This window comes from Mixophyes fleayi, chromosome 3 (assembly GCF_038048845.1).
Source record: "Mixophyes fleayi isolate aMixFle1 chromosome 3, aMixFle1.hap1, whole genome shotgun sequence".
NCBI lineage: Eukaryota > Metazoa > Chordata > Amphibia > Anura > Limnodynastidae > Mixophyes > Mixophyes fleayi.
Genome location: NC_134404.1, coordinates 105,510,090 through 105,631,985, shown reverse-complemented (window position 1 = coordinate 105,631,985; position 121,896 = coordinate 105,510,090). Strand labels below are relative to the sequence as shown.

General features: G+C 40.3%; 4 protein-coding genes and 1 non-coding gene across 5 annotated transcripts; 2 read left to right on the top strand and 3 right to left on the bottom strand.

Moving 5' to 3' along the window:
- Positions 1 to 566: 566 nt before the first annotated feature.
- Positions 567 to 17,828, bottom strand: LRRIQ4 (leucine rich repeats and IQ motif containing 4). Its single transcript, XM_075202096.1, has 6 exons — positions 17,732 to 17,828; positions 15,453 to 16,578; positions 13,833 to 14,006; positions 12,510 to 12,648; positions 2,056 to 2,252; positions 567 to 1,146 (listed from the first exon to the last, which is right to left on the bottom strand). Exons 2-6 carry the CDS (start codon positions 16,545 to 16,547, stop codon positions 994 to 996), a joined length of 1,758 nt encoding a protein of 585 aa, XP_075058197.1. The 5' UTR covers positions 16,548 to 16,578; positions 17,732 to 17,828; the 3' UTR covers positions 567 to 993.
- LRRC34 (leucine rich repeat containing 34) lies at positions 17,637 to 44,616 on the top strand. Its single transcript, XM_075202099.1, has 11 exons — positions 17,637 to 17,924; positions 19,749 to 19,854; positions 21,475 to 21,593; positions 26,437 to 26,501; positions 26,598 to 26,681; positions 27,805 to 27,933; positions 38,798 to 38,893; positions 38,994 to 39,148; positions 40,157 to 40,312; positions 40,583 to 40,709; positions 44,222 to 44,616. Exons 2-11 carry the CDS (start codon positions 19,751 to 19,753, stop codon positions 44,420 to 44,422), a joined length of 1,236 nt encoding a protein of 411 aa, XP_075058200.1. The 5' UTR covers positions 17,637 to 17,924; positions 19,749 to 19,750; the 3' UTR covers positions 44,423 to 44,616.
- A 1,250-nt stretch (positions 44,617 to 45,866) lies between these two features.
- Positions 45,867 to 61,564, bottom strand: MYNN (myoneurin). The gene is made up of 8 exons (XM_075202095.1): positions 61,470 to 61,564; positions 58,210 to 58,500; positions 55,230 to 56,005; positions 53,990 to 54,149; positions 53,233 to 53,411; positions 52,600 to 52,683; positions 51,670 to 51,756; positions 45,867 to 47,884 (listed from the first exon to the last, which is right to left on the bottom strand). The coding sequence occupies exons 2-8, from the start codon at positions 58,473 to 58,475 to the stop codon at positions 47,622 to 47,624; spliced, it is 1,815 nt and encodes a 604-aa protein (XP_075058196.1). The 5' UTR covers positions 58,476 to 58,500; positions 61,470 to 61,564; the 3' UTR covers positions 45,867 to 47,621.
- Positions 61,565 to 61,835: 271 nt separating this feature from the next.
- Positions 61,836 to 61,908, bottom strand: TRNAV-AAC (transfer RNA valine (anticodon AAC)). The gene has a single exon. It is a non-coding gene; the product is annotated as a tRNA-Val (tRNA).
- A 29,957-nt stretch (positions 61,909 to 91,865) lies between these two features.
- Positions 91,866 to 93,108, top strand: ACTRT3 (actin related protein T3). Its single transcript, XM_075200571.1, has one exon. The coding sequence runs from the start codon at positions 91,937 to 91,939 to the stop codon at positions 93,056 to 93,058; it is 1,122 nt and encodes a 373-aa protein (XP_075056672.1). The 5' UTR covers positions 91,866 to 91,936; the 3' UTR covers positions 93,059 to 93,108.
- Positions 93,109 to 121,896: the final 28,788 nt, after the last annotated feature.

The following is a 121,896-nucleotide window of genomic DNA, read 5'->3' as shown; positions in this document are numbered from 1 at the left end:
TCTCACTGCTTACTGAATGTCTTGCACTCTTTTTATTTGTTACTTTATAGTGTCATAAAAAAATATTAGCATAGTAACTTCATACATGACACATGGGAGTATATTTACTAAACTGTGGGTTTGAAAAAGTGGAGATGTTGCCTATAGCAACCAATCAGATTCTAGCTGTCATTTTGTAGAATGAACTAAATAAATGATAACAAGAATCTGATTGGTTGCTATAGGCAACATCTCCACTTTTTCAAACCCGCAGTTTAGTAAATCTAGCCCATGGTATACTAATGGCATATTTGTCATGACTTTCAGAGTATGTTTCACCTAGGAGTAAAAGGCCATTGCTTTCATAACACAATAACATAGGTAGATAACAAGTGATATTAGCTACCTCCTTATAAATTATATATTACTGATAGACTAAAGTGATGTCTTATTGATTTGGTGATTGAAAGTAATATGTGTAATCCTTTCTATGCCTGTGATTGGACATATAATTGAAATAGTTTGGACCTTTTTATTTTACTGACACTTCCATTTAAGACACATGAAAGATCTACTTGTTAGACCAGTTGGATCCTATATGTTATTCTTCATACACAGATATTGCACATATACACGTTATAACCATGTTCAAATAGTACTTTGTAATACAAATGACATACTTCAGCGCTGTTTATACTTAGTAAAGGTTTGAGGGGTGTCCACCGTGAAAGGATAACTTTCTGCAATCTGCTCTGAACATAAATGGAGAGTTGGTTACTATACTATGGAATATATTACATTATAACTATGGTTACTGACAAGACAAAGTTGCCCAAACACAAACTTCAGTTGTAGCTGAGTAAAACACGTTTATATTTACAGAGTATCTGTGACAGTGGGTAGAAGAGTTATTATTAAGCTGCTGCTCATAGATTTAGTGATATACGTAGAAGTGTATTAACTCATGTCATTCACTTAACATGTGCTGTCATCTCTTTTCTAATCAGATGATGACTACTTCTTCTTTCCTTTTATCCCTCCCTTCATGGCTTTGCTCTTTCCTTTCTTATCTGTTTTTGTTTTCCTTCCTTTTTTTCCAATCTGAAGTAGATAAGCAAAGGGTCCAAGTCCTTTGCGTACCATGACGCCACGCCACCATGCCTGGATCTGAAACAAAGAACGGGAACGCAAAAAAGTCAGCAACATACAGTATGAAGTTTTGTATAAAAGTGTCACTGTACCAGCTGCCCTCTTGTCTTTATCACTTTATTACTATAGAGGCACTGCAGAAGTTACATAAGCATAGAATGAGCTAAAGCACACTTTATAGGGCAGCACAGCGGCTTAGTGGTTAGCACTTCTGCCTCACAGCACTGGGGTCATGAGTTCAATTCCCGACCATGGCCTTATCTGTGTGGAGTTTGTATGTTCTCCCCATGCTTGCGTGGGTTTCCCCCAAGTGCTCCGGTTTCCTCCCATACTCCAAAAACATACTAGTAGGTTAATTAGCTGCTATTTCGTTGACCTTAGTCTCTCTTGATCTGTGTATGTGTATGTTAGGGAATTTAGACTGTAAGCTCCAATGGGGCAGGGACTGATGTGAGTGAGTTCTTTGTACAGCGCAGAATTAGTGGCGCTATATAAATAGCTGATGATGATGATTATAGTATAATGTGAGGAGGGAGCTGTAATTATCCCAGAATGGAACAGGACATAAATTCCTAAACAGCTCTTGCTGGGCAGAGACCTCTGATTATTGCTCATGGCCCATGCATGATCTGAAATGCAGGGAAATGGCACAAGGAATAAAGATGGGGCTTATGACGCTTGGGGGCTTATGCAATTAGACACAGAGTTGCTGTACTATATTACCGGCTATTTGAATATGCCCCTTGATGTCTTGAAAACCCACCTATATAGATCCATGTAAAATGTGATAGAGCACATTGGTAAAGATAAAAACAGCTATTATGTCAAACAAATACTATCAATAGAGTTGCAATATGTGCAACAGGTCTAGGCACTGCAGGTCTATTAAAAGTCTGTAAAGTACAGCAAGCAGTAAGTAGTTATTACCTTTGTTGCCATCGTATTTCTGTTCCTCTTTTCTTTTAAATATTCCCAAACAGCAGTTTTCCCTCTGCTGCACACCTCCAACACCGGATCTTGCATTGGATTCCCATCTAGTAAGAGCAGGTCAAGCTTGTGTAGCATGTCCAGGTTGTCCGGTAGACTGGACAACTGATTGTTCTGAAGAAGCAATTGTTGCAAACCTGTACACCCGACAGGGAACATTTCTGCTTAATGCCTTCTGGTACATTTGTAAGACAATTAACTTATCTTATGCTGGTTATTTACTGACTTCAAATAATTAAATGTTAACAATATTTAACGTATAACACATTTTAAGAAATAAGTTGATAAGCCCCAACTTAATTGTCTATTGCTGCTCTTCTTTCCTCTTTAAGCTACTTTCATGACTTCCAATTCAAACTACACACATGCGGTAGATTTACTAACACTTCTAAAAAGAAAACGAGGAGGTGTTTTCCATAAAACCAAGCAATCCTGGCTACCATTTTCTAGAATGTACCAGATAAATGACAGCTAAAATCAGATTGGTGGCTATGGGCAACACCTCCACTTGTCCTTTTTAGAAATTTTAGTGTCACAACTATATGCGTACCTGCTGTTGTTGGCGCAACTCAGAGGAAGGTGCGGAATCTAACGTGCCCCTGGTATTCACCAGGGACCCCCGCAAGGAAGTATGGATTCCGCTGCAGGGACACGCAGGTCGCGGTCCTCCCACGAGTCAACAGCGAAATACAAGAGGTGTCAGACAGGCCGGCTCTGTACCGTTCTGGTAGTATGAAGTACACAAGGATATCCAGAAGAATGGTGAGACAAGCCGGGTCGATAGCGTTCAAGTAGCGCAGTACAAGGGAGAATCCAAATAGAGGTGGTCAAAACGGTCTGGATCAAAAGGTCACAAGCAGCACGGGGATAGTCAGGAACAATGCAGAAGACTAGAATACACACTAACACGCTGGAGACAGGAAGACCTGATACTCTGGCACTGGTAGGAGGGCCAGAGGAAGTTTAAATACAGGAGTGCATCAATCAACATCATCGCTGCAGCGCTGTCATATTCAGCGCCAGGAATCCACTATAGCGTCCCGTTGCCTAGCAACGGGGCGCGCTGTCTTGCAGAGGTCGGGCAGCCGAGAATCCGGAAGTTATGCGTCTGGTTGCTAAGCAACCAGAGGCGCTGGGCGGAAGGACAGGCGGCCGTGCGGGACGGCGTCTGACAGTATACCCTCCTCTTCTTCCTCCTCCTCCTGTTTGAAGGAATCTTCTAAGAACTCTGGGAGCGTGAACGTCCTGCTTGTCCACCCATGATCACTCCTCAGGGCCATACCCTTTCCAATGGACAAGATATTGCTGTTTGCCATGAAGAATGCGGGAGGCCAAGATCCGATTGACCTTGAATTCTGTTCCAGAAGAGGTTTGTATTGGTGGGGGACGACAGGGAGGATGAAAGAATTTGTTGAGTACCAATGGTCGTAGTAATGAGACATGAAAAGTATTATGACATCTCAGAGAAGGAGAAAGTTTCAATTTAAAGCACACAGGATTGATTACTTGCAGGATGGTGTAAGGGCCAATAAATCGAGGAGCCATCTTCATAGAAGGAACTTTTAGTTTCAGGTCCCGGGTGGATAGCCATACTCGGTCTCCCACTTTTAGGAGGGGAGTGGCCCTACGATGACGGTCTGCAAAGATCTTGTGATGCTGAGTAGCCTTGAGTAAAGCCGTCTTAGTTTTGGCCTAAATGAGAGCAAACTCCCGATAGAGGGTATCTACGGCTGGAACCGGTGAGGAGGACACTGGAAAAGGATCCGGAAAAACAGGATGACTTCCATATACAATAAAGAATGGGGAGAATCCCGTGGACTCATGAATGTGTTGGTTATGAGAGAACTCCGCCCAAGGAAGGTATTGAGACCATTTACTCTGATTGTCAGCGGTAAAACAGCGAAGAAACGTTTCAAGATCCTGATTGATTCGCTCCGTCTGTCCGTTAGTTTGGGGATGATACCCCAAAGAGAATTTTAATTCTATGTTCAATTTACCGCAAAAGGTTCTCCAGAACCGGGAAGTGAATTGGACTCCACGGTCCGAAACGATCTCCTTAGGGCAGCCGTGTAACCTGAATATCTCCTTGATAAAGATATCTGCAAGACGACCGGCCGTGGGCAATCCAGTTAGAGGAATAAAGTGTGCCATTTTTGAAAAGCGATCAATAACCACCCAGATAGTGGTAAACCCTGCACTGTGGGGTAGATCTGTAATAAAATCCATGGCCACACTTTCCCAAGGAGCATTGGGAATAGGGAGTGGACGAAGGAGCCCTGCCGGAGCTATTCCTCAAGTCTTGTGTTGAGCACAAGTAGTGCAGGAGGCAATGAATTTGCAAATATCTGCATGCACAGTAGGCCACCAGAAGCGACGGCAAAGCAATGCTGTGGTCTTCTTTATTCCAGCATGGCCGGCAATGCGGGATGAATGAGCCTACTGTAGAATCTTGAGCCTGAGATGGGGTTTCACAAATGACCGGCCTGGAGGAGGAGAGGAAGGCTTGGCGCTAGTGAGAGCTACAATTTTAGAAGGATCAATAATATGCTGAGGAACCAACGGTCTTAGGTGATCAGAATCGTCAAATGAGTGAGATAATGCATCTGCACGTCCGTTCCGATGATCGGTAAAAATAGTTACAGGAAATATAGCCCCCTCCAACAAATGTCGCCATTCCTCCAGGGCAGCCTTGATGACCAGTAACTGCTTATCCCCAATACCATAATTACATTCACTCGGAAGGAATCGTCTGGAGAAAAAAACCACACGGATAGTGTGAGCCAGCAGGGGATTCTTGAAAAAGCACTGCACCAATGCCTACAGAGGATGCATCTACCTCTAAGAAGAAGGGTCGTTCTTGGTCCGGCTGGGACAGAACTGGAGCTGAAGAGAATGCTTTCTTTAATGTTGTGAAGGCAGACATGGCCTCCGAGGACCAAACCCTAGGATTGGCAGTCTTCCTGGTTAACTCTGTAATGGGAGCTATGATGGAGGAGAATCCCTGAATAAATTGGCAATAATAGTTTGCGAAGCCGATGAACCTTTGAATCGCTTTAAGGCCTTGTGGCTGTGGCCAATCTAGGATAGCTATCACCTTGGTGGGATCCATACATAGACCTTGACCTGACACAATGAAACCGAAAAAAGGTACCTGAGTGACTTCAAACATGCATTTCTCCAACTTGCAGTAGAGGTGGTGTTTCCGAAGTCTATGTAGGACCTCCTTTACTTGTTCCCGATGAGATTTCAAATCTTTAGAAAATATTAAAATATCATCTAAATACACTACCACTGAAGTGTATAACAGGTCATGAAAGATATCATTAACAAAAGTTTGGAAGATAGCTGGGGCATTGCAGAGGCCGAAGGGCATCACCAGGTACTCGAAATGCCCATCTCTGGTGTTAAAGGCCGTCTTCCATTCAGTTCCCTTTCTTGATGCGAATCAAATTATAGGCCCCACGGAGGTCCAATTTAGAAAAAATTTGAGATCCACTGAGCCTGTCAAACAGGTCCGAGATGAGAGGCAGTGGATATCGATTTTTGACAGTGATGCGATTGAGAGGACGATAATCGATACAAGGCCGAAGAGACCCATCCTTCTTCTTGATGAAAAAGAAACCTGCGCCAGCTGGAGAAGTGGACCTATGGATAAATCCCCGTTTCAGGTTCTCAGTGATGTATTGAGACATGGCTGACGTCTCTGGACGAGATAACGGATAGGTCCGCCCTTTGGGGATCGGTTGGTCAGGAGATAAAACGATCCCAGGGACGATGAGGAGGCAGGGTCTCTGCTTCAACCTTGCTGAATACATCTTGGAATTCCATATAGGCCACAGGAAGATTGGTTAACTCGGAATGGGCCATAACTTGAAATCTTGGAGGCAAGACTTTGGACAAACATTTAAGACTACATCCTGAACCCCACGAATTAACTTGAGCGCGGCCCCAATCCATTTGGGGAGAATGCATCCTTAGCCACGGAAGCCCCAAGATGAGGGGATTAATGGACTTAGGTAAAACCAAAAGTTGGATCATCTCGCTATGAAGTGCTCCTACCATCAACCGCACAGGAGAAGTCACGGAGGAGATGGAGCCGTGAGTGACATGACTACCGTCGACTGCCGTCGGGGATAACGGTTGAGGCAATTGGTTTTAGGGGTATTTGGAGCTGCGAAGCCAGATCCGCCGAAATGAAGTTCCCGGAGGAGCCGGAGTCCACAAAGGCCGTAGTGGAGAAGGTACCTTTAGGGGTGCTCAGAATGACAGCCATCAGAAATTCTGGGGAATTCTTGGAGTAGGGAGCAACAGTGGACTCTCCTAAAGCGGCCTCCCCGCCACCGTTTAGGAGGAAGAGTTTCCCGGTCTCTTAGGGCAAACTCTCAGCAGATGTCCCGGATCTCCACAATAAAGACACAGACGTTGTTTGAAGCGTCTCTCTTTTTCCTCAGAGGACAATTTAGAACGTCCTACTTGCATGGGTTCGTCCACTGGCAAGATGGGGTTTTGGAACTGAGGTGCTAGTCGTGATACGAACCGTTTGCCAGGAGAGCGTTCTTGTGTGCGCTCTTGGTAGCGCAAATCCACCTTGATGCACATTGAGATGAGAGAATCGAGGTCAGCCGGGAGTTCTCTGGAAATTAATTCATCTTTAATCCGATCAACCAGACCCTGCCAGAAGTTTTCCACCCGTGCTTCATTGTTCCATTTTAACTCGGAAGCTAGAGTCCGGAACTGAACCGCGTATTGTCCCACGGACAGGTCACCTTGACGGAGGTTCAACAAACTAGTAGCTGCAGAAGCAACTCTCCCGGGATCATCAAAGACTCTTCTAAAAGCCTCGATGAAAGAGTTTGAGCTGTTGAGAATGGGATCCCCTCGTTCCCATAAAGGTGAGGCCCAGGCGAGAGCTTGTCCACTGAGGAGGGAGATGAGAAAGGCCACTTTGGTGCGTTCTGATGGAAAGGCCCCGGGGTTACACTCAAACTGAATAGCACATTGGTTCAAGAAGCCCCTGCACTTCTTGGGGTCTTCGTCAAATTTTTCGGGTGTCGGGATGCGTAGACAGGAGGCCGCTGTAGAGACCGTAACCACACTGGATGATGCAGACGCAGAAGAGGTTATGGCTGGTGTAGCAGATAAAGCACCCTGAAATGTATCGAAATGGGTAGTAATCCCTTGGACACATTGTAGGAGATGCGCCTAGGCTGCTTCCTGATGTTCCACTCGCTGAGCCAGGTGCAGGAGTAGATCTCGAGCCGACGGTTCACCAGACCCTTCAGTTGTCATGGCCAGAGTATACTGTCACAACTATATGCGTACCTGCTGTTGTTGGCGCAACTCAGAGGAAGGTGCGGAATCTAACGTGCCCCTAGTATTCACCAGGGACCCCCGCAAGGAAGTATGGACTCCTCTGCAGGGTTCTGGTAGCAGAGGTATACAAGGATATCCAGAAGAATGGTAAGACAAGCCGGGTCGATAGCGTTCAAGTAGCGCAGTACAAGGGAGAATCCAAATAGAGGTGGTCAAAACGGTCCGGGTCAAAAGGTCATAAGCAGCACGGGGATAGTCAGGAACAATGCAGAAGACTGGAATATACACTAACACGCTGGAGACAGAAATACCTGATACTCTGGGACTGGTAGGAGGGCCAGAGGAAGTTTAAATACAGGAGTGCATCAATCAACATCAGCGCTGCAGCGCTGTCATATTCAGCACTGGGAATACACTATAGCATCCCGTTGCCTAGCAACGGGGCGCGCTGTCTTGCAGAGGTCGGGCAGCCGAGAATCCGGAAGTTATGCGTCTGGTTGCTAAGCAACCAGACGCGCTGGGCAGAAGGACAGGCGGCCGTGCGGGACGGCGCCTGACATTTAGTAAATCTACCCTAGGTGTGGTTAACCAACCGTTGTACTGTGTGTGTAGGCTCACCATACACAATTAAAATATGATCTGATTAAATTGGATTTGATCTGGTCCTGTATGGTTGGAAAAATACATACATACATACAAAAAGTAATGACTAAGAACATACCTATTGTTACTTCGGGCGTATACCTGGCACACATGCTAATGATGTACAGCTAGACTCATCTTGACAAGCAAAGATCAAAGGTCAATAATATACTAGTAGTTTAATTGACTGCTATTAAATTGACCTTAGTCTCTCTCGGTCTATGTGTGTGTATTAGGGAATTTAATCTGTAAGCTCCAATGGGGCAGGGACTGATGTGAGTGAGTTCTCTGTACAGCGCTGCGGAATTAGTGGCGCTATATAAATAGCTGATGATAATAATAATAATAATGATTTAGTATTTTTCTGGATTAACAGTAGACAAAATTGTGTGTTCACATTTCCACCATCTTTACGTGTATTGTTGCCAACAGTGCAAAACTGGCACTGCACTTGCCTGTTGTAAATGACAACCAATGTAATTTATTATGCTAATGGCAGTGACTAAATCATGGGTGAGAAAATGGAAAAAAGGCTCAACAAAATAGCTGCGGTTCTGACAGCCAGAGCTTTTAGTTTATATTGTCACTCACTTTAACAATGCATAAAGGCGCTAGTGGTTCCGAGATATAATCCCAAATAAATTCCCAAAAGTATAAGGCGTAGTTGCCGCCTTCTGTGGGGAGCTCTGCAACTCCACAAAGACTGAATAAGATAATAATAGATCCATTGTAAAAAACACACTTTAAACAAGAAAAAATGGTTTAAATCATGAGGTTAACGAACTCATTACAAAAACATTTTAAATCACATTAAATAAAAAATGCATTAAAATGAGTTATCTAGTATTGGTGTTTTATAAAATGCAGCTCAATATATGATATATAAGGAAGTTCTCTCATTAAGGGTTTGATTCATCACGGAAGGTAAGTCCTGCTGTCTGCTGTGTTTTGCGACAAATTGCTCTGCGCATGCTCAGAAACTAACTTTACGCCAGTGAATGTAAGTACATGCAATTCAAGGCCAAACGCAAATGACACTTTCTACAGCCTATGACTAGGCTAGAACGGGGGGAGGGAAGGGGCATATGGATGTAGGCACTGTACAGTAAGGGCGTGCTGAGGTCGGGCGCATGCATATTTCAGCTCTAGGCATCTCTCAGGTAAGTGCTTTTAGCCGTATCACTAGCAACAGCTACAGGGGAGGTGTAAGTCCCGACTGCAGGGCCGTTACTATGGCCGTGCCATTGACAAGGGCACAAGACCAAGCGGGCACAGTGGGCCGCCCGCTACTGGCCTCCATTGCAGTGCATGCCACGAGTGACATGGCAGCACCGCAGAATACATTACTGGAGATCCTAAGATAATGCCCAGCACCCAGCTCCTGGCTGTCTGATCTTTCTGCTCCCAGCAGAGTCGTACTGGACTGAGAAGAGCCAGGAGCTGCAGGACAGTGGCAGCGACACGAGGCAGAGAAAGCTGACAGGAAGATTACAGAAGATGAACACGGAAGAATAGAAGAGAAGCGGAGAAGGTAATTAAATAACTCAATTATTAATTAATAACTCCATAAAGAACAGAGGGGAGGAGGGTGGGTAAAGGTGCTTATCCCAATAAACTCTTGGATTGATTCCTGTAGCAGGATTATTCTAGTGTACTCCATCTTTTTGCCATAATTGGTAATATGAGAGGAGGTGGCCATCTCAGGAACAAAAGGTCTTAGGATAATCGGGATAGTGTTAAACTGTGATCAAGACAACATGTGTTATATATTTGGATACTTTGAGGGTGTTTAAGAGAGCATTTTACGTGTTACTTTTTTTTCTTTAAAGGCCAATTAAACAAAATTTGCCTTCTGAAATAATGTAAGTTATGGGACCTGTACACGCACACTTTTTCGTTTTGTGTCAATTTTAGCATTGTCTGCATTGAACACAACACTCTACAATATAGTGGAGCTCTAAGAGGCTTTGAGAACATACCACTAGCCACACCCCCACAGTACATTGGCCACACCCACTCAAAAATGTCAACTTCCACAAAAACAGGGAGTGCACTAAAATGTCTGGTTATGGCACTGCATGACTGATAGTGATTTTATGTACAGTACGCATAAAAAACATCCGAATACATGTATTTTGTGTAAAAAAAAAATGTATTTTTATTAATGATTATATTATTAAGAGGTGTTAATGTATTTTTTTTTTTTTTAGATATATTTCTCACATTTCTCACATACATCTTGCGTATCCAGCAGTGTGTGTTCTGTCTCTGTGCATACGGCAAGTGCCGTATAGCCAGAGCCCACCTATACAGATGGGAACGTTTCTTCAGATCCTCTTGTACTGGAATACGAGCATATGTGCATGCAATCTCCATCCACTTTTAAAAAACAAAAATTGCATTCACTTTGCATTCCATGATGAATCAGGCCCTAAATGTCCATCAAAAGCTGTTTAGCTTACATAACGTATGCATATGTATGGCTGAAACAGAGAGAGCTGCAGTCATATCTCATATAAGATTGGAGTCTTTAAAATATATAATGCTTATATCAAGTAACAAACTAGCAGGACAGAAGAATCGCACATGGGGCAATAAAGCAGAAATATCAAGTCTTACCACTCAACGCAATACACCTGGAGGAATAATTATATAGTGTATCAGAAAAATTCTCCTTACCGCTCAACGCTGCTCATGTCCCAGCAAGGAAACAAGTCGGTGTTTGAAATGGTTCCAGTATGAGCAAATGTCATCACATATGCTCCTTGTTAAAATATATAACTCAATCACCCGATACAGCCTTAGGTGCAACATCTTGCTACATTAGTTACCAACAAAACTTTGCCTAGTTGTATATTCTAACAAGGAGCATTTGTGAATGATTACTGAACAACCATCAGAGACGGGAGCTGTTAATTACAGCCTGGCAATACTGGCAATGAACCTGCAAACCATCAGTTCATGATCATGTAAAGCAAATCAGCTTTTGATGGGCATTTAATGAGAAAACTTGTTTTTCATTTTCCATATTTATTGTATAGTACAGCTGCATTTTATGTAACACATTGACAACATATGTGTGCATATATGTTGCTAGCATTTTATGTGATGGGACTTTAAATATTTTTTTTTAATGATTTAGACGATTTTCTCTAATTGAGATCTGGTTTTTTTTGGGATGTAGTTAATGCCTCTCTAGTATTATATTGTCACCCCACAGCAGTAATGCCATGGAGATTGTTAGTTCTTTCTTTATAGCTAAATATCCAAGTAAATGTCTCAATATGACATAACTTGCAGGAAGTAATTTCTGAAGAACAATATGTTCCATTATGCATAGAGCAAAACCAGGTTTGCACCCCTGTGCACCTTAATTTGCCCAAGTGAGCCCAGATTTCCACCAATACACATAGACCTGATTCATTATGGAGAGGAAAGCCAAAAAAAGGAGTAACTTTGAACCTTGGCAAAACCATGTTGCATTGGAGGGGGAGGTAAATTTAAAATGTGTTGGCAGATTTATAGTTGGCATAGGGCATGTCCAATATCAACTATAAATTCCAGTGTAAACATAAAGCTGTCAAGTATTTGTGTGCTACATGAAAAAACTGCCAGTATTTAACTTATGTGCAAAATAATAAACTAATTTACAACCCTTGCATTGTAACATGGTTTTGTCCAGGTGCAAACTTACTCCTTTTTATTTGCCTTGCTCTCGTTAATGAATCAGGCCCACAGATTGCAGAGCAAGATGGCAGAGCTTGTGGAGAAGCAGAACTTTGCATGGACTGAGCTGGGCTTTCCTAGTAAAATACAGAGTAGGCACATTGGTGCTCCTAGTTTTACAGAACAGTGTAGAAATTAGTTTTTTGTGGAGCAACATTGAAATAAAGGGGGCATCTTTCAGGGCAATCTGTGTTCCTGTCTCACTCCCATTTCCACTCTTCTTCAGGCATCATCGTATACTTCTAATGCTACCCGTTTTGTGCATCCATATTGCACTTAAGCGGAAAAGTGCATTTCTACGCACACTCCAAGCAATGTAATAAAAGACTTCACACACACAAATGACAAATGTAATAAAAGCAGTACCAATGTCTCCTTATTCTCAGTCATAAATGAGGCTAAACGGAGTAGTACTTAGAAGAAAAATGGAAAATTGTATTTAATTGGGGTAGTAAAGGGGTAGGAGGTTGGATTTTGATGTACGTTTAAAATAGTAACTGTAAACCTTGTCAAATTATGTTAGATTCTGCAGCTCATTTTAATGTCGCTGAGGAATCTCCCAGCAGATGGTAGTCATACACCTACCAGGTGGACTATACAACGTCTCATATAACGCAGTGACATGTTACATTCTAGCTTAATCAGTGCCAGTCAGGTTCTCAATGTGTTGCAAGAATATATCACCATAGAGCACAAGGCAGTAGGGAAAATACCTTGTATTTGGCAGATGGAATCTGGCAGTTGCTTTAGAAGGTTATTGTGGAAATCCAGAACAACAAGATTTTGCATCAGACTCAATGTGGATGGGAGAAATTCCAGATTATTGTTTTCAATGTACAATTCTTTCAGATTCTAGAGTGAACAAGAATAGATAACTCCAGTGTTCATCCTCAAAAGCATACATACTGCATATATCTAATACAGTGAAAAGGATTGAATTTATTACACATTTTAGCCAAAACATGTCACATATCCCCTATTATACCTAAATACAACATTTACTCAAAGTGGAGCTGTGCCCTTCACATAAAGATATATTAAAGTACTATTAAAAAACTAAAATATAAACTGTCTGATATTGATAGAGCAAACAAGACAATTCAGATACACACATATATATGTAAAAGCTTCAGGAGGTTGTCAAATCTCAACATAATTTAGATAAAGTAAATTGTGATCATAAGGGGAGGTATTTTCCTATACACAGCGCTGTGACATCACATGGAGAAGCAGGGTAGGAAGTATGCAGGCCATGCTCAAGCTAATTTAAATAATTAAACATAGCTCATCTTCTCCTATTTTCATAGGAGGGGGGGAAGGTTTTCATTATGTCACTCATTCAGTTTTTTAAACTCCCCCGAAATGTTGGTGGTCTGGGGAACTGCCTTAGTTCACCTAATGCTAGCACAGACTACAGCCTATTTCACAGCATGGTACCTCTTAAGGTGCCCATAACCACTGTAATTTTGACCGCCAAGTAGATAATTTTATACCTAATTTGCCACAAATAGTGTGTTTGGGCACTTACAGAACACTGATTCAGATTAAAGTCTGACCAGCTGCTGGGCTTTTTAAACAAGCATTATTCCGCAATGTGTCTCCTCCATGTCCTATATTGACAATAGTGCAAAGTTGCCACCTTTGTGGACCTGACCTCCATGAGATGCAGGAGAGAGGTCTACAAAGTCAGGGTGGGCAGGTTGAGAGATGTGATTCATATCATTGCACATGGGTTGGTGGGAGAGTAATGACATGATACGTATCACAATGTACACATGTACGCTTGCCCCAACCCAATCTTCCCACCGTCCTGGAGATGGGCAGACATTCATGGGAGTCCAGGAAGACTCACAGATATCCAGGAGCTTCCGGGACATTCAAGGACAGTTCATGTGTATTAGGGAGGGGTTTCTACAAAAGATACTTAGAACGTTCCTTAAGTCTCCACTATGCACCATTTTTCTATTATTACATAATGCACAAAGGAAATGTGTTCAGTGTTTAGAAAGCTAATTTTAAATGTGCCAGAACGTTACCTTGAGCATACAGATGTGTTCTGGTAAGCTTGCAAGTGGCATACCCTGGTCCTGTCCAATATAGAGCTTTTCCAAGGACTCCAGCAGGAAGACTTCTTCTGGGAAAGAAGAGAATTTGTTCCCAGTAATCCCCAAGTAGGTAAGTGTTTTTAACGACTTCACCTCTGGCGTAATCTAGATTAAGAAAAGGTGAAGAGATATTAAATTAAAGAAAAAATATAGCAAATCTATTTACTGTAAATTTAATGCGTACATATGTCTTATTCATGTTACCTTTTGTTCACTTATTCCAATTCAATATATGGTCGAAAAAAAGCCAAAACAAAGACGGACACACTCACCGTCCAGAAAAATAGAGATTTATTTATTTATTTAATATGTGTAGAGGTTTTGATCAGGAATATCCCAGCTTCCAGATGAATTCCTGTAATCAGCTGCTTCATGGATCTTGGGTGCTTTCTAAAGATCAAATGAGTAGGCCTTCCAGAAACAGAATGATGCTGATTCTCACTGTACTTTAGTTCAAATGCACCTGACTTATGTGTATACATAAAAGCATGCTCTCTGTCTGCTTTTTGGAGGTGCCACTATTTGTGGTTCTAAATAGGAACCCAAATTAAAAAAAAAAGTCACTTCATAGTCTACTTACTATTACTTTTAGGTCACATTTCCTATGTTCTACAGTTCATGAGAGGATAGTCTTTATTTTATTTGCAATATTTCTGCAGTTTAATGTTTCTAGTACATTGGTATTTATGATAAATGTACTTTCCCATATAACATGTACTTGAATGGTACCAAATGCTTTCCATAGAAAGTATCAACCAAAGCCTGATCCCTGTCACCTCCAAGGAACAGTAAAACCTCTGCAGCCACTTAGTTAACTGGGTTAGCCCACCTAAATGCGTAATCCCTACCCCATGAAGCTCATTTAAATATGTCTTCTCACAACACAAATCTTGCTTTTGATATGAAAGCACCCCCAGTAAAACCTGGATTATTGGGTGCATGAGAGCGTTGACATACTTTTGACCCATGGGTCATCAGCATCATCATCAGCTATTCATATAGCGCCACTAATTCTGCAGCGCTGTACAGAGAACTCACTCACATCAGTCCCTGCCCCATTGGAACTTACAGTCTAAATTCCCTAACACCACACACAGACAGACAGAAACACAGTCTAGGGTCAATTTGAAAACAGCCACTTAACCTACTAGTCAATTTATTTTATAGAATATTTTTTTTGCATGTGTTCTTTTAGGGCTTTATCTTGCACATATACATATGCGTATACTTCACTCTGTTAACATCCAGCAAGTAAAGTTTAGGCAAAGTGCACTTACATGCAGGTTCTAATAGAAATGTATCTTGAGATCTGCTTGGATCTTAAATTGCTCGGAACTATACTCAAGTTCTGTGCTCGTTTTTCAAAAGCAAGTTGTATCCAAATATGATTCAGCCCCAATATCTGGTGGGATACATGGTGACTTTGGAATACTGGTTGACTGGGTAACACAGACACAAGTACTACAACATCACTTCCAACCACATCAATTATTCCTCACCTAAGACAATGTTACTTTTTTCCTTTTAGTAAATTAGATGCTGTTTTCTTACCGTGCATATTAAATTATCATCCAAGGATAGTACTTGAAGTTGCTTGAGTCCACAAATCACATGAGGAAAATCAGTGAAATAGTTTTGGCTAAGATCTAGTATCTTAATAGATTCCAGTTTAGAAAATGCAGCAGGTAACACGGACAGCCCAGTGTTTTTCAGGTAGAGAACACAGAGAGAATGCAACTTACACATTCTAGAGGGGAATGTTCTCAACTCATTATTTGACAATCCAAGTTCATTTAGTTCCTTCAATTCATTCAGAGCATGGGGAAGTTTGTGAAGGTGATTGCCAGATGCATCCAGAACAGCTAACTTTGTGCACTGAAAGTTTTTATTTGGAATGAACAACAGCTTATTGGAATTTATGAATAACTTAACAAGACTGGATAGAGATCCAATTTCAACAGGTAGAGATTTCAGCTTATTTTTTTCAAGATTAACAACTTCTAGGGCGTGAAGAGCACATATTTGTATTGGAAATAACTCAAATTTATTATTCTGCAAATACATTTCTTTGAGTTGTATTAAATTAACTATTTCTGATGGGAGAGACTTTAGATTGTTGTTGGACAGGCCCAATAAATTCAAATGATGGAGCGTTTTGCATATCTGAACTGGGAATACTTCCATGTTTACATTACATAGTCTAAGCTCGCGGAGCTGATGTACTTTGCTTATGACATCCAAAGAGTTGTGTGCGAGTGGATTGCTGCTGAGGTCTAAACTGCGGAGATTCTTTAGCTCTCCCAGCTCATCACAAATGTGAGTAATATTATTGTCATTCAAGTACAGAACTTTAATATTACGAAAATGACAGATCTCTTTTGGGAGGGCATTAATCTGGTTCTTCTCTAAGTGCAATTCTTCAAGGTCTTCCAGATCGAGAACAGGAGCAGGGATTTCTGTATACTGTTGTTGAGCTGAATCCATGAAGAGGACACGATATTTCAGAGGCTTGGGTAACTCAGACTCTTGTTTCACTTGAACTGTCTCCCATGTCTGCTCATTGGTGTCCAAGAAAACAGATGTCACAGTTTTTGAAAAGCGAACACTGCCCATATTACCAAGCTTGTCTTGGCTAAATTCAGTCATGTCTGCAACCTTGTTTTACATATGTTCTGATCTACAAATAGAAAATACAGAAATATAATTAAAGTGCATGTAGAATGGACCTGGATATTATGCTGCTGGAGGGGACCCTCCTCTTACACAAATCAAGATTGACATTTGTACAATTGTAATGTACATTAAGCATGCTGTAACATATGTATAGTATGAATTACATGATTATTAGACCTAAGAATAAAGAGAAAAGAGGGATGATTATCTAGGGGAAAACTGAGATGCTTGAAAATAGATAAAATATCCAAACTTTATTGTTTATCTTAGTTAAAAATATATATAACCCCCGATTATCAGCGATTCCCCAGGTTTAACTGATACCTAATCAACAGCTTGCAACAACAACCTCCCTTAAACACAGTATTATATGGGCAGGGCCATAACTAGGGCGGTGCGACAGGGGCGACCGCCCAGGGCGCAACGATGAAGGGGGGCGCAATTTAGAAATATTTTAGGTTAATTTGGTTAAAATTGAGGGCTAGGGGTGCGGCATTTGTCTTTCTCGCCCCAGGCGCTAGAATTCTAAGTTACGACTCTGAATATGGGAGACAATCTTAATAATACGTAAGGGTGGATATACTCCTCTGTATTTGATGTAATTATAAAAACATATCTATACTATTATATATCAAAACTGTAGCTTTACAATATAATTATAACTATTGAATACAATAAAGGTCATATCACAGAGATATTGTAGTTTAATCTACAATTTTTAATCACTTGATATAATTTTCAACACAGATTGAGCACCCTAACAGGATTGTATTTATATTATTTCACTCTTCTTAATATTTCGCTGGTAATCAGGGGTTATACATACTTTTAACTAAGATACACAATAAAGTTTGAATAGTTTATTTATTTTCAAGCATCTCAGTGTGCCCCTAGATAAACATACTCCTTTTCTAGTTATACTTGGGATTGTATCACAGGTATGGAAGGGAGTTGTGTACATCCCAGCAGATACTCAATTTAACGTGAAGAGCGTGGTGTCCCTGTCCCTGGCAAGTACCACACACAGTGTAATAATAAGTGAAGTTTCTATATACATAAAAGCCTAAGAGCAGTTTACCATCTGTAATATTGGAAGCTGTTTAATAATGTTCATTGACACTAGACTGTGCTTGGTGTAGCTGGGATACTTATCCTACCCGTCGTAGTCGGCTCCCCGGCCTCCAGCACCGGGTATAAGTGAGAGTGAAGCGGCGGCGGCTCCGGTGACTGATCCGGCAGCACCAGATGGAGAGAGTCGGGCGGCGGCTGTGAGGCGTCATGACAACCCGGAGACAACAACACAGTCCCAGCCGGAGACACAACCAGAGACACCATCTCCCTTAACTACAGGTAATATCGATATGAAATGGAGACGCAGATGTTTGTCATTGTACGGTATTTACCATGCAGTCGTGTGCAGATAGTGACTGGAATAGTCTTAGACATGTGTCTTTGCTTTTATTTATATGTGGCAGCCCTGTTTTTAGCATGTATGTCATTGGGGCTTGTGCTAAAACCTTTGTGTCCTGTGGTATTCATTGGTCTATGCATATGTTTTACGTATCGATTTATACTTATATAGTTCACATTTAAGATTATGCACACATATCCATATGGCCGTGGTCCAGCTTGGAGGCAGTGTGTGTGGACAGTACTTTTCACTACATTGTAAACTTGGATGTGTGTAAAATCACAGGTAAAATAGATTTCATATAGATTGAAGATATTTTTGTTACTGCCCTATGATGATCATTGAATGCATCAGAGCTTTGCCTGACAGATGGGTGCTTGAGTGTCCCCTGTCATAGTATAACACCACCCCAGTCTGTTCAGCACAGCACTGATTTCTCTAGGGGAATTGGGCCTGCAAATGCAGTCACTCCTAGGAAATAACAGCCACAATATGTGCCGTTACTGGCCCCAGCAAGCCCATGCAGCCATAAGCTGTTTTGATATGTTGTAGTGTCACCAGCATGCCCTTGCATCCAGTGCCCATTGGGACCTGTATTGACACATAGTAAAAAATACATGTACACACAATAGTAAAAGTCCTTTCATTTAACTCATAAAATCCTTCTCCACTTTATCATACTGATAAATCCAAAGGAATGTTCTTCTTTCTTGTTTTTTTCTGGCACTCCAAAAGTTAAAAAACCCTCAAAAAACTATTAGACGAGGATAACCTGCTCCTTGCGGAGCTAAAACATGAGTGCCAGGCTTCAGTTTGCTTCTCTCTGATTGGTTAAAGTGTGACAATAAAGTTCATCGAGACTCTACATGAGGTCTATATGCAAATACCCATTCACTGCGAACCTGTCTGAACTGGATGTGTGTGAACAGACCCCTGGCTTGTCCTATAAATATATGCTTTTCTATCCTGCGCAAGCATACCAAAATGAGTCCGTATGTAGATTTGTGCGTGTCATAGACTTGCGGTCCTTTATGCCAGAAGAGGCGGATTGGGGACAGGCAGCATACATTGAGAACAATATGGACGTGTACACATAACTGCAGCATGCCCTGTGGAGATGAGAACTAATGAGACTTCAGCACATCCCCAGATATGCTTCTTAAGGGGTCTATCTTTTGTGGTTACTGGACGGCTGGTGTAAAGATATATAATGATCATTATGACACCAGCAGCTATCTAGCCCATTTTGATTGGCTGCTTGTGTATTGAGTTGCGGCCTTCTATGCTGATTACTTATTAGTCATTATCGTTTGGAGTTCTGCAGGAAAGAATGTCCCATTAGTTTAAACAGATGCGGGGTGTTTGTATTTTATAAGAAAAATGCGAATTTTACATTTATTAATAACACTGTTAAGCACTATTCTCTCTTCAGTATTTTGCATGCATAATATTGTGTACGAATAGGGTAATACAATTTTTCCATTTCTCTACGTAATTGTGGGGTGTAAGTATACGCACTTGTATACCTGGCGCAGAAATACTGCTGTTTTTGAGTTGTATGTATCCTGAGATAGGTGTGATTCAGCATACACACAAAGTGCACGTTTCTGTCTCAAAATTTTACACAAAATTCGCAGTGCAAAATACGTCAAACGCTGAATGAGACCTCTTGTTTCTTGTTGTCTTTCCATGTAAAATGCAGGATTTTTATTTTGTACTAATGAATTGAATTCAAATAATAATGCCAGTAATCTGTTGTTTAGCCATGCCAACAGGTCTGAGCCAGCAGTATAATGTGACGTGTACTGAATTAAACCAACCTGTTAATCCTTTCATTGTGGAAATGCTTCTACAAGTAGAGAAGCCTGGGTAAGTATTGTATGATTAAGTCACATACATTTATATTACCAGGATACTTCTGCAACACTGAATGTTTCATGTGGGGGCAGCACGGTGGCCTAGTAGTTAGCACTTCTGCCTCACAGCACTGGGGTCATGAGTTCTATTCCTGACCACGGCCTAATCTGTGTGGAGTCTGTATGTTCTCCCCATGTTTGCGTGGGTTTCCTCCAGGTGCTCCGGTTTCCTCCCACACTCCAAAAACATACTAGTAGGTTAATTGGCTGCTATCAAAAAAATGACCCTAGTCTCTCCCTCTCTCTCTGTCTGTCTGTGTGTGTATATGCTAGGGAATTTAGACTCTAAGCTCTAATGGGGCAGGGACTGATGTGAGTGAGTTCTCTGTACAGCACTGCAGATTCAGTGGCGCTATATAATTAAATGGTGGTCATGATGATGATGATGAAGTCCAGCTTCTCCCACTTTCTGTAAATTGCACACTACTCCTGTCCTTCATCTATAGCAAGCCCTTTTCCCTTAGAACTATATATGCTCACTGTCCTCTGCACAGAGTTTTAGATGTTGACCAATCAGGATTAGTGTTTAGTCAAATGACAGAGGAGGAAATGTCAGATGACAGAGGAGGTAGTGTCAGAGATATTCCAGGGTCAGGGAGCAGATCAATAGTACATAAGGCACAGTAAGAGAGGTCTATTTCTTACCCAGACTTAGGTATTGAGACAAATATCAGAATACAAAATCAGCAGAAAAAATATTGAAATGCAGTCCTAAAGCTAAGATTGCCCATTTATAACCATTATGAAACATTATGGCATCATTGCGAGGCGTTTGGGCTATAGAATGGGCGATTCTGTGCAGTACACAGGCATTATTATCCATGTGCATGTTTTTCCAAAGGGGCAGCACAAATATTTAAACCTAATAATGTGAATATATATGTTTTATATGTAAATTAGGAGGGGTTGACATTATAGTGGACTTTTAGTGAGAACCTGTTTATACACCCATGTGCATGCATTCAAAATAAACCTCAGTTGTGCCCAATGATCAAATATTACATTAACAGTTTATTACTTAAATAACTGACATGTGATTCAATAATCCACATTACCCCACTTTCCCTGAATACTTTAATATAAAGGTATAATCAAGCAGTGAAATGATGTACCAAGCTAATGGTGGGCTAATGGGATGTAGGTAATTAGTGCATGATTGTTGTAAATGACCTTACTATGATTGGATAATCATTACTGTTATTTGGCAAGTTACAGCGTTACAATAATTTCCCTTTAAAAAGAAAATATTTCTTTACATTTGCAATGTATAAAACATGTCCTACCTTAAATGTATTTTTGAATTAGTGCTATTATTAAAATATTCAATAACTGTATATTCCTGTAGTGTAAAATAGCGTTAAGATATACAAAATTAATAATCCACAGTAGGAAAATGTATTAATTCAGTAATGTTGTGCCAATAGTTTACATAGTGCGGTACAGTGTGTGATACATGATAAATCCTGGCAGTAAACTAGTATGTATGTTATCCATGTGATATAGATATGTTTCTATTTTTACATATAAAAGTGCCTGTACTGGTTAATGAATTGTGTTTTGTCTGTTTTTCTAGACAATATACTTCTACCTTAAATATCTGTGGAAATAATCATCTGCTGGCAGGCAAGCGAATTACAGATGAAGATTTCCTAGTTATTGCTCACGTATTGAGACAAAATAGTCTTATAACAAGTAGGTTTTTTATGGTTTATGTAAAATGATTAGAAAATCTTGGAAAATGGCTAATGGTGATATTATACGTAGAAGGCCTGATTCATTAAGGAATGTAAATCCAGACATGTGCCATATTGTGCATAAAATGATTCTGCTTTACTCCAATGAACATGCAATTCATCTTCAAACACAAAGGATCTTCCGAACGATTTCAATGGCGGAACTGGGGAGGGAAGGGGCGGATGCACTCTACAGTCTGTACAGAGTCACAGTAATTTCTGCAGATGGTTATGAGAGATGAAGAACACAGGATACCTGTGTCGGACTGGGGCATGAAGGGCCCACAGGGGGAATACAATGGTAGAGGCCCACTAGAGGGGGTGTGGCCAGCCATTAGAGAGGTCTAACCTAGCTACTAGAGGGGGTGTGGTAAGCCCACGAATGACAGCTAGCATCATAGTGTAGAATATAAAGAATGCAGTGTGTATATAAAGTGTTGGCCTGCCCCTTAGATTGGGCAGAACAGTCACCAAAAATCGGGATTGTCCCACTATAATCAGAACAGTTGGCAGACTGTCCTGGTCTCTCCTACCTGTTCTTGTCACTTTCACCACCTGTGGCTGCTGGTTTCTTTAGTTGTGGCTTTTCTGGATCCTGGAATGCTTGGGGCCCTATTTGGAAAAAATGGGCATATTTGGCAAATGCCAACCAACCCTGGCATTAAATCAATAAGATTAATACTTAGGCCTTCTTCCAGTCCCAACATTAAAATAATAGTATTTCCATTTAATAAATAGATCTATATATCTCCCTATAAACAGCCCCAGCAATAAATTCATAGTATTTACATTTAATAAATATACCTATTTCCTGCAACCATCGCTTGTCATTAAATAATTCATATTCACATTTAATAAATATACCTCATTCTCCCCAGACTCACCCCCACATTCAATTAATAGCCCCCAAACCACCCCATCTTAAATTAAAAATCACCACTATTAAATTAAATTGATCCACCATCACCCCACAAACAAAAGAACACCCATTAATTAGCCACCACCTACCACATACACATTACATTGTCACAAGCCCCCTGCCCTCACAGAGACACACCACACATTACATTTCCACAAGCCATCTGTGCCATCACACACACACTACATTGCCACAGCCCTCTGTGCCATCACACACACACACACACACACACACACACACACTACATTCCCACAACTCCCTGTGCCATCACACACACACACTACATTCCCACAACCCCCTGTGCCATCATACACACACACTACATTTCCACAAGCCCACTGTGCTATCACACACACACTACATTGCCAAAAGCCCCCTGTGCCATCACACACATTACTGTGCCCCTTTATCACCACGCTGTCCCCTCTTATGTTCACACTGCATCCTCCATGCTGCTTTCCCCCCCCCTTCACCTGGACCCCAACCCCCTTTATCATTCTTTGCCATGCTGCCCACCCCCTTCATCACTCTCTGCCTTGCTGCTCTGCCCCACCGCTTCATCACTATGTGCCATGCTGCCCCCCTCTTAACCACACTGTGCAATGCTGCTTCCCCCCCTTCATCACACTGTTCCATGCTGCCCCCCCTTCATCACACTGTTCCATGCTGCCCCCCCCCCTTTATCACACTGTGCCATGCTGCCTCCCCTTCATCACTCTATGCCTTTTTGCTCCCCCCTTTCTTCATCACTCTGTGCCTTTCTACCCCCACCCTGCTTCATCACTCTGTGCCTTTCTACCCCCACCCTGCTTCATCACTCTGTGCCTTTCTATCCCCACCCTGCTTCATCACTCTATGCCTTTCTACCCCCACCCTGCTTCATCACTCTGTGCCTTTCTATCCCCACCCTGCTTCATCACTCTGTGCCTCTCTACCCCCACCCTGCTACATCACTCTGTGCCTTTCTATCCCCACCCTGCTTCATCACTCTGTGCCTTTCTATCCCCACCCTGCTTCATCACTCTGTGCCTTACTACCCCCACCCTGCTTCATCACTCTGTGCCTTTCTATCCCCACCCTGCTTCATCACTCTGTGCCTTTCTATCCCCACCCTGCTTCATCACTCTGTGCCTTTCTACCCCCACCCTGCTTCATCACTCTGTGCCTTTCTACCCCCACCCTGCTTCATCTCTCTGTGCCTTTTTGCTCCCCACCCCTTCTTCATCACTCTGTGCCTTTTTGCTCCCCACCCCTTCTTCATCACTCTGTCTCATCCTGCTTTCTTCCCCTTGTTTCTGTTCCTTTACTTACCTTCCTATTGGCTTCTTTCATTTCTTTTCTTCTCTTCTGTCTTCTTTCTTGTATGCTGGCTCCTCTCTGCGCCGCTCCTCACTTAATGTCGAGCATAACTTGATGACGTCACTCCCAACATTCAGTATGAACAGAATAGGGAGGAGGAAGGAGGGGCGCCGACGCCGTAATGAGGTAAGTATTTTTTTTTAAAGTACCCTGCTCCCCCCACCAACAAAAGGGGCGGAGCTATCAGGCGTCAGGGCCCACTGGGGAATACCCGGCTCCCCGGTAGGCCAGTCCTACCCTGCACAGGTCTGAAGGTAAATTGTGTAGGTGGGTACGCATGAATCAGTATGCTCATTGGGACTTTAAGTTGTTAGAGAAATTGCTTCTGATGTAAGATTGCATAGGTGTGTACCCAGGTTATGGGAGTGCCAAGGTTGAGCTCACACGCACATCAGCTCTATTCAGGTTCTGCTCATCTCTAAGGTAAGTGTTTTTTAGTCGTATCACTTGCACCAGCTACAGGTCAGGTGTAAGTGCAGACTGCTAATGATGACGGCTGTGTATGCACGCTAGAACATGTGTTAGCACTTAAGAGCAATTGTAAAATGCAGTTTATGTACAGCAGGTACTAATATCCTGATAAATGTACTTAACGTTAAAAAAAAGAAAAAAAATGTTTTTTTATGAACGATTATATTCTTAACAGCACATATGCATTTTAATTGCATATATTTTTCATATCCTGCTGTGTGTTTTGTCTGTCTGCATACAGCAAGTACTGTATAGGCAGAGAGTACTTATATCTGTATTCAACTAGAAACCTTTCTTCAGATCCACTTGTACATGTATACGGGTGTACTTGCGTGCAATTTCTGTCCAATTTAAAAAAAAAAAAAAAATTGCATTCACTTTGTGTTGCTTGATGAATCCGGCTCAGAATGAGATGAGTTGTACTACTATTAAGACTTTTTTTTATAAGGCTGTGGATGGATTATTGTTACTATTACTCTTTATTTGTAGGACATCAAATACTATGCAGAGCTCTGCAAAAATAACAATGTAAGGCTAAGCCTACTTTTTAATTTAACTTTGTGGATGAATTTTTGGGTGTGTGTCTGACAAAATGGCCACAAACCATTCTGAAGGATTTCATACATAAAGACTTGCTATTGTGTCTTAGGCTGGGTACACACTGCAGGGTTTTTACTGTTCGGCCCGATATTTTGTTTCGTTAGTGTGTACAATGCAACGATATTCCAATTCTGCAGTGTGCATGCACTCACGATCAGGGTCTCCATAGAGTTTACAGAGTTATGATCTTTTCAGCCGATGGTTATGAGAGATGAAGAGCACAGAACTGAGGGAAAATTTTGTAAACTATATATAGTGTGTACACATAAATCAGCATGCTGCTCGGGACTTTTTTTTTTTTTTTTTTTTTTTTTTTTATCAGTCGTTGGTAACATCGTTATATATGACACATTGGGAGAAAATTTCTGTAGTGTGTATCCAGCCTTACTAAACACACGCTAAGGATAGCTAATGTGTATTATTGGTATTTTTAGATTCATACTGTTTTTTGATGATTTGTTTTATTGTACAAATTAAACAAACATCTACAATGTTAGCTCTTGTGCTAGTTCTTGACCACCATTGCTACCATTCAGTCTCTACTAATAAAACAGTATGTACTAACATAAGTTCATTTGTGAAGGCTGTGAATGTTACAGAATCCATCTGTCAAAGCAGATGACGTCATGTGCCTTTATATTATAATATGTGAAAGCACAAAAAAGATGGATAAGTGTGAATGAGCCCGTGGGGTGGAGTCTTCATTATATTGCCTCTTAATTTTCTGGATTGCTCAGCATAGAGGAAATGTTATTATGAACTATGGGAGCAACTACACATGGGGCGAGTTTGGCTGTGAAACAGAGTCCTGGGTATTTAAAGATTCTAGCATTTTCTTGGGTATGCTAATACGGATGGGCATAGTAACACAACAAATATAAAAAAGTTCATCAATATTAAAGCGGCAATCGCGAAAAAATTAGATATTTTTTTCCGTAATATAAACTGTGTCGGGCTATATGAATAGTGTTGGTATTTACCATTTGATTCTTCAGGCTGCTATTAATGATTTATAATTATGTGCACACTACCATGTCAACCATAGTCACATTGCATGTGAAGTAGTGAGCAGAGAGGCTTCGGAATGGTCCTCTGAGCTCTGTCTGATATGTGTAAAGTAAAATCCTCCCCTCCCCCCTTTCACTTGACATACTGTGTGTCTAGGTCTGTTTAACTTGCAGAGATATTTTGCAAACTTTGGAGAGATTTTGAAAAAGAGAGAATGATTTATAGAAGGACAGTTAAGAAAGATAATGCAGGATTTAAAGGTAAAACTCAGCTTGCTATTTAAAGGGGGAAAAAATCTATGTGGGGATTGCTGCTTTAAATGTTAAAATATACTTCATCATCTTGTATGGTGCTTCCCTATAATGCAATCTAGTATTATAAATGTGTGTATTTATATTGTGATCTTACAATCTTAATCAACATGATATAAAAAAATATTTTTCAGATCTTGATTTGAGGTTCAACAATTTGACGGATAATGGTGCAGTACACATTGCAAAATTTCTAAAGGTATGCTGTGAGAAGTATATGTCTGCTGCTCTGTTACTGGAACATGTTACTGTCATTGTCAAAGTAAGAAAAAAACACCTTGTTTATTTTTATCAGGATGGTTCCTCTCTGTGTCATTTAAATCTTATGGGAAATGACATTGAAACAGATGGCGCTGAACACATCGCTAAAGCTTTACATGTAAGTAAGTTATATTTTTGATGTTTTTTAACATCCTAACATATTTTCAATATCCTACTGTCTTTATTTTATCAAATCTACTTTATACACTTCTAGTTTCCTTACCTTACCTTATCAACGTCATAGTATAGTTTTAGCTGAAATCTAAACTCACGTTCCCTTTCCTGCTTAAATAAAAGTGATATGATACTACTATACAGAAGCAGACAACATTATTCTGCATATAGGCTACAGCAGATGCTTGAAAGGGTGGGGTTATCCTGAAAGGAACAAACACACAGAGAGATCCCCCAGCACACTGCGGATGGGTGGCTTTAACATACATTTGCAAATGTTTGCAACTAAGACTTTTGCATTTTTATCTACAGTAGAAATGGCAGACATGTTGTTGGCTATAGCAGTGTGCTGGGGGATCTCTCTGTGTGTTTGTTCCTTTCAGGATAACCCCACACCCTTTCAAGCACCTGCTATAGCCTATGAATTGATTGAGCAACTTCCACTTCTTTATTTGTCTGAGAGGCATGTTGGTGTCAGTAGCTAAGGGGGAGTGCTGACATTGGATTGCTATTTGGAGGCTTCTGGGATACCTCTTGGTAAATTAGCTCTCAATTTAAAAACACATTTGTATGGCCCAAATATATGGGACTCTCATTGTTTAGAGTTAGGACCACCCTATTAGCAAAAGCGCCGTGGAGTGGCGGGTGGCTTTAACATACATTTGCAAATGTGTGCAACTAAGCATTTTTATCTACAGTAGAAATGGCAGATCTGTTGTTGGCTATAGCAGTGTGCTGGGGGATCTCTCTGTGTGTTTGTTCCTAACATTATTCTGAATGTAGGTGTCTGTTAGATCTCGCTACACTCAGTGGGCGAAGTGGAGATTACAAGTGGTGGTATGGCGAATGGAAGTGAATGGAATTTGCTAGTTTTACAATCAAAGCAATAGGAGAAGTAGTGGTACGGTATATCTCTATATACTTGCCCACTTCCACCACTGTCTGTAACCCAGTCGATGTTTTAAGAACTAAAAAAATTAAAGTCCCAATTAAAGTCTAAACATGCTATAATAGTATTAAATAGGTATTGTTTGTTTCTTTTTTATGTGATATTTGTTTTCTTTCAGAGGAATGACACTCTTAGAAGCCTAAGGATGACGGGTAACAAAATTGGAAACAAGGGTGGGATGTCCTTTGCTGCTATGCTGCAAATTAATTCCTCTCTTGAAGAACTGGACCTCGGAGACTGCGACTTGGTATGTCCAAACTCTGTCACAGATCTTTGTTATATACTATGAGCAACTCAGTTAGTATCAATTATTCATAGACTGCAGCTCAAAGCATGGTTGCTTTAGAGTCATATTTACCGTGGCATGCTCCTTAATTTCCAACATGCAAATTTACAGTTCATTCAAATATAGAAGAACTATAGGCAAGACCGATGCATTAGCTGCATCCACTGGAGATACAACTTACATTCAGGTCAAAAATCTTTAACAACAAAGTAAACTCTTAGGGCAAGAATGGGTAGGGGGACAGAAACTACTGCACGGGGTCTGCCTCCCCGTCACATCAACTGATACAAACAAGAAAAAAATGCAGTAGATTTACTTAGTCCTCCATAAATCGATGAATGCAATGTGGATAGTCTAGATTTTTAATAAACTACATAAAATGTTTAAAATACATAAAACTCATAAATACATGCAGCTATAAGTTCTTACTTCAGATACAAGGAAACTCATACATTAGGTGCACCTATGTAGATTTATCAGTTCCCAATTAGTATCATTAATATATGGTCATGGACCAAAAATGTTGAAAAAATTGTTCATATGGGCTCCCAGAAGCTTTCAATCATGCTCAAGATGTAATGAGCTCGGATTAGAAGTATGCTGGATATACACAGGTTTAATAAAGCTTCTATAATCACAAACTTAAAGTCCTCAATACGGATATGGACTGTCTTTATCCAATTTAATTGGTCTTCCGTATATTTATCAAAGGAATGTATCTTCACTCGATATATCGATTTATAAGTTACAATAAAGACCACTATCCTCCGTAATGTATAGAGTGTGAGCTTACCCAGTCTCGAGCTCGCAGTCACTCGCTCCGTCCACGCTGACTCTGCCGTAAAACAGCGTGTCGCTGGTGTGTTTCAGACGAGTTCTCCCCTCGTTCTATAGACCAGGATCCTGGTTCCTACACATAGACATGTAGCGGGGGAATTTTGATGTTTCGTTCCTTAGATGAATGTATAATCAATAATGATTAAGGTCTCTTGCGGTGTCTTAGGCATAAGCAGTCCCGGCTCCAAGATCCCTCAGAGGGTTTTGTTTGTGCAAAGTAAGAAATCCAGGTACTATTTCAAAAACTGTTGAGCTCCATATGTCCGTTCTGCATGTAAAAAGCGGTCACTCCAAATCCTGAGTATCTTATCTTACGCGTTTCGTTGTATAGATACAACTTCCTCAGAGACATATGGAGCTCAACAGTTTTTTGTAGGAACCAGGATCCTGGTCTATAGAACGAGGGGAGAACTCCGTCTGAAACACACCAGCGACACGCTGTTTTACGGCAGAGTCAGCGTGGACGGAGCGAGTGACTGCGAGCTCGAGACTGGGTAAGCTCACACTCTATACATTACGGAGGATAGTGGTCTTTATTGTAACTTATAAATCGATATATCGAGTGAAGATACATTCCTTTGATAAATATACGGAAGACCAATTAAATTGGATAAAGACAGTCCATATCCGTATTGAGGACTTTAAGTTTGTGATTATAGAAGCTTTATTAAACCTGTGTATATCCAGCATACTTCTAATCCGAGCTCATTACATCTTGAGCATGATTGAAAGCTTCTGGGAGCCCATATGAACAATTTTTTCAACATTTTTGGTCCATGACCATATATTAATGATACTAATTGGGAACTGACAAATCTACATAGGTGCACCTAATGTATGAGTTTCCTTGTATCTGAAGTAAGAACTTATAGCTGCATGTATTTATGAGTTTTATGTATTTTAAACATTTTATGTAGTTTATTAAAAATCTAGACTATCCACATTGCATTCATCGATTTATGGAGGACTAAGTAAATCTACTGCATTTTTTTCTTGTTAGGTCAAAAATCTTACAGGCACCAACCGGAGAAATCAGAATGTGGGGTACTTATTATAAATAAGTCTGAGAGTGAGCCAAGGCTGGACCACATCAGTTGTATTGTTCTGGCATGTGTATTACATGTATGTATTAATATAACTCTTTACTTGTCCTTCAACAATGCTATAATAATGATATGTATGAGATAACAATTCTGTAATACCATCTTTATTTTTTAATTACATGACAAGGATACTAGTATCTAAATTGCAACTCTTTTATATAGACATATATTTGAAAATGGTATTTTTCTTCCTAAGTCTAAGGGCTAGATTTACTAAACAGCGGGTTTGAAAAAAAATGGAGATGTTGCCTATAGCAACCAATCAGATTCTAGCTGTCATCTTGTAGAATGTACTAAATAAATGATAGCTAGAATCTGATTGGTTGCTATAGGCAACACCTCCACTTTTTCAAACCCGCAATTTAGTAAATCTAGCCCTAAGTCTCTATAGATAACATTTACATAAACGTTTGCTGGCTTATTGTTGGAGTAAATACCACCTCATGTGACAGTTTAGTTGTTATTAGTGTAGTTTTTCTCCCTCCGCCTCCCTTACCATCACTTATTGCTCCGATGTACAACAATATTTTATATAATCAGTAATGAGCAGATAGTGTGCTTTGCAGGACAGTTGGCCGGCACACACAATATCAGTAACATGGAGAAAACATTTATTTATTGTATAATTTATTATAGGGCATTGCCTCATATTTATAAGCAGAGAACACAACTTACCCCCATAATAATGCCCCCAGAGTTACTTTAAGACATCACTAGCACCCAGTGCCCTTTGCAAAGCACAAAGGGAAACCTGCGTCTGCTTTCAGAGCAAAAACATTTCCAGTGGTAGAAATGAGTCTGCGTGAGGGGTTATTACAACATCAGATATCTTTAAAGCCTCATGATAGCTTAGAGCGAGTCTGGACAAGCTGTGTCTCTCCAGGTGTTGTGAAACTACAAGCCCCAGCATGCTCTGAAATAGTATGGCAGGGTATGCTGGGACTTGCAGTTTTTCAGCACCATGAGAGCCAGAGGTTGTTTAGGCCTGGCTTAGAGCAGGTTTATGGTTAGCCTTTGGTTTGGGGTTGGGCTGGATCTAGGTACAGATTTAGGTCTAGTAATAGGGAAATCTAAGTGTCATTATTATTATTATTTTAATCCATTTAAGACATACTTGCCAACTTTTGGGACCTGTCCTATGGAAAGATCCCTGAGGTGAGGTCCAAAGCGTGGGGGTGTGATAACGTGATTCACGTCACCATGGCCTTACCCTACCGCACAACAACATGATCGCAACATCGCGCAGCAATGATGCGGCAATTCCCTCCTAGAAGAAGATTAGGTGGACAATGGGGCAATGGACAACATTCCTTTGTACGTGTTAACCACATTTCTTTGCTACCCTGAGACTGAAAGCAACATTTAAACATAGAGGCTTTTCTGCAGCGCTGAGGATGACTTATTTTCCAAAGTGTTGCAACAATAGCTAAACATATTAAAAGGAATAAGGATATACATAAAGAACTAAAGATCCCGCCACCACCCAATAAGGGGCGGATCTAGAATGTTTTTTTAGGGTAGGAAGATTTAGGCCCTGCCCCCTTTTTTTAATTTCTCACCATGGGCTCCCGGCGGCTGCTCTCTATGTGCAGGTCAGTGTCTCTGTTGGCACATACAAGCAGTCAGAGTATGCTGAGCGGCTGCTCTCAGGACTGCCAAGAATAATTCAGGGCCCGGGTACAACAAATTCATGGGGCCCCCCTCATAGTCAAGTAAGCCCCAAAAAATTTTTGCGACGCCTTACGGCGATGCAAAAAAATGTAGGTCTATGGTCATACATTCAGGGGCGTGGCTAGCCAAACGGCGGTGCAAAAATTTTGGGAGGTGTGGTCATGCATTTGGGGGCGTGGCAAACGTGCCATTGGGGCCTGGCTAACATAAAAACCACTAGGCTCTCAATTCGCCGGAGCGTCACATATGTTCAAGCACTCCTGACTTTCAGGACATCTACCACCACAGGGTAGTATACAAACAATGCAGTGTGTACACAAACAGTTCAGTCTTGGCCTACACCTTACATTGGGCACAACATTCACCAAAAATTGGTATTGTCCCTACTAGAATCACAACATTTCACACACTGTGCTGCTCTCTCCTACCTGTTTTTCTCACTTTCTCCACCTGTGGCTGCTGGTTTCTTTAGTTGTGGCTTGTCCGGATCCAGAAATGTTGAAGGACCTATTTTGAAAAAAAAATGGCTACATTTAGAAAATTACAGCCAGCCCCGGCGTTAAATCAATAGCACCCACGATTAATAATTAGGCCTTCCTCCAGCCCCAACATTTAAAATAATACTATTCACATTTAATAAATAAACCTATTTCCCTTCCTGCAAACAGCCCCAGCAATACCTATTTCCCGCAACCATCACTGCCATTAAATAATTCATAGTCACATTTAATAAATAGACCTCATTCTCCCTAAACTCACCCCACGATTCAATAGCCCCCAAACCACCCCATCTTAAATTAATAGTCCCCACTATTAAATTGCCTCACCATCACCCTACAAACAAAATAGCGCCCATTAATTAGCCGCCACCTACCTCACACACACTACATTGCAACAAGCCCCCTGTGCCATCACACACACAATACTGTGCCCCTTCATCACAACTACACTGTACCCCCTTATGCTCACACTGCGACCTCCATGCTGCTTTTCCCCCTTCTTTTTTACTTTGTGCCTCTCTCCCACTTTTTTTATTCCTCTGTTCCTCTCTCCCACTTTTTTTCCTCCTGTTCCTCTCTCCCACTTTTTTTCCTCCTCTGTTCCTCTCTCCCCAATTTTTTTTTATTCCTCTGTGGCTCTCTCCTTTTATTCCTCCTCTGTTCCTCTCGCCCACTTTTTTTTCCTCCTCTGTTTCTCTGTCCCCTTTCTTTATAGTACTGTCCCTCTCTGTTTTCCTCCCCTTGCCTTTCTTTACTTACCTTTTGTCAACTTCTTTCTTTTCATTTCTGCTCTTCTGTCTTCTTTCTTCGTGCTGGCTGCGGCGCTCCTCACTGACTGACAGGCGTGACTTGATGACGTCACGCCCGGCAGTCAGTGTGAATGGAGGAGAGGAGGGACACGGCGCCGTGCGATCACGTGAGTATTTTTTATTTTTATTTATTCTTTCTTCCAGCTCCCAAGAAACCCAAGACCCCCCCCCCCCGGGAAAAAAAAAAAAAGTTTAAAAAAAATAGCGCACGAGAGAAAAATAAAATAATAAAAAAAAAAATTGAATTAGCAGCGAGGGCCCGGCCCGGGCCCCCTGACATGGCCGGGCCCGGGTAAACTGTACCCGCTCCCCCCCCCCCTCTCGGCGGCCCTGGCTGCTCTGACTGTATTTAAAACACAATCAGAGAAGCCGGGCAGGGATCTCTGTCAACTTGTATGTGCCGATAGCAACACTGACCTGCAGCCTCCGGGAGCATGCCCCTGCTAGAGGGGTGATTGCCCCGATCACCCCACCATCTCCCGGATCTGCCACTGCACTCAATGCACAAGATTGATTTTTTAATTAAAGAATTAATAATTTGATTAAGGAAAGGATTTTTTTGTTCTTTAAAAGAATAACTCCATCTGAACAATTTCTGTTTTGCGGTTGTTTAGTCACTTAATTCAACTCAAACTAATCTCATTGAGAATTATTGTGAAGATAAAAATAAAGTGTTTTTAATTGTGGAGCAATGAAATTGTTAAAATTGTACCATCCACCAGCAATTATATTGTTTGTTAAATGTGTGTAAAGCCAAGTATAGCAGTGACTGTTGCTACTACAGTACTGTGGGAAGGGAGGGTGGTAGGAAACCAACGCTAGTACCTTTTCAAACTTGCTTGATACAAGTTGGCGTAATTCTCTGGCATACAGATGTAATTCCACACATTCATCCGGAAGGAAACAGAGGAAAACAATAGCATTAATTTGCAAATCTTTTTACTGTCATTTTGTAGTTGTGATTTAATAAAATAGCATGGAATTACCATTTCAGAAGCCTGACACTAGAGCACTAAACACCTGTTTGTTAACTTCTGTCATAAATTATTTAGAAAGTGTTTGTTAACCTCTGACATACAAAGTGTTACGAGCTTCTGCAAACAAAACAATTTTTTTCTGTAAAATGTCGCATAGGTGGTTGTTTTGCTCTTTTCCTAGTGGTCATTAGATTGGTCTGTACCGTGTAAAACAAAAACTGGTTTGAAAGCTTCTTGAAGAACTCTAAAAACACACATGAGCTGTGCAAAACAATTGCAGCTTACAAGCCACACTTATTGTTTTCAGTTCTATTCCGGTTTTATGAAATAAAATGTGGCCCTTTGGTGGCTAAAAGAGACCTCTGTGAGCAGTTAGGGTGGTGAGAGGGATAAGGCTATATAATAGTGATACACAGGTATAACTGCCCTTCTGTGGCCTGTATGGCGAGAACACATGGACAAGTGATAATATGTGGTAAGTACAAATACACAATGTGAGTTTCATGTCAAAATCAAGTGATGTCACAGAATTTTCCAGAATAACCTCCTATAATCTGCATTGAAATAAAACCACCTCTTGCACTTTTTAGTCATATAACACAACAAAATAAAAACTAGTATAGCTTTCAATCTAAAGCATCTGCCTTTTATATTCAGCATCAGCATCCTTAATTTATATAGCGCCACCAATTCCGCAGCTCTGTACAGAGAATATTTGTCATTCACATCAGTCCCTGCCCCATGTGACCTTACAGCCTAAATTCCCACACACACATGTTCATTTTAATAATGTTTTTGGAGTTGTTATACATTATTCCTCAAATTGATGAGCAACAGACTATCATTAGTACAAAAACTCACTAAAGTAATAGTTGGTCCAATATGGAATTTTAGATAATTTGCAAATATTTATGTAGACATTCTCATACTGTGACCTACGTTCTATCACTTTGATATTTGTATCACTACAAACTACTGTTCTCTCACTTTTGGTCCATATTGCTAATTTTTTAAATCCATACCCCCAATCAATAAGACATTGCTTTGCAATTTGCAGCATTAAAAGTTTACCGTTTGTAGACAACTAATATCTTATGATATCTAATACTTACTTGATAGGCCAGCTGAACTCACCAGAATGCAGCAGAAATGTTAAGAACAATCATTAGTAAATTATCTTATCATTTCATATACGTGAAGAAAAATTGTGGATGTTTCTTTTAAAGCTGCATTGCCACCAAATTGCAATTTTTTACTTATCTGCTCCATCCCTTCATGCAGCTGTTTTATCCAGGGCTCCTCCAATTCTGTAACATAGAACCAGTGAAACCTTCTAAGTTGGCCAATTTAAAATGGTTGCAGAGGGGGGTTCTGAATGGGAGAACCAATCACAACCAGCAATCTCTGTGATTTAGGCCTCTCATTGGTCCTTATGCTCACAACTTCCCTCCATAGAGCCACACAGTCCTGAAAATCAGCTCACGTAAAAGTGGCTGCAAGGGAGCAGTCCCATGGGCTCCAGACAATGGCCGTCTGGGCTGGGTGAATTGTTCCCCCTACCTGGGTGTGCGGCCTAAGTATTCCTTATTGGGACCACTGATACTTCTATGACCCTCTTATGTCTATCCACTGTCCTGGGCAAAATTCCATCTTTCACCTAGAAAATCCATCCTAATTGACTACAAGTAGAATCAGTTACGTGATGTTCTGAAAAGACCGATCTTATTTGTTGGACTAATATTTGGAGAGCCTTAGTCGATTGTGGAATTTAAATCCCTTTTCCTTTCAGATGCAGACGCTGTTCTTATTTAATCCTCTATAAATAACGGGGCATGAATGAAGTTGATGATACAGTAGGCAGTAGTGGAAGGAAAAGTTCCTACCATGATGCAATAATGGGAGATGGTGGGAACGGAGTTCAGCTTTTGCAGAAAATAATTCCTCTCTCTAATATGCCCAATATACAATCCATGAAAAAAAATCTAATATGGTCTCATGACAGGTGTGTTTGAGGAAAAGATGCCCAATATATACTTATCGCACATATATAACATATTGCAAAATAGTATGAAAAGTACAGAGACTTTAAAGTTCTAAGTGATTACAATACAACTCGCATGCCCTTTGCCCCTAACAGCTTTCACATCTTGTTTGTGCAACTTGATCTCCTCCCCTGGGCTGTCCTCTGTCCTCTGTGATACCTGTACTTAACCAACAGTTCATTCACAACACATCAGACTCTGTTCTAGAGCTCACTGGACAAAGGCTACAATGGACAGGAAAATACAAGAGCAGAAGGTACTGCATTATTCTTTATTTGTCTTCCAGGGAGAGTCACAGAACAACAGAAAATTATGTAGCGCTTTCCAATTGGGTATCTATTGAAGCCTCTGTCCATCTACTGATATCTGATTGTTACTGTCTCTTTACTCTCCATGATGCATGCTGTGTAATGTTCCAAATTTAGTATGCACGCAGTATTTCAACATTTTTATCTCTTACACTAAAATGTTTTGTTGATTAGTTTATCTAATGGGTTTGCTTCAGTTGGTGGCATGACAGATGACATTTTTTTTTGCAGCCACTGAATGTCAAAAATGACCAGAAAAAAACTCACAGGGGCGGGGGTCTCATATTACTTATCTACCATTATTATTGTATCCTCATGCTCATAATGTGATTTAATATTTCTAACACTGGCCATACCCACTGTGTGATGCTACAGCCAATACATAGCCCAATATCAAAGAGCATAGCCCCAATGTCCAATGATGGTCTTATGGACTAATGGTATTGAATCTGCTCTGAGATCCTATTATGAAAAAATCACATCTAAGCATTATCTATCTGTATACCTTTGTCTCACCTCCTTCTTAATCACCTTAATCCAGACATTTTCCTGCAGGTTTTAGGTTTTTCCTGAAACATTTATTTTATTTTTAAGTGTTCTCAAAAGTACATCTGCAAAACATCAGTAAATATTGCACATGGATGGGCAAACAGGGCTCCCAGATTAATGACACCTCCTTACTGGCCGAAGGGGGAAAGGGCTACAAAATACATCCACGTTTACCCAGCCAGTGCCCTTTATAGTTTATTTAAAGGGATTACTATGAGCAGCTCACCAGACCAATCATACTCCACCCTCTATGGCACTGAAAGCCTCCCTCTCCTTTCCAAACTTCTGTGTCCAATCCCAGTCAAAGCGGGGGTCGAAGTTTACAGAAGGTAAATTGTAAGATTCAGCTGCATATCTGGGTCATCAAGCTGCCAATGTGCAAGTCAGTCAGAAATAGTCCTTATACCAGAAAATCATGCTCACAGGGACTGGCAGCTGTTCAGACCAGAGGTTGCAGTAATACTGTGGCTTTTCTCAAAAACTGTTTGAATAATCCATGAATCAAAGACGTACTGTAGGAAATAGTAACCCTAGACATTGAGTTTATTTTCATTTTCTTTTTTTTTTGGAAAGCAAAATAATACTCATAAATTATTATTTTTTTATTAATTTTTAAAAATCTTTAGCAGTAGCTAATGTTGGTCACACAAATACTCATGTTGTTGGTAAATTTAGTCATTTAAAAAAAAGTCCTGAAATAACAGCATAGTTGGTGTTCTCTCTAAAAATCTGAACCCATTGGATTGCTTATGTGAATGTTCACATATCCTAGCTGCTGGTGACCTTGTTGATATGTATGTGTGGACCCGCACTCAGTGGTGGAAGTGGTAATGTAGACCTGGCGGTATAGGAATAGGAGTGAATGGAATTTGGTAGTTTTACAATGAAGTATGACAGTATGATTTGTAGACCTTTCTAGATCTGGATATATTATACAGAGAATATAAACATTTTGTGAGAGGCAACTGTGTCCCACTCCCTTTGTGGAAATCAAAGGCTTTTTCCTGATCTTCCTATGTTTAAATCTTTATCTAATGCAAACAAATACCTGATCTCTGTGTGTAGACATGATGCTTAGCCTCTACAGTAGGCATGTGGGAGGGTTATCTGCCCATAGAGGGGGTTATCTGCCCATAGAATCTCTCTATTGACTTGCTGATTATCCCCAGTCCCACAAAGACTGCAATGGGTTTAGTTTGGAGGCTGTGCAGTCAGGGATAGAGACACAATGGTTCTGAGGGTCAGCAAATTGTAGGAAACATTTTTTTTAGCAAGCTACTTTCCTTGCTGCAGAGGTCTAAATGCATGATTTCTACCTTATTGATAGATTTAATAATACTATTCTGCTAGTAAATAAATACTTCTGTTAGTTTGAGTAAAACGGTTAATCAAACAACTGTTATGTATCCTACAAATGGTTTATTCTGTTTGCATCTTTATAAACTACAGTCTTACAGCTTGAGTGACATTTGTATCTCTCTCATTCAACAGCCTATCACAAGTTATAGTAACAAAAATACAAAAAATACCCATGGCCTCAGACAGCAGCAAGTTACTATGTTACATACCACATCCATAAATACATGTTTGTGCACATAGGAAAATAATTACTAATTTTTAAACTCTTCAAAGGGTTTAAAATACACACATTTAAAAACATAACAAAAAAAACAATCAAATGCTTTAAGTAAAACAAAAGCACACTCCAAAAAATAACAATAACCTGCTCTCCCGTTCTAGCAGAGTAGGAAAGTATGATTAAAGACTAGTATGCATTTATTTTTTTTAACTTGGAGTCTCCCCTCTTTTAACTAAAAGATTTCTGGTCTTCCTAGGAAATGTGGGAACTAAGCTAGAATCACAATTCAGACTCCCTTACTAAGAAGTGTAATGGTGGCCACATAGCAATTACCCCTTTATTAAAATTTTCCTGTGTCCCCTAAATGATGTTGACATTGGTGTGATAGTGCCGGATTTTACAATAGAATATTATGTGTATATAATATATTTATTGTGTGTGTCCTTACAGGGTATTCAAAGTTTAATAGCATTTGCCACAGTTCTACAACACTGCAAATCAATAAAGTCTATAAATCTAAACCGCCCTATATTCTATGTGCAACAGGTATGTACCGCAGGCATGAATGCATTTAAAACACTTTAAAAGATTTAGGAATTGTTACACTTTTGAAAACTACATTTTAACAGGGATATTTTTCCTTTAGGGAGATACTGCCATTCACATGTCTTTGATGTTGAAGGTGAATAATACTCTGAAGGAGCTCCATCTAGCCAAACATGAGATGACAGATTCTGGAGTTGAGCGTCTGTGTGAAGGCTTATATGAGAACAGCTCTCTGAAATATCTTGATTTAAGCTGGTAATGATATGTTCAATGTTTGCAAATAATGAAACCAAAGTATCTAGGTGTAGCTCGAATGCCCATTATGGTATATACACCCCCTAGGTCACCGGATATGATATTCCCAGAGCAATGGTGGAATATGCTTTTGGCCGACTGTCTTGAGTATTTTGAATTACGTCGGCTAAAACGACCCTCTTCTTTCTAATACTTTCACAACAAATACTCTTTAAACAAATATACTTATCCAAAATAACCAGAGCTCTCATGATTTCTACACTAATAAAAAGATTAAATAAAAAAAAAAAAATATTGCATAAACTTTCAGAGCAAACTATTTATAAAACACACTTCTTTAATTTTCACTGCTTCTACTCCACTGCATTACTTGATGCATTCACTAAGTTACGTTCACCTATCATCATCAGCAGCAGCGATTTATATAATGCCACTGCACAGAGAACTCGCTCACATCAGTCCCTGCCCCATTGGAGCTTACAGTCTAAATTCCCTAATATAGACACAGAGAGACAGACTAGGGTCAATTTGATAGCAGCCAATTAACCTACCAGTATGTTTTTGGAGTGTGGGAGGAAACCCACACAAACACGGAGAGAACATACAAACGTCACACTGATAAGGCCATCTACATATAGCTAGATAGGCTGTTAGATTATCTAATATAAAGTATACAAGTTGAGCAAACAGTCACCTGCAGTTCAACATCTTCTCCAGTTTACATTCGGATATCCCAGGCAACCTCAAACAGGCATCTTCCACTTTCACACAGAGGATGTGAAAACCTGTGATGTCACCATAATGAAGGGAGATGCAGTGGTTAGTGAGGCATTCTAATGTGTACTGGAAAAGACTTTGATTTGCAGGTAACCATTAGATACACTCTAATACAAACAGCATTCATATGCTCCAGTGTGACATAACTGAAGTACAAAGGCTTGTAATGAGTGCCTGTTATTTTACACGCCGAGTAACACTAGTAAATATGTTTCTATGTTACCCATTCAGCAATAAAATAACTCGTGATGGCGTTAAGCGTTTGGCAGAACTGCTGAAGACAAATACAACACTGGAGATCTTAGACCTGGCATCAAACAGGATGGAGGATGATGGTGCAATCTACCTTGCTGAAGCTATTCATTCATACAACAGCAGCCTCAAAGCGTTAGTATTACACTCCACACAGTATGGCAATGTAATGGAACAAAATGTAAATCATATAGCAGTTCCTAATTTTTACAGACTGACATAGATCTTCCTAATCAAACTATTTTTAGTATACTTACAGAATATAAACTTGTGAATGGGCTTTATCAACAAGAAGTGTTAATGAAAATATATACTAATTATGTAATGTTCCAGAACAGATATTGCTGATGTTAGTGAAATGTTATATAATATTTATCATTATTCCTACTTTGTTCCCTCTATTAGATTATCAATTGTAAGCAACAATATCACTGGAAAAGGTCTAAAAGTCCTAGCAGATTCCATAAGGACAAATAATAGTGTAGAATACATCTACATTTGGGGGAATGTACTCGATGAACATGCTTGCACGGTATGTATACTGTTGCTCTTTAGTATATTTTGAACATTTACAATTATAATAAATTGTCAAATAAAATCTCCTTGCAAAATTAAAAATCTGTTTTTTTACAATAAATTTTTATTGAGTTTTTCAAAATTAAATGGGGTACAGAAAAAAGAAAGGGGGACAAGTACAATTGAAGGAACAAACAAAAGGGAAGAAAGGGGAAAAAAGCCCATGCAGGGGAAGGGGGGGGAAGTCACTCAATTGAAACAACGATCTTATAACATGCACATTACTTTGAACAGCAGAAATAAGATATACACATTGGTCTTTCTTGTAGTACACCAAATGGGGACACATTAAAACCTAGGTAGCTCAAATAACACACAGGCAGAACCTATTCATTAAGCTGGGGTTCCTCTATGAGGGCTGCTGGAGAGGGAGAGGGTGAAAGATTTGAGGCTACCCGTGCTCTACCGGAGCCCTCTGTGACATACTCGTGCCAGCTAAATCATTTGAAAATTGGATTGGAGGCGGGTGACGTATAGGGCACATCTGTTGTCTCCATCTCAAAACTTTTACTGGATTTTAGACACGACCTTAGTGATGCTGGGGGGAGCAGGGGACTTCCAGTTCTGAGCTATTGCTGCTCTAGCGGCTATTAGTATGTGTCCCAATAGATAGCGCTTATAGCTAGGGATCACAGGTTGGTATATGTGTAGGAGGGCTACCTCCGGGTCAAGAGTGATAGAAACTCGCAGGACCTCTGAGATCAAAGCGGATACCTCGCCCCAGAACGCCTGAATCACCAGGCATGTCCAAAAGACATGATAAACATCTGCTATCTGACCACATTGACGCCAGCAGAATTTAGACTGACTTGGCCATATCTTATGAAGGCGATCTGGGGTGAGATAGAGCCGATTGAGGAGCTTAACATGCATTTTGGTGTGATTAATGCATCTAGACATGCGGTGTAAGGATATGAAGATCTTTTCCCACTGCTGGGGAGTGAGAATCAGGCCAATATCTGCCTCCCAACGTGCTTGGGTTGGAGGCTGGGACCAGGGACTGGAAATAGCGGTACCAGAATGTTATTCCTCCCCTACTACCCGCCTTTGTTAGTCTATCTAGAACCTGAGCTGGTAATGTGGACAGAGCATGGGGGATCCTGGAGGCTGCCCCCACCCAGTGTCTAATTTGCATATATTTAAACATCTCGGACTGAGGCAGATTGTATTCGTCCCTAAGCACGTCGAAGGGGAGGAAAAGGGACTGCGCAAACATATCCGCCAGAGAGACTATCCCTCTATTTTTCCATATAGTAATATTGATATCTGGGATGAGTTTCGACAGTGCTTGAAGGGAAAGATTACGGGAGGGGAGTACAAAGTCCTTGTGTGAGCTAATAAGTTTATCCCATACCCGTAAGGCATCCGAGATGGAGAGTAGTTTACGGGCACCCGATGGGCGGTCCGACCTAGGAATCCAAAGTAGGTCCAGCAAGGGGTATCCTACGTATAAAGCCGAAAAATCTGGTTTTGAGTATATTTGAAGGCGTTAATTTAGAAAACCAAAGCGTACTTACATTTACTGGGGGTGATGTCACAGTCCTACACCAAACACCTCTCCAAGCTTAACAGTTAGACTCTATGAAACAAGCCAACAGGGTGTCTATACCCTCTGTAATCTTCCCTGTCTAGAATTATAATTATATAAAATATAGCTAGTGCTTTCACACTAAACCTTCATACAAACATTTGCTACCAAAATGAGGGTAAATAAGTATAATGTGAAAAGCTAAATCTTTATTACACAATAGTAGTCAGACCTTGATGCCCTTGATCAATCAAGGATGCTCTCGAACAGATGTAGAATTACTGAAGTTCAGCAATGGCTGGAGAGCTACAGATCAACTCTGAATTAAAATATCAAGAATAGAAGTCTAAAAGCTCTTGTATAGAGTACACAAGTAAACTGACACCTAGTCCGGAGCAATTATATATGGATGGATATATATATATATATATATATATATATATATATATATATTGTAGGTGCAAAGTTGTTGTAGCCATTATATGGACCAGGAGTTATGTTTGTTTTAAACAATCTCTATCGTTACAACTAAATACGATGCAGACCTACAATTCTAACATGTCTACGTCAGTGCAGACATCTGGGCACTAATACATAATAGTTTGGACACCAGAACTGAAAACTCCATGTCTTCTATAAAAAAACGTTCCCTCTGGACAGCTTCAGTATCTGTAGCAGTTAGAGTGTAATGGGCTTATCCCCCCAAATGTGCTTAGAGTATTTTATAACCAGCGTTAGGGTTGAGCAGTTATTTTCTATTTATACTACATTAGATGGAGCAACTCTTTCTATTTAGCTTGGATAGTTTTTGCCAATTGTGCATTTATTAGAAAAATCACAGAATGCAAGATTAAATTATATTGCCTTTGAGGGGTTAAAGTTATAATACTTCTGCATATAGTGAGATTATGGGAAACCAGAATATGTATAGTAATATCAAAGCAATTAGGAACAGGACAGAAATCCAAATTAATTTAATGTTGCAAATATGGTATAAATACTTATAGATAGTTATTATTTATGGAGGTAAACACTTGTCTGGTCTTCATGACACTCTTTGCAAGTTAGTAATCTATGTCATATTGCAGGGCTGGACAAAGTTTTCTAAAAATTAGGAGGCAACACTTTTATAAAAAAAAAACTTGCGGCAGTGCAGGATATATATAAATGAATGGGGTGACTTTGCACAACACGTGCCAACAGTGCCCAGCATATGCAAGCCACACCCACAACATATTCTCAGCAAGTAGCAACGCTACATGACACAATAATGCCCAAAATTGTAACAGGGTTACCCAGCACAAAGTCTGTGTTATTGTTTGCTGAATGGTGCTTTTCCGTCATTTCAACAAAGTATTATTTAATTGCAGATTTGCCTCTGCAATGAGATTTCTCTCTGTCCAATGTCTAATGTTAGGCGTTACGGAATCTGTGGCGCCTTATAAAGAAATAATAATGCTAGAGAAAGAAGACAGGGTTGGCAGCTGGTCACCAAAGCCCAAATTCTAGGTGCCTGGACGTTTTCCACCGCTTTATTGTAGATTTTCATGGCGCCACAGTGCTCTGCGTTGTTGTACAGTAGGGAAAACCATACTAATATAAAACAGGGACAGACAAAATAAATGCAGACATGCAAAGAAAGGGTATGGAGGACCCTGCTCATTAGAGAGCTTACATTTTAAGTGGAAGAGGGCGAGTGTGGCTCAGAGTGGAGATTGGATTTTCAGAGAGCGTAGAAAAATTTGAAGGCTGTGGGAAAGTCTGATTGGACGTGGTAGGGAATTCCGTAAGTGAGAGCAACACGGGAGAAGTCTTGTAGGCGGGAGTGAGAGGTGGTTACCAGAGACGAGACAAGGCGCAGGTCAACTAATCCGTTTTATTTATTTTGGTCAACTTGGCATAAACAGAGAAATAAATAACCTGATTTCTCCCTACTTCAGGCATTTTCAAACCTTCTTTCCATTGGTCGTCTGACTGCCTCCTCAACAGACGTGCGACCATACATTGTAGATGGACGTACCTATCTTGCAGAGCTTTTTCATGGACTCAAGAAGCATTATTACTGGACTCCAAGTAAAGGTACTGCAGATGACCCTGTCTGCAATTCCAGCCACAAATTAACAAGTGATCAGACAATGTAAAGGCCATTATTAAAATACATTTGTAAAGTTATACAATTCACATATTTGTAAACATTCTTTTAAACCCATAAAAACTAATAAAATCTTTGTAACACATTTTCCTTTAGTGTTTGATATTTAATTAAAAATGTTTTATTTATTGTGTAAATGCAATTCATGTATATACTTTAGTAGGGTCCTGCTGTTCTCTTGTGCATTCTACATAAATACAAGGTGTTCATACTGTATTTATTACATGAATGTTTTCTTAGTACATTGTGCTCCAAGAATTGTCCTTTCCCAAATAAAGTCCACCTGGGTGCAAAAGCATACCTCCCAATGGTTCTGATTTTTGAGGGACATCCCAACCGCAAAGAGGCTGGGGCTTAACAGCAAAGTGGGTGCAGTTTGTGGGCAGAATGGGGACAAGGATTATTTTTTCCTGCTTTCAGGATTCTAAATGTTTGGCGATAGGCAGAAGGCATCCTACTGAAAGCCTAGGCCAGAGTCTGGTTTCCATCAGGTCTGAGTAGGTGGAAAATTCAAGTCCTTTTGCAGGCAGAAAAATGCCTGGCAGCACCTCTGTACACCACCGATAAACAGGGAATCCCCTTCTAAATGTGCTTTCTTTACCGCCTCAGACTCATTTAAATAGGTTGCAATACAAAATCGAATTATTACATAACTGGGCGCATTCATGGCCCTAGATCAACTCCCATCAAATTGTGCACTCCACTGGACACCGCCGCCTTGGCTGGTATAGCCCAGCGCTTTCACATAAAGAAAGGTGCATTTGGGCAAATATTGGAGTAAATATCATATGAACTGTAAGACACGCATGATCGTAAGGAGTCCTGCAGCTACTTAGGGGGGAATTCAAGTAGCCGCGAAGTGTCTCCGGAACGTCCGTGAGAGACTTACCAGCAAAGGTTACACAGAAATCTATGCTCATTTTTTCCTCGCACCCCATAGAAGTGTGAGGAAACATGAGCAGAGATTGCTACTGTAATTGCCAGCACTGTGCGCGGCACAATGTCTGCGTGCCACATCGCCCTTCGTGTCTTTTTATTGGGCAGGAGATCTGCCAGATAAGCGTACATAGAACTTTGGCACAATACGCTTTGAAAGAAGCGCCAGTCGGAGGAAATGTGCAGCCATATGAAGACATGAACCTGGATAGGTGGAAACTTGATCTAAGCGGTGTAAAACATAGCAATACACTACATGTTACACCAGCAGGTGTGTGTTTGTATGCAGCACCCATGCTCACATGTTCTGAGACTACACTGGCAAGATATATACAATAGTAAGATAAAGCAACCAAAGACACTATATGTACGGGGGAGTCGCACATGGAATATTCATTTCTGCTGTATAATCAGCCTCATCTGCCAGCTTCAGAACTGTTTCCACATCAGACATTCCTCAGTTATTTGTAGGGTAACACATGAGCACACATACAGGATAGGAAGGAAAAATGCACCTTTATTTAAAACAATAAAAATGCATCTCACACAAGCAAATGTACATGTCTAGAAATACTCAGGGAACACAGAAAAAAAAAACTTGCTTTTTCTAACATTTCTAAGTTATTCTTTAAAACTCTGAACCACTTTTAAATTACACAACATGTAAAAAACAAAACAAAAGAAACCACCATAAAAAAAACCTCAGGTTATGTTTTTTGCTTATAATCCACACAACCAAACAGTATTTGTATGTAGTGTATTGATCCCCTACTGGCATTAATAAATATAATCACAGACAGATACATTATTCTACCACCATCTGAATGATATGCTGTAAGGAACCTAGAATATCCAGGATAAATAGTGTGGTAGCCTTTATTTATGGAGAAATGTATGTCTGTCACTAAGGGTTCTTTATGAATGTGTATGCGGGCAATGCAAATGATTTTTTTGTGACATCAAATGTACCTGTGCTGGTGGGTATTGGTCTGAACCTTCTGATTGGAAGATCATGGTTGTGCCATGCTAAGAGCAGATTGGGTGCATTAGTGCACTGAAGTGGAAAGCAAAATGTAATTTTGCGGGACAGAATTATATAAATGAGCTGTCAGTATGCAAATTTAAGAAATAATCCCACTTTTTACAGGTTGTCGCACAACCTTTTCTACCCTGCAAAAGTGACATAATTCTCCCGCTAGTCATAGCTGCTAGCACAATGTAATAAAAATCAAATACAAAAAAGCAAAACAAATAAAAAGCAGCCCTGGTGTTTTCTCATTCTCATGATTAATTTAAAATAATGAAGATGGTTGTCCTAAAGTATAAGTAGGTTGGACTTTAAGGTGACATTTTATCTATTTCCCCCATTCGCATCTTGTGGAACTTCTGCAGATGCTGAACTAGGAGCAGATTCATTTTATGGGGCGTGTTCATACAATGTAAAGCGAGCATGCACCTTGTGCTAGGCAGGGAAGTAGGCACGCTTGCACACATAAAGAGGCATTGCAGTAGCAGACATGCTCATATTGAATAAACATCAATTTTACATATCAAATTCTTGGAACAACAGTGAAGAGAAATACAATCCAATAAATGCTGATGACTACACAGCTCTAATTTCCAACATAATTTCTGCAACATAATTAAATGAAAACATATACAGCAACCATTTGTAACTATTCTTTAAGGGTCATTTATGCTTCCTTATCTATACTGAATTGTGCATACAACCTTGGTGCAGAAAGAAAACTACCAATAATATTGTGAGTCTTTACGAGTGTAAATATGGTGATCAATCCTAAAATGTGATAGAGTTAACAGGGATCAAATATAGATCAATTATATTCCAACACTCCTAATTTTACATGGACATGCTAAATGGAAGTTGCAGAAATAGGCTACAGGGTCTGATCGTAAAAGATGCAGATTTATTCCACGGAACCACTGCCGCTGAGCTATCCGACTGACAAAGACATTTTAAAAAAAATATGTTCCCATTTAAATAAAGCAAGAAACAGTTATGTAAACATTCTAACACATTACTGCAATCAATTATTCATTCACTAAAAAATCACCTCAGCATACAGCCAAAAGATGCTGGTAAAATCTTGCAAGTAAAAATATTAGGGCAAATTTTCCTTCTACATCACAGATCAAAGAAAGTTTTCTCCTAAAAGGAAAAATTGCAGCTTTAAAACTCCATCATCTTCTTACCCTCCAGTGATTCAGTTTGTCATTGTCACAGTCCTTTGTCAGTACATCTGCTGTAGAAATATGAACTGTGGCTCTGAATAGCTGTTTGTGGATGTCCTTAGTAAAGTCTCAGAAGAAAAACACTGATTATCTGTCACTGGCAGCAACATCTGATGGTCTTCAGGACCAATGTGAAGAGTGAGAGGTAAGAACAACTCTGATGGCTTCAGATCAAGGTTATCTGGTACTGGACTTTTCTTCTCTGTGTCGTCCTCCTTATGTGCACAATCAGCAGCTTCTGTTTCGTCTGTCTCTTCACTTCCTGCAATACATTGTGATAAAACTCTTGTATTTTACTGTACTTTATTATGTGAATCCAAATTACATATCAACTGAAATCAGAGCTCCCCTGCCTTTACTCCACCTCCAACAACCTTTAATTTTCTCCACTTCGCACAAGTACAGCATATGCTACACAAACAGTACATCAACTGAACGCTGAAGAACCTCCGAGCACTAACCTGAGATGTATAATGGCATTGACATCCACCAATGGATTATTATAATTAATGGTGAAGATGGTCAGTTTGTGCAGAACCTGCTCTGTATAGATATAGCAATATTAAAAACTGTAGTATTGGTTTTAGCCGCACTAGAATAGGATTTTTCTTTGTAACCAGTAGTCTACCAAATAATTAATTAGGTATTGTACTAATCTTGTACTATCCTGCTATTCCTTGTTATAAGAAGGGGTGCTCCCAAACATAGGCATATTTATGACTTAAAGATCAGAATGTTCAAAAAAACTGTATAAAAAAAAAAAAAAAAAAAAAAAGGGGAAATGTAACAAAAAAAAGAAAAGAAAGAAAAATAATAAATTGTAAAATAGAGAAGGATTCTTTAGCTGCTTGTGAACAGTTTTTTTTACTTACTGAATACAATAAACATTCAAGAAATTTCACTCACATCTAGTGGATCGTAGTGCCTTACTGATATAGCAATATGCCAGATTTCAGCTATAGTTCTAAGTGAATAAAGACAAAATGGAATGGTGACTAGACGTAGTAACAATGAATGAAAAATATTGACCCACTGCTGCGATTTGCAATGTCAGCGTGTGGGGTATGTGCAGGACCAGTGGCTTCTAGACTGGTGCCCTTCACACCCTTCCTTGCCTGTACACTAGGATACTACTTACATAATACTGTAGGTTACCCAGCATTACAGGGAACAGGAGATAATGAGAGTAGTTATTGCAGGAGATAATTTACTGTGAACATGCCTGCTCCTGGCCTTAGTATAAGAATCATTGGAGCTCTTTCTGAAAACTCCCAAATGGAGCAATGATCCCTAGTTTGCCCCAAGATATAACAGGATAAAATGTAATGCAAAGCTCTAAGTGTTTCCTCAATACAACAGAAGATTAAACAGTTAAAGATATGTTCCTAAACAACAATCATGGTTTTATACCCCTGGTAGCAATTAATATGTGTTGTCAAGTTTGGAACAACCCTCTCTATTTAGGTGGTGAGCCCCATGTAGCATTTCAGTGGGGGATTTCACACTACCTAATAGGGGTGGGCTGGACCAAGTCATCTGACAACAGGGAGAGCAGAAACAACTGAGTGCTGGAGGATCGGAGCTGTATTTATTTCACAGAAGTAGTCTCCAGGACTTCAAAACTCTTAAGCATAGTCTTAAGGAGAAAACATACCCTGTATATAAATATGGTTTATTTTAACTTTAATTTTGTTGTCTTTAAATATTTAGAAATATATGTTAACCTTTATAGAGCATTATAAATGTAGCTTTGTCAAGCATCTCTTTTTTCCAGTCACATGCTACAGGGAAAATTCCCCAAAAAGCTAAAAGCGCACTTTAGATGCATTTTAGTTTTGCATTTGTAACACCCCCCTAGTGGTGTTTTAGTTAAACCTTTACCTCAGTGAATAGAGGAGGGGTCACCTAGAGGGTAAGATAGAAGTTTCTGAAAAGTTACATAAACTGGTTACCATGGTGATAACCCAGCCCAGCCTGTGAGACTAAGTGAGAGGAAGGAGGGGCTGTCATTAAGGGGGGATAGGAACTGAGAAGGGAGACACAAGAGGAGAGTTGTAGCTGGGGACCTGGGGTGGAAGCTCCCAGGCTCCCCCAGCATTCCCTGGAAGTCTGAGCGTGGTGACTGAGCCAGGGCAAGGAATGTGTGCCCTGGATGAGGGGGAGAACTCCATGCCACTATAGGGAACCCAAGAGAGAGGGGGACACTTTGCATGGAAGAGGCCCTGGAGTGAGGGCTGCTACAAGAGGCCTGGTAGCTGTAGTGTCAGATCCTGAGGCTGAGAGTACACAGAGTGACGTGTCAGAGCACAGGAGACATCATCCCGCAGAGGAGGGATGAGCTGCAGTTGAGAGGTACACAGAGTGTGTCAGAGCTGCATGGAGGAGAGGCTGCCTGCCTATTAGCATCCATGCATGTGCCCCTGCAGAAAGGGTGATCTGCAGTGAGTATGGAGTGCAAGAGACATGTGAATTATGTTATTTAACATCTGGATAACATTAAGAACTGTGCAGGAGGAGTGATAAGATATTTGCAACCATATTCGTATTGCTCATTAAGAACTGTGCTGGAGAGAGTAAGGAGATGTCTATATTCTGCAACCATTATGATTATTGTGCTGGAGGAAGAGTGTAAATAAAAGTTCAGTTTGTTATAGAGATGGTCTGGCGCCCAAATTATTGTGACTTTTACACTGCATTACAAAGTGACATTACCTGTGTCCCACTAACTACAGAGAAACACCTGCATGTGCAGGGACCCCCTGATCATTTACACCCATGCCCATCAGCTAGCCAGGGCTTGAGAAGGAGGTGCACTGTGTACCCTTTGCACATCACACTACACACAGTGACAGGGGGTTACACATTATTATCATCATCATTACAGAACTATAAGGCACCAGTGCTCCGCAGCACCGTACAGTAAGAAAAACACAACATACATAAAACAGGGACATACAAGGCAGACAAAATTAATGCAGACATGAAAACAAAGGGTAGGGAGGACCTTGCTCATTAGAGAGCTTATACTCTATATTGAAGGGGGCACAGCTGAAATAAGGGGAGTAAGCATGGCTCAGAGTGGAGATTGGGTCAGTTGTGAGGGTGCATTAGAGTGAGATGTATCATTGGGGATAAGGTAAGATCTAAAGATTAGGCTTGGTACGGAATTCCATAAGTGAGCAGCAGCACGGGAGAAGACCTCTAGGCACGAGTGAGAGGTGGTTACCAGAGACGAGACAAGGCGCAGGTCAGAGGTAGATCTAAGAGGGTGGGAGGGTGAGTATTTTGATATGAGATTTGAGATGTATGAAGTGGTGGTGGTGTTCTTGAGGGCTTTGTAGGTGAGGGTGAGTAATTTGAATTGGATTCTGGAGAACATAGGGAACCAGTGTAGGAATTTGCAAAGTGGTGCAGCAGATGGAGCGGTGGCAGAGATCAGTTTTGCAGCAGCATTTAGGATGGACTTTAGTGTGGATATCTGGGCGTCGGAAATGCCAGATAGGAGGTTGCTGCAGTAGTCAAGATGGGAGATCATGAGAGAATGGATAAGAGTTTTGGTAGCATGTTGGGTAAGAATTCTGGCAAGGTTTCTAAGGTCAAGAGACTCGGAAAGAGTCTGGATGTGAGGAATAAAGCAAAGGGCAGAGACAAGTGTGACAGCGTGTATTTTTAATGTGTTTATATTGGCTGCCCATGAGTTGTGCGTTTACCCATAAATCTATTGTACCGATACTGTGCGTTAACTCATAAGAAATAGGTCATGCCAATGATGGAAACAAGCCCTTAAGAAATCTTTCACCCTATTTTTAATGCAAGTTTCAAGTTAGTGGTTGAAAAATGCATTAACAGCATACAGGTGTGAACGAGGTACTGTAATTATATTTATTGTGGCTGAGAAAGTACTGTAAGCAAGGCAAGAGCAGCAAAGTGCTAATCCGCTATCATTTTTATTTTAAGATGGTCACATTCTGTTTTAGAAACAATGTATAGAACCTTGTAAGAGTATGTACAATACACAGTGCATAAAGTATTGATAACTATGCTTACCATTGTGCATTTTCAACTTGTGCTTCTTTAAATTTTTCACATCTGTATAGGAATTTCCACACACTTCACAGACAAAGGGCCTTTCTCCTAAAGTCAAAATGTGACGTAAGAGTCATTTGTTCATTACATAACATCAAACTATAAATAAGCACTTAGTTTAAATGGCACAGATTACCAACAGTGTTCCCCACTCATATACATCTCTGATATCTAGGGTGAGCACCACTTTAATGTTTACAATTCTGTGACATTATTTCATTAAGTCTGTCATAAAAAAATAAATAAACCTGATTATTTTTGTTCTTTTTCATAAGCGAATGGTAAAATTTTCCATATTGCCTACAATAAACATGACTTATGCCAATAGCAGTGGAAAGGAAAAACAGAAGAGAGATCAGCTTTTTGATGTTAAAATGAATAAAAGCATTTTAGCATACAATATACATGTACACACTCTCAATAATATAACTTTTACATTTTTAATTACTTTAGAAAAACTTATTCCATATTTGTTCTACACTTTGAGGAGGCTTTAATGGATTTCTGTTGCACATAAACACTATTAGACTGTTATTTGGATCTAATAGCAGTTTCCAAGTTAGCTGCTATTAAATACAGGTAACAGTCACGGTGGACAGTTGATCTGTATAATTTGGAAATGTCATTAGTAGCTCCTTTAGAAAAAGCAACGTTTTTAATGTTTAATGATCCTTTACACTGCCAGGTTCATCACTGAACACTATTTCACCAATTAGCAGCCAACTGACAAGTAAAATATTATCCCTAATATTCATAGGACTAAGCTTTTTCTGTGGCATTATAGGGTCCACGTAGAATGGCACAAACTGCACCAAGGTTTTCAAGCTATTAAAATAATTTCACCAGAAACTGAAGAAAGTGGTCTCAGGGAGAAGAAGAAAATCTGCCTACCTGTATGAGACCGGAAGTGTTTGTTAAGTTCTCCAGAAGAAATGAAACTCTTTCCACAAACTCCACAGATGTAAGGCTTCTCCCCTAAATATTACATACAGCTGTAAGTCAGTATAACTGTAACTATAGTAACAACCAATGTATTGTTTAAAAATAACAAATAAGACGTAATGCTGACAGTAACAGAGCGCTGTAACCTGCAATAGCACTGGGACTGTCAATCAATGCAGGCTTGGAGGTATGAGGCAGAGGGGGTTGTTCCTGGCCATAGTTGGCAGCTGGTTAGATTCCCTGGCTACCAAAGTAATGTAAAAGGATTATCCAGCCAGGCAGTGGATAGTTATAACTTTGTGGTTGTTCTATCAGACAGATGTCCTAATCAGGGACAGGTGCATGATTTTCACCAAAAAGTTTCACCTTTACTTTTAAATGTCATTCACTATAAATGCATATTCTACTGATAATATGTAGTTTTCCAGCCCAGGAGAAGTCTGCGCTGACCCACAGAGAGGAGCAAGCGCAATGGATAGTTCAGTGCTGGTAATGGTTGTGCTAAGGAGTGTTCCCCCCCCCCCCCCCCACCCTGTGCATACTAAGATCAGTATGCATTATGGCTCATACTGTTTCTGTTACCTGTATGCTTTCTTGCATGAGTAATTAGAGAACTGGAGACAGCAAACGCTTTCCCACAGGTGTCACAGACATACGGCTTCTCTCCTGTGTGCCGGCGGACGTGGTACGTCAGGGTGCTGGCCTGTGCAAACCTCTGACCACATCTGTCACAGACATATGGCTTTTCTCCACTGTGCTTTCTGACAAGAAGGGAGCAAAGCATTACTTAGCATCAAAGAGGGTCTCCGCCCAGCTTCATAATGTAATATAGGTGGAAGAGGGTTATAATATGTTGTGGCGCGATCATCCTGCTGCCGGACATGCATTGTGCACAGAATGCGTGTGGCGTGTTTGTACATTTATGGAGGGGAGCTTTCAAGGGCAGGGTTTGAACTTGTCAGTTTGTTATGCACGCTCCTCTGTAACACTAACAGGCTGCTGCATTAGTATGCAGTGGACTTTGTTGAATGGATACAACAGAGTAGTAAGTTCTAATTTTGATATCAGTAAGTTTATTGAAGTTCCTCAATTTACACACATGTAGCATAACTACTTGTCAGCTTCAAGTACAATGGAAGACACACTATATATACCACGTAACAAAGACTGTTCCTCCAAACATCAGAATCCCAGAGAGAGGACAACAAACAAGAATACACACAGATTACAGCCCCACATGCATTACGTTATGATACAATATGTGGAGAATCCTGTAAACTGGAAGAAAAATAAAAAGGTTTTATTTTTTAATAAAAGTCTACTGGGGTATCTTACTGACCTGGTATGAATTTTTAAATTACTGGAAGTTGCAAACTGTAGATTACACACATCACATGTATATGGTTTCTCCTCTCCATGATGCATTCGACTATGAAAGACCAACTGGCATTTCTGAGCAAACCCTTTATCGCACAGTTTGCACTGGTATGGCTTTTCTCCTGACAAATTAAACAGAAGCATTCAGTTCAGCTTGAATGCTGTGTAACAATTCAAAAAATCCATTATACCGACAACATTTTGAATGGTTCCCTGGTTACATATACATCTTAGAATCACCAAAACCCAATACCACAAGGATGCAGCTCAGGGACAATAAATGGTGTTGGAGAACGTTAGTAGGTAAGAGCACCAGCATGTTATATATAGAAGGTGTAGGCTGGCCGTAGCAGTGTGCAAAGCAGAAATTAATTTTCATATTGCATCTATAAATATGTAAGATAATTGGGAGTAAACTATTCTGCATAGGTAATCTTATATCCCTCCATATCTGCACTGTGCATTGCCACATCATTGCTTTCCTGAGATTAAATGCAATAGCAATACTAGCAAAAGAGCAGTGCCACCCAGTGGCTATAATATACTACGATGATATAACATTTTATTGCCATTTTGAAGAAATATAGTTTTGATCACTAATTTCTTACACATATAAGACCCCTTGCTTTACTCAGAACAAATAAATATATAGACATGACATTGTTTGTAAAATAGGCAATTTGTCATGATAATATTTAATATCATTAGATGGTGATAAGTATTACCATGTTGTTGTACCCACACTATGCTAATTACTTTCCATATCTATCCACAACGCACCATCTCCTTCTCTGCACTCTCCTCCCCTCTTCCTCATTCTCCCAGCCCAATATTCTCACCTAACTCAACCTACTCTATTGCCACCAACGCACCCTCCTGCCAGTTCCACTGTTTAGCCTCCACCTCCTCTGCTCCTCTTAGGTGAAAGGTCATGGCCGCAATGTGTGTTTCAGTTTTATGTACTTTATGTTCTTCTGCTGACATCATTAATGTTGCTCCTACTATGCTGATGACATTTTGTCACAGTAGTAATAAAAAAATGTCTGGACATAAAAACTTGTCTATGTGCACAAATATGTTGTTACCAAAGAAAACAATACGATGTTACCTTTCATTTTCAAATCTGCACCAGAACAATGACATTCAGAATCTGATTGCCATTGGTTACAGCAAATTACATTAAATAAGCCCCAGTGTTTTACCTGTATGGGTCCGCACATGTGTTTTCAGCTGGTTACACTGTGTAAAAGCTTTTCCACATAAATGACACACGTAAGGTTTAACGCCTTTGTGGATTCGCATGTGTCGCCGAAGACTGCTGGCTTCTGAGAAGACCTTACCACAAGTATTGCACGTAGGTTTATTCTTAAAGTATTTCTGGTCCAGGTCTTTCACCAAACCTTCCATCTTGCACACGTTGGTTGCACTTACAATATTAGCCATGCAGTGCTCTTTCAGAGCGCCGTTTTGCTGGGACTTGGCACGTTTCCGCTTCACACGAGCAGATTGTGTAACACCATCTTCCGTTACAAGGCTTTCACAGGTTAGTGCAGTTGTGAATGGCAGTAAGCAGTTATCCTTATCCTGAGTGGCTTGGTTTACTAACATGTCTGTCAGTTCATTTATATCCAGGCTGAGGTCTGGGGGAGTACCGGAAACAGGATTCTGCTGCTCAATTACAGTTTTTGGAACTTTCTGATGAGAGCGCATTGTCCTTTTCCATTTTTTGCTCCTAGGAGCTTTTAAATGTACAACTTTTTTGGCTGAACATATAGCTTCTGTTTTGTTTGCAAGACCTGTACCTTCAAGATGCAGAAAAGGAGACTGTTCATTTGTGTCTCCACAACCCTCTGCAAGAGGCATATCTGTAACACAGGTTTTTCCCACTGTAACAGAGTCCATTTTAGTTCTGCATGTCAGCGCAACTGTTTCTAGCCTCAAGTATTCTGCAGCCATACATATTTCTTCTATATTACATCTGAATTAGACAGAAACAAGTTGGATACATTAACATTTTTCAATAGACGTTTGAAACCACAATCTTCGTACAGAAATTTGATAAGATACTTAAATGACTATTCTCTGCTGTTGTGACCTTGCACCTTCTATTTTTTGACTGTAGCTACCTGCTTGTCTCTATTCTCGCTCCCACATTATAACACTGACCTTGTCACTAGGAGCTTTGTCCTCGATAACACACCAGTGGACAGCTCACTGCCTCCCACTCCTATGATCTGACTTGGCTACAGGTTGGTCAATCGCTATACAATTTAAAATATACTGGATGAGCAGGAGTTGTAGATTACACATAATAAGGGGCTGGAGTCCTAGTCAAATGCACATTAACCACTTCTGTTAAGTCTTCAATCACATGGCTATTCGTACCCATAACCCTGGTTGTCACTGTTCAACAACTAATAATGTTCTAAAAGATAATCCTTCACATTTTTAAAGGGGATATCTACTTTAGATCCTGCCTATCCTGACATGTAGCACTTAGATTGGGATCCCTCCTCTAGGAGCCTTCTCTCATATTACAGTAAGAAATCCTTGAGTCTGTATTACTTTGGACATGGAGTAACTTTAAAACAAATGTGATTGGACGATGTGTAACAAAGGAGGCACCAGAATGTGTAACAGCCATCCAATCCGGTGTCATCTTCACTTCACTCAATCCCAGCCCTGTAAATGGTCTTTCATGGCTGGGATCCTTCAGGGAAAGTCTGAGGGACCAGGTGAAGGACCTCTGTGCAACTGTTAAACAGAGAGGAGGGTGTCCAAACATGGACATTTCCTTTAAAGTAAAATAGTGTGGTAAATTAAAAATAATCATGTAGTCCTATTAGTCTCTTTTCAGACTTTCAAAGGGAATCAGATTCTAGCTGTCATTCTGTAGAAAGTACTAAATAAATGATAACTAGGGGCCTGATTTAAGGATCTTAAATGAAGAGGATCCTTATTTCAGTCTCCTGGACAAAACCATGTTACAATGCAAGGGGTGCAAATGAGTGTTCTGTTTTGCACATAAGTTAAATACTGACTGTTTTTTCATGTAGCACACAAATACTTGATAGCTTATTTGTACACTGAAATTTAAAGTTAATATGTAAACATGAAAAAACAGTATTTAACTTATGTGCAAAACAGAACACTCATTTGCACCCCTTGCATTGTAACATGGTTTTGTAGAAGCTCAGCTAGGACACGATCTCAAATGGGAGAGGGACCTGGACCTCTGATTGATGAGGACATGTGGAATAGTGTCAGGGATAAGGTTTCCAGGGCTTCTATTTCCACTTTGATTAAAGAAAAGCCATACAAAATGTATACAAGATAGTACCTTGTACCTACAAGACTGCATAGAATATGTCCAGATGCATCTCCCCTGTGCTGGAGGGGCTGTGGACATAGAGGAGATTTTATCCATATCTGGTGGTATTGTCCCAAAATGTAAATGTTTGGAGGGAAATTCATACAATGATTTCCCCCTGGTCTGCTCTCTTGCCTCCCTGTTCCTGTTTTAGGGCCAAAATCTTGTAAACGTGTTTCTATATCTTAAATGCAGCTAAATCTTGTATAGCCATGTACTAGAAGGACCCCTGTCCACCTCTGCTCTAGTATGTTAAAAATAAAATATGGTTCATTGCCTCTATGGAAAAAAATACTTTTCAATTGCAAAGAAAAACAGATAAATTTGGGATAATACAGGAACCCGGGTTTACTCTAACTCTTAACTCTATAATTATTGAATATTGTGTTTTCACAATATAACACTTATTCATTTACTCTAGCTCCATTACTATAGGTGGTGGCATATTTGTCTTTTCTGCATACGTTGAGTTTGCGCCTCCATCTTTTCTCTATTTCCCTTCCCCCTATCTTTTCTTTTTCCGCTCACCCTACCGCTTTAATCTATGTCTAAACTTGTTAATTATTAATGTTCTTTTCTTTTTACTTGTATTTGTCTTTTCACTATATTGTTATCATCGAACATATGGTTTTGCCTATTTATTCTGTTTCTACAAATTGACATTTCAAAATATAAAGTTTATTTTAAAAACAATCCTCCTCCTACAAATGTTTCTGGAATAGTAGCAAAGTATCAACAACCCTACCCTGATCAAATAATAATGATCATTTTGTATCTTACACATTACAATCAACATAAAATAGCCACCTCACCTATCAAGATTTAAGTCACCACTGTAAATAAAATCCAACATTGTTTGGAATCCAACTGGTGTTACTCGCTGCTGATCCAGAAGTACAATACAGTCCAAAGCATCCTTGAAAAGGGTCCCAAAATATTCACTGAAAGAAGCCAACACATTTCTGTGAGCTTTGTATTGAAAGTCGCCAATGAAAATGGTGCAGTCGCACAGGAAGCCAGCTTCTCTCTGCTTGTTTAATTTGTCTAGCAGCTGTTTACAGTGATCAAAATGTGCCATGACGGCAGGATCTTTAACGTCTTACCTAGGAGGAAGACAGAAAGGAGAGCATTAAGGTGACGGACACATTTTAGGAAGACCAAGTTATGTTGCAAGGCTCCAAAATGAGAATTTACAATTCAGTTATGCATGTGCACGTTATTCTATGGGACTGGGCAATACATGTGACAAACAAGTGTCTTCTAAATAATGCAGTCATACCAAGAGCATTGACTCAGACACTACAGTCTGTGTTCCTGAAAATATGTAGCAACCTCTTTGTGTCAATGACATATACCTTAAACCAGAACTGTCAAATTGGAGCATGTGGACCGTATGCAGCCATTAAAAGCTATCTTGTGCCAACACTATCCCTGACAACATCCACAGACCTAATCGTATCACATCAAATATTTTTTTTTTTTTTAGTAGTATTTAAATATAGCACTGCCTTAAACCAAGAGTTCTTAATATACGGTCAAGACCAAGAACATGGCTGATCATTCTATTTATGGTGATTAAGCTGACCATTTCTTTGTAAAGTTACTGTTTAATATCAAATCAATAATATGCTGGAATACTTTTTTCTTTTTCTAATCATTAAAAAAAGCAGGGTTTATGAAGTTTACAAAATGTTTACTTTTGCTTTGCTCAAATCCTAATTTGCTAAGAAGGAAAAGAACAGGAGGCAATATTGCAAGACCCAGGTATTTGCTACTTTGATAAGTATACCCTTATTAAATGTGTCAACAAAGCCTAGTAAAAGCTCTCTGATGCAATAAATAATATAATCAAACTAACCTCTACATATACGCTTTCTGACAATCATTAGATATGGGTTGCATCATATTCAACATTGACTGCAGTAAGCACTATTGTTAATGCTCAGTAAAATATAATGGTGTTCTAAGGGAACATCTGTAAAAAGCACTATGTAAAAAAATAGTATAGCCTGCTGCAGTTGCGTCTCTGAGATCATTTGAAGGAAAGTCAAATTATCTACCCTAAACAACTAGTGCTGCTTTTTAACACCCATGTATGAGCCAGTAGTGGATCATGGATGTTCACAAATCCAACAGGGAATATCAAAGACATAGGGGTTTATTTACTAAGCTGCAATGAGCCAAACATCTGGAGAAAACAGAGAAGGCCATTGCAGCTGTTCTTTTAATTTATCAAGGGGTTACCCTGTCTAATGCTGGTCACTGCCGTCGCCACAGTCTGACCCAATTTAACCTATTAAAAAAAAAAGAAAGAAAAAGACTTGGCAAACTTCAGATGGCGTTAGCTTTACTTGCTAATCAAGTCCCTATGGACTCCATCGCCACTGAAGAAGTCTGTCTTCACCCAGCGTGTGGCACAATGTGCAACCTTACCCATACATGTGCAGTAGGCACTAGGGTTTGACAAGAGAGTTAGCATGGCAGTGAATGAGGTTTTAGTTTAGACTAGGGGGGGTTCACCAGGGTTTGCTAATGAGCCCACCCTGGCATGGTAAATTCAAGAGGCAGGACATTTTCTGATTTTCTCTGCCACTCACTGCCCACCAATAATGAATGGACCCCTCAGAAAGCACACTAGAAATACGACTATAGATTTGGATGAAAATAAATTTCAAACTAAATTTGTTTGCAAACTACCATTCAGTCTTCAGCTGAAATATTGAAACAAACAGTCCAATTATTTTTCTTTTTAATTTAACTGCAGTCATGTTAAATTGATAGCTTATATAAACTAATTGGTGTACACAAAATTTCTGCAGAAGTGGCTTTGGTAACCTTTGGCTCCATCCAGCTAGGGTGGATCTGCAAGTCCTAGAGGCACATAGGCTTGCTGAGTCTTGTAGTTCCACAGCAGATGGCAAGGCACAGGTTACCTACTTCTGCATTAGAACAAAACTAGAGTATATTAAACACAGAGTGCTAAGGCGCAATGTAGGAGTCCTGCTGCCTAGCTTCAACCATGAATAATGCACATCAGGACCATGTAATCCCTGGCCAGTCTTGCAGCAGTCTCGGTGTATGCACAGTACCAGTCTAACCAGCTATATACAATATACACATTAAGTTGTATGTATGGGGATGGCAGACACATCAGGACCATGTAATCCCTGGCTAGTCTTGCAGCAGTCTCCGTGTATGCACAGTACCAGTCTAACCAGCTATATACAATATACACATGAAGTTATATGTATGGGGATGGCAGACACATCAGGACCATGTAATCCCTTGTCAGTCTTGCAGCAGTCTCGGTGTATGCACAGTACCAGTCTAACCAGCTATATACACATTAAATTGTATGTATGGGGGTGGCAGACACCCCAGGACCATGTAATCCCTGGCCAGTCTTGCAGCAGTCTCTGTGTATGCAAGGTACCAGTCTAACCAGCTATATACAATATACACATTAAGTTGTATGTATGGGGATGGCAGACACCTCAGGACCATGTAATCCCTGGCCAGTCTTGCAGCAGTCTCGGTGTATGCACAGTACCAGTCTAACCAGCTATATACAATATACACATGAAGTTGTATGTATGGGGGTGGCAGACACCTCAGGACCATGTAATCCCTGGCCAGTCTTGCAGCAGTCTCGGTGTATGCACAGTACCAGTCTAAGCAGCTATATACAATATACACATTAAGTTGTATGTATGGGGATGGCAGACACCTCAGGACCATGTAATCCCTGGCCAGTCTTGCAGCAGTCTCGGTGTATGCACAGTACCAGTCTAACCAGCTATTTACAATATACACATTAAGTTGTATGTATGGGGGTGGCAGACACCTCAGGACCATGTAATCCCTGGCCAGTCTTGCAGCAGTCTCGGTGTATGCACATTACCAGTCTAACCAGCTATATACAATATACACATTAAGTTATATGTATGGGAATGGCAGACACCGCTGGACCCTGGGGGCTGGTGTGTTAATAGGTACTTTTTCCGGGTGTCAGCTGCTATACACGCGTGGGAGCCCCCCACATCCACACACCACCCCCACACACAACACTCACCTCTCTCTAGTCAACCATTGTTGTATCCGGATCGTCACACGCTACGTCCGCCGGACGTCACCGCAGCGCAGTAACCCCTCTGGCTCCTCCGAGACAGCAACTAGAGAGCAGGGCGAGATATGCTGAGATCCGGTTATACTATAACATGATGTGTATTACTAGACGGTATAATAGTAAATAACATTAGTTCCCACAACGCATTAGGGAAGCGACGAGGAATTGCGTGAATCTTCCAAATGTAAACATGTACAAATATAGCGGAGGAAATAAAGTATAACATATAACGCATGATATAAAATCACAATGTATAACAAGATGACAGCAGATAAGTAGGGGGAGAACATATTTGTGAATAAAAACAAAAGATGTTTCCGCCCGGTTTCGAACCGGGGACCTTTCGCGTGTTAGGCGAACGTGATAACCACTACACTACGGAAACCTGCATGCAGGGAATGGTGGTTTCAGTATAGTTGAGGAATAAAGAAATCTCATTCATGTGACAATAATAATTACTGGAATGTATAAGAATGAGAAGTTGATGCTTATGTATTTTTATAGAACAAAGACCTTAGCATGGCCTCACTTTGATTAATTTAGGCAGCAGTTGGATCTGCACCTGCAGAATATTTATTTATTTTTGTTTATATATGGAACCACCATATTACACAGCACTTTCTGATTTTATTGCTGCTTTATCATTTCATGATTGTGCTTGTTTTTCTTATTCAACAAGCACACTGAATAATGCAAGAAAATGGCTTTGATTGTAAAATGTATTTTAAGATTATGCAGACATGAATGACAGACTGACTCATAAAAGCCAGTGAAAGATTTCATAGGTCTATATGATAAACCCCCAAACTGAAAATGTATAGAAGAGCTTAAATGAGAAATTTAGTGCCACACAAAAAAAATGAATATTTAATTTGATACAATGTACATAATTAATCTATCCTGTCTATCCATAATTATTTCCCTGGCTGCAAGCACACTGCTTTTACCCTTCTTCACAGGAATTCACTGTCAGTGACAGTCATAACTATTAGAAGTAGTTCTAGGCCATTGTATCACAAATACATAAGCTGTTATTGGAGTAAGTGTCACAATCCTGCATCACTTGAAAACTCCAAAGACATCACCACTGGAGTTCCTGTGTAACAGGGAAAGCCTCTAGGGGGCATATTCAATTGTTAGCGTTAACGCTAACAAACGAGCGCTCAAAAAAATCTTACCATTAATACGGTAATTACTTGCGGAATTTCAGCTCGCAGCACCCTGAGCGGCGAGCTGAAATTCCGCGAGTAAACTACCGTATTAACGCTTTTCGCGCGCAATATCACCGTATAAACGGTAATATTTTTTGAGCGCTCGTTTTTCAGCGTTAACGCTGACAATTGAATACCCCCCTAGGTGTCAAATGTTACCATGCTCTAAAATGATCTTGCATACCAGAATATCTAAGCTTATCTTAGTGCATATTAATATATACTCTTTAAATACAAAGATAGTGTAAGTTTTACATTTCTGCAGATTTTCTCCCATATAATATACAGTGGCTGGACAATAAATTAGTATTTTTTTAAAATTTTGGCAAATACAAAATAATTTAAATAAACTTATTTTTTTATTCATTGGCCCATGCTAGACGTTTTCTCCCTCATTGCCATTGCCAGCTTCAGTTTCTTGACTGTTCGACAAGCTCTAAACCCAAACTGTGCATGGCGCCTCCGAACAGTTTTTAGAGAAACGTTAGCTCCTGCTTCCTTCCACATCATCACACATTTTCCTGGCAATTTTCGGTTTTCTATTGCAATTTTCTTAAGTTGTCTCTTCTGTCTGGACATAGTTTTATGACTGCTTTGCGTTGAAAAGGTAATTTAGCCAGGTTGTGTTGTCATCTGGTGGACCAATATGGCAACAAACTACCTATATGAAACTATTATGTTGTATGTTTACATCATAGACTATAAATCAGAACATATTTACTATATATTCACTATTTTTGAGGTAGAAACCTTAAAAAAAAACAAAAGTTTAAAAATTCCTATTTCATTGTCCAACCACTGTATATTTACTTATATAATATACATTTTTAAAATTAATATTTAGTCCAGTATGCACCAAAAGAAAGTCTTATGTGTCATGAGAAAACAATATAAAATCCAGTTGGGTAATATAAAAATGAATCCTTTGTAATTTATGTATCGTATAATTCTAATAATCATTGTTTATAATGTTCTCTGGTGTAGTGTTTGTCTAGTGACTTGCTTCAACATTTAAACATTTCTTCTCAACACTTGACACTCCAGATTTCTAGAAAAGAGTTTCCATATATATGCTTCCAAAGAAATCTTAACATATACAACACTATGGGCCTGATTCATTAAGGAAAGTAAGGCAAAAAAAGGAGTACATTTTCTCCTTGACAAACCATGTTACAATGCAAGGGGTGCAAATTAGTTTACTATGTTGCACATAAGATAAATACTGGCTGTTTTTCATGTAGCACACTTGGGGGTATATTGACTAAACTGCGGGTTTGCAAAAGTGGAGATGTTGCCTATAGCAACCAATCAAATTCTAGCTGTCATTTATTTACTACATTATACAAAATGACATCTAGAATCTGATTGGTTGCTAAAGGCAACATCTCCACTTTTTTAAACCCGCAGTTTAGTAAATATACCCCTTGATATCTTTATTTTTACACTGGAATTTAAAGTTCATCTAGGACAATGCCCTTCCCCAACTATAAATCTGCCATCACATTTTTAAGTTACATCCCCCTCTAATGCAACATGGCTTTGCCAAGGTGCAAAGTTATTCCTTTTTTTGCTTTCCTTTCCTTAATGAATCAGGCCGTATATATTTATATATAAACCCTGTTATGCTCACAGCTAGCCTATTTATCAATCTTTTTGCCACACTTTTTGCTCTCTCATGCATATTATTTCCAACCTCATTGTCCTCTCATGTCTCTCACTGACCCCCACAATGATCCCCTTGTGCTTCACTAACCAACCTACCCCCCAACTGTCCTGATTTTAGCAGGACAGTACCGATTTTAGGACTCTGTCCCGCACAGGAACAAGTTTGTCCCGTGGGTGGAAAAGTTGCGGGGAAGGGAGATATCTAACGGGCATCCTAGCGCTGCTGGGGACTGACATGTTGGATGTTACCATTACCATTTAGCAACATTTTTAAGTAAATCACTACCTTTTATAGCCTACAGGAGTCCCAAAGTTTTAAAAGATAGGTACACCTGTACTGTCACCACTTCTTACCCTCTTCCTCCTTGCACATACTCACTATGGGAGCCGACTTTATACAAAATACATAGTGCATCCACAGTCGCACACTATGTACAAAGCATGTTCCCATATGCATATACATCCATATATATATATATATATATATATATATATATATATATTCAGTGAGCTTATCTATTCCTTTAACATAATACAAGTGATAGAGATGCCTTTATGCTCTCACCTTGCATAGGTAGAGGGGCATGTGCAAAGTCGTTTGTGCATGATGATTTCATCAATATGATATGTAATCTATACCACAAACATTTACAAGCAGGGCCGGACTGGGACTAAAAATCAGCCCTGGCATTTAAAGTACACAGGCCCACCTGCTGTGGGCTCCATGCACTATATTGTTGCAGCCTGAAGTGGCGTTGCTGGTGCAGTCCAACATGAAGCATCAGCACAAACTTGTGTATCACACTTTGTCTTCTGCCCACCCTGATCAATTCCCTTGTTGTGCAAATCACCTAGAGCACTGTAAAAATGCACCAAACCATAATCTTTTAAAATATATAGTTAAAATACAATGTATAATGTTTCCATTCTACTTCCCCCTGAACCATATAAGACAGTAATTGTTTTGAGACGTAATGGCCATAGTAATTTATTGAATCATAACATACTATAAGCCACAGCATAAAACGTAAGTATTTTAAATAACATAAGTATTTTAAATAACGTAAGTATTTTAAATAACAAGTAAAACATGTAAAACAAAAATATTGCACAGAACTGCATGAAACTACCTATTTACTACAATGTAAACAAACCAAAAATCAGCAGATCCTCCATCATGACCCCTTCCATCAGGTGCAAGAGGCTCTGCTACTTAACTTCCCACATCCTTTATGACTGCTGTCACCTTTGCTGTAACTTTTATTTGGTATATTTAACAGACTGGATTATTTTAAGACTTGAAGCTAATTTCAAAGAGATTTTTGGGGAAATCACATGTTAAGAATAAGCTCATGCAATCTCTAAAGGATACAACATTGTATTGAATTATATAGCAGTATAGTTATTGCTTCTGATCTCTCCAGTGTGGGCGAGGAGTGATATAAATGTTGTATCCTTTACATATAACTGAAGCTTATTTTTAACCTTGTGATTTCCCCCCATATAAAAGCTAACCCCTAAAATCCCTGCAAAAACTCTGTGCTGGGCGAGCTTTTAAGGAATGAGTTGACTTCGCAGGACTTCACTCCTTTCTGCAACTCTGTCGATTATGTCTTCCACATCAAGACTCATGAGGATGTCTTTTTCTGTAGCCATCAGCATGAAAGAATCCAAATGGTCCTGGGATACAGTATTCCTCACTCTACTCTTGATAAACCTCAAGGTGGAGAAGCTTCTCTCACAAGCAACTTGTGTGAATGATAGAGTCAGTATGTATTTGTAGGCCAGGCCAATCACATTATAGGCATCTGCTAATAAATTGTATCGCCGTAGAATTTGATAGCAACAAATGGCACAGTTCTTACATGTCGCACATGGCTTATTCACCAGCTCCATTTCTATGTCACCACCTTCTTCACTCTGGTCTTCTGCAGGGATTTCTGTTGCTACTCTTAACAGTATATTCTTATAGCGCCGATGTCTTTCATTTTTCCCAGTGCAAAGCTAGATTAGTTAATTCACAGCGCAAATTTTCAGCTGTGGCGTTTTCATCAAATTTGATCAAGACTTTACTTAAGTCTTCCATTGCTGTATTCTTGTAACGGACTTACCTGATCCCCGCCGCTCCGTCCAGAAGCCGCACTTCCGCATCCAGGACCACGTGACCGCACCCGGAGGCGGTCACATGACCGCAACCTAGAGGTGGGGATTGAATCCCCTTCAGCATAAAAACCTCACTCTGACACTCGCTGAGTGTCAGAGCAACACTTACCTGTTCCTGGCTCCTGTTCTTCGTGGATTGCAGTGTCTTCCAGTTTCCAGTGTCTTCCTGTGTGCTGATCTCTGCCTGTTTGACTTCCCTGGCTCTCCTATCCCTGTGTACCGACCCGGCTTGCTGACCATTCTCCTATTCTTGTGACCCGTGTACCGAACCTGGCTTGTTGACTCCGAGTTGCTCCGCTTCACTCCGCTGTACTACATCTTGGGGCAAACCTGGGGACCGCGACCTGCGACTCCTGGCAGCAAAGCCCACCCCGCCTTGCGGCGGTTCTTGGTGAACACCGGGGGGATCGTTAGACTCCGCACCTCAGGTAAGCCAGCGCTAATCAAGATTAGTAATATAGTATCCAGAATCTGTTACAATTCTGAAGTCCTTGTTCTCTTATGATGGAAAAGTTCCTAGGGTCCAGGCAAGCATAATCAGCGTACAGTGATCCACTGGCGAGAAAACGTCGATTTATGCTCTCAGTGATTATGTCAAGGATCACATTGTGTACTTGGATTTTATATGCTGTAATAGCATCACATATAACTTCGTCTTGAGCAGACTCACCAGGCATGTTTTTTTCTTCCTTAACCTTTTTTGAGGTAGGGTGGCCTGTACTTCAAGGTCACAGTCTTCAAGATCTTGCAGCTTGTCATTTGCCCACATTACAAAATTATCTGTAGTGTTCTTAACCACATCAAAATCTCTTACAAGTTTTCTAAGATTTTCCTGTGTCCCAGACACCATGTGATGAGCTTTTAATATGTCCAAACCACTTGTTTGAAGATATTTTGACAATGGTGTTGTCAATTCAAATATACGAAGAAAAATTTGAGCTGTGAGAATGGTCTTGTATTTAAGAAGAGATTCCACATATGTTTCTGCTTTTAGGCGCACTTCAGCTCTAGATCTTGGGTGCTCTTTAATCTTTGCCAATGTGACAACAAGGTCAATGTACAAAGCAGAATCAGGTTGTGAAAATGAGCCAAATACTTTTCTAAGTGCTGCATCTTTAGACCACCAGCGAGTTTCACCAATCACAGAGAGTCTTCGATGGTGAGGGTCCTGACTGACACTTAGCCATGTATTCATGCATTGAAAAGAGTCCCGAATAAATACTGCAACATCATTAATTAAAGCAAATAACGATACACTTTCAACAACTCCTATTGTGGTATCTGCCAGTACTAAATTCAGTACATGCGCATAACACCAGACATGAACTTGGTGTGGTGATTCAGTTGACAACCATGTAGAGAAGCCTTTATATTGTCCTTGCATGTTTGCTGTGCCATCAGTAGAACTGCCAGTGCAATTTTTTATGTTTATTTTGCATTTCTGTAGAACTTGCTTTACCAAGTTAAGAAAGTATTCTCCAGATAAAGATTCACAATCTACCACTGCAAGGAGCTTCTCATGAATTTGATCTGTTACATAACGAACAATTACTGAACCATGTGATATCCTGAGTGGTGTCAATTTGTACTGAGAACATCCCAGCTTCAAAAGAACTGTCAGATACATGTAGTTGGACACGAACTAACCAAACCTATTCTGAAAATGTTTTGAGCACAGTCACAGATTAACAAGTACCAAGCAGTTGAATAAGCTGTCGTATAGTTTCTATAACTTTGTTATGAGTTGTTTTGGAGAGAAAAGTTATAAACTACCCTCTGCCCTTTCCTCTTAAATGCAACTTCTTGCTTCTTGTTATGCAATCGCTGTGTTCTCGAAGACAAGCATCGTACTTGCTGAGCAGTAACACCAACTCTAAAAAATTGCTGTGATCTACAGAAATGTCCTCTAAAGTGTATGCAGCCTCAAATTTGTTTCCCCTATAGCTAAGTCCATGTTTACCAATCACTTTTAGAATGTCTATCACACGCTCCAATATCTGACATCTTTTTTTGACTTGTTCTCTGTGTACAGACATTTGATTGCAAAGCAGTAAGTTATTGATATCTGCACTGCTGGCATTCAAAAAGTAAGCTTCAGCGCAGGATCTGTGCATTACACTTTTTTCGTGTTCTTCAATTCTTTGATGAATATGTCTCCTGTCTGTCATTCCTTCAATGAATGGATTTGTTACAGAAGTCTTTGAAAATGGCAGACAGACAGACAGACAGAGCAAAATACAGCGTTTTGGTCTTCACAGTAGGTCAGCCACTTGCGGATTGATCCATCTTTGCGAAGGACAGCTTTCTTTATGATATGATCACTTATGTTTTGTTTTGGGTGATAACTAAAAAATAAAGCTAGTTGATTTGTTTTAGGCCGAACAAAGTAATTGAATGGAGACTGTGACCCTAAACCTTGTGTACATGGTGAGCTACCGGTTTCAAATAAATTTTGCCTTTCTTCACCCTCTTGTTCTGGCAAGGATTCCTTCATGACAATGCTGACATCTTGTTCGGGTGCAAGACCATACGCTAGTGCGGCAATTTGGTGCTCACACACAGATATAACTGACTGTTCCTTCTGTTGACTGGTGCTTGGGGATTCTGGAATACATAACTGAGTTTCACTTTCTTGATCAATTTGCATTTCTAAAACATTTTCTTCCGTGGATGTTTTCCCAGGAATAGTGTGACCTTGTTGATGACGTCTGAACATATCAGTTATTTTAACGCATTTTTCGGCATCAGCTTCAAGAGTCTTCTTTTTCTTCTCCCTGATTTTTTCAACTCCACCTTTTCGTTTTGGTTTGGAGTCCATACTTTCTTCCAACAGGGTACAAAAACTCTTCAAGGGAGACAATTAGGGGTTTATTATTAATATCCTTGATAAATTAACCAATGAATTGTGTAAATTGGGAGATTTCAGTATAGATATATATCTCACCTGACAAAGGAGCAAAGACCACAAATTTTGTTAGATGATCTTCTATTTTTGCTCAACTTTCAGTCCAATGCCTCCACTCAATGCTATGCTGTGCCTTATGAAAGGTATATTTACTAGGGATGAGCGCACTCGGATTTATGAAATCCGAGCCCACCCGAACGTTGCGGATCCGAGTCGGATCCGAGACAGATCCGGGTATTGGCGCCAAATTCAAAAGTGAAACTGAGGCTCTGACTCATAATCCCGTTGTCGGATCTCGCGATACTCGGATCCTATAAATTCCCCGCTAGTCGCCGCCATCTTCACTCGGGCATTGATCAGGGTAGAGGGAGGGTGTGTTAGGTGGTCCTCTGTGCTGTTTAGTTCTGTGCTGTTTAGTTCTGTGCTGTTTAGTTCTGTGCTGTTTAGTTCTGTGCTGTTTAGTTCTGTGCTGTTTAGTGCTGTGCTGTGCTGTGCTGTGCTGTGCTGTGCTGTGTTCTGCAGTATCAGTCCAGTGGTGCTGTGTGCTGTGCTCTGTCCTTCTGAGGTCAGTGGTGCTGCTGGGTCCTGTGCTGTGTCCTGTTCAGTCCAGTGGTGCTGTGTCCTGTGCTTTGTGCTTCTAAGGGCATAGTTATTTCCCCATTATTCCCAAGTTTTTAAAAAATAAAAAAAAAGTAAAAAAAAATAAAAAATTAGAAATTAAAAAAAATATATATAATTATAACCAAATGTGCAAAACCAATCCAGCAGTATAAGTCCATTGGTACTGCAATATTACCAAGTTCACACATTCTGCAGTATCAGTCCAGTGGTGCTGTGTCCTGTGCTCTGTCCTGCTGAGTTCCGTAGTGCTGCTGGGTCCTGTGCCGTGTCCTGTTCAGTCCAGTGGTGCTGTGTCCTGTGCTCTGTGCTTCTAAGGGCATAGTTTTTTCCCCACTATTCCCAAGTTTTTTAAAAATTAAAAAAAAGTAAAAAAAAATAAAAAATTAAAAAAAAAATAAAAATATATAATAATTATAACCAAATTTGCAAAACCAATACAGCAGTATAAGCCCATTGGTACTGCAATATTACCAAGTTCACACATTCTGCAGTATCTTGTGCTACATATAATGGAGACCAAAAATTTGGAGGATAAAGTAGGGAAAGATCAAGACCCACTTCCTCCTAATGCTGAAGCTGCTGCCACTAGTCATGACATAGACGATGAAATGCCATCAACGTCGTCTTCCAAGCCCGATGCCCAATCTCGTAGTACCGGGCATGTAAAATCCAAAAAGCCCAAATTAAGAAAAAGTAGCAAAAAGAGAAACTTTAAATCATCTGAGGAGAAACGTAAAGTTGCCAATATGCCATTTACGACACGGAGTGGCAAGGAACGGCTTAGGCCCTGGCCCGTGTTCATGACTAGTGGTTCAGCTTCACCCACGGATCTTAGCCCTCCTCCTCCTCCCCCCCCTACAAAAAATTGAAGAGAGTTATGCTGTCAGCAACAAAACAGCAAACAACTCTGCCTTCTAAAGAGAAATTATCACAAATCCCCAAGGCGAGTCCAAGGGTGTTGGTGGTTGTCAAGCCTGACCTTCCCATCACTGTACGGGAAGAGGTGGCTCGGGAGGAGGCTATTGATGATGTAGCTGGCGCTGTGGAGGAACTTGATGATGAGGATGGTGATGTGGTTATTGTAAATGAGGCACCAGGGGGGGAAAAAGCTGATGTCCATGGGATGAAAAAGCCCATCGTCATGCCTGGTCAGAAGACCAAAAAATGCACCTCTTCGGTCTGGAGTTATTTTTATCCAAATCCAGACAACCAATGTATGGCCATATGTAGCTTATGTAAAGCTCAAATAAGCAGGGGTAAGGATCTTGCCCACCTAGGAACATCCTCCCTTATACGTCACCTGAATAACCTTCATAGTTCAGTGGTTAGTTCAGGAACTGGGGCTAGGACCCTCATCGGTACAGGGACACCTAAATCCCGTGGTCCAGTTGGATACACACCAGCAACACCCTCCTCGTCAACTTCCTCCACAATCTCCATCAGATTCAGTCCTGCAGCCCAAGTCAGCAGCCAGACTGAGTCCTCCTCAATACGGGATTCATCCGAGGAATCCTGCAGCGGTACGCCTACTACTGCCACTGCTGCTGTTGCTGCTGTTAGTCGGTCATCTTCCCAGAGGGGAAGTCGTAAGACCGCTAAGTCTTTCACAAAACAATTGACCGTCCAACAGTCGTTTGCCATGACCACAAAATACGATAGTAGTCACCCTATTGCAAAGCGTATAACTGCGGCTGTAACTGCAATGTTGGTGTTAGACGTGCGCCCGGTGTCCGCCATCAGTGGAGTGGGATTTAGAGGGTTGATGGAGGTATTGTGTCCCCGGTACCAAATCCCCTCGAGATTCCACTTCACTAGGCAGGCGATACCAAAAATGTACAGAGAAGTACGATCAAGTGTCCTCAGTGCTCTTAAAAATGCGGTTGTACCCACTGTCCACTTAACCACGGACATGTGGACAAGTGGTTCTGGGCAAACGAAGGACTATATGACTGTGACAGCCCACTGGGTAGATGCATCCCCTTCCGCAGCAACAGCAACAGCTGCATCAGTAGCAGCATCTACAAAATGGCTGCTCATGCAAAGGCAGGCAACATTGTGCATTACAGGCTTTAATAAGAGGCACAACGCTGACAACATATTAGAGAAAATGAGGGAAATTATCTCCCAGTGGCTTACCCCACTTAGACTCTCATGGGGATTTGTGGTGTCAGACAATGCCAGTAACATTGTGCGGGCATTAAATATGGGCAATTTCCAGCACGTCCCATGTTTTGCCCACACCATTAATTTGGTGGTGCAGCATTACCTCAAGAGTGACAGGGGTGTGCAGGAGATGCTTGCGGTGGCGCGCAAAATTGCTGGACACTTTCGGCATTCAGCCAGTGCCTACCGCAGACTAGAGGCACATCAAAAAAGCATGAACCTGCCCTGCCATCACCTCAAACAAGAGGTTGTGATGCGCTGGAACTCCACCCTCTATATGCTGCAGAGGATGGAGGAGCAGCAAAAGGCCATTCAGGCCTACACAGCCACCTACGACATAGGCAAAGGAGTGGGGATGCGCCTCAGTCAAGCGCAGTGGAGACTGATTTCCGTGTTGTGCAAGGTTCTGCAGCCATTTGAACTTGCCACACGAGAAGTCAGTTCCGACACTGCCAGCTTGAGTCAGGTCATTCCCCTGATCAGGCTGTTGCAGAAGCAGCTGGAGAAAGTGAGGGAGGAGCTGGTAAGCCATTGCGATTACACCAAGCATGTAGCTCTTGTGGATGTAGCCCTTCGTACGCTTTGCCAGGATCCGAGGGTGGTCACTCTTTTAAAGTCAGAGGAATACATTCTGGCCACCGTGCTCGATCCTCGGTTTAAAGCGTATGTTGTGTCTCTGTTTCCGGCGGACACAAGTCTACAGCGGTGCAAAGACCTGCTGGTCAGGAGATTGTCCTCTGAAGAGGACCGTGACATGCCAACAGCTCCACCCTCATTTTCTTCCACATCTATGGCTGCGAGGAAAAAGCTCAGTTTTCCCAAAAGAGGCACTGGCGGGGATGCTGATAACATCTGGTCCGGACTGAAGGACCTGCCAACCATTGCAGACATGTCTACTCTCGCTGCATTGGATGCTGTCACAATAGAAAAAATTGTGGATGATTACTTTGCTGACACCATCCAAGTAGACATGTCAGACAGTCCATATTGTTACTGGCAGGAAAAAAAGGCAGTTTGGAAGCCCCTGTACAAACTGGCTCTATTTTACCTGAGTTGTCCCCCCTCCAGTGTGTACTCGGAAAGAGTTTTTAGTGCAGCGGGGAACCTGGTCAGTGAGCGGCGAAGGAGGTTGCTTCCTCATAACGTTGAAAAAATGATGTTTATAAAAATGAATAATCAATTCCTCAATGAAGTACAGCACTGCCCTCCAGATACTACAGAGGGACCTGTGGTTGTGGAGTCCAGCGGGGACGAATTGATAATGTGTGATGAGGAGGAAGTACACACTGTAGGGGGAGAGGAATCAGAGGTTGAGGATGAGGACGACATCTTGCCTCAGTAGAGCCTGTTTAGTCTGTACAGGGAGAGATGAATAGCTTTTTTGGTGTGGGGGCCCAAACAAACCAATCATTTCAGCCAAAGTTGTTTGGTAGGCCCTGTCGCTGAAATGATTGGTTTGTTAAAGTGTGCATGTCCTATTTAAACAACATAAGGGTGGGTGTGAGGGCCCAAGGACAATTCCATCTTGGACCTTTTTTTTTTGCATTATATGACCAATCAACAGTCGTTTGCCATGTTCAAAAAGTAAAACCAAATTTAAAAAAATACAAGAAATTAAACCAAAAGTAAAATGCCGTGTCATAATTTAAAACAAGAGGTATTGACGTGCTCTAAAACTACTGTATTGTTGTTTATATTTTATAAACACTACACTTGAAAGCTTGAGTCTTTCAATAAAAAAGTAACTGTCCATTGCACGAATATTTGCAACAGGGACAATTTTAGGGTTAAGAAAGTCAACTAATAACACTTCGACGCTGTCTGTCTTTATAAACACTACACTTGGAAGTTGGAGGAGGTATTGTGGCCCCGGCACCAAATTTACTACCGGGGCCACTCCACTGTGCAGTCCATATTTAGGTGTATCAGATATTAAACAACGGTGACAGTTGATGCCCAATTTTTTAATTATATTGTGGCCTCGGTACCAAATTGTGTACCGGGGCCACCACACTACGCAGTCCAGATACTTGTTTGGTGAAATTCAGACCAGTTGAGGGTTTTATTATTATATTGTGTGGACCACTCTATCTATACCACACTACAACTCTATACCACTCTATTTCATACTTTAATTCTATTTCATACTTTAATTCTATTTCATACTTTAATTCTATTTCATACTTTAATTCTATTACTAATTACCATAAAGAGGAACAAAATAAACCAATTTTACCAAAAGTATAATATGACTTAGACTTACAAACACTACACTTGAAAGATCGTGCCTTTAAATGAAAAAGTCAGTCTTCATTGCACGACTATGTGCAACAGGGACAGTTTTTTGGGTTTACAAAGTCAAACAATAACACTTTGACCCTGTCTGTCTGGGATCTCAATGACGAATTGTCTGTACCATGTTTGGAGGAGGTATTGTGGCCCCGGTATCAAATTGGGTACCGGGGCCACCCCACTATGCAGTCCAGATACTTGTTTGGTGGAATTCTGACACGTGGAGGGTTTTTTAATTATATTGTGGCCTCGGTACCAAATTGTGTACCGGGGCCACCACACTACGCAGTCAAGATAGATAGATGCGTATTGCGTATCATAGATAAAGTACATTCAGTGGTGTGGGGCAAATTGAAAAATATTCAAAATGCACTGACATTATCAAAAACAAGAGGTTGTCACACGCTAAAACTCCAACATGTATATGATGGAGAGGATGGAGGAGCAGCCGTATGTGTAGTGTAATGCAGATCTGTTGAAGGTTTTTTATATATTTTATTGTGGTGCCCAGTGCCCACTCCTCTACGCAGTCCAGGTACATTTATTGGTGCGAATCATAAAAGTTCAGGGTTTTTAATATATATTGTGGTGACCCACTCCTCTACGCAGTCCAGGTACAATTATTGGTGCGAATCATAAAAGTTCAGGGTTTTTAATATATATTGTGGTGACCCACTCCTCTACGCAGTCCAGGTACATTTATTGGTGTGATTCATAAAAGTTCAGGGTTTTTAATATATTGTGGTGACCCACTCCTCTACGCAGTCCAGGTACATTTATTGGTGCGAATCATAAAAGTTCAGGGTTTTTAAGATATTGTGGTGACCCACTCCTCTACGCAGTCCAGGTACAATTATTGGTGCGAATCATAAAAGTTCAGGGTTTTTAATATATTGTGGTGACCCACTCCTCTACGCAGTCCAGGTACAATTATTGGTGCGAATCATAAAAGTTCAGGGTTTTTAATATATTGTGGTGACCCACACCTCTACGCAGTCCAGGTACAATTATTGGTGCGAATCATAAAAGTTCAGGGTTTTTAATATATTGTGGTGACCCACTCCTCTACGCAGTCCAGGTACAATTATTGGTGCGAATCATAAAAGTACAGGGTTTTTAATATATATTGTGGTGACCCACTCCTCTACGCAGTCCAGGTACATTTATTGGTGCGATTCATAAAAGTTCAGGGTTTTTAATATATTGTGGTGACCCACTCCTCTACGCAGTCCAGGTACATTTATTGGTGCGAATCAAACAAGTTGATGGTTTTCTTATTATATATATTGTGGTGACCCACTCCTCTACGCAGTCCAGGTACATTTATTGGTGCGATTCATAAAAGTTCAGGGTTTTTAATATATTGTGGTGACCCACTCCTCTACGCAGTCCAGGTACATTTATTGGTGCGATTCATAAAAGTTCAGGGTTTTTAATATATATTGTGGTGACCCACTCCTCTACGCAGTCCAGGTACATTTATTGGTGCGAATCAAACAAGTTGATGGTTTTCTTATTATATATATTGTGGTGACCCACTCCTCTACGCAGTCCAGGTACATTTATTGGTGCGATTCATAAAAGTTCAGGGTTTTTAATATATTGTGGTGACCCACTCCTCTACGCAGTCCAGGTACATTTATTGGTGCGATTCATAAAAGTTCAGGGTTTTTAATATATATTGTGGTGACCCACTCCTCTACGCAGTCCAGGTACATTTATTGGTGCGAATCATAAAAGTTCAGGGTTTTTAATATATATTGTGACGACCCACTCCTCTACGCAGTCCAGAAAGATACCTTGTTGCAACGTTTTGGACTAATAACTATTTTGTGAGGTGTTCAGAATACACTGTAAATTAGTGGAAATGCTTGTTATTGAATGTTATTGAGGTTAATAATAGCCTAGGAGTGAAAATAAGCCCAAAAACTTGATTTTTAAACTTTTTATGTTTTTTTCAAAAAAAATCCGAATCCAAAACCTTAAATCCGAACCGAGACCTTTCGTCAATTGTTTTGCGAGACAAATCCGAACCTCAAAAATAACGAAAATCCGGATCCAAAACACAAAACACGAGACCTCAAAAGTCGCCGGTGCACATCCCTAATATTTACTGCTGTCCGTCTCTGGGATAATGCTGTCCCTCCTCTTCGCTGATGGGGAACTCCTTCATGAAAACAAGTTAAGTGCATCAGCGAGTCTACTTTTGTACCAACATGCTAAAATTATATTCCTTTGTGTGGGATATACAGAGCCAGATTAAGGGGGTCACAAGGGTACGTGCCCTGGGTCCCCCGCTTTCAGTGACTAGGGATTTACAATGCTGCAGCTCATTCCGGGGCCCTGACCTTAACTGTGAGTAGATGGCAGAAAATATTATAAAATACTAAGAGACTTTCCTTGCAACACTCATTCCTTGAACTTATCCAAAGATACCAGAAAGAGTAAAAATCCAATCAAAGCTTACAAAACCTCAACAAAGAAGAGAATACACTACTTTAACTTAGGGATGAGCGCACTCGGATTTATGAAATCCGAGCCCACCCGAACGTTGCGGATCCGAGTCGGATCCGAGACAGATCCGGGTATTGGCGCCAAATTCAAAAGTGAAACTGAGGCTCTGACTCATAATCCCGTTGTCGGATCTCGCGATACTCGGATCCTATAAATTCCCCGCTAGTCGCCGCCATCTTCACTCGGGCATTGATCAGGGTAGAGGGAGGGTGTGTTAGGTGGTCCTCTGTGCTGTTTAGTTCTGTGCTGTTTAGTTCTGTGCTGTTTAGTTCTGTGCTGTTTAGTTCTGTGCTGTTTAGTTCTGTGCTGTTTAGTTCTGTGCTGTTTAGTGCTGTGCAGTGCTGTGCTGTGCTGTGCTGTGCAGTGCTGTGCTGTGCTGTGCTGTGCTGTGCTGTGCTGTGTTCTGCAGTATCAGTCCAGTGGTGCTGTGTGCTGTGCTCTGTCCTTCTGTGGTCAGTGGTGCTGCTGGGTCCTGTGCTGTGTCCTGTTCAGTCCAGTGGTGCTGTGTCCTGTGCTCTGTGCTTCTAAGGGCATAGTTATTTCCCCATTATTCCCAAGTTTTTAAAAAATAAAAGAAAAGTAAAAAAAAATAAAAAATTAGAAATTAAAAAAAATATATATAATTATAACCAAATGTGCAAAACCAATCCAGCAGTATAAGTCCATTGGTACTGCAATATTACCAAGTTCACACATTCTGCAGTATCAGTCCAGTGGTGCTGTGTCCTGTGCTCTGTCCTGCTGAGTTCCGTAGTGCTGCTGGGTCCTGTGCCGTGTCCTGTTTAGTCCAGTGGTGCTGTGTCCTGTGCTCTGTGCTTCTAAGGGCATAGTTATTTCCCCATTATTCCCAAGTTTTTAAAAAATAAAAAAAAAGTAAAAAAAAATAAAAAATTTAAAAAAAAAATAAAATATATAATAATTATAACCAAATTTGCAAAACCAATCCAGCAGTATAAGTCCATTGGTACTGCAATATTACCAAGTTCACACATTCTGCAGTATCAGTCCAGTGGTGCTGTGTCCTGTGCTCTGTCCTGCTGAGTTCCGTAGTGCTGCTGGGTCCTGTGCCGTGTCCTGTTCAGTCCAGTGGTGCTGTGTCCTGTGCTCTGTGCTTCTAAGGGCATAGTTTTTTCCCCACTATTCCCAAGTTTTTTAAAAATTAAAAAAAAGTAAAAAAAAATAAAAAATTTAAAAAAAAAAAAAATATATAATAATTATAACCAAATTTGCAAAACCAATCCAGCAGTATAAGTCCATTGGTACTGCAATATTACCAAGTTCACACATTCTGCAGTATCTTGTGCTACATATAATGGAGACCAAAAATTTGGAGGATAAAGTAGGGAAAGATCAAGACCCACTTCCTCCTAATGCTGAAGCTGCTGCCACTAGTCATGACATAGACGATGAAATGCCATCAACGTCGTCTTCCAAGCCCGATGCCCAATCTCGTAGTACCGGGCATGTAAAATCCAAAAAGCCCAAGTTAAGAAAAAGTAGCAAAAAGAGAAACTTTAAATCATCTGAGGAGAAACGTAAAGTTGCCAATATGCCATTTACGACACGGAGTGGCAAGGAACGGCTTAGGCCCTGGCCCGTGTTCATGACTAGTGGTTCAGCTTCACCCACGGATCTTAGCCCTCCTCCTCCTCCCCCCCCCTACAAAAAATTGAAGAGAGTTATGCTGTCAGCAACAAAACAGCAAACAACTCTGCCTTCTAAAGAGAAATTATCACAAATCCCCAAGGCGAGTCCAAGGGTGTTGGTGGTTGTCAAGCCTGACCTTCCCATCACTGTACGGGAAGAGGTGGCTCGGGAGGAGGCTATTGATGATGTAGCTGGCGCTGTGGAGGAACTTGATGATGAGGATGGTGATGTGGTTATTGTAAATGAGGCACCAGGGGGGGAAAAAGCTGATGTCCATGGGATGAAAAAGCCCATCGTCATGCCTGGTCAGAAGACCAAAAAATGCACCTCTTCGGTCTGGAGTTATTTTTATCCAAATCCAGACAACCAATGTATGGCCATATGTAGCTTATGTAAAGCTCAAATAAGCAGGGGTAAGGATCTTGCCCACCTAGGAACATCCTCCCTTATACGTCACCTGAATAACCTTCATAGTTCAGTGGTTAGTTCAGGAACTGGGGCTAGGACCCTCATCGGTACAGGGACACCTAAATCCCGTGGTCCAGTTGGATACACACCAGCAACACCCTCCTCGTCAACTTCCTCCACAATCTCCATCAGATTCAGTCCTGCAGCCCAAGTCAGCAGCCAGACTGAGTCCTCCTCAATACGGGATTCATCCGAGGAATCCTGCAGCGGTACGCCTACTACTGCCACTGCTGCTGTTGCTGCTGTTAGTCGGTCATCTTCCCAGAGGGGAAGTCGTAAGACCGCTAAGTCTTTCACAAAACAATTGACCGTCCAACAGTCGTTTGCCATGACCACAAAATACGATAGTAGTCACCCTATTGCAAAGCGTATAACTGCGGCTGTAACTGCAATGTTGGTGTTAGACGTGCGCCCGGTGTCCGCCATCAGTGGAGTGGGATTTAGAGGGTTGATGGAGGTATTGTGTCCCCGGTACCAAATCCCCTCGAGATTCCACTTCACTAGGCAGGCGATACCAAAAATGTACAGAGAAGTACGATCAAGTGTCCTCAGTGCTCTTAAAAATGCGGTTGTACCCACTGTCCACTTAACCACGGACATGTGGACAAGTGGTTCTGGGCAAACGAAGGACTATATGACTGTGACAGCCCACTGGGTAGATGCATCCCCTTCCGCAGCAACAGCAACAGCTGCATCAGTAGCAGCATCTACAAAATGGCTGCTCATGCAAAGGCAGGCAACATTGTGCATTACAGGCTTTAATAAGAGGCACAACGCTGACAACATATTAGAGAAAATGAGGGAAATTATCTCCCAGTGGCTTACCCCACTTAGACTCTCATGGGGATTTGTGGTGTCAGACAATGCCAGTAACATTGTGCGGGCATTAAATATGGGCAATTTCCAGCACGTCCCATGTTTTGCCCACACCATTAATTTGGTGGTGCAGCATTACCTCAAGAGTGACAGGGGTGTGCAGGAGATGCTTGCGGTGGCGCGCAGAATTGCTGGACACTTTCGGCATTCAGCCAGTGCCTACCGCAGACTAGAGGCACATCAAAAAAGCATGAACCTGCCCTGCCATCACCTCAAACAAGAGGTTGTGACGCGCTGGAACTCCACCCTCTATATGCTGCAGAGGATGGAGGAGCAGCAAAAGGCCATTCAGGCCTACACAGCCACCTACGACATAGGCAAAGGAGTGGGGATGCGCCTCAGTCAAGCGCAGTGGAGACTGATTTCCGTGTTGTGCAAGGTTCTGCAGCCATTTGAACTTGCCACACGAGAAGTCAGTTCCGACACTGCCAGCTTGAGTCAGGTCATTCCCCTGATCAGGCTGTTGCAGAAGCAGCTGGAGAAAGTGAGGGAGGAGCTGGTAAGCCATTGCGATTACACCAAGCATGTAGCTCTTGTGGATGTAGCCCTTCGTACGCTTTGCCAGGATCCGAGGGTGGTCACTCTTTTAAAGTCAGAGGAATACATTCTGGCCACCGTGCTCGATCCTCGGTTTAAAGCGTATGTTGTGTCTCTGTTTCCGGCGGACACAAGTCTACAGCGGTGCAAAGACCTGCTGGTCAGGAGATTGTCCTCTGAAGAGGACCGTGACATGCCAACAGCTCCACCCTCATTTTCTTCCACATCTATGGCTGCGAGGAAAAAGCTCAGTTTTCCCAAAAGAGGCACTGGCGGGGATGCTGATAACATCTGGTCCGGACTGAAGGACCTGCCAACCATTGCAGACATGTCTACTCTCGCTGCATTGGATGCTGTCACAATAGAAAAAATTGTGGATGATTACTTTGCTGACACCATCCAAGTAGACATGTCAGACAGTCCATATTGTTACTGGCAGGAAAAAAAGGCAGTTTGGAAGCCCCTGTACAAACTGGCTCTATTTTACCTGAGTTGTCCCCCCTCCAGTGTGTACTCGGAAAGAGTTTTTAGTGCAGCGGGGAACCTGGTCAGTGAGCGGCGAAGGAGGTTGCTTCCTCATAACGTTGAAAAAATGATGTTTATAAAAATGAATAATCAATTCCTCAATGAAGTACAGCACTGCCCTCCAGATACTACAGAGGGACCTGTGGTTGTGGAGTCCAGCGGGGACGAATTGATAATGTGTGATGAGGAGGAAGTACACACTGTAGGGGGAGAGGAATCAGAGGTTGAGGATGAGGACGACATCTTGCCTCAGTAGAGCCTGTTTAGTCTGTACAGGGAGAGATGAATAGCTTTTTTGGTGTGGGGGCCCAAACAAACCAATCATTTCAGCCAAAGTTGTTTGGTAGGCCCTGTCGCTGAAATGATTGGTTTGTTAAAGTGTGCATGTCCTATTTCAACAACATAAGGGTGGGTGTGAGGGCCCAAGGACAATTCCATCTTGGAACATTTTTTTTTGCATTATATGACCAATCAACAGTCGTTTGCCATGTTCAAAAAGTAAAACCAAATTTAAAAAAATTCAAGAAATTAAACCAAAAGTAAAATGCCGTGTCATAATTTAAAACAAGAGGTATTGACGTGCTCTAAAACTACTGTATTGTTGTTTATATTTTATAAACACTACACTTGAAAGTTTGAGTCTTTCAATAAAAAAGTAACTGTCCATTGCACGAATATTTGCAACAGGGACAATTTTAGGGTTAAGAAAGTCAACTAATAACACTTCGACGCTGTCTGTCTTTATAAACACTACACTTGGAAGTTGGAGGAGGTATTGTGGCCCCGGCACCAAATTTACTACCGGGGCCACTCCACTGTGCAGTCCATATTTAGGTGTATCAGATATTAAACAACGGTGACAGTTGATGCCCAATTTTTTAATTATATTGTGGCCTCGGTACCAAATTGTGTACCGGGGCCACCACACTACGCAGTCCAGATACTTGTTTGGTGAAATTCAGACCAGTTGAGGGTTTTATTATTATATTGTGTGGACCACTCTATCTATACCACACTACAACTCTATACCACTCTATTTCATACTTTAATTCTATTTCATACTTTAATTCTATTTCATACTTTAATTCTATTTCATACTTTAATTCTATTTCATACTTTAATTCTATTACTAATTACCATAAAGAGGAACAAAATAAACCAATTTTACCAAAAGTATAATATGACTTAGACTTACAAACACTACACTTGAAAGATCGTGCCTTTAAATGAAAAAGTCAGTCTTCATTGCACGACTATGTGCAACAGGGACAGTTTTTTGGGTTTACAAAGTCAAACAATAACACTTTGACCCTGTCTGTCTGGGATCTCAATGACGAATTGTCTGTACCATGTTTGGAGGAGGTATTGTGGCCCCGGTATCAAATTGGGTACCGGGGCCACCCCACTATGCAGTCCAGATACTTGTTTGGTGGAATTCTGACCAGTTGAGGGTTTTATTATTATATTGTGTGGACCACTCTATCTATACCACACTACAACTCTATACCACTCTATTTCATACTTTAATTCTATTTCATACTTTAATTCTATTTCATACTTTAATTCTATTTCATACTTTAATTCTATTTCATACTTTAATTCTATTACTAATTACCATAAAGAGGAACAAAATAAACCAATTTTACCAAAAGTATAATATGACTTAGACTTACAAACACTACACTTGAAAGATCGTGCCTTTAAATGAAAAAGTCAGTCTTCATTGCACGACTATGTGCAACAGGGACAGTTTTTTGGGTTTACAAAGTCAAACAATAACACTTTGACCCTGTCTGTCTGGGATCTCAATGACGAATTGTCTGTACCATGTTTGGAGGAGGTATTGTGGCCCCGGTATCAAATTGGGTACCGGGGCCACCCTACTATGCAGTCCAGATACTTGTTTGGTGGAATTCTGACACGTGGAGGGTTTTTTAATTATATTGTGGCCTCGGTACCAAATTGTGTACCAGGGCCACCACACTACGCAGTCAAGATAGATAGATGCGTATTGCGTATCATAGATAAAGTACATTCAGTGGTGTGGGGCAAATTGAAAAATATTCAAAATGCACTGACATTATCAAAAACAAGAGGTTGTCACACGCTAAAACTCCAACATGTATATGATGGAGAGGATGGAGGAGCAGCCGTATGTGTAGTGTAATGCAGATCTGTTGAAGGTTTTTTATATATTTTATTGTGGTGCCCAGTGCCCACTCCTCTACGCAGTCCAGGTACATTTATTGGTGCGAATCATAAAAGTTCAGGGTTTTTAATATATATTGTGGTGACCCACTCCTCTACGCAGTCCAGGTACAATTATTGGTGCGAATCATAAAAGTTCAGGGTTTTTAATATATTGTGGTGACCCACTCCTCTACGCAGTCCAGGTACATTTATTGGTGCGAATCATACAAGTTGATGGTTTTCTTATTATATATATTGTGGTGACCCACTCCTCTAGGCAGTCCAGGTACATTTATTGGTGCGAATCATAAAAGTTCAGGGTTTTTAATATATTGTGGTGACCCACTCCTCTACGCAGTCCAGGTACATTTATTGGTGCGAATCATACAAGTTGATGGTTTTCTTATTATATATATTGTGGTGACCCACTCCTCTACGCAGTCCAGGTACATTTATTGGTGCGAATCATAAAAGTTCAGGGTTTTTAATATATTGTGGTGACCCACTCCTCTACGCAGTCCAGGTACATTTATTGGTGCGAATCATACAAGTTGATGGTTTTCTTATTATATATATTGTGGTGACCCACTCCTCTAGGCAGTCCAGGTACATTTATTGGTGCGAATCATAAAAGTTCAGGGTTTTTAATATATTGTGGTGACCCACTCCTCTACGCAGTCCAGGTACATTTATTGGTGCGAATCATACAAGTTGATGGTTTTCTTATTATATATATTGTGGTGACCCACTCCTCTACGCAGTCCAGGTACATTTATTGGTGCGAATCATAAAAGTTCAGGGTTTTTAAGATATTGTGGTGACCCACTCCTCTAGGCAGTCCAGGTACATTTATTGGTGCGAATCATAAAAGTTCAGGGTTTTTAATATATATTGTGGTGACCCACTCCTCTACGCAGTCCAGGTACAATTATTGGTGCGAATCATAAAAGTTCAGGGTTTTTAATATATTGTGGTGACCCACTCCTCTACGCAGTCCAGGTACAATTATTGGTGCGAATCATAAAAGTTCAGGGTTTTTAATATATTGTGGTGACCCACTCCTCTACGCAGTCCAGGTACAATTATTGGTGCGAATCATAAAAGTTGATGGTTTTCTTATTATATATATTGTGGTGACCCACTCCTCTACGCAGTCCAGGTACATTTATTGGTGCGAATCATAAAAGATCAGGGTTTTTAAGATATTGTGGTGACCCACTCCTCTAGGCAGTCCAGGTACATTTATTGGTGCGAATCATAAAAGTTCATGGTTTTTAATATATATTGTGGTGACCCACTCCTCTACGCAGTCCAGGTACAATTATTGGTGCGAATCATAAAAGTTCAGGGTTTTTAATATATTGTGGTGACCCACTCCTCTACGCAGTCCAGGTACATTTATTGGTGCGAATCATACAAGTTGATGGTTTTCTTATTATATATATTGTGGTGACCCACTCCTCTAGGCAGTCCAGGTACATTTATTGGTGCGAATCATAAAAGTTCAGGGTTTTTACTTTTTAATATATATTGTGGTGACCCACTCCTCTACGCAGTCCAGGTACATTTATTGGTGCGAATCATACAAGTTGATGGTTTTCTTATTATATATATTGTGGTGACCCACTCCTCTAGGCAGTCCAGGTACATTTATTGGTGCGAATCATAAAAGTTCAGGGTTTTTAATATATATTGTGGTGACCCACTCCTCTACGCAGTCCAGGTACATTTATTGGTGCGATTCATAAAAGTTCAGGGTTTTTAATATATATTGTGGTGACCCACTCCTCTACGCAGTCCAGGTACATTTATTGGTGCGAATCATAAAAGTTCAGGGTTTTTAATATATATTGTGGTGACCCACTCCTCTACGCAGTCCAGAAAGATACCTTGTTGCAACGTTTTGGACTAATAACTATATTGTGAGGTGTTCAGAATACACTGTAAATTAGTGGAAATGCTTGTTATTGAATGTTATTGAGGTTAATAATAGCCTAGGAGTGAAAATAAGCCCAAAAACTTGATTTTTAAACTTTTTATGTTTTTTTCAAAAAAAATCCGAATCCAAAACCTTAAATCCGAACCGAGACCTTTCGTCAAGTGTTTTGCGAGACAAATCCGAACCTCAAAAATAACGAAAATCCGGATCCAAAACACAAAACACGAGACCTCAAAAGTCGCCGGTGCACATCCCTACTTTAACTTGTCCTGACCAATAAGCCTAAAATGTAACAAACATTACATAAATTAACTACTAATACAAGACTAAATGAGATTTGTCAACATATTAGGAATTTAAATTAACTATTTTTTTAGAATACATTTTAACACTCTAATCCATTCGGTCAGCCCATCCACTAAAAAATTGCATCTGTTCAATTTAGCCATCCACCAGAGAAACCAGAATTGAAACAGATTCAACCAAAAAAATATGTACACAAAATATTTAGAAATCAAGTTTACCAAATAAAACTGGCTGATAAGTGAAGACAATAGCTAAAATAATATTTATCCAAATAATCCAGAGTATCTGAATTTGCAACACATAGAACAAAAAAGGTGAAGCAAACTGCGCTGAAGATGATTAATAAAAAACATATAATAGATTATAAAAAAAAACAACATATACATACAGATGGCCAATTAGACATTCAGGGATACGTACAAAACATTAAATTCATTTAATATTATAAATGAATACACAGTCACAACAAAATCATAAAATAACGGATAATAAAAAGACATTTCATTGCAGAGATTAATACGGACATATCAATGGGACACAAGAAAAGTAAAAAGAAAAAAATAACCATCCTCAGCATAAATGGGTAACACATTTGAAAAACAATCGAAAGAACTGTCATATACATGTAGTTGGACACGAACTAACCAAACCTATTCTGAAAATGTTTTGAGCACAGTCACAGATTAACAAGTACCAAGCAGTTTGCTTCATTTACAAAAGCGTACTTTTCTGACTGCGTGAGACAACATAAAATGACTACAATAAACCCAGGGCCTGATTAAGGGTTCCGGTCACCGTAGGCAAATACAGCAACAGCGCCTCCCCCCACCCCCCAATGTATAGGAATACTCCTAAATATAAATATTCGGAAATATTCTCCAGCATTCAATTTAGATTGATTGCGCCGTTGTCTCTTACCTGTTCTTGCTTTTCTCTCTTGCTGCTTTGTCTTCTCGCTGACTTCGGGAAATTTGGAGTCCTGTACTGAAAATGCAAAAAATGTATTATATTACAAAATGTTAACAAACCCAGAATGATTAAGCTCTTTAATTAAAAAAAACCCACTCCATTATGGCCAGATAACACTACCCCATTGTACAGGCATATATAAGTAATATCTGAACATTTGTGGTCAATAAAATATTAACCTCTACCAGCCCCATCTCACTGGTATTTAGTATAATAGTGATAGTTGAACAGCCATGTAACTGCCACACAAAAAACATATCATGTCCCCCCAAAACTGCTATATTTTTTAAATACCACCCAAGACATTTCATTAACCCAGTAGGCATTTTCAGCCCCACTCCCTTCCCCCCACCCCTGCAGACATTTTCATCCCCTCCCCCCCCCTACCCCTGCAGACATTTCATTAACCTAATAGGCATTTTCAGCCCCACTCCCTTCCCCCCACCCCTGCAGACATTTTCATCCCCTCTCCCCCCCCCCACCCCTGCAGACATTTCATTAACCCAGTAGGCATTTTCAGCCCCACTCCCTTCCCCCAACCCCTGCAGACATTTTCAGCCGCTCTCTCCCCCCCTTCAGACATTTTCAGCCCCACCCTAACCCAAGACATTTCATTAACCCTGTAGGCATTTTCAGCTCCACTCCCCCCCACCCCTGCAGACATTTCATTAACCCTGTAGGCATTTTCAGCCCCTCTCTCCCCCCCTTCAGACATTTTCAGCCCCACCCTAACCCAAGACATTTCATTAACCCTGTAGGCATTTTCAGCCCCACTCCTCCCCACCTTCACACATTATTAGGTCCTCTCCCCCCCCTGCAGACATTTTCAGCCCCCCTCCCCCTTCAAACATTATCGGGTCCTCTTCCCCCCCTTCACATATTATCGGGTCCTGTCCTCTCTCCCCCCCCCTGGCAGAGATTATCGGGTTCTGTCCTCTCTCTCCCCCCCCATTCAGACATTATTGGGTACTGTCCTCTCCCCCCCTTCAGACATTATTGGGTACTGTCCTCTCCCCCCCCTTCAGACATTACCGGGTACTGTCCTCTTCCTTCCTTCCCCCCCCTCCCCCCCATTCAGACACTATCGGGTACTGCCCTCTCCCCCGTGCAGAGATTGACCCTCCGTGCAGAGACTCCCCCTCGTTGGACCCATTTTCACTATGAAAAAAAATATACTCACCTCAGCAGCCTCCGGGAATCTGTGCGCTGTGCGCCCTCTGATCCAGTCCTACGCGGCCGCGCATAACGTTCTGACGTTACATCGCGCGGCCGCAAACCTGAAGTGCGGCCCGGCCCACAGAACGGCTCCACCGCAAGTAGGATTTTTTTTTTTTTTTTAATTATTACAATGGTGATTGCAGGTAGCCGGACCGGCCCACGGTGCCATCGGCCCTTCTGGCATTTGCCAGAAGTGCCCGATGGCCAGTCCGGCCCTGTTTACAAGTATTTGTTGTCTAATTGTGCTCTATACACTTGGAGGGAGTTTGTGATGTTTTTTTGTCCTGCATTTCATATTACAAACCTTCCCCCGACACATACAATGGAGGCCTCCACATGGTATCACTGATCATATGGAGGTTTCAATTTAGTGAAGGAGACCAGTGTAATGTGCAACATGCCTCCAGATTGTTTCATAATGGAATTCCCGTAGTCCATAAAATGTAGTGATAGCTGGGGCCTTTGAAGCCTATGAGGACTGAGCAGGGGTCTTGAAGTTTGCTGAGGTTGGCCTTATATTTTTTTGAATGGTAGAATTTTGTATTTTATTAAAGAGATTTTGAATGTTGCTGTTCATGCACTATTGCCAGACAGTAATACAAATGCTTGCACATCACACACACTAATACCACTACTACATGTGTGTGCCAACTGCACTAGAAATACCTTCACTACACTATAGTACATCTACACGCAGTGACACCACTACCACATGCTGCTGCCAACTACACTAGAAATACCATCACTACACTATAGTACATCTACACGCAGTGACACCACTACCACATGCTGCTGCCAACTACACTAGAAATACCATCACTACACTATAGTACATCTACACACAGTGACACCACCAAATGCTACTTGCAGACACTAACAACAATGACACACTACTGCTACTGCTGCATATACTACCAGCACAGGCTTCAAGCCATATCCCAACTCAATCACATGCCAATGTTGCTAATCCCATGCACTCCGCCATACTCACATGATACTGTAACATACAGCACCACGTAGTACTACAATAATATTAAATAATCAAATGATTTGAAAACCAGTCTGTTCCCTTTGTGTATTATTCCTGGCTGAAACATACAGCAGAGAAGCAACCTACCAGTAGAGCAGAGTAAGAACGGAATTGATGCAGGACGGCCTACTAGGATGCACACCAACAAATGATTTTATTACTTAGCTCAGGGGTAGGCAACTTTTTCCTTTTTGGGTGCCAGACGTTGAACATTACAAGACCAAAACATTTCTGGGGTGCCACCACTATTAGAGCTATACATGTTGGTGGTTTTCCTCTCCTTCCTTTTTTAACACTAATTTTGTACTGTTACTCGGCTGCAAGCAGGACTAACTAACAGACTGAAAATCAGTGAGAAGCCCCAATATGAAGAACAGCACTACACCGTGTAGGATGCTGTTGTGCGCTGTGAGGAAAGAGGTGGAGGAGGAGAGGACAGAGCCAGTGCAAGCTTTCTCAGAGCACTAGGCAAAGTTTCAGTCTACTGCCCCTCTTCCCGCCAGTACCCACTTCTTAAACCCACACACGCTTGACTTTTGTAAAATAGAAATAATAATTATTTCTTCCTCTTGGCTGGCTGCAAGGCTGCAGTCCAGATATACTGATGCATAATGAAGAATGCTGACCAGGCTCCATTGCTACCGAGGGGCAAATACAGGAATTCTAGAGGGGCCTCCAAATGTTAGATTTTGAAACAAAACAAAAATAGTTTATTGCAATAAACCAGCACATACACTATTTATTATACATACTGGTTACATCGTTATGTACTGTACAGTGGTACAGGTTACACTGGTACCATACAACTGATACAAACTGATCACTGTACACGTATCACACAGATATCACACACTTGGTACACACTATATACAGGTCACACTCACTAGTTGCTGGGCTGGGGGGTATCTGCCCTTTGGGCCGGTCCCATAGTGGGCTACCTTGGGCTGGGTCACTGGGCCACCCACATTTTTTTTCTTTACAATGTTCCTAATAGGCTGCTTCATGAGTCTCTCCCCCCTCCCCTTGGACTAAAACTTGCCAGCCAGCCCCTGGTATACACTGATCACTATATGCAGGTCACACTGACATCACATCTGGTGCACACTGATCAGTATTCACAGGTCACACTAATATCAAACACCTGCCCACCAGATTTAATTACACAAGCCCATCTGCTCCCCAGCTTTTCTCATACATGTCCCATTCCAACCAGCTTTTTCTCAAACATGCCCCTTACCCCCAAGAGATTGTCTCACGTCAGCTACTGCCAGCTTTTCTTATATATGCCCATCTGCCCACCAGCTTTTTTCTTACATGACCCAATGCCCACCAGCTTTTCTGACACATGTCCTCTGTTCACAAGCTTTTCTCACACGTCACTCCCTGTTCACCAGCTTTTCTCATATATGCCCATCTGCCCACTAGTTTATCTTACATATGTTCGCTTCACACCAGCTTTTCTCATACATGCCTCCTGTCCACAAGTTTTTCTCACACATGTTCCCTGCCTACCAGCATTTCTTACACATACCAATTAGCCCATCAGTTTTTCTCACACACACTCCAACCCCCAAGAGCCTATCTCACATGCACCATAGCCGCCAGGTTAAGGTTTTCTTACACATGTCCATCTGCCTACCAGCTTTCCCCTTACTTGACCCCCCGTCAAACAGCTTTTCTCACGCATACCATCTGTCCACCAGGTTTTTCTGACACATGTCTCCTGCCCACCAGCTTTTCTCTCACCTGCCCTGTGCCCACCAACTTTTCTTTCACATGTAACATTCTGCTCACCAGCTTTTCTCAAACATGCCCATCTGCTCACCAGCTTATCTCACATATGCCACCCTCTGCCTACTAGCTTCATCACACATACTTCCCTGCCTAGAAGCTTTTTTAGCTTAAAACCCCACACTGCCTAACAGATTTTCTCACACATGTCACCCCAGCCTACCAGCTTTGCACTTACTTGTCCATATGCCCACCAGTGTAACAACATTACCCTTCTGCCTGACTCTCCAACAGCGCACTCCATACACAAGATCTTTGCAGACGCAGCCAGCCTCCACTGTGTACCATGTATCTGTAACAGTCACGTGACACTGAGATGAGACAGACAGAGCAGCAAGAAGGACCCCCACTGCTGCTCTATCAGTGTATCCACTAGGCCTGCAGCCATGGTATGTTGCCATTGATGTTGATTGCTGCACCATGGGGGTCACGAGTGGCGCACCCCACATCCTGGCACACTTGGGTGCCACTTAAAATTTTCTTGCATACCACTGGTTGCCGATGGGTGACTTAACTCATTCTTTAAAAAGCAGCCCCAGGGAGCAGGCAGATAACTCAGACAGAATTTACTTATGTGTGGGCGGAGTTATGGGTGGAGTTTGTTGGAGTCATGGGTGGAGCTTATGGGCAGAGTCACAGGCAGTCCTTTTTATTTAGCAGCTGCTCTTACCCATTTCAAGCACATGCACACTCAGGGAAGTGAATGAATTGGCTTCTACAAGAAGCTGTGGAAGCCTGTCCCCTGTAGGCAGATTTTTAGTACCAGGAAACCCCCTAAGTGTGCCCCAGACCTCAATGATCATAGCTACAGATGACCGCCACAAAAAGGCTAGAAGGTATAGAAGGTATATATGTTTTCAGGTGTAGACTGGGAACTAAATTCACCAGAGGATCTTCTAGTCCCAAGTCAAAGTCAAACTCTATGTTTAGTAAAAGAAAATTATGTGAAAAGGGAATTTCTGTCTTTCTAATATTACAAAACTGTGAACTAACCAAATAAACTTATGTAAATTAACCAAATAAACTTATGGCATTAAACATGTGAGCTAAATAATATAATTATCTGCATACTACCATGAGCTCTTGTAACTTGATTTACTCCTAGATCCTTTATAACCAACTCCAACCCTTCCTTGCTGTATGATCAACATGCCTTGTAGATACATGTTAGAAAAGTAAACAACTAGCACTACAAAGTAATCTAGCACAAGCTGGTTGTGGAGATGTCTTTGTTACATCAATCACCTTAACATGGAGGCCTTTGTGACATAGGTTATTACATCATACTTTATTTCTATATCACTATCAGCCAACATATGTTACATGTGGATAAAGACAACAAGTCACCAATGAAGAGAAGTGATCACCTTTACAGAAACCAATATGGATGATTTTCCACCTGCTATAGTTATAGACAATGGCTCAGGGCTGATAAAAGTAGGAGTGTCGGGAGATAAAGAGCCACGGTTCATTTACACAAACATAATAGGTCGGGCAAAGGCAAGGTCTGTCATGATTGGAGGTGGCCAGAAGGAATACTTTATTGGAGAGGAAGCACAAGCAAAAAGGGGAATCCTTTCCATTAAGTATCCTGTGGAACATGGAGTTATCACATCTTGGGAAGACATGGAGCTTGTCTGGAAACATATCTATTTCCACAACTTAAAAATGAATCCATCCGAAAGACCAGCTCTTATTACAGAGCCACCGCTCAACCCACTTTCCAACAGAGAGAAGATGGCAGAAATATTTTTTGAAAAATTCCAAGTACCAGCCATGTATGTTGCTATCCAAGCTGTGTTGGCTCTTTATTGCTCTGGCAGGATAACTGGCTGTGTGGTGGACAGTGGAGATGGTGTAACCCATTCTGTGCCAATCTTTGAAGGATACTGCCTTCCCCATGCAGTGCTAAGACTGGATCTTGCTGGGAGTGACCTAACAGAATACCTGATGAGGATATTGAGTGAAAGTGGCACCTCTTTAGTCAGTTCAGCAGAAAGAGAGATCGTTAGAGACATCAAAGAGAAGCTGTGCTATGCTGCAGTAGATATAGATGAAGAGATGAGAAGAAAGCCACATGAACTGGAGGTGGAATACAAACTTCCCGATGGAAAAGTGATCAGAATTCACAACCAGAGGTTTCGATGCCCAGAAATACTCTTTGCACCAGCTAACATTGGCATGGAAGCTCCGGGTATTGACAGACTCTGTTTCAATACAATAACAAAATGTGACATTGACCTCAGAACCACATTTTATTCAAATATACTCATGTCAGGAGGATCAAGCCTGTTTAAAGGGATTGATGTGCGACTGGCCAAAGAACTTACCAAGCTGGTTTCTGCAGAGTGTCACGTGAATGTCTTTACTCCACCTGAACGGGTGACCGCCGTATGGATGGGAGGATCCATCCTTTCATCTCTCTCCGCTTTCCAGAAAATGTGGATAAAAATATCAGAATTCGAGGAAATCGGACCAAATATTGTCCATAGGAAATGTTTCTAAGTGGTTTCTTTGCATACTGAGTAAATAAAAGGTGATCTGCCACATTATAACTTTTTTATTTTTTTATGTAAGTATATAGAACATTTAGGGGGGTATTCAATTGTCCGCGGGTTTGAGCGCGGAAAAACTAATACCGTTAATTCGGTAATCTTTCGCTGGATTTCAGCTCGCAGCTCCCTGAGCAATCCCGCCGACAATTGAATATGACCCATAATCTTTTTTCAAGAGATGTATTGAAAAACCGTATGTAATATAATACTGATAAAGTTATACTGTCTCAAATTTACTGTAACAAATTAAAACAATGAGAATGACATAATTTCTTATTTAGCACCGTGGTTGGTATTCATCAGATTTTAAGTTAAATGAATAGGAATGGCAAGCAATGCTTTGCATTCTGTTAGATGACAAAGCATAAAAGAAAATATGGAGCTAATATACAAGTTACTCTCAAAGGCAAATCTAAAAATGGAACATAGCACAATTTTTTAATTTATATTATTTCTAATTTACAACACAATGATTTGCAAATTGTTGCTAATGACATTGATTGCTTCAATCCAGTATAAAAATAAACTTGTTTTAACTGTCTATTTGTAAGAAAAATATTTCCGCTGACATTTCAATTCAGTATCAAAAGATAGTAGTCATATCTTTCATTTTACATATAGTTTAGTAATTTGCTTATATAGTAAAACATTATGTATGTATCCCACATCTGCTAGCATACATAGTAAGTGTCATCTTCACTCCAGAATATATCCTATAACTTTTTAGAGAACCAATGTACCCTACTTTAAACTTGAAGGTGTGAGGACAGCTTTTCATTTATGCAAATATCCAGCACTATATATAAAGTTTATTTATTAGCTATCTAATATTATAATGCCCATTCATTTTGTGGACTAACCACATTACTACGATTGTAACTCAAGCCAAAATATAGTGAATAATAAGGCATTGACTGAATATGAAACAAACTTTAATCATACAAATGTGATGTTCTTCATATTATGCAACAACGCACATTTTTGCATTTGCATTGCTGCAATTCTCTGCATGAAAATTTACACAGCAACAACACCATAATCATCAATATTTATTTATATATCACCAGCAGATTCCGTAGCGCTATACAATTGGGAACAAACAGTGATAAAACAATACTGGGTAATACATACAGAGAGGTAAGAGGGCCCTGCTCGCAAGCTTACAATCTATGAAAACTTGTTTTACCTCTGATCTAATCACTATTTATCTCAATAAATATTACTTCAGTCACGCTGTTCCAGCAACAATTATAGTGTTTAACAGGTAGTGATATCATTTACACCTCATGTATGTATTTATTTTATTAGTATAATTTGTAATTAGTATATTTTTAAATAAGTAAATAATTAATGACACACTCACTAATTCAACACATGTATTTATTTACCACTACTATAGTATTAAGAATACAGAACATGATCGATAGTTGTATACTGGTTCATCATGTATATACTTACCTTGACAGCATACAATGTTAATATTGCAGTATTTACATTATGGAACAAGATTGTTAGCTGTTTACTTACCCATTATGTACAACTTACTTTGATAATATAATTTTCATCCAATTTTTACCTATTCATAATTTACTAACAATAATATACCAATTAGTTAAACTTACAACAGAAGCAATAATAGTGACGGTTGATGGTGGATGAATTTTGAATCAACAATACAAATATGGAACAAGAAATATAATGAAAATACTTATATGACACAATTTAGTAATTCTATACAATTACAGAATTATAAGTAAATTAATATTATAAATACATAATATAATATAAAATACTCATATGTAATATTTAATAGTACTAAATAATTAAAAACCTAAAAAACAAAAAATAAAGAAATAATAGAAATAAAAAAAATATAAAAACAATAATAAAAAATTCAAAAAAACAATAAATAAATAAACAAATACAAATTTAGAATAACATAAATAAATATTAAAAAAATACATATTTTTTCCTATATATACAATTATAATACTGTTTTATGCATAAACTTTCATATACACTACATGTATATCTGTCATATAAATTTATAAATACTAAGGTGAGGCATAGGTGGTTAAGGGATTAACGTTATACCCCAAGCTTATTGACATATGTATTATAACACAGTAAAATATACTTTTTTTCATGTGCATATCTGGATTACATACTGCACTGTTACAGCATCCCCATACGACATAATCCAGCATAGAGATCCAATAACAATTAGTAAGAACACTACCATAATGAGAAATATGCTGATTGGCTGTAAGCGCTATAAAACTGACCCTTTCTCAGCAGTCTAGTAATTTCCCATGATTAAGCACGTTGGCGAAATGTACGTCGGGTTGACGCCACGTTAGGTGACATCACAACAGGAAGCGTGGCAGCTAGCAGTGGTGTTTGACCCCTAAACTTAGTGTACCAAAGCAGACAATTCTGACTACAGTGAAATTTTACCGTTCGAGCTATACTAATATTAGCATATAATTATATCATCTTGGTTGCGGAAGTACTCTCTGTACAATTTACGCTGCATAGACAGCGAAAACCACAGGGAGAAACTCTGTTGCAGCATGTATATAAATTATCAGACTATGGGCTAGATTTACTAAGCTGCTGGTTTGAAAAAGTGGGGATGTTGCCTATAGCAACCAATCAGATTCTAGCTGTCATTTTGTATAAGATACTAAATAAATGAAAGCTAGAATCTGATTGGTTGCTATAGGCAACATCCCCACTTTTTGAAACCCGCAGTTTAGTAAATCTAGCCCTATGAGGGGAATTTAACTAGTTACATAAGCACCTATTAGTCCAAGTTCTTGAACAGTGTTGTAATATGCACATAATTTATCAGACTATGAGCGGAATATAACTAGTTACACAAGCACTGATTAGTCTAAGTTCCTGAACAGCAGTGACCCGCTGTACGAGCAGGTAGTTAGATAAGAGCCTTTATTATAATTTTGCCTATTGAATCCACACAGCAAGATACTATCTTAATAACAGTGTCTAATACACTGCTGCCACCTATAGTCCGTTTATATGTAAGAGAATCACTGTCTATCTAATAGGCGTAAAACTGATGCTTTGTATCTAACAATCTGGGTTTTTACAAGAAATACTTTAACCCCATGAATACACCCATTACATCTCAAGGACTATCTGTTTGGCTAGTTTTCATCCTTTTGGGCAATTTTTCAACTTATGTTTCAGGCCATTAATACCTGCACGTACCATTGGATTATTGGCAGGCGCGGGCTGGGAAAGGGAAGCCCGGGGGGCAGACAGGCGGCTGTATCACATGACAGGGGATGCGGCCGCATCATTGATGACACGGCCGCATCCCCTGTCATGTGATGCGGCCGCCTGTGCGCTGACACGGTCGCATCTGATATCATCAGATGCGGCCACGGGGGGGAATTATGTATTTTGCATCGGGGGGGCGGCCGGCCGGCCTACCCCCCGGGCCGCTGGGTCAGGCGGCTATTAGGGCCGGGGGGTTGCCCCCCTGCCCCCCGGGCCAGCCCGCCCATGATTATTGGGTACTTTCACTAGTCTGTTCCGGATCTGCATGGCATTATATTTGTTAGATTAGCCCCACCACCGGGTGTACAATTTTAAACTTCTTTATTCAACACTTTATTTTGATATTTGCCGTTTTCATCCTGGTTGTGTATTCTCATATATTTTCAATAAGTACTAATAAAGCTCAATGCTAATTATTTTTCTGGACCTGGAGTGCTTATTAGGTCATCCCTTTCTCTTCTTTTGAAACTGTATAATCTATGAAAACACCATGGAAAGAGATTTAAATATATTTGTATACGATGTTGGATATACTATTCAAATGTCTGTAAGCGTCAGCTGGAACGAAGCATGACACCACTTCTGAATTTGTTAAATAATCAACTTCATGATATGATTTTAAACCAAGCAGACTATATATTTGAATATCAGCCTTCATGTTAGCCATAACATTGCTGATTAGAGCCACCAGAATACTGTTAATTTAAGGAGTGTAATTAAAACATGGCCTGCTGTATAAAGCCTCATACCTTTGATCCAGCACTCACTTGAGCATGCGTGGCGTGTGTGTGACAAAGGGTTAATCAATAATAACCACCTGGTCTGTTTAAAAATGATGAAACTTTCCCTGTCTATGCCACACACTAACTTTGCCTTACCAATTATGCAACCACCAAGTTTTTTTGTATGGAACTGACACTCTTACTCAGGAAGCCTCCAGTTCTCCCTTAAAAGTTACAATTAATCTATCACCATGTATTTCCTTAGAGTTACCATAAACCCCAAATGACCTCCCCTGTTTCAACTATGTAGCATTTTTAAAACCAAGATGCCTAACACGTTAATTCATAAAAACACAGAGACCTGAACTTATTAAATGTAATTTTATATGGAAAATAAATCCACAATGTTTAAGATGAATCAGTTAACAAATGACATACAAAAAAATAATGAAATAGTTTCTTATAAAAATAAAAGCAACTAACAAAGAGAGAGACAGGACTGAGGTTATATGACGAGGCACTCTAGGATAACTGGTTATAAAGATATATAGAAAATAAAATGAAAATTTTATTGGTATGTATTAAAATGCATTCATCCTAGCATCCGGAGATACTATAGCGATAATATAGCGATTAGCGCTTCTACCTAAATTAGGATCAGAGGGCTCATGAGATATACAACTAGAATTTGACCACAGAGCGATTGTTGCAGTTGATTTGCAACTTTTAATTTCATTGTTTTTGTTTTCTTTTAATATTTTGCGTAGCTTTATTTTGCTAGGATGAATTCACCTATGGCATGTTGTCTTACTGCTGTTTATTCCACCTAGATCCCGAATGATTAATCTAGGCTAAAATAAATTATAATTTCACACAAAACTTAAACTGTAATTTTTGCGTGAAGTTCAATGAGTTAATATAAAATTATAACATCGTACACAATACAATGTTTTTCGGATCCACTGTGTCCCTTATATTTGTGAAGTCCCATCTTGCACTCTTCTTTCCACTTACTGCTGGGGCATTTGAAACAGGTAAAGCAGGTGTTGGTGCCGTATCCCAGTTAACATTCCCTTAATTCTAATGGAAAATTCATGTGGGAGGTACATATACAACAATTTTGCTGGTATGAAACAGGCGGAGTAGAAAGAGGTGAGAGGAGAGGAGCGTGGAACAGTCTCAGCCATCTTGGACCCCAGCAGATCTGACGAACAGCACAACTACAATAAATACCATTTAATTTTTTATATAGCTTCATTGCACTCCATACAAAATTAAAAATGTCACTTTTGATGGTTATTTATTATTGTTGAAATTATTGCTGGAAAAAAAACTACCTCTAGCATCAATTAATTCAGCCCAGTGAGAAATAAGTGGGAAAAACAGTTACAGCAATCTGTGAAATGGTTCATGAGGGAAGGATTATTTGCCAACATTACTGAAAGGTGCAAATATCATTGTCTAACTTGAACTAGATAAGCTACTTGCTTAATGGCAGCTGTGAGTTACTGTAAATCTGCAACATTCAGTTTGTCTGGTCACAGCACTGCTACACGTCATCCAAAATAAGCCACATGCACAGGCAGTAAGTAGCTGAGAGCACCGTGCACCAGTGAGGAGACTGCACTGTGTGATTGTTACAGAATTCCCGCCAGCCCGTGTTTGGATGGTCAGGTGACTGATAAAGGCCACGCCCTGACGTCCCCACAGCTATAAAACCCAGAGTCAGCGGCGTCTAGCCCATTGGTAAGCGGAGGGCTTCTAGCGGACTAACCCTAATATGTCCGGGTCACGGAGTGGGCTCTTACCGGCCTCGTTGTTTTGCTGGCTGTCTTTCAGCGAGCCTAAGAGCATGATGAGGCGAGAACTAAAAAACGACAGCCGGGGGCCCTCCACCCTGCTCATCGCAAACACTTCCCCGGCTCTCCGTGACATACTCCCGCAGCCGCTTCCTGCGAGGCCGCGGTCTACCGCTATCACTGGTAGCCGCGAAGAGTTCGCCTCTGTCAGCCTCTGTGGCCGCGGGGGGAGGTGGAGAGCCCGGCTGTGGCTGCGGGACAGGGGAGACTAAAGTGAGCCGAGCTGCCCTGTTTGTTTGCCGTCCCTGAGCTGTGGGACGTGTAGATCACAGCATGGCTCCGACACCTCTGCTGAGACCCTACCTGTGGCTGTGTGTGAGATGTGACCTTAGTGTGATGGTGGTATAGCGGGACAGGTTTATACAGCTTTCTGTATGTCTTGTGTTTTATGTCGTATGTTATCATGGGGTAGTATGGTGTCTGTCCTACAGCCTTACCTAGTCTGTCTGTGCCGCTTCCATAAGAAAGCCGAGTTATAGGGGGTGTAAGTAAAGTTGTTTATCACTGCCTTTGTGAATGTCGATTGCAGAAGCCCCACCATTCCCTGATGGGTATTACTTGGCATGGGAGACTGGGACTTATGGAGAGCCACAGATTGCTTTAGGATGCTGAGTGTAACACTATACATTCTACTGCTGATTGTCAGTATTAAGCTGGAAATCCATTATTTACATCCCCAAAGAAAACATATACTTAACTGCCAATTCCATACATTGGTGTCCAAATGTATCAGATACAGGTTTCAATTATAAGTGTTTCAGCAACGTCCAGAGTCGCCTTGTGCCAATATTATGGAAGGAATTGCCGCTTATTTTTTTGTTTCAGTCTGGGTGGAAGGACAAGCTGCCTAAAAAGTACTTGCAAACCTTCAAAATGGACTATATTATATGCACATGGGTATGTTCAATAAAAGTTCACATTAGAACTCATAACTTTATTTTTTATCAAAACTAAAAATAACTTTTTTTTAATATATTATGTGGACATTTTAATGTGTACTCTACATATTATATGGGGTGTACACAAAAATTAGGTACATTCCTTTAAAAAAAAAAAAACATACATGTAAGGTCCAGAGACACATCGCACAGATTTTTTTCACAATTGAATCTGCCCCTAAGTGTTCAAGAGCTGATACTGCTTTGGTCTCTCTGTTTTATTTCAGTAAATCTTGCACAAGTTCCTTTAATCAGAGTATTTGCAAACCAATTTATCTCCCCTCTATCAGCTATATAGCATTCGAATAACAAGCTAAACTTCTGGCACCTGAATTTATAAGAACAGAGAGATATAAACTTAAGTGTGGTTTAATAAGGATAATAAAGCTGCAATACTTAAGAGGAAATAACCTTGACATACAAAGCTATTGTGCATTAGTTACAAATAAGATTAAATCAGATGATGCACTCATATAATCATATTTTCTGACTGCTGAAACACTTCTCAATGAACATTGACTAACATGAAATTAACAAATCTTTTAGCTCTACATGAAACTTAACAATACTTCAGGTTCCCATGTCACTTTGCACTGTGATGTCAGCTCCAGATAGCCTGTGTGAATGTAAATGAGCATTTATTGGTATGTAATTGTATCTATATGTGTGTCCCATTTTCATTGTTTACTGGATATTTTCTCATTTGAATTAAATCACAATCTACTTCTCTGATAAGTGCTTGAAGTGTTTCATTCCATGAAATATTGTTTGCTTACGGCACCTAGATCACACCTATGAGGGATCAATTATCAAGAGGTGTCAGGAGCTGAGTGTGCTGATGGCAGGCTGTAACCACCTATAGAAAAACTCGCATTTAGAAACTACCACATGAGCACTAAATATGTAATGGAGTAAGTTTAAATAAAATATAACCACATAACCATTGATTTGCTTGCAATCTAATGCTTTGGGTAGCAAATATATATAATGTTAGTGTAATATGGGTGCTATTAAACACTATTTCTTGTCAGAAAACTTGGACTAACTGGTGTATACAATTGATCCCATCTAGGTGGAGAGATGAGGTTGAGAAGGTTCTGAGCATGGAAGATATAGGCCTATAGAAAACATTGGGTCAAAATGTTTATTTGAATAATAGAAAGTAGAATAATTGGCAAGCGCTCCTTCTGGGGTTGGGGAAAGGGATATGGATGCTGCCACCATCCCAAATGTGGGAAAGCCTGATATTTCCCAACAAGCAGTTTGTAAAAATAAGGAATAAATATGGGACTGGGCACAGTGGGCAAGGGAAGTACCACACGAGGATAAACAATGTTTTATATATACAAAAAGAGGTCAATGAGTCTAAGAGGTCTTAGAATCCTCAAAAACCAAAACACAATTTAGAGAATGGGGAATTCATGGACGAGTAGCATAACATTTTGGATGATTGCTACTTTAAATTAATAAGACCTGCTCATTCAAAAGAGACAAAGGGAATTAGGTATAGAGATAAAGGGTTTTATGGGAAATTAGAACATTATAAGGATAATGAGGATTTTGCGAAACTAGAAAGCATAGCCAGTAAAAAATTTAAAAAATAAAACAAAACCCCAAAACCCCAAAACTAGAATCTGATATAATTTCCATCAAAATACGTAAGATAAGAAGAAACCAGTTTGACCATACCAATGCGATTAAATCAGTAAAAACACTCAACCACATGTTGGCTCCGGATTCCAGGAATAGAAAGATATATGACAAGCTAGAAATTACATACCAACAATATATGAAGCTTATACATGAATGAGATGGTATGACATGTGAACAAGATAGCACTGAAATAGGAGGAGCCAAGGAAATGGAAATCTATTCCCAACTGGTGAAAGATTCCTTTGATAGGGGTATTTGATGGGCAGCACAGTGGCCTAGTGGTTAGCACTTGTGCTTCGCAGCACTGGGGTCATGAGTTCGATTCCCGACCATGGCCTTATCTGTGTGGAGTTTGTATGTTCTCCCTGTGTTTGCGTGGGTTTCCTCCTGGTGCTCCGGTTTCCTCCCACACTCCAAAAAACATACTGGTAGGTTAATTGGCTGCTATCAAAAATTGACCCTAGTCTCTACCTCTCTGTCTGTATGTATATGTATATGTATATGTATATGTCTATGTGTGTGTGTGTGTGTCTATATTAGGGAATTTAGACTGTAAGCTCCAATGGGGCAGGGACTGATGTGAATGAGTTCTCTGTACAGCGCTGCGGAATTAGTGGCGCTATATAAATAAATGATGATGATGATGATGATAGGGGTAGGGCAGATATGGCTAAATTACTAGTAGAAGAAACTAAGGATATCGTATCACAGATCTATAAAAGCGAAGGCAGAAATACGAATATTACAGAACAGAGGGCTGACATACATCAAGAAGGTACTCTGATACAAGAATCAGATACCCATGATACAATACAAATTGAAGATCCAGCTGATACGCCTCCATCATCACAACATTTTTTAGAATTGAGCAAAATAGCCAACCCCTCACCAGATCATGCACTAACCCTAAAAAGAAGGGATTTATCGCAGGAGAGGAAGGCGAGGAGGAGGGACCCACAAAAAATACAAGGGGCTAGATTTACTAAGCTGCGGGTTTGAAAAAGTGGGGATGTTGCCTATAGCAACCAATCAGATTCTAGCTTTCATTTATTTAGTACCTTCTACAAAATGACAGCTAGAATCTGATTGGTTGCTATAGGCAACATCCCCACTTTTTCAAACCCGCAGCTTAGTAAATCTAGCCCAAGGACTTAAAATGAGTTAAAGATCTAACAAAAAGAAATATTTAATCTAAGTTCCATTAAATTATCAGGCATGACCCTCCTTCAAAAGGGATTGAAATTTGCCCCATCGAATAGAATGGACAAATGCAGTACATATATAGATTTACAAAAATATACACAAAAACTCACCCTAAAAAAATTATATCTGGGAGAATTACTCTCGTATAAACCGAAAGAGGAAAAGTCCATTTACAAGCATACTTGTTTAAAACCAACATCCACTTTCTACCCCACATATGTGAAAGGGAACTACTTAATCACCTTTCAGAAGAATGTAGAGGATGACATTAGGGAACTAAATAAAACTAGAGGCAGACAAACTCTGACCTATAAAGAGAGAAAGGCATTAGAAGCACTTACAAATAACTCATATATTGTCATAAAGCCAACAGACAAAGGAGGAGGTCTTGTTATATTAAATAAGGAAGATTATGTAAATGAAGCAAATAATCTTTTAAGTGACATAACCACATATCAGAAACTTACAAGAAACCCTTTGCAGGAATATAAAGATGAGTTGAATAATATTCTTAGAAAAGTCTCAAAGAAAGGAATTCTAAATAGTGATGAGAGAAGATATGTCACAACTATAAACCCTAAATTGCCATTGTTTTACTATCTTCTGAAGATTCACAAAGATCTAATCCATCCACCTGGTCGCCTGATTATATTGGGGATTGGCTCACTAACATCATCTTTATTGGAACATATTGACTTCTTACAAGATGTTATTAAAAAAAAACCCAGAAGTCTTATATTAGAGATACAACAGAAATTGTCAATCTACTAAATGGAATTACCTGGGAGAGTCATTATCAGATAGTTATCAAGGATGTAAATGCACTATATACATGTATAGACCACACACAAGGCATTTAAAAGTGTAAGATTGTTTTTGGAGGAAGAAAGGGAGCTTACATCAGATCAGAAGGAATTTATTGTGGATAGCATTTGGTTCATTCTCAATCATTTTTGGTTTGAGGATATGCATTATCTGCAGACACGAGGGGCCGCGATGGGGACCAAGTTCGCACCCAGCATGGGAGGATCCATCTCTGGTTGTGAACTTGGTCCTCTGGCGGAGATTTATTGATGATATTATATTCATATGGAAAGGGAATGAGGAGTCCCTCTCAAAGTTTATAACAGAAATGAACATTAACAATCGTAATCTGGAATTTACTACAGCATGTAGCAAAGACCACGCTATCTTTCTGGATTTGAAAATTACAATAAAAAATAATGTCATCAAGACTAAAACATATTTTAAACCTGTAGATTGTAATAGCTACATCTCAATGACAAGTAACCATCATCAGAACTGGTTAGGAAATATTCACTTAGGACAATTCATCTGTTTGAGAAGGAATTGTTCTCATTTTGGAACGTTCAAGAATCAAAGTGAAATCCTAAAATCCATATTTAAAGAAAAGGGATATGATCCTAATAGAGTAAATTAAGTCATGGAAAAAAGTGGGATATGCAGGGAGAAACTCCTGGTTTACAAAATCACAAAGGGTAATGATACATGTAATACACAGAATCTTTAATTTATTACACAGTATTCAAACTCGACCCCACAAAGTAAGAAAATACTAAATTAACATTGGCATCTGCTATTAAAGGATGATATACTATCCACTATACTGCCAAAACATCCACAGGTTGTATTTAGAAGAGCGCCAAATTTAAAACAGAAATTAGTACAAAGCCATTTACCTCATTGTCAATTGGGTAAAGGTAACTGACTCACTGAAGAAACACGTAAACCACAGTTCTTTTACTGTAATAGGTGCCTGCCATGTAGAACTGCCCAAATAAAAAGCACAAAGCCAGTACAGGAATTTAAGTTGATTACCACCAACACTGTCTTCCAGATCAAAGAAAGCATGACTTGATTCGATGGGGGTTATATATTTGATCGAAAAAGAAAATATCAGGCGCTATAAATTTGCTAGAAAGTATATTAGAATGGTGGAAAACTGCAGCTGGATATGGGTATTGGTAAACCCACAACAACCAGAAAGATACAGAAAAACAACCAGCGCATGAAGTACCACCAAAAAATCCCAGTACACGATAAAAATATATATATTGCAAATCAAACCGACATGAAATTTAACAAAATTTTATTATACAAAGAGCATAGTTCTATAACACAAATAAATCAACACTGGTATATATGTACAAAATGTACCACAAGATCTTATAAATATAGCAGCACCAGTATGAATATACAGAAATTGTACCAATGAATGGCAATTAATTATATGATTATCCACGCTTAACAATATATTGTGCCTTCATTTGCATATATGTATAGATGCTCAAAGTAAACCAGTATAGATATATCAAATCAATATAAAAGTATCTGAATAATACCCATATAATCAAAGCTTGAATTGTATCCAGAAATATCCAATATAAAAACACCAATAGGTATCATGTAGATCCAGACCACAGTGTCACTCACCGGACCGTGAGTGCCTCTGCGCTGGTGCGTGGCTCACTAGCCTTCCTGCCGGCACCTATCCTGAACCGCGGCCGTCCGCCATCCTGATGGTCTGCGCATGCGCAGCTCCCAAGAACTCTTGTGACTGTTGCTTTTAATCCAAATCGGTTGATCAGGCAACTCCTGATTACCTGATTGCCTGATCTTGGAGTCTCATTCCCTGTGAGTCTCTGAAGGTGTTCCCTGTGTTCTACTAGTGTCTTCAGTTTCCTGCTGATTCCTGATCTACTCATTGCTGGTTTCCATACCCGCTACTATCTCCTGTGTACTACTAGTGTTTTCAGTTCCTGTGCATTCCCTGTGCTACTCATCGCTGGTTTCCATACCTGCTACAGTCTCCTGTTTCCTGCCTGTGTCCTCAGCTGGACTCTGATTACCGGATCTACTCACCTGTGGTTCCTACACTCGTCTCTGCCGTCCAGCCTCTCTGCAGTTCCTGCATCTCCCTGTGGACAGACTGTTCTACTGAATAGCGGTATGCCTATCTGTTATTGACTTTCTACGTTTACTCTGCATATCCGCTAGGACAAGTTTCCACGCTCAGCAGCGGTATCCATACCCGCTATTGACTGTTATTGTTACGCTGCATACCTGTTTGGAATTAACCGCACTACTCAGTCCTTATATGCATAACTGTGATTGACTATCCATTATTGGCCTGCATATCTGTGCTAAGCAAGTCTACCAAGCAGCGCCACACATACCGTTATATAGACTTTGTTGGATACGCTGCATACCTATTGGGATCAAATTCCTCTGTGCTCTCAGTGTCTGCATCCTATTATCTTTGTATGCTTCCACTCATCAACACTTGTACACATCCTCACCTATTAAGCAGTGGTACAACTTGCTATACGCAGACCACTGACTTCCCCGCTACCTACCTGCACCTGGACATGTCTTCTCACCATAAGCAGTGGTACAACTTGCTATACGCAGACCACTGACTTCCCCGCTACCTACCTGCACCTGGACAAGTCTCTTCACCATAAGCAGTGGTACAACTTGCTGTATGCAGACCACTGACTTCCCTGCTACCTCCCTGCATCTACTCACGTCCATCCTGATCTCCGTGTTCAAATCTGCCTTTCCACTATATCAGCTTGTCGCTGATTCATTGACCAAAGATTGCTGCAAGTCACTGACTTTCCTATTATTTATTGGCATTCTCTCTCCATCTGCTGTGATATCTGTTCCGCTAGTCACCCCGCTACCAGAGGACCGTTGTGTGAACTTCACTACTCTGGTAAGCCCAGTCATCTGGTTAAATCCTGGGCAAGACTCCTAGTGCCCGTGACACACAGATTATATTGCATCTTGTTTAGGTTTTTAGGGAACTCATTCCCACCTCCAAACATCCAGAAACCTACTGTGAATATGAAGTCAATGGAGGAAACCACCTTAGAGTACTCTCTGAACAATATGTAGAAACTCACGGACTCCCCGCTGGATGAATCTCACACGATGTCCCGAGTATGTGGCAGTCACGTGATGTGGGTGCGCACCCGAATATTCTTCCACCCAAATGAAAGCAGTGTCTCAAAGGTTCCTAGGTAGACAGGTTCCTTGCAGATTGGGATTGAAAGTAGCAGATAATGGTCTCTCGGATCTCTATTGGAATAATAATTAGTTAACTGACGCGTTTCGTCCGGCCACAGCAGACTTTCTCAACGCAGAATATATATTTGATCACATGTCCATGTGGCCTCCAGTAAGTAGAAAACAAGACTATCAGAACATTTGCAAGATAAAGCTAAGGATAGAGACACATAGTCTGTCAAAACACTTTAGAGAAGTTCATAAACAGGACCCATCGGGCATTACAGTTGTGGCCACCAAGCAACTCAGGAAGGATTGGAGAGGGGAGACTTTGTTAGAAGGCTTAACTGTGAGGAGTCCAGGTGGATCTATATAATGAGAACTTTAGCATCATTAGGACTAAATATAGATTTTGAATTTGCATAGTTTTTGTAATATCCATTGGTAATTAGTATAGAGGGCTTTAAGTTAGAATTTATTGCGTTCATAGGAAGAGCATATCTGAATAATATGAAAAGGAGTTCAATAATTGAAAATAGAAAACCTATCATAATGGGAAATTATCCATTCTAATTGGACCCAATATGTATTTCATTCATTAAAAACATCTTGTACACAGATTGGTCATATAAAGATCAAATGGAATCCCTGATATTGATTATCTTGAACCCCGAAGAATGTTTCTAGAAAAAAGAAAATTTAAGAAGTTTCACTAGGATGCTAGTATTACATTATAGTTTTAAGATTATAATAGGGAGGGGAATGGGAATAAGTTTTTAACTATTTTAGAGAGCATTTATAATCATTGGTAGGATTCTATGTTAAAATCCACATTTTGGAGGTAACCGTGTGTTTTATATGAAACAAGTATATACAGCCATTTACTGTTAGACAGATTGTGTTAGCGATATATTGCCTCAATGTGGAATTATGTGCTATAGTCATTCACTGCACACCGTGCTCTGTTTGGGTAGTGCAAGTATTTAAAGACGTAAGAGGATTGAACACACCCCCTGAGGAAGTCACAATAGGTGACGAAACGCGTAAGGGCCTATCACATTGAAGCTCTCACTCTTATCACGCCCCCTGACGCTACGGGATTCCCGCTACCACTCCATTGAACCCCGGCTGGCGAGCCGAGTTTCAACATCGCCTGTAGTGCACTGTGAAAATACCTGTGACGGAGGAAAAGGCAAAGATACCTTTTAAGGCACGCTTTTAATCAACTAATGTGAGTTTATTTTGGAAATCTTTTCCAATAAATTTTATAAGGATATATTGCACCAAGAGTTCTTCCCATTTCTCCCCCCCCCCCTCTTTTTTCCATGTGTGTTGTCTGCATTGGTAGTAATCGAGGGGGAAACAAGATCTAATCGAGATTGATTGGGAAATTGGAACTAAATGTGGAAGACTCGTACTCACACTACTGGGACTCATCTTTGCAAACAGATTAAGTGGCATGTTCATCTTGATCTTTGTATCTACTAGACAGCGTGCATAAATAGAACTGATACGTTATGGCATGCAAGCTATCCGTGGCAACTCTGAATATATATTGTCGAAGTCAGATAATTGGATAAAGTCATTTCAACTAATATCTAGCAAACTTGATTGTCTTTATCTGAAAATTATGCGTAGAGCACGCTATGGCGTGGAGAAGCGTATACAGCTGCAATACGTGGCAACAACAGGGTTTACACGCATTCACATGAACATACACATCTGTAAATAGTACACACTAATTGTAGTTGCAACACAGTTATTTATGTCCAAATGTAGCAATGTTTAAGGTTAATATTATAAGTTATATACATGTTAGTGAAATCAAAGGTTCAGGTTATAGGAAATATGTCATGTTTAGTATCATTTTAATCCCCTATTTATCCTCAGTAGTTCATTCACCGAAGAGATCGCACATTGTATACTCTAGTTAGCGATGATAGGGAATAAATGTTTAAAATGATACTGTCTGTGTAATGTAAATAGACTAGTTTAAACTGGATTCTTTGCGGGAAAATCGGAGCACATCCCTTGGAGAGCTGACCCCCACCTTTGGATATTTTCATTTGAACTGGCCTATGACCTGCAGTACACTGGACCTTCCTGAATCCTGGACTAATAGAAGCAAGACACATCATCTGCACTGTTTTACTGTATTCACTGACTGTATATAAGCAGGGGCTTTGGACCTAGTGGACAGTCTGCTTGACCACAGCCTTCAGACCTGAATGACTGTACACTGAATCCAGGGCGCCTGCGATTAGTAACGGCTGTACTTATTTTATTCTGATTGTGCTACTTTTGGCTATTAAATCACATTGTGCTTTGGAAACACATTTTGGCAATCGACAATCGTTATTGGATAGCAACTAGACGTGCATAACAATATTGAAACTGCATATTTAGGTACTACGTGCTAAATGGTAAAGAGTATATACCCATTAATTTGTACAACGATCCCGCGCATTTAGGGGTTACAATATTTGTATGGTATTCAGGATTGAAGGGTATTTTGGGCCTACATATAGCTCATAGAGTATATATAAAACATTGTTTATCCTTGTGTGGTACTTCCCTTTCCCAATGCGCTCAGTCCCATATTTATTCCTTATTTGAATAATGCAAAGCTGGGACAGATCCTGTTTGGGGGAGGGGGGTGATAAGGAGCTTTGTAAATGAGATGCTGATCGAGAGAAGTCTTATAGGCATGTGTGAGAAAATTTTAAGGGATTCATTTTTTGGACTGCAGGTTAAATGCAGGAGTGTATGTAGCAGTATATTTGTAAACAGTTGGAGCATTTGAGGTTTGGTTGAAATCCTACTTGTAGCACTAAAATAGAGATATTGGGGAGGATGTTGTCCCAAATAAGGAAGTGACAAAGAGTTTGAGGAAAAGTAAATAGCTCCTTGCTTTTGACAATCCCTAAACTGCATCACAAGACCATGAAATAAACCAAATACCCCACACCAGTATTTTAATTTAATGCTGTCTGTCTTTTGTAATTGGGTATAAAATGTAGCAATGTAAAAGACAAGACGGTACTTTGACTAGGGTGACAGTCTCTGCAACTTTTGTCCACCCAACCAAATCTTTTAAACTCACAGTAAGAACATGTGCACACAGATGCTTTCCACTCACAGGCAGTTACTACATGCAAGCATTGTTATTATTTTTTTCTCTTCTCAGTTTCTATCGTGTGTAAAATAATTGTTAGTCTGATAATTTTTTAAAGGAATATTTAGCAGTGGGCATCAGGTGCGCATTAAGTGGGGTTTCCAGTTGCCTGGAAACCCCCACCTCACCTCAGTGCACAGGCTGGAGCACAGTATGCAGCCTAGTAGCTGGTCCCTCCCCAACACGAGCCTCCTTACAGCATCTGTCTGTGGATAGTCCTGATCTGTTCATCTCCTGTTGCTAGCATGTCATATACATGTGCATGGAGCAAGAGACCAAATAAAGACCCAGATGGAAGAAGGTAAGTGTGGGGAATAAGTGATTTGTGCTTGTAATGTAAGTGTGGGGGGGAGGTGAACAGCTCTTAATGCAATGTGGATGGGAGTGTGAGCTATTCATGTAATGGTTGGATAAGGGCTAATCATTTAATGTTGAGTGCGAGCTATTCATTTATTAGTATGATGGTGTGGACCAGTTTGGGGGTTAGTAATTGAATGTGGGGCTGAGTATATATACTATTTGATATTTGGCTGCTTGAAGGGATATAGGTCTATATATCAAATGTCAATACTATTAATTTAATATCATGACTGGTTGCAGCAATTGAGGCTAGATTATTAAACGTGGGTGCTTTGATTTAATGTTGGGGCTGGTTAGTGTGAGGGAGGCCTAGAGTGTCCACTCCAGTTGATCAAGACTGGTGCTTTATTGAGTGTGTGTTCAACTGACGTACAGTCCCCTCACCCTATGTTTTATTTTACTTTAAAAATATGGGTTGTTGCAGAGAGATATTCACTCCATCAGTCCCTGCTTCTCCACTCACCCTGTTATGGAATATTGCTGAGTTTCCTCCACAAGTATCATACCTATAATCCTAAGACTGTACAAAAGGATGCATCAGAATTGCGCTTGACCTGCTGGAACTAGACACCTGACATACACTTGCTACTTCGTGGGTTGGGTACTGATTTCAGACGGAAATAATACACGAAAATGCAGGCAGTCCAAATACTAACATGATTAATATGCCTACATGGAGAAAATACCGACCGTGTAAATCATGACGAGAAAATACTGACACTAAATATTGACAAGAAGAAAATACACTGTAAATAATGACATGGAGAAAATGCCAACACAGATAAAATATAGACAGTGTGATTGAAGACAGTGAAAATGCCGACTGTCACACTGCCGGCATTAAAATGGCAAAGCGAGCGGGCATGCAGCCACCAGACCTGCCTGCAGTAAACTAAAAAAATAATTAAAAATAGTGTAACCCCCTCCTCCTCAGTCATATTAACCCTAGTGCTGGTCATAGGAAAATTGGGGTGACAAACAGTGTGGGGTCCCCCCTATTTTCCTCCAGCCAGCCCTGGGCTTCGCCAGCCAAAGCTGTTGGCACTATAGCAGGGGAACCGGCAGCAAGGGGTTCCCCTGCCATGATGTCAATCAGCCCCAGGCTAACCAGCACGGGGCTGGATTACCTACGGAGTTTGGATCTGCAAAAGAAATGAGGGCCCCCTCCCTATCCGTGCCCAATCCTATGTTGACAGCATTAGGGTTCTTCCCACACCTTGGGCTCTGGGTATGGGGTAATAAATGTGTAAAAAAAAAATAATTTAAATGCAGTACACACTATTTTACATTTGTGAACTAAAGGTCCCAGCAAGCCTGGGCATGCTGGTGCTTGTAGTACTACAAGCAACAGCATACCCATAGCTGCCAGGGCATGCTGGCACTTGGGGAACCACCAGTGCCAACATGCCCTGACACCCAGGAGCCGCTGTGTCCTGTAGTGCACCTATGTGAATAAATGACATCCCTCGTTAAAACCACATTTTATTAAAAAACAAAACGCCCAAACATACTTACCAACTCTGTTCTTTGTTTTTTACAATCCAGTCTTGTAAGTGTTTAATCCAAAGTGAGTGATTAAAAGATAAAAATAAAAAGAACCCAAACATATATACAAAAAATAATTATTCCATCTGGCAGCTTGTTCCCCAAAATAATCCAACCACAACATGCTTGGCATAACAAAAAAAGTATTCCCGAGACACACAACAGCTTCTAAATACAGAAGCAACCAGTGCATAATGAAATTCTGAAAGACACTAGGGATTATATTTACTAAACTACAGGTTTGAAAAAGTGGAGATGTTGCCTATAGCAACCAATAAGATTCTAGCTGTCATTTATTTAGTACATTCTACAAAATGACAGCTAGAATCTGATTGGTTGCTATAGGCAATATCTCCACTGTTTCAAACCCGCAGTTTAGTAAATAATATACCCCTAGATCTATTTATAACCTGGGACTGTGTCCCTGACAGTGTGGGAAAAATGTCCCTCACCTTTAGGGAGGAGGCCTGCATTTTTTTTTGCAGAATCAAACTCCCTAGGGAATCCAGCCCCATGCTGACAGGCCTGGGGCTGGTTGCTATGATGGCAGGAGGACCCTCTGCTGAGGGCTCCCATGCAATAGTGCCACCAGCCCCAGCTGGCTAAGCCTAGGATTGGTTGGAGCATAATAGGAGGGACCTCACGTGCTGTTTCTCCCCCCAGCGCTAGGGTTAATATGATCGGGGGAGGGAGGGGGGGTTACACTTTTTTTTTTGTGATGTTTTAATATCTGCAGTGTGACTGTCCGCAAATTCACGGTCATCAATCACACTGTTGGTATTTTATCCGATTTTTGTATCAGTATCTTTTCCGTTGGTATCATCTCCGTCTGAAATATGATTACCACTGCTCAAGCCAAGCTCTTTGAATTCTTACATACTAGACACTTTCCTCTGACATTACCCCCCAATAGCACTATGTGACCTTTTTCTCCCTTTGAATGTATTTGTCTGCATTCACCCTCCAAAATGGACCTGATCTCTGCACTATGACTTTCAAATGTTCCACAAAAAAGAAGGAATGAGACATACGTACCTCTCCAGAGGAGGACTGTAGGCATGACATTTCAGAACTGTTACATTTCTAAATCTAATTAAAAAGATGTAAAATCATCTTGGTTGAACTTTTTTTTCATATATTTCCTACCTGGTACTAGCCTTCACTGGCCTGGTACCTCTATATAGGAAAAATACCTAAATCTGGCAAAAAGGGTCTAGGTTTGTTTTCTATTTCATAAAGAGACCCCATATACTACACCAGTATCATTTTACATGGACTGTTCTACTTGGAAGCTGAAATGTCACTTGTCTACTTATATACTTTATATATATATATATATATATATATATATATATATATATATATATATATATATAAAAGAAATTTGAACTTATAGTGAATTTAAATTTTTGACAGAATATTAGAGAGCTGAATATGTTACTGGTTGAGTCATAAAGTAATGATGAGAAACTACTTCTAGCAATTGTGCTGTACTATTAAACAAAGTTTAATTTTGTACATTTATACCAGACATCAGAGGTTAAAACTGTAGTTAGTCACAACTCCATATATATTGATAAACCAATTGAATCACCAGTGTTATTTAAAATTCTAAGAATTTAGTGAGATATATCGGTTATAGGAATAGTGTGGCATACATGTAGTATTTATTCAAAATTACAATTTGATTGATAATTATTCAATTAAAACTTAAAGTAATTAGTTACTCAATGCTAGTGGAAGAATCTCTTTTGGATCAAAATTAAAAGTTTAATGATGTAACTAGATGTATTACTTACATACTTGCTGCCAGACACATGCAGGAGTGTAATTGTGTGTCAGCACCAGCTATCTTCTTCATCTTACTGGTGGCTGTTCATAGCCACTTTCAGCATTTAAAAGTTGACACTCAAAAATTATGTAAAAATTATTGTTATTACAATCACTATTCTGGCTGTCATAACTTACTGGTGTAACTTCTGATTCTTGAAATAAGACTTCTGCCATAAATCAACTCTTGAAGACTCAGACATGTCTGTTGTTGCCATTTGGCAGATTATATTATGAATATCTGACCCTCCTTTACCAACATATTTAATGTCTCATGTTTCCATGGATATAGGTATGCTACAAAGGAGTGCCAGGTATTCACAACATGACTGCTGAATGACTGCAACAAACTTATCTGAGTGTTTAGGTGCTGATTTCAAGTAGAAGTGCATGAATTAATTAGCCAATTATAAGTTCTAGCTGTGTTGTTCCAGAGCAGACCTGGCCAACCTGTGGCTCTCTATCGCCTGGTAGAGCATGCTGCTCTACCAGGCGATAGCTGGCAGGGTATACTGGGACTTTTAGTTTCAGGATGCCTGGAGTGCCACAGGTTGGCTAGACCTGCTCCAGACGAAGGCAAAACATCATAAGCAGGTTTTAAGTGAGCAAATTTTGTCAGCCACTAACCACAATTTCTGTGTGTGGAGTCATCAGCCTGCTATTTTCATTGTAATCCGGTTATTTGAACTGATTATACAATATGACCCACTGGATCCACTTACGGGGCCAGAATTACAGCCATGTCTCGGATCTATTAAAACATGTTTCCACCAGATGGCGGTGCTTGCACATTTATATTGCATAATACAAACCTGAAAAATGTAATGTTTGTACTTAGAATGGAATGGTGCAAGGTGTGATGTGTGTTTTCATTAATATAAAATCCATGGGTTTGTTATAGGTAATGTAATGTTTTATTAGAAGGCTCCTTATCTTCATTCAAAAGTCATGTATTACAGGGAGGCTGTACCAAATGCAAAGCCTGAAAATGCTTTTGTTTAGTAACAATTTCCACAAGGGACCACCAGTCTTAGCCGTTGCTTGTCACAAGAATGCTTGTTTTTTAGACCTGGGATTAATACATTTACACACTTGTATAATTTCATTTTGTGATACTAGTTATGAGTGAATGCGTTGTGAATTACTATAGGACAAGATGACTACAGAATGTCAATTTATTTATTTTATGGTACTTGTATATGGAAAACCGGGCAAAATGTGAAAAAACGTTTCCTGCTATTCATCTTGTAATTCATACAATTTGTGCCAAGCCAGAAATTTACTCCAAAACTACCAATTATGTGTACTCTACATAAGCTTTGGTGAAGCTATAGGGCTGCTGGAGTGTCTCCTTTTTTTGGGAGGTTTGAGTAACATTCATAAATAATTAGGGTCACTGGTGTAGTGTGCTTTGTATGCATTCACTAATTTAGTGGCAATTTTTGTTCACTGGACATAGTTCTCGCTTCCAGGTGATAAAATTACAAGTAAGATTTAGAAGTAGACCTAATTTATGGTTAATTTTAACACAAGGGTTCTAAATTTCTTTGTATTTTTCTTAATCTTTTGCAAAAGCATTTAGCATTCTGCCAAATACTAAATTTTATTATAAATGTGAGGATCTGAGTTGATTTGTACCTTGAGTAAGTTTGTTGAGTAATTATTATGTACCACTTTTTCTCAGGTAGTATTGCGTAAGTATGGCAAGCAGTATTAGCTTATTTCTTTGTGTGATAAAATTGACTTTGCTGTAAATATCTGAGCACATACGTTTACATACACATAGAACATCATTTTGTAATCATAGTTATATGAGAAGTTGATGTATTCTGTCTGTATGTAAACTTACTTGACTTTGTAGCCTTTTCTAGAAATCTGAGAGTTTTTAGGCTCTACTTTAGCAGTTTCCTTCAGGCTAAGAAGTCTCCAAATAGCTGAATTCCATCACTTCTTTCACCACATTAATATTGTGTTAAACAACTGCATCTTGGGATTTAAAGTACTTAGAGCAGCTACAATATGTCTACTCTACAATCATTACATGTTTCATCACAGGAAACAGCTTGAATTGCTCTCAAACACAACAGTGTAACTTCTCCTGTCTCAAAACTGTTTTGCAGTTTTGCCAGCTCTGTCGCCCCTCCCATACGTGAAGGCAAGTATGTTAAAAAACATAATCCGGCTCTGACCCGGAGTCTGATCAGAGGCAATGACAGATTGTGTTGATTTTTGGCAGTTTGCATCCTTATCTCCACCTTGTGGATACATACCTTTATCTTCAACTTGTCCAAGAAAGTTTTCGATTACCAGCATGCTCATATTCAACTTGATATAATCTTTTTTTATGTGTTAGTCCACTTCTTCCTCTGGAGCAGAGTGCAGTTATAAAAACACTTCCATTCTTTTGTGTTTATCTTAGAATTATTTTTCCTTCGTACTGTCAGACACGGAAAGCAGGAAGTTATTACAGATTACAGTAGGGCATTAGAAGTTATCCTCATTGTCTGAAAACCATCACATTTTCTTTAGTATAATGTAATGTAGACAAAGTATGTAGTTCTTATTTTGTTATACTTCTTTTACTCTTTATTTTTTGTACATAGCAATAATGGGCAGAACTACCAGGGTAGCAGAGGTAGTAGCTGCTACAGCCCTTGAGAGCTTAGAAGGCCCAACAAGATCACTCAGTTGCTGGGGGCCTGGTGTAGTTACCACCCATGCTGCTCTGTGCCCTGCTACCCTAATCAGTACTCAGTGGGGAATGAAACGGTATGAACAGAGAGCTTAATGGGCTCCCTGCTGTGTGATCACCAACACCTATATGAAGCCAAAGAATGCCATGGGTCAGAGCTGGCATTGTAGGGCTCTATATAATTTCTGCTCAGATGTCAAGAAAACTCTTATATTCCCTTCTCTTAGCAGGATATGCAGAATGGAGTGGCAGACAACAAGCGTAGGCAAGCAGCTGACCTGGTAAGGACTGTGAGGGATGGGTGTCCCACCTTAGAAACCTTGGGGTCATCTTCAAAATTCTGCTATGGGGCATCCCTAGAAGCCAACAGAATATAATGCAGTCTTAGCCTATATATTTTTAAAATAACTGTAAAATGTAGCTTTATGTAACTGGTAAGCTTTACCTTACCATCTACTGTTCCTCTTTCCTCTAGTGACACCTTATAATTCAGCTGATGACACACTTATATTCACACTGTTGGCATTTTAAAATATTGTGCATTGTAAATAACAATATCATCTATTTTAGAACAACCAGCAGAATACAACACATTTTGAACTACACTTGAGCAAGTAATATGTTTCACTTTACCAGATATTAAAATAACTGCCAGAAAAAACCCCTTGATGTGAACAAGATCTTACAGCAAATGTAATGCTATGTCATATTTTTTTAATATGCTTGAATAATTCTGCAGTAGGTTCTTTATGATATACTACCTGCCGGAGAAATGCGCTCTGCATTGTGCTCTAGCTGCCAGTGAATGGGCTTCTCTAGTTTCCAGAGTATGGGCTCTGTATTGTGCACTAGCTGCCAGCGAATGGACTTCTCTAGCTTCCAGAGAATGGGCTCTGTATTGTGCACTGGCTGCCACAGGATGGGCACTGCATTGCACAAGACCTGTCAGAGATTGGGCTCTGGTATATTGAATGGGATCACTGTTCTGGTATAATATGCATGATCACTGATGGGTCTAGTGTATGGGAGTATAATGTGTAAGTAGTAATGTCCTAGGAGGTAAATGGAGCTTAGTATTTTGGCAAGTTCTTGGGTACTAAAACAGGTTGCCAATGCTTGTCAATTTAAGCTCATCCACGACTGTGGCAGATTGGAAGCATAATCAAAGAGACTCAGGATTCCAGGAAAGTACTGACTGACAATTATGTTGGCACGTTACTGAGCCCCTGTCCACACTAACTGTAGCTGCTTATGTTCACAGTATTGCTCCATGATAATCATGTCATTGCTACATTGGGATGAGGTAAGTTTGCCCCGATCCTATTCTATTCTTTGCTGGCTAGAGGGTGCACTACTTTTTCTCAGGAGGAATAAATAGTCCAAGGTGAAGTTTTATATGTGGCTGCTGTATAAACTGATGTTTGCAGCAATTAAGTAGATGCAGATCTCTAAATTCATTCTGTGTTGGTTATTCATACTAATCATACTTTGTTGAGTTCTGCCTTAATTTAGGGTATTTTTGTAAACGTTAAATTCAACATAATATAAGATGTTTAGAAACACATAGTTATCAGTATGTGTGTTATGGCTGGGGGACACACTGCCTTTTAAATAAATCATCATGTCCTTTTTAAGCCAAGATTATGGACAAGTAATACAGTGACTTAAATCCAAGTAATGTTGTTGCTAGGTATATATGAGCAAAAGTCAAGAGGTTTGTTATTACAACAAGGATTGTAGAAACATTTTTATTGTATTAATGCCATCACTCATCTCTGCTCCTTTGAATCACAAGACCAACTAAATTTTACAGAGTATCTCTTTTAGTTTTGTGTAGCAAACTTCTTGAGTGTAATGGGAGATTCATTAGACTCAATTGAAGCATGAGAATACTTATTTGTGGTTCTCCATTTCCCTATCACTAAACTTTTAAACAATTATTCATGGCACTTGAATACCGAGAGGCCTCAATGAGGCAGTTCATGCTGGTGATGATGTGCAGCTGTTGTGAGTTTTCGCTGATATGACAACTTAGCATTCAGTTGCAGAGTGATTATGTTATAGTGGCTGTCCTGCTAATCTTGTTTAATAACAATGGGTGCACTGAAAACTCATTGGCAATTTTTTTTTAGCTGACCATGACTTCCAAAACCATCATGTTTAACCAAAAATGGAATTTTTAATTTTAATGAAGGTTTAGGGGGAGATTCAATTGGCCACGATGTGCCACCGGACATCACCGCGATGTATGGCTGCGCACATCCACCCTTTACAGTAAGGAATCTATGCTAATGTTTCCTTGCACCTCATAGAGGTGTATATATATTTTTATATTGTGAGAAGGTGACGCTTAGAGACTGGGAATTAATGTATTTGTTCCCAGGACATTTCCTATGTGTTCTAAAAGACTGAGAAAAAGACTGTGAACCAGTAAAAGTACTGCCACTCTACTTGTACATAAAATGCAGAAGTCTCAGTTACATACATTTGCAAATATATGATCAGCCATCTGCCCCTTCATCATGCTTCTGATAATAGGGTGGTCCTAACTCTGAACAATGATAGAGTCCCTATATTGGGTCATGCATTCATGTGTTTTTAAATTGAGAGCTAACTTACCAAAGGTTACCCCAGGACCCTCCAAATGTCAGTATAGGACCAGCAGCTCCTATCAGCTACTGATACCAAACATGACTCTCAAACAACTATACAGAAATTAAAGTTGCTCAATCAATGTATAGGTTCATAGCAGGTGTTTGAAAGGGTGGGGTTATCCAGCAAGGGTGCCCAATACAAATCTTAAAATCTGGGCAACTTAAACAACTGTGATCTGAGGTTCTTGAATTAATATAACAAGTAACAATAGCAATTCTGACACATACACCAATAGTAGCCCTTCTTAACCACTTTCCCCCAAGTTTCCTATCTCATTACATTACATTAAAGAGACCCTATCCCCCCACCACTTTTACTAAGAGCATAACTAAAGTCCAGAAGACAGACTTTTGTACTTAAATATACCATGGCATCATCTTCCCTATTTGCATAAATGGAATATTTACTGCACTAGACAAATGGCTTCTTTATAAAAAACAATTTGTAGAACTTCTGTGACTTTTATACAAATGTACCCCATCCACCCCAATATTTCCCTTAATGGTGTTCCTCACTTTTTTCTTTTTCTGTATCCTTTAGAAAACATGTACATTGTAAATGGAATAGATGTACATTATATAGAAATTATTTTCATTACTTAATTTTCAATACATTCCCTTTTAGCTCTTTTCATACCTATCAATATCCTTGTAATACCATTGTCCCTTACTTGCCTGTGTGGTGTTTGTATTCATTCTGGTCTTCCCATCCACATGTGTGTCTCTGTTATATCTGCCTTGTGGAAGTATATGGGAAGGAAGGGGAGAGTGATATGCCATTTAGATCCCTCACTCCATCAGAGTATGAGCAAAGCGTGAAAGATGGATACTTTTTTTTAGTCTTTCTCCCTATGAATCCTATGTTGGTGAAGATTTGAATATCCTTTCACACCAGTGGCCTAGATGCACATTGTTAAAGTGAGAATTTGATAAAGAATCTGAAGAAATGTAAGGAATACCATTTACTTCCTAGTTTTTATCTGGACAATGTAGGACCACTTATCAATGTTATGAGGGAGAAGTTATATTTGCATAAGAAAGACCGGTTACTGACAGTGTAAGACAACATGTTTGAGAGACCATGCATGACAAAAGAGAAAAAAAACATGATGGAGCAAATATTCTTCTGATTTTAAAAAAAAGCAAAAAAAAAAAAGCACAAGAGAAATGTTTCAGGGATGTGGTCTGGTTTTGGAGCCGAAAAGATGTGTCTTGTTAGAGCTTCTGCTATTTGCACTCATATAGACTCAGCTATCCATCTTATTTTGGACACCATGTGGTGCCACAGACACTATTTTTTGCCTGATTTGGATTATCCCCTTGCAGCATTATCCAGTGTGGATCTGCGGCCTAGTCAGTCTGCATTGGGAAAGCCCACTGCTGACACGGGACATGTATGCAGCCAGGATAACCTTGGTTTTGATTTTTGACTGACAGAAACTTACCTGACTCTTCGGTTCTTTATCCAGCCACCACAACGGAGATTTCTGCCACTGATCGTCTCTAGCCCTTTTCTCAGTGCAGACTTCCGTCTTTCAGTGGGTGAAGACCTTTGACTCCGTACTTCGAGACTGTGTGCTCCCTCTGGCCATCTTTGGATCTCTCCATCTTTATCAGTACAAAGGCCCCGCTTTTGCATACCTGACCAGCGCACATTGGTGCCATTTTGGAAACACAAAGAGTCATCCACTATAACTGCTGTGCCTTTTTGGCTCTAACAACATTAATACCCAAGTCAGGCATCTCCAGGATGCCTGCACACCCTGGCTTCTACACAGAATCGGCAGTCCCCTGCACTTTTTCCCTAAGTTTTAGCTGTTACTGTGCTGCTGTTTGTAGGGTGGTGTGTGTGTGTGTGTTAGGGAATTTAGACTGTAAGCCCCAATGGGGCAGGGAGTGCTAATTCTAGTGTATAAGCTTTTATGTTGCGACATGTTTAACCACCTGTAACTATGTGTAGCAAACATTATTTTTTATTATTATTGCAGTAATGTGTTAGTCAGAAAAATCTATGTGATGTTAAATACCTTTGTCTCAAAAAAGACTAAAAGTATTATGGGAGTGATACCTGTATTGGCTAACCAAAAAAAAGTAATTATATTTGCTAGCTTTCAGAGGACAGAGGTCCCTTCATCAGGCAGTTTACAAATGAATGACTGAGGAACAGGCACTACATTTAAGAGCTGTTACATCAAGAAATTTGTAAAGGAAAAGGGGGGTAGGGGGGGTACATCATTAAGATAAGCTAAAGTAATAAAATAAAGGTTTTCAATATGGATGAAAGAGTAAAATCTTGCATATTCAATCTATTAACGCCAAATCCCCCCCCAAAAATATCTAAGGTTCTCCGAACCTTGCTCCCTCTTCCTTCAGCAACAAAATCAGGGTGATTTTATCACATATGAAAATTCTTCAGACAAAGCAAGACCCCCGAGATACTATATGCAAAGAATGATATTTCACAGCTCACTGTCACGACTTGCACTCTGCAGCTGCTGTCTGCAGTGACTCTATTGGATTTGTTATGCTTTCCACTTGTAGTACCACTGCCCACCAAAGGGGCCACTGTGCTACTTGATTATTCTCCTTGATCACTGGGAGTGGTTTCAGCTGCATGAGGTCTATTTATACCTGCCTGCTTCAAACAGTCTGGGCCAGATCATCAGGTCACTCCTGTGAGCATCAAGTTGTTTGTTCCAGTCTGCACTTCCATGTGCTTTGTTCCAGTCTGCATTACCAAGTTGTCCTCTCCAGTCTGCATTACCAAGTTGTCCTCTCCAGTCTGCATTACCAAGTTGTCAGCTATTATCTGCTATCTG

Coding starts and splice junctions, on each gene's coding strand:
- LRRIQ4 (XM_075202096.1), bottom strand. CDS start 16,547: ATGACTGAATTTAGCCAAGACAAGCTTGGTAATATGGGCAGTGTTCGC. Junction 14,007..15,452: donor ATGATAATTTAATATGCACG/GTAAGAAAACAG, acceptor TTCTTAATCTAG/ATTACGCCAGAGGTGAAGTC. Junction 1,147..2,055: donor GAAATACGATGGCAACAAAG/GTAATAACTACT, acceptor TCTTTGTTTCAG/ATCCAGGCATGGTGGCGTGG.
- LRRC34 (XM_075202099.1), top strand. CDS start 19,751: ATGCCAACAGGTCTGAGCCAGCAGTATAATGTGACGTGTACTGAATTA. Junction 26,502..26,597: donor ACATTGCAAAATTTCTAAAG/GTATGCTGTGAG, acceptor TATTTTTATCAG/GATGGTTCCTCTCTGTGTCA. Junction 26,682..27,804: donor ACATCGCTAAAGCTTTACAT/GTAAGTAAGTTA, acceptor GTTTTCTTTCAG/AGGAATGACACTCTTAGAAG.
- MYNN (XM_075202095.1), bottom strand. CDS start 58,475: ATGGCACATTTTGATCACTGTAAACAGCTGCTAGACAAATTAAACAAG. Junction 56,006..58,209: donor GGTGACTTAAATCTTGATAG/GTGAGGTGGCTA, acceptor TGTCTAATTCAG/ATGTAATATAGAAGAAATAT. Junction 53,412..53,989: donor AATTTAAAAATTCATACCAG/GTCAGTAAGATA, acceptor CCTTCTTGTCAG/AAAGCACAGTGGAGAAAAGC.
- ACTRT3 (XM_075200571.1), top strand. CDS start 91,937: ATGGATGATTTTCCACCTGCTATAGTTATAGACAATGGCTCAGGGCTG.